General features: G+C 38.3%; 5 protein-coding genes and 1 long non-coding RNA gene across 9 annotated transcripts; 3 read left to right on the top strand and 3 right to left on the bottom strand.

Moving 5' to 3' along the window:
* Positions 1–25425: 25425 nt before the first annotated feature.
* Positions 25426–31927, top strand: LOC121630112 (arabinogalactan protein 1). Its single transcript, XM_041970192.1, has 3 exons — positions 25426–25530; positions 29269–29672; positions 30647–31927. The coding sequence occupies exons 2-3, from the start codon at positions 29503–29505 to the stop codon at positions 31089–31091; spliced, it is 615 nt and encodes a 204-aa protein (XP_041826126.1). The 5' UTR covers positions 25426–25530; positions 29269–29502; the 3' UTR covers positions 31092–31927.
* Positions 31928–57171: 25244 nt separating this feature from the next.
* Positions 57172–58924, bottom strand: htr1ab (5-hydroxytryptamine (serotonin) receptor 1A b). Its single transcript, XM_041970272.1, has one exon. The coding sequence runs from the start codon at positions 58736–58738 to the stop codon at positions 57488–57490; it is 1251 nt and encodes a 416-aa protein (XP_041826206.1). The 5' UTR covers positions 58739–58924; the 3' UTR covers positions 57172–57487.
* A 1656-nt stretch (positions 58925–60580) lies between these two features.
* rnf180b (ring finger protein 180b) lies at positions 60581–70773 on the top strand. 3 transcript variants are annotated; one of them, XM_041970400.1, is made up of 8 exons: positions 60581–60729; positions 61545–61656; positions 62325–62414; positions 64752–65444; positions 66562–66690; positions 66911–67130; positions 67248–67373; positions 69502–70773. In XM_041970400.1, exons 2-8 carry the CDS (start codon positions 61600–61602, stop codon positions 69693–69695), a joined length of 1509 nt encoding a protein of 502 aa, XP_041826334.1. In that variant the 5' UTR covers positions 60581–60729; positions 61545–61599; the 3' UTR covers positions 69696–70773. The 3 variants fall into 3 exon arrangements, with proteins under 3 accessions (XP_041826334.1, XP_041826335.1, XP_041826336.1); XM_041970401.1 differs by having other exon boundaries at positions 60597–60729; positions 61501–61656; XM_041970402.1 differs by lacking the exon at positions 60581–60729 and adding an exon at positions 60781–61026.
* A 13612-nt stretch (positions 70774–84385) lies between these two features.
* c6 (complement component 6) lies at positions 84386–128805 on the top strand. Of its 2 annotated transcripts, XM_041970274.1 has the most exons (21): positions 84386–84606; positions 84772–84944; positions 85294–85424; positions 89696–89831; positions 99151–99276; positions 100124–100280; positions 105486–105630; positions 105779–105920; positions 107223–107361; positions 108633–108827; positions 113222–113465; positions 113802–113924; positions 114029–114195; positions 118165–118390; positions 120609–120777; positions 120880–120991; positions 121520–121652; positions 121783–121977; positions 125004–125091; positions 125230–125474; positions 126853–128805. In XM_041970274.1, the coding sequence occupies exons 1-21, from the start codon at positions 84475–84477 to the stop codon at positions 127029–127031; spliced, it is 3357 nt and encodes a 1118-aa protein (XP_041826208.1). In that variant the 5' UTR covers positions 84386–84474; the 3' UTR covers positions 127032–128805. The 2 variants fall into 2 exon arrangements, with proteins under 2 accessions (XP_041826208.1, XP_041826207.1); XM_041970273.1 differs by lacking the exons at positions 84386–84606; positions 84772–84944; positions 85294–85424; positions 89696–89831 and adding an exon at positions 96703–98685 and having other exon boundaries at positions 99105–99276.
* Positions 115831–117667, bottom strand: LOC121630164. The gene is made up of 3 exons (XR_006008481.1): positions 117527–117667; positions 116711–116714; positions 115831–115841 (listed from the first exon to the last, which is right to left on the bottom strand). It is a non-coding gene; the product is annotated as an uncharacterized LOC121630164 (long non-coding RNA).
* Positions 128806–130838: 2033 nt separating the features above from the next.
* Positions 130839–142459, bottom strand: c7b (complement component 7b). Its single transcript, XM_041970276.1, has 18 exons — positions 142325–142459; positions 142150–142202; positions 141883–141958; positions 140092–140233; positions 139834–139978; positions 139551–139689; positions 137127–137255; positions 136713–136956; positions 136471–136584; positions 136186–136352; positions 135246–135474; positions 134880–135051; positions 134493–134580; positions 134249–134381; positions 133939–134130; positions 131684–131780; positions 131387–131565; positions 130839–131174 (listed from the first exon to the last, which is right to left on the bottom strand). The coding sequence occupies exons 1-18, from the start codon at positions 142328–142330 to the stop codon at positions 131002–131004; spliced, it is 2478 nt and encodes an 825-aa protein (XP_041826210.1). The 5' UTR covers positions 142331–142459; the 3' UTR covers positions 130839–131001.
* Between the last annotated feature and the right edge of the window lie 1720 nt (positions 142460–144179).

Genomic DNA, 144179 nt, shown 5'->3' with positions numbered 1-144179 from the left:
TTATATAAATAAATAAATATCACCCCACAGTGGGGATAGATTAGGACATTTTTAACATTCATCATCATGGGTCACAGCTAATTTCCATGTCATTCTCCAAGTAAGATAGCAGACAAGTAAATCACTCTTTAATTTATTATTACATTCACATTTTATCTGACGGGACATTAATTTTCTTGGTGAAAGATTTATCAGGTTATGTCTCATTGACGTTTTCAAGCTCGTCTTCTTGACTTACGAAAACACACCCACATCTTCACCCTCTTTCATGTTCTCATGATCACACACACATGAATACAAAATGGCAAAGATCTTCAGACAACATACCCACACAGGCGCTCACTGAGATGACTACAATTACAGTGCATCTTCTAAGTATTCCAACTCAATCAGGGCTGATACAAAAGGCCTCGTCAGAGCTGACGAGCTGCCCTCTTGAGTCTCCTTCCACTGATTGCTGCTATCAGTGGCTGTGTGGGTGAAATGTTGTCTGATAACTCTCCTCCCTCAAAAGAGTCCATCTTACATGTTCATGATCGGAGAAGTGATGTTCATGGTGCGTGTCAGAGCAAATGGCCACATGATGTCATGTTAAATGCACTGCACTCTTTCACATGTAACATTTGTTTTGAAAAGTGCTCTATAAGTGCTTTTGTTCAGCATTTAAATTAGCTGTAGTTATGATTTCTATGTCTGGCCTGGGCCACAGTTATGTGATTTAACCATTTACTGATTTATTTGATCAACTCACCTGTATCTACGCTATACTCTCGATGAAGACGTAATTTAAGCCTTAAATTAAGGTTGTTTTCTTTTGCAAAATGGTTGAAACCTTCTTAACACTTAGGATCTAACACATTTAAAAATATATTATGTTATTAATGCACATCTTTTCCCCCTATCCCTCCTTTTTGTGCCTGCTCATTAAGGGTAAAATAGCAAAAGACTCTTTTCAGACACTTTTAAAGTGTCAAGGATAAGGTGTCATGTTCTCAAAAGACATTGCATTTAATGCTATGCAAAAATACATGCTAATAATACATAGCATGACTTGGTGTGCAATAATTAAATGGTTTATGTGAACATGCTGTGTCATGATCTGTGGGTATTTTCAGTTTTATTTTGTAGAGTTTTCCCCTTGTGTATTTTGTTTGCACCACCTCCTGTTCATCAGCACACCTGATTTAACCTGCTCCCCGTTACATCACCTCTATATACAGTATATACTCCTTGCCAGGTTATTGTCAAGTTTCCCCCAGCGTTAATGTTGTAAGTCAATCCGTTCTTTTTATTAAAACTTTTATTCCTGCACCCATCTGTGTCTTGCCTCGCCTTGCACTTGGGTTGTGACAGGCTGGTTTTGTTTGTTTCTGGGACTGATGGGTAGGGTCATCTAAATAAAGGGATTCCAAATGTAGATCTTATACAGAATAAAAGAAGAAAATCTTTATGAGCTGACATGTTGTAGGTGGAGATCTCACTTCAGTCTTTGATAGTTTTATCCTGATTCAATTAATTTTTTAATTAATTTAATTCCATTTTAATTCAGCTTTATTTGTATAGCATCAATTTCAGTTGTCTCAATTATAATCCTTTAAAAAATCCACTTGTTTTTAATACATCAATGGTGCAATTTATACTCTCTTCATTTAACATAATTAATGAAAATAATTACTAGCAGATTGCATCAAATGCTCCTAGTGCAACTAAGACAGGTTAACAGCAGAGAAAGAATTCCTTAATTGGGACTAAAGTATAAATTAATAGTTATTGTTGAATGGAGAACAAAAAGCAAAGAGAGAAAAGTGCAAGTAAGTGCCCTGGCTGCTCTCTAGCAGGCTAAACCTATGGTAACATAACAAAAGGGATGGCTAAAGGTCAACCAAGAAAGCTCTAAATAAAGGAAAGTTTTCAGCCTGATCTTAATCTGCATGAGGGCAAATCTCCAGGACAATCCAAACAGGATCGCTAACATCAACAGATGGAAAGTATCCAGGGGAAGGATGCCTTCAAGCCACGTAATAATTAACTGTTTTTTCTTAAAATGCATGTGTCATGGACAGAGAGCCTGGATGGCTAGATTAAATACCTAGGAACCTGAATTGTAATAGCCTGTACAGTTGTGAAATGAAGGGAAACTGCCCAATTAGGGTCCAGACAAAATGTCCATTTTGAGGTTATACTTTCTCAGTATTTATGTGTTGTAGTGTAGCCAGTAGGACCAATATGAAACCAGTGAAAAATCCAATGCATCTCATTTTAAAGCCCATTTATAATTTATATACTATAAATAAAGAATTGGAGTGTCCAAAATGTGTCTTATAAAATAAACAGAACAAATAAGAGTTTGATGTAAAAAAGAGAATCCACTGCTCAGAATGTAAAAGGGAGAACATTAATGCTTCAACTTTCAAAAACACTCTCCTCACTCCAGGCTACAGCAATCACACAAGCAATTCTCACTCACTGTATATAGTATATTAAGCACACACACACACACACACACACACACACACACACACACCAACAGACAGGCAGTGGTGGGTTTTGCCGGGAGCCCCAAATGTCCGACAAACCTCTTCTGGATCCGGTTGTTGGTGGAGCCGGTGAGGGTGTTCTCATTTATCACTATGTGGTTCATCTCAGTCACCACAGAAAAAAAAAAAAAAAAAAAAAAAGGAAAAACACTGTACACCCCTCACCTCATTTGAACACTTATTTTAAGTCCTCTCTTCTAACGGGGTTGGCTGCCTGAAGATAAGCATGTCCACAGCATGCGACATGTACCCACAGTAAATAATGTATTCATGCTTGTTACTATAAAAATGAAGAAACAAGAGAAGAAAGTATGACTGGTGTCTGGTGTAAGGTTAATGCTAAACTTTTAATATGATTCAGCAAATATGAACCTGCACATTAGTCATGATAAATTCATTATTCGCTTTGTCGGTACTATGTTGATCACATTGCAGATAATTTCTTTTTGAGTTCATTTTGCCAACATAAAGTAGTCATATTTTTCTAATAATTAGAAGTTTGAATTACTTAACATTTTCTTCAGATTGCAAACAAAATGATTTTAGGAAAAAACTAATTGTAACATTATAGTAATTCCACAATAAAATGGTTTATACCTTTTACTTTTACACAGGACCTGTTGTTATACAGTATGAACAGCATTACCCTTGAATTTAGCAGCTTAGTAGTGTTGTTAAAACATTACGTTTTAGTAAAATTGTTCCCTTTCAGAAAATGCAAATTTTATGTATTTTCACAGTTACAGGTTTCTTATATTATTTTGCATTAGACATGTAAAGTTGTATTTTTGTGAAATCTTATTTTATTGGCAAAGTAACAATTTCATTGTGCAGGAAATCTTGTTTTGTCAAATGTGCATTTGACAATCAAACACTTTCAAACCTTGAGAGGTTCTTCACATACAAGACACTCAACCACACCCTATCAGGAGCAATTAGGGGTTCGGTGTCTTGCTCAGGGGCACCTCGACATGACATTTCCGGGCTGGGATAGAACCGGCAACCCTTGGGCTACAGGATGACCACTCTACCCACTGAGCCATGCTCTATAAAACTCAGGGCTATGTTTAATTACGAAAGTGAGAACATTTCTACACGAACAACGCAAAGGAAAGATGCATAAGAAAACCACTAATCAGTGACGCTAACCGGAGAAAAAGGCTTCAAATTGCTAGGGAGCATAAACCATCTGTTCCTTGAAAAGTTTAATGTGTCTTACATTTGTGGCACCACCCCTTCTTCAGCTTCTGGTGTGTGGACTATACTTATTTATCTGATATTACCTTTTTTGCCCAGCACCCAGCATCACGCTTCTGGGATGTGCGTGTTATCTTCACCTTTTCTAGCATAAAGATTGGACTCTGGAGCAATGGAAGAAGGTCATGTGGTCTGAAGAGTCCAGATTTATCCTGTTCCAGTGTTATGGGATCATCATAGTAAGACAAGAGAAGGATGAAGTGATGTAGCCATCATGCCTGGTGCCGACTGTACAAGTCTTTGGGGGCAGTTGATGATCTGGGGTTGCTGCAGTTGGTCAGGTCTAAGTTCAGCAACACTGTGTCCAAAGAATGAGGTCAGCTGATACGTGAATATACTGAATGACCAGTTTATTCCATTAATGGATTTTTTTTTCTCCCTGATGGCATAGCCATATTCCAATTGTGAAAGAGTAGTTCAGGGAACAGGAAACATCATTTTCCATACATGGATTGGTCACCTCAGAGTCTAGACCTGAACCCCACTGACAATCTTTGTGAAAGGCTGGAGAAGGTTTTACTGTGGTCAAAGTATTATAGTGTGCTACCTTTTTTTTTTTTCTTTTTTTTTTGGCCAGGAAATGTATAAGTGTGCTGTGATCTCTTGTCACTTTTAGTCAGTCACCAGCTAACCAGTGTCAGCTGGCCCTTTATGGCCCTATCATCCAGACTTATAGTGTGTTTGTGTTATTGGATGTATTCAAGGCAGACAGAACATTAAAGATACTGTAGCCTAACATCTATATGTATATATATTTATACAAGCATAAATCATTTGTCTGCTTTATCAATTCAAAATTAAATTCATATTGACTAAGCAGAAGAACACACATGTTTCTTTATTGCAAAAGAAAATATATTTCAGCAGAGAGCCTGTGTTCAAAGTAAAAAAAAAGGCTACTCTTAAAATATAAACTATGCATCCTATTTAAAGTGATTAGTTTAGCGTGTGTGTGTGTGTGTGTGGTACTTTTCTTATTTAGATGTTTATATTGTGTTTGTGTGCTAACACTGAATTATTTTCAAAAGTGCTATAACGTTATGCTGTTATCGTTATTGTTAGCTGACGAGGCTAGTGTCAGTTATAGGAGTGAGGAGGAGGAAGTGATAGATGAGGAAGGACAGGTGAAAGAGATGGAAGAAGATGAACAGAAGGAGGAGATGGAGGAAAGTGGAGCAGGAACCATAAGAAAAACAGTGTGCAGGGCTGGGTTGGCAATAAGCTTCTGTATAGAATTATATTAAGATGTCACATGTTGTTCCAACTCCAGTCAGAAACAATTAGCCCATCCTCTCCTGCAGTTCTGTCAGTGGGTTTCTGGTTCAGATATGTTTTCTTTCCAGTGTTAATGAGTTATTACGGATGTTTTGTTCATGTATAGCAGTACAGGATGCACAGGAAAAGTCAAGGACAAGCACAGGGGAAACTGAGCTAGCAGATACAGCCACTTGACGATACGGGTTTGGATTTTTGTGCATGTCCAGCTTCTAAAGGTTTAGATCTGTTTTTTTTTTCTTACCATCCTCAATAACCCCCCAGAAAAGGGAAGAGTATGTATCAAATAAAGACAAAATGGCTTACCTTCTGTGAGAAAGAAAGCTAACTATACTGCACAATATGTGCACAGACCAGTGTACTGCTCAAACGCTTGCTGACTGAAGTCAGTAGAGTCAGCAGAAATTGAAGTCTTGTAAATATTTGCTTTGGTTTTGATAAGCTACTTGTTTTGTGTGTGTGTGTGTGCTTATGTCATTAAACACACACTCATATGTTTAGCTATTACATGTTATGTTTTTACAACATAACATAACACAAGTATTTGTGTTAAATTTTGGTTCCACTTGCATCATTTGTGCAATAAGATGAAAGGCCTCTCTGAACCAAGCTCCCAGATGAGATACCCTGATGAATGCAGACACCAGTGAGCGAAGCACAGCCTCTCGCACGAGACGGATGTGAGAAGGCACAGACAGATACTACGCTGCTGAAGAACCACTGCAAAGGATCAATTTGGCACAATGCCAAGTTACTGCTGCTGGGATCAGGTGAGTCAGCTCACTTAGGTGAAGCCATCTGAAGCAGGCCACCCGGCCACAGCCAGCAGACCGCCATTATTCAGAGAAATGGAGCAGCTGTAACACCCTGAGAACAAAACCCCCAGCTGTCCACAAGCAAGAGATGGCACTTAATCAGATGATCGGAGTCACTGGGCAGAACCAGTCGCACTGACTGCTGACGTGCAGCAGAATGGATGAAGGACGCATGCTGAGAAGCAGACACCTGGCCAACTATAAAGCTGCTCCGCCCCGCAATTACCACCAATGAGTCACACCCGAGGGCTCCAAACTGAGGAGGAAGAGGAAAAAGGTAAAAGCCTTTCCCATCACATGTGTAATTTTAATGAGTTCATATTCAATTGGACGGCATTCACCTGCTTTCTGTTTTAAAGTTTGGACTGACAATATGGAAGAAAGTTCAAGGGATTCTTATAATGATGATAATGCATCTGCTCCAACATGTGAGCCTTTGTGTTAATTTTTATATCTTGTGAACAATAACAGTTAATGTTTGGGTTAAATTTAGAAGTTTACATTGTCCAACAATGGACATCATGGTGGATGTTAATTATTCTTTAATCATGTCTTATGTAAGAGTTAAATTGGTATAAATAATTTCCAGGAAGAGCTTCAAGGACTCAAAAGGACCCTCATTCATCATAGCATCAACTGGACACAGCACACTGTTCAGGAGGTAAGCATAGAACAAAACAATGGAAAAGAATGGAGTGCTTTGTCTTTGTATGTTACAATGCAGCAAGACTGCTCATCCCGTGCAAGCACAACAGACAAAAATCAATTAAGTAAACATTCATTAACGAAAACAAACAACTTGAGTCCTGAGTCCAAATGCAATAAAGTTCCCATTTAATATGATAAAAAGGTAACGCTTTAAGCACCTTTAGAGTTAATTAAAAATGTGTCTTATTAAGTACCATCATGAACTTTATACTTACACTTTAGTAATTTGGTGACCTTCGATTCATGTCTTGGTGCATCCACACCAGAGGGGTATTGCACGAAACCAGAATAAAGAAATCCAGGATAATTAAGCAAGCCCAGCTTGACCTAGCTTGCGCGGCCTATCCTGGCTTAATTGGTTGCACGTTTGCTGAGCCAGGATGAGAAGGTGCGGCTAGGTTAAGCCAGGTGAAGATAGTTGGGATAAGTGCGTGTGCACGGCATACTGAAGCAGACCTCGCGATCGCTCACAGAATCACCGATGGGGAAATGGATAAAAGTCACGCGTCCTACTTCACGGCCGCTGAACAACAGCTCCTGACGGAGTTCTCTGACGAAGTTAAGGATATTATAAGGAAAAAAGGCAATACCAATGCCATAAGTAAAGAACGCGAGAGAGCCTGGCAGACAATAGCCGACCGGCTCAATGCTTAAGTAGTCAAAAACTGTACAATTAATAAACAGTGCTCCACTGGAACTGTCATAATTAGGCTACAATTAAAGGAGTTACTTTTCAAATCCACTAACTGTTGTATACTTTAAGAGTGACAAGCAGGTGCATGTTACTCAGGAAATGTAGAGTATGATTAGGTGCAAACAATTATCCACAATGTGTCATTTAATCTATTTTCCTCATGTAACGTTTTTATCTATTTTATCTTTCTGTCCTTCATAAAGGACAAACCTGTCTGGCCATAAAAGGACCTGGCAGCAAGAAAAAATTAAATATAAGAACATTTTGCAGGCTGGTAAGTGACTCCAAAGTAGATAACCGTGAACAAATGAGGTGAATAGATGAGGTGTCTGCTGACATGTTCAATGTCTTTATGATTGTAGCAGTTAAAAAAAGGCCTATAGAACTGGCACAGGGGGCGGCCCACCAAGCCAGGATGTGACTCCAGCAGAGGAACTGGCCTCCATTTAAATAAAGGGAGGCCAGTGATGGAGGGGATCCAGGGAGGGACAATAACTGACTCTGTCCCAGCCACAGAAACTGTCCGCTTCATACAAGGTACACAAAGTACTGCAATTCTACTGCACATGGAACACAATCAAATATAATATAGTGTCTGACTTTGGATAACCTTGCAGTGTCTGGGAACACAATTACACTTTTGGAGCCACCAGAAGATGATCCGGTTAGTACAGTGTCTCGAAATCACAGGCTTGGTATGTTCTGTGAAATCTTAATCAGAGTCCTCTCGCTGCATGTATACGGCAGGGGGAAGGCACATCTGCAGCTGAAGGATATGAAGTCAGTGATGTTGTGCTAATAGAAAATGTGTAGCAGGACCCGGATGCTGCACAGTCTCCTAAGCGGCCTGGTAACATTGTGAGTATTGGCTAAAGTACATCTACGTTATGCACAAATCCTGCTGTGCTAATTGACATTTCCTTTACAGACCTCACAAACTGTCAGAACGCTTTATTCAGGGCACCTGGAGAGAGAGAGAGAGCTGGCAGATGTTAAAAGCTGACTCAAAAAGAGCAAGCTCCAAGAAATGGAGCTGGATCTTGAGATTAAACGCCGGGCACTCAGAAAACTGGACCTGGAAATCCAGTAACCGAAAATCTGTATCTCTCAATGACATAGTCATCTCCAAAGGCCAGGGGATGTGAGCTTTCCCTGAAGACTCGTTCAAGTCTGAATGCTCTTCTGAGGATGCGGGCTTCCTCGTCCAGCACATCCTCCGAAAAAGGGCAAGCCATTATGAAGAGGGAACAGGTGAAGAGGTTGGACCTGAATATTCTACATTGCCCTCGTCACAGATTTCTTTGAATACACCTTTGTATCCTCATCTGCTGTGTTTTGTAATCTCAATTAATGCAATAAAACACATATTTATAAAACCTCTGACAGCAATTTGACGAGCAGTCTTCATTAGCATAGCAATATAACACTTGGCCTGAGTAATAATACTGCAACTCGAATCCATATAAAAAGGCTGTTGCGATTACGAACAGATTTCGATTAAATGTACAGTGACTGTATATGTAATATTTTAATACTGGATGATTAAAATGACGCGCCATACTTAGGAAGACCATGGACATGCTGTAAAACACATTAATTCCTCACAGAATTGACGTTGGACATGCAGGTGACGCGCTAGGATTAATCTTCCGGCAGTTAGCCTGGTCTGGAGCAGGCTAGCTGCAGCGGATAAATCACCACAGTAACTTGGCCGGGTTTAGTTTGAGCTGCTTTCATGCAACCGACTTAGGGCTAAATTCAGCCAGGATAACCAACATATCCCGGCTTAATCCCTTATCTTGGTTTCATGCAATACCCCTCAGGACAGTCTGGAGACTCTGTTTGACTGGGTATGCACAGCTAAAAAATGCCATGCCTTCCTTTGTGTTGGTTTGCTTTCACACTTTACTAAAGCGGAACAAACCGCCTCGACAACATCATGCAGTTACAACAACTGCTCACTAGGGGCGATAGCTCCAAAATGATCACTTACCAGGAATAAATAAACTTGACTCACTAATTAGCCAGGACTAAAAACAGCTCATTCACCGCAAGTAAACAAAGTGTCAACAACAAGTTTTTGCTGTCTTGTTTATATTTTTACTTTGATGTTTAAACCTTTAGTGGTTCACAATGAGGGGCGGGCTCCACAAGGGAGGCCCAGCTAGACTACGTAAATATGTGTTTTGTACTGTTAGCAAAACATGGACAAATTTTTGAACGTACCAGTGAGCAAACAATGATGAATCAACAAGTAACATTTCAACAACAACAACAGAAAAAAAGCTTAAACAGTTTTAATATTACATTAAAAAATTAAACATCCATACTTTATATGTATAAATACATCCAAATAAAAACAAATAAAAACCAAACAAAGAGATTTTAGTGGCTGGAATTGAGGGTAAAATGAATGGTGTTAAATACAGAAGATTCTTGAAAATGCTCCCAGAGACACACTGAGAAGCTTGAAGCTATGAGTCATGTAAAATGTGGCACTACAAAAAGCTTGTGCTTTAAATACATCTGCACTCTCTTTCTTTCTTTTTTTAAAATTTAATTTAAATCTTGGCAGCTTTTTGTCAATTATATTTATGAGAACATACAATCCCAAGAACAATTCACATTTTTTGGAGGAGTAGGTTGATTCGTTGATTGATCGTATTAAATTGAACAACAGAAAAGGTTGGATTGAACTTTGTTTTAATGTAATCTGTATAATAAGCAACAGCTTAGAACTTCTTGGACTTTGTTCCTTTGATTTGTTTTTTCATGTCTTCAATATCTTTCTGTTGGTGCAATGTGAAATTAGTGGTCAGACTGTTTGACTTTTAGTCAAAATGTCAACAGAGGCTGCTGCTAACAGCATAATCCTCAAATCATCAACAGGAAGTCCAATTTAAGGTTGCACGATTTACTGATGTCTTCACCTTTTAAACCATTATCAGTGGAGGTGGTAAAGGAGGCATATGTCTAATTTTAACACCTCCAAGACTTTTAATGACTGAGTTACTTTGCTTCAAGACATAAACATTCTTCTTTTGGACTTGGCGTCCTCATGGTGCTCTTGCAGCAAACAGCAGAGATGTTATCAAAAGGATTAGACCAGAAATTCTGTCCAGTATATGGTGAGGCAGTATGTTCACTACCTTTAGCAGATGGATTAGTGGTAATTAAAGCTACATTCAGACTGGTGTTCCAGTCTGTCATCCACAGATGGGCACTTACTTTTCTCCAGTTGATCTGATTTCAAGTCATCAGAAAATCTGAATTTCTCAATTACTTTTGCATTTGTTTACAAAAAATGCTGCTGGCGCAAAATGTCAAATTCGAAAAGCAAAGCTTACTGATCCAAAAACTATTGCATGGCTTCTGCCTTTTTTTTTTCTTGTCAACTAATTTAAAGTTTGAACTAAAAGTTCAACGCTCTCTTTGACAATGTCCCCTTCCATCAGTGTGAGCGCCATGTGAGTGTAAGTTCTCATTTTTTAAGACTCCTTTTAATAATGAACACTGTTTTGGTTCTTCTCCTGACTGCTTTCCATGCAGAGTAGCACACCGGTGTCATCAGTGGACTCCTGCTGGGAGAACATCTGTGGAGGATCCTCATCAGAAGGTTAATTAACTTAAAAGTTTGCTGGAAGAACGTTGCCATATTAAGGTAAGTTACATGCATCATATACTAGAAACTGTACATCTAGATTTTCAGTCTTGTTTATTTTAAACAGTTAAAAATATATATTACACAATTTACAAATATGTAAAATAATTTGTAAGTTACTTTTGGTATGAATATGTTCTAGGGTTACTGACAGAAGGTTTAGTTAACCTGTCAAGTGTAACGAAGAAGTCACAAGATTTATTGCTGTTCTCAACAATGATGACAGCAAAGAAAGCTCATCTTGCATTTCTCAGATCTGGATTATAAATATTTTAAGCTTTTCGACATACTTGTTTTTCAAGATTTTCCATGGAGCTCTTTTTGGCAGTGACCACTCTCACTCTCGAAGAAAAGACTTGAATGATCAGACAGAGCAACATCCATCACCACAACCTTGGAGATATTCAGACCTTTAGAGGTAACTAGGTCCAGCCAGTGTCCTCTTTTGTGTGTTTTTTCTTTCAAATGCTGAGTAAGACCAAGGTTATCGAGAACACAACACAATTCTTTGGTCCCTCTGTCCTCTGGGTCATCAGCATGAATGTTGTTCACCAACAATGACTACACAGTTAAAGTCAACACAGATTATGATGAGGCTGCAGCTGTTCTGTGGATCATGCACATCTTTGTCAACATGGCAGTGGGATGTAAGCAATTAACATGGCATCATTACGACCTTGATATTTTCAGTGCCACTCATGTTTGAGCCTTGTGAATTTTGCTAAGAAAAAACTGAAAACATGCTCTATGACCACATGTGGTAATTTCAGTTGTCTATTATAGGGCTTATGCCTGGATGTTAGACGGCCATTATCCCAGTAAAATCCATGCCATCCGAGACCAGTTCCTGGGGCTCTTATTTGAGCAGTATCCAACATCCGTGTGAGGAAAACCCTTTGAGACATGCCAGATTTGAGTTGCCCCTAACGTACATACAGTGACTTTCATCTAACGTAAACACTTTTAAATCCTGGTTAATTTCTTCTTATATCTAATCTTGCTGTATCTAACATGAAGTGGAACACTGCAAAATACAGAAGCTGGACTTTCAAATCATTTTATCTGACACTTCAATTAAGAAAAAAAATCTCCACTGATTGGCTAAGCTTGTATTTTTTGCTTAGAAAATCTACCAATTAAGTGAGAATGAAGCCAAAGCAAATATAAGAAGTTCACTTGATTTAAATTAATTTTGTGTTTAAGTGAAAGGCTTAACAGCTAAAGGAACTAATCATTTTTAGATAGATAGATAGATAGATAGATAGATAGATAGATAGATAGATAGATAGATAGATAGATAATTATGGATTGTTGGGTATGTATGGGTAAATGTAGAGATGATGATCACCTCTAACACATGGAGGAGTTATTGTACAGGATTATTGTGAAAGGAAGGAATGATTTCCTGAACATCTTTATGACATTGGAGCTGCAGCCGTCTGTCAGAGAAAGCACTCTGCTGTCCTTCAGTTTACTGTCTAGGAAGTGAGGAATTGTCCATGATGGAAACCAGTTTGTTCAGAGACCTCCTGTCTGACTGTCTCCATTGTCTCCAGGTCGTGTCCAATGATTGTACCAGACTTTTGGATCAATTTATTGATCCTGCTGACATCCCTGGAACTGATGCTGCTTCCCAGCACATCACAGTATGCACAATGGCACTGGCCACCACAGACTGGAAGAACATCTCCAGCAGTTTGCTGCAGAAATGAACGGATCTGAGCTTCCTTTGGAAGTAGAGTATGCTCATCCCCTTCCTGTACACAGCTTCTGTGTTGATCTTCCCGTCCAGTCTGCAGTCCAAGTGCACACCCAAGTATTTATAGTTCCTGAAATGGATAGGGGAGGGCTAGCAGGGGGCGGCTGAGTCTCCCGAACTTTTACGTCGGGGTCCTCCGCCAGCCCCTATGCTTCTCCCTTCAGCTTTCCATCCTCTGACAGAGATGTAGTGAGAAAACTGTCAGACAAATCAAAATTTTCCTCATTATCATCAGATTTGTTCCTTGTGCTGGCTTGAGCATGGGTTACCACACACGTCGGCTTACTGATCTCTGGCTTATCTAGCACCTCCAGAGTGGGGGTTACCCTGCCTCCGGTGATGTCATTACCTAGGAGAATTGAGACATTAGTGATGGGCAACTCAGTACAAACGGCCAATGGAAACACTCCAATCACCAAATCTGACGACAGATGCACAAAATGTACAGGTTGGGGCGCATAACTCCGTTCCAATCCTCGCAAGATTACGCTATATCCAGCATACGATGTTCTGGAGAAGGGCAGCGCATCTAAAACTAGGGGACACGGGGTCGATAACAAAAACACGCCGGACCAAACTTAAAGATATAACAATATTTATTTACCATTCCCAGGTTCAAACAAAAGAAATAACACTATGAATAACAAAAGGTGCCCTAGGTTTAGTTATATCAGTCCAGTAAATAAAAAGGAAACAATTAACAAAAGGTGTCCTTAATTTAAGGTTAACAATTAACGATTATCTAATAAACAAAACAATAGCTTTAACTTTTCCACAAACAAACTAAAATGATTATCAATAACTTTACAAACCAAAATGTCTTATACCTAAACAAACCAAAAGTCTCCTAATGAGATTAACCAAAAGCTTTATACAATTCTATACAAATACAAACTCAAATGGCTACTCAAAAAAGATGAGAGCGTCTCTTCTCAAGTCTCAACTCAAAAAGCACAACTTTGCACACAAGCTACTCAAAGGGAAATCTAAGGCTCAAACCACAAGGTTTTCACACACAGACCAGCATCTCCAAACAATCCCAGTTGGCAAACTGTGGGCCTAATGGATCACAGCTGCCCAGAATGATGGCTCTTCCTCCTGGGGTTCTTCCAGTTGGTCCCAGGGCAGGAAGTGCGGGAATGACAGCGTCCAATCGCTGTTGTAGAGGTTGGCCTGAAGTCTGACGAAGTGGCAGCCAATCACAGTGGTAGACGAGGGAGGATGGTGTCAGCCAGATCAGCAGCCAATTGCCAATTTACAACCACACAGCAGTCTTTGCATAAACCACAACCTCAGGCCATTGGCCTGGGGATGTGACAATCCTGATGGCTGGTATGCAGGTTTCCTTCTCCCACAGTCAATAACCATCTCCTTCTTCTTGTTCTTATTCAGAAGGAGACAGATCCTGCTGCTCCAGTCAACAAAGTTGTTCACCAGCTCCCTGTATTCCTCCTCCAGGCCATATCTGATGTGGTGTCTCACTGAACACCACATCAGACATGATGTTCCACAGCCTAACAAACAATTATCACACTGCCTGCACTACCATCCTGACGTAGCCATCTAAAGCTACGTCTGGATGTCAGCTCCTTCGCAGGTAGGTGACAGCATCCTCCACACCAATATGGGGTTGATATTTAAACTGAAGAGGGTCCTGCATGGATTCCAGCTGTGGTCTCAGGTGGGCCAGGACCAGTTTCTCCAGCACCTTCATGATGTGTGACATCAGAGCAACCAATCTGAAGGATTTTTAGGAACTGGTACTCTCTCCTGCATCAGACTCAAGTTGAAGATGTGATGAAGGATGGCTGACAGCTGGATTCTGGGGTTAAGCCCATTAAGTCCAGGGGCCTTGTGCAAGTCAAGTCTCTCCAGCTGTTTTCTCACCTGGCCATGCAGCACAGTCATGGGTTTAGGTGTGTTTATTAGCACTTGTGTGTGTGTGTGTGTGTGTGTGTGCACATACATTTCTGTAGACAAGGTGCTGACAGGTGTTTAGTTACCTACCTGACATAAAGTGCACTTAACAGCTATTGTAACACTTGGAAACTTCCACTTGCTACTCCTGAAAGTCACAAGTGAGACAAGCTGAGTGACATTTGAGTCAGAGCTTTTTTGTTGGTGTAGTGAAATGGACATGCTTGGATTAAATTGAGAAAATGTTAATTGGTTTTAAAGATTTTAGAGCTGAGGCTACAGACTGTAAAAATGTTGGCAAGTACTAATTAATGCCATCTAAAGACAGATGACAGCTGGAAAGGTTTGGACATGGCACACACTTTAGTAGCTTAGAACAAAGGGAGAGGAAGATATAAAATATTCACTTTCCCTCACACACCTGCAGTTGTATGTAGTAATGCAACTATAGGCTACACAACATACAGTAGATATAAAAACAACTGTTGAAGATAATCCTGTGTGGCTTCAGCTTTTTGTCAAAACACCAGGTGTCCCAGCAGCCACCAGGCCAGAGGCCGGGTACACCAGGTCGCCAGTTCATCACAGTTTATGAAATCTGTGGTATGAAATTTACTTTAAAAATATGAAAATGTAAAATGTAGGAACAAAAGAAATATGTATGTATTGACCATTAACAGGTCCATCATATTTTAATTGAATTGAATGTTTAGATCCGAACTTTGTTTGGCTTAGAGCCTCATAAGTTATACATTTAAGATTTAAGTTTCAGATCACTTCAGATCCTCAGTATCTTTGACTCTCTAGTGCTTCAAGCACGTTTCTACATAACCAAGTAGATAAAATCATGGAAAAGCTTGGAAGTATATAATTTTTTAATGTGTAGATGGGTGAAAGCAGTTAGAATTAAGACCCTTCTTGAAAAATCCTGCATCAGTTTCTATGCCTGTAAGTAAACATTTATGTTTTTATAGGGTCATTACTAAGTGTTTGGGTGACCGACTGTTTCACTCAATCATGGCATGAAATTCTTTGTAGGAGTCTATGTTATCTGAATCGTAAAGATTGATTGGACATCCTGGTGAATGAAGCAAAAGCATTAACTCAAGCAAACACAACCTTGATAAATAAATGATATGATAAATCCATAAGCTTTGATTTAACAACAAAAAAGCAGAAGCTGACAGGGAAGGACCCTATAAAGGGACAACAATAAAGGGATTTACACATGATCATGTCAGGCATGCTTTTATTTAAACTTTATTTATAAAGCACTTTCATGCCACAGGCAGCACAAAGTGCTTTACATGATTAAAAACATTTGATCCCAATAAGAAGTTTGCAATTTTGTCTTCTTGCAAACCTCAATTGGTTTCCTGGTTTGAAGCACTGGAACACCCAAAAACAACATAAACCATTTCCACCAATCAAGATCCTGAATTTCTGCTGGCTACCTACATACTCCCTCCAACATTTTGCTTCCTAAAGCTCAAGTAGGACAGACTAACTTATCAAGGCTCTCCTAACCATGGTGAGGCCCTACTGGAACTAATACAAACTCTGAAGCTCTAGATTCCTCTACCCTCTGTTTAACTTGCACCCACCTTTAGTTTTCCCAAAGGTCTGAGTCAACTCTTTGGATCTTGCCACATCATTAAAAAAGGTGAACTTATAACCTCTCATAGAGCTTTTGTCCATACTGCATTGCTCTTATCAATGCAAGATGAAGACACCAAAGAAGCTTCTGTAGGGAAGAACCAAAAAATATGAGCAGATTTCCATTGAAAATCTAGTTGCAGTTTCCATCACCATTTTATTTTATATAGTTTTGCTGCTTCCAGGGTCATAAATGAACATTTAATATGCATATTTACATTCTGAGCTCCACATTGCTGTATATAGCTTTAATATGGAAATACGCATGGAAATTGGTCTGATGGACCACTGCTTGATGAGTGTGAATTAATTGTTCAAGCGGTTTGGTTAGAGAGGAATGAAAGCCTTTTAACCTGCTCTTTATCTTAACATCTGAGACAAACTGAGTCTGATACGAACATCTACTTCAAAAAAAAAAAAAAAAAGAACTGAAAGAGCTTAACTACACATTTATTACTCTTAACTCCAGAGACAATAACAAGAGAATGCTGTAGGTATGTGGGATTGTGACTTAAAGTCTAGCGTGACCATTTAGTGTAACAACACGAGGCATGTGTTTATTTTTTTTCTTTTCATTTTAAAAGTGGTATTTTGCCTTTTCTTTCTTTTTCTCCTGAGACCCAGGGAAAAAAAGTTTTTCTTTTTCAATCTTTTTTTGGCAATTCAAGTATTGTGGTCACAAGAAACATGTTGCAACATTTTTTTTCTTTTCAAAAACAATGTTTATTAATTTTTATGGACAGTCCCTTGTAGGGGTCATTGGGTCTTACTTAATACACATTGTAATGGTGCAATTATAATAGTGAATTAATTTTTGTATGGATTTATTTTTAAAACATCCTTTCATTTAATGACCATTTAACAAGATTAAGACAGTAAATGAAGAAACTACAATGAATTCTCTGGTTCTGGGTACCAGGGACATTTCTCTCTGAACTTTACAACTGTAATTTGGCGACCTCATATGTTTTTCTGACAACCATTTTAGTAGGGCTGGGCAATTAATCGATACAATCGATAAATCGAATTTTCATTTCTGGCAATTTATTTTTATGAAAATCTGGATTTTTTTCCATAGTTGGTTAGCAGCAGACTTAGCCCTCCCTCTATACCAGAACGGTGTTTGTCTGACAGATTTTCAGTGAAGTGACCCGTCACTCACGCCTGGGATTTAGCTGTGTGTATAACTGCAATGAGAAATGCTGCTCTCTATGAAATGCAGAAGTCAACTTTAGCCCATAAACTCTCATTAAGAGACAACCTTCATCAGGGTAATTATTTCTACAGTGGATCCTGTATGATAAGGATCCAGATTGTTGCATGTTTCTATGTAAGATATGAAATCGTTTATATGGTTGAAAAGTTAGGACATTATATGCTTTATTTTTGCTGGCATTCATTTATATAAATAAATAAATGTTTTTAATAAGTTTAATAAGTATTTATATTTTGTAAAAGAAAAGAAAAAAAAAAGTCAATTAAAATCGGAAATCGGATTTCGTTATAAAAAATCTGAGATTTTATTTTTAGGCCATATCGCCCAGCCCTACAGCCCTCTTCTTTGTTTTTGCACCTTGGTGTCATCTGACATCTTCGATTTGCACAGTAGAGGGATTCGATTTTTCATAATGGTCCCTGTTCCCATTTTTACACACCGTAATACTCGTGAACTTCCCAACCCTAGCTTATACATTGTTCCTGATCATAACATACAATTGTTATTATCCCCTTTATCCTGGCTCAGAATTAGGTTCAGGGTCAGACTCATCCTTCGAGTGTTGATCTTCCCCCACTATCTCCACTTCATCTAGCTCATCTTCAGACAGCTCTAGGTCTGAATCTCCCCCCACAATTCTTTGTAAAATCCTCTCCGCCTCACTTAGCCCTCTGCTCCCTGATGTAACAGAAATAGTTAGCAAGTCCTGATGTCCACCACAAAGGACATCACATAAAAGTTGTGTTTTAAAGGATTAAAATTGCTGTGCCTTTCAAAAAATCTTAGTAATTTGAAGTAAAGATTTTCATACTAAATAAAAAACTTGATTTTTATTAACAGGAACACGATATATTTTTCAAAAATTGATGACTTGTCTCTGTGGTTGTTGTAAAACATGAAAACTGAAATTCCCTCCATTTTGAAAAGACACTGCATGTGCTGTGTTGGCCACACCCCACATACATGCTATAAACAATGCTTGACTTAGAGGTCTGAGACTCATGTCCTGCACAGAGGACAAAAGTGAATTGTCGGGTCTTAAGGTCTGTGGCATGTTTTGGTCAAAAAGAAGTGGTTATAGGTTCAATTACACAGCTGGCTGCTATCCTGTCAGTGGACATAGTATGAAATATACAAAAAGTAGAAAGAGATGCACAGTAATAACAAACAGACCAGTTCTGCTGCCCACAATTAAAACAGTTTATGTTTAAAAAAAACACAAACAAAATAAAATAAATAATAAACTGCATTGTGTTGTTATTACTTAATGGTATCATATATGCACATGGCTATGTTTAAGCTCTAAAAGTCAAAACAGCTGAATATTTGAATAACAGTTTAAAAAGGAAAGAAAAACCAAAAAACTTCTCAAACAAAACCACTGTACTTTTAGAGAAAACCAGATTAATTCATCTAGGAATGAGTAAAGTAATATCTGTTGAGGAACTATGCAAAAATAGAAGATAGGAAAGTGAACCTGACCAGTTTTCTAGATGTTTTAATAGAGGTGTTACACAGGTAAATATGTCATAAATCCATCAGTTGACTTTAGATAATCAATACCTCTATCAGTGGTCAGTCAGGAGAATTGAGAGATAGCCCCAAATTCACCTTATAAACACCATGAGGATCCAGAAAGAAGTGAACCCCAAGCTAGTACATCACAGGAAGAGTAAATACTTCACTATTGATCTAAATATTGATAATATTGGTACAAAGGTTAGTATATTGTTTGATACCGACGTGATGAGATAGATATTTTTCTTGCAGAGTCTTTTGCAGGCATAAAGCCAAAGAATGTGAATGAGATCCAACCAACAGAAGGTTTTGCTTTTGTTTGGCTCATCTGCTTTGTTGACAATTTTCTCAAACAATAGTGTGCGATAAAAGGGAATAACATTTTTATTTTACTATTTTGCTGCATTGTTGATGTTCTTTTATATTTACAAACAAAAGAGCTTAAATGTAAATTTCTCAGTTCTGCTATTTAGTTAATAAAAAATGTTTGATTTGACAAATTTGATTTGTGCCATGTTTTAATTATGACCATAATAATGATCAATAATGAAAGGGAAAATCATTAAATGATTATAAAATATCAAGCAAAAATTGTTTGAGGAAGATAGGAAAAGAAAGACAGAAAGTGACTGAGAAGAAATGAAACAAGAGTCAACATAAAGGCCCATTTCTGCTCTACGCTAGAGATGGATACGGAGCATTTCGTCCATGCTCTGCATCATTTAGGTGCGTCATTTGGTTTGTTTTTTGGGGCCTTTGCAGATGCGCAGCCTGACGAGACTGTACCATCAAAAACTGTGGGGGCAGTGTTGACCAGTATGGCTGGCGTGCGACCTACGAAAAGAACAAAGAAGAAGAAGACAAAGCTGCACAGACCATCTCTTTCTGAGAATGAACATTATCATTATCTCCTCCATCATGGCTGTTTGTCCTGAAACTGACGTCAGAAGTCGGAGGTGAACTCTGACTCTCTTTTGCATGATATAAACATTTTAAAGACCCACTCTGTAACTTTTCAACCTTAAAACTCTGCATTTCAGACACGTTTAATAGCAAGGTGACATCTAATATGTGCATTTCTGAAGCCGTCTCTGCCCCGCAGCATCTCATCTGATAAACTTCACTATTCAACTTTTCCATCCGGGTCACCGCAGAACGTTGCACCTGAGTTTTGCTTTGCATACATGTCACACACTAGCAAACAGATGTAAAGAAACTGGCCATTGTGAATACTAACATGCCTGACTCAGCAAAGAAACGTTATAAGACATTATGAGCTCAGAAATAAAATCATAACTTTAGATTTCAGTTGCTTGTGTAATTGGTTGTGATTTGATACGAATTAAATGAATTGTGTTAAATTAGGATGTGATATTGTCTCATATTGATCACTGGCTCCTGAATCAAAATTGGTTTGTGGCAGAATTTGTGATATCAGCAGTCATCAAATCCGCCTAATCAATATAATATCATGATCGAGCTTCTGATTTACACCCCTGCTCGCAATCTCAGATGTCTCTGATCTTATCCCTCTTTTGTGGAAAACTTTATCATCTACTCTGACTGTACACAGGCACATTATACATATTCCAAGAGAAGTCAACATCGTTTTCAATTATTTTTACATAACTAGTTGCTGATTGTTGTCATATTAATCTTCAAAATCTAAGATACTATACAAAACATTTCAGTAATTTTCATTAATAATGAAAAATGTGGCAGTAAACCTGCTATTATAGGGGAAAATACAATGTCTGACATCACTTGGGTCTTAAGGAGAATGTGGGAGTTTTCTGACAGAAACTAAAGAATTAACTAAAGAAACAATCAGCTTAATGTGTAATAAAATAATTAAAACCAGGCTTTGTGACACAACAAATGCTTATCCTGTCACTCAACCCCAGAAAGAATTCTGAAACATGAAATGAATGTTAACATCTTAGCCAAGTACTGGATTTCCAAAAATGTCAGGAGTCATGCTTTTATATAAAGATACTGAGCCGTGAGTATTTTATGTATATGTTTGTGTGGGTGGTTCTGCCTGGCTGCAGGGTGGAGCCACCTTGATGGCTGATGAGCGTAGGACAACGGCTGACTGAAAATGAATGTGGACAGCTGAGCGACTGCAGGGCAGCCCTGGCTGAGGGTCAGCATCAGATGACCTTGTGCTATCTCCCGTGGAAAGCTGATCTGACAGCGCGAGGCCCAGGGCCACAGACACACATGAGGGAGCACAGATGGCCACCAGGACTCAGACTGGCTGACTGATAGATGGGGTGTCAGGAGGGGAGTGAGGACTGGGAGGTGTTTAGCCGTTAACATTGGCACTTTACACATCAATTAAACAATTAGCACTCTCTTTGTTCCTTTTGAACTGGCATGTGCAGAGAAACTCCACTTAGCAGTTCAGAGCCATTTGAGGAAACATACTTAAAAACTACAACCTGAGCTTCGGTTATCTTAGGTTAACATAAAACCAGAACCTAAAGGAAACAGAAAACCTGGTTCCAACCAAATAAGTTGGAGGCACTGAAGGGCAGACTTTGATTCACTATTTAAGATCCTTGCCTTCAAACTCAGTGAAAGTCCACATCATGGGGATCAATCAGGCTTCGAAGCTAACATACTGGTTTCAGTCACAACAGGACACCTGCAGAAGTCCCATACTAATGATACCTGCATGGGCCAAGTGGTATTATTTTTAGGGCTGGTCAGTGTAGTGTATATCATAGTTCTGGCCATTCACTGCTGACAACATGAGCTCTAAATAAGGCATGTAAATCTGGATTGGCAACGGGTTCAGTGTGTGTCTGCACCTCTTATCTCATGTTAGCTGAGAAAGACTCCTGTCTCCTGCAACTTTGAATGGAATAAAACAAAAAAATTTCAAAAAGTTGAATAAAGGATGGATAAATTGATGGAAAAATAATATGTGTCTATGGAGTGTACAATGATTCCTGTAAGCAACAACATGAAATTTATTCTGGTCCTTATGAAGTCTTAAAATTAGGTAAAAACAACCTCAGATGAACAAGATTGCATGACATATTATGTCATTATTCATTTCACAAAAACTGAGCTCAAGTGTTGAAGTGCACAAGGTACAGGAGCCTATCCCAGCAGCGATCCCTGCAATGGAATAAGCAGGTATAGGAAGTTGATGGATGGATGGATGGGTTGTCCTTCTCACTCTCCTTCAGAACATTGCTTCAGTTCAGGGCCGCTGCCAGCCATTTGGGTGGCCTGACCACAACTGCTTTGTGGTGCAGGCATGCTCAGGGCACCTGAATGGCTAGCAGCGGCCCTGAAGAAATAAGACAGGAGTCAACATCATACTGACTTTTACTGGCTGGAGAGAGCTCAGAGAAGAGACAGGATGCTAGAAAGATGCTGGATTATGCGTTATTAGGGGTGAGAAAAGTAAAAAAAAGTTCAGTAGTGTTGCTTTAATAAGGCAAAACACTGGCTCTCTTTCTCTGATCAGTTATTAGGTTTTCCATCACGTTTGTTGCAAAATTATTACATGAGTTTATTTTTGGTTCTGTTAACTTGAAGCTAACTCAAAGGTTGTCACTGGGTTTTTTCAATATTTTTTCAAGTTTTGGTATCTGTTATGACTGGAATTCAGAACATTGTTTTCAGGCCCTCCACTGATCAAGTTTTTCTGTGTGATATCAAGCACCCCCTCACAATATTATATAGTTTTGATGGGGCCTCTAGTGTGCAGGATTTGATGGACGTTGTTGGATTTAACAGCGTGGGTTAATAATGGCCAGTCAAAGAACACTTAACAGCTTCTTGGTAGTCTTTAGTCATACACTGAGAAAGAAGAAAAAAAGTCCAATCACTTAACTCCTACTTCAGCCGCCTGTCACACGGAGGGAAAAACAGCCACATTAGCCCTTCACAGTGAGAGCACATGCATAGATTTACATCTCTGGGATCATTAACTGGAGAATTCTCTCCACTGGATTTAAACCACAGGTGCCATCACCAGCTTTAATGCATTATCAGCACATATACCCTCTTCATCCTCATCATCACCCATATCCTAATTATCATCATCATCCTTATTACCACCATCACCAACTTCAGTCTCAACAGCTTCAGTGAATTGTCATCCTTGTCACGTTGCAACTGCAATCCCATCTCCACTCTGATTATCAATATCTGTAATTTTCTTCATCATTGTGCTCATCATCAGCATAATAAACATCTGTAGTGCATCCACATGACTCGCACATCCTCATCACCATTAGCGTCATCGTTGTTGTGGCTGTTGTCACTATTATGGTTGCCATAATCTCATCCACATGTCTTTCATGGCATAACTGCCTCCATCATTCTCACTCTGATCTTCATCTTTTCTGTCATGATATTCGTTGGTCTTTGTCAGATAATAAGAATACATTTTTAATAACATTGATATCATGTAAGATAAGTGAATTTTTGAAGGATCTTTTATACGAGAGAGAGAAAAAAAACTACTTGCATTCAAATGATTTTTGGCCTTTGTCAGATAATAAAAATGCATTAATGATGACAATATAATCAAAATATTATCATGTATAATGATAATTAAAAACCACTTTATTTATTTTTGATGGTTTGTGTTTTGCTTTTTTGCCTTCAATAGAAACAAAGGCAAAAAGAAAAAACTGAAATTATTAGATCATAAAAAATTTTGTTTATTTCCCACACAGTATAATAATTTGTTTGTTTTACAACTGTCACCATAGCAACACTACTCCTGCCATCTTTTTCATAAGCTCTTCCTTCATTGTCACCAATTACACTATCTTCATCTTCTAGCCTTTTTAAATTTTATTTCTTTTTATCTAACTAATTTAATATATTTATTTGCTTTTATTCTTGAATATGTAAATATTCATTTTCATATTAATTATCATTTATCTTTATTTATTAATTGTCATTAAATTATTAAACATTAAATTGTACTTTTATTCCAGTTTTCTGTTTTTCTATAATTTTAAATTAATCGGGCATTAAGAGGTTTTTAATCTCTTGTATTTACAACCATAACCATCATCACCTTTATTATCCTTCGTCGCCAACATCTTTGTCGTACTTTCATAAACAATCTGCTCATCATCACTGTCATCTTTGCTAGTCATTATAATCAAATTCTCATTACCCTCTTGGCAGAATCATCACCATCATCCTCACACAGCTGCGCCACTATAATCATGTTACTACACCCATCATTGCGTGTACCTTTGTATTTTCTTTCCCATATTTACAAAAGCCTCAATAAATGTGAAAGTTCAGCTCAACTTTTATTAAAAATGTACATTTTAATAAAGAAGAATTTAGGCATTTAGCATTTCCACATTAATCTTTTTTTATTTATTGACTTAAATGTTAGCACATGGCTGCATTTCACTACTTTTACAAAGTCAAGTCTATGAACTTTTTTTCTCTTCATTATATATAATTTGTTTGACGAGTCATTCACAGCACAGTCTGATTGATCGACAGTAAGTACAGGAAATAGTTGACTCAACCAGTGTAAGAGAAGTGTACAGAAATACAGCAGCAGGTACTAATTAACTAACGGAAGATCTCAGAATGAAGGCACATATTTAAGAGATAAAGCTTGTGGATTCTTTTCTGGATCCAAACCACAATTGGGCTTCTGATAACAGATCTTTTAATATTACTCCCCTCTTTGATATCAGGGGGTTGTGAGGGTGCCTGGAAGGGATATTGAGTAACAGCTGAGAGTTTCTCTCTTTTCACTTGGCCTGGCATCACAACTTATTAGCCTGATAAATGAGAGCTGGACTCAATATGGAGTGGGCCTTTTTCTGTGACACTCATTTATCTGCCCCCAGAACAACAGCTCAATCAGATAGGGGCCCGCATTTCACTGTGGTGATCCATGCTGGAACAAACGGACTAGTGTGGGACGTTTTACATGTGCTCAGTAACAGCAGTTTGCTTGTATAGATTATGTTGTTTTTACCTTGAATTTATATTAAAAACAAAAGGGTAGTAAACATGCGATGCCACCTCTGATTTATCAAATAAAGAGGCCTTGCAAACCCCTGTACAGCAGAAGTTTCTATTATGTCCACCAGTAAGACGCGATAAGAGGCTTAATTTGCTTCCTTTCCTACACTGGTGGAGGGTATGTAAAAGTTTTGGGATTGGAGAGAAATTTCATCAACCCGCCCATTGTCATCTGTTCTGCTGGGTTTACATCTGTGTGATTACAAATGAGTGTGTGCTTTGTTCAGACTGTTATTGAGTTCATAAGAAAAGATATCCTTGACCGGTTTCCTGTAACCATGGCAATAGGAAGTGCTCTCCAATCACATTGTCGTACTGTGTGTTCGGGAAGTGCTCTGTTTCCTGCTGTTTTACTAGCTTCCTCTCCATTGGTGTGTACTCAAGATCTGGCATTTGGTCCTGGAAAGCCAGACAGATCTTCACATGAGCGTCTTCTTGTCTTGTCTTTATGAATTTACCTGCAATGCTGCCACACATGAATGACGTAAGTTGGAGACTTCTTGTAAAATTTAAACATTAAGGGAGTGGCAGTTTTGAGGTTTTGTTTATAATAAAGCAGTGCTTTTCTACTTTTTACATTTCATATTCTTGAAGATATTTTAAATGTCTTCTTGGTTTGTTTACTTAAAGAAAATACAGATCAATTTACTAACACACAGATAATGTTAGCTGCTAATTACGTGGTAATTAACAGAGGTCCTAGACATAATACATTTCAGCATTACTTAAGTTGTAAAATTTTAAAACTACCCCGTGAGAAATATTTGTCTTGAATTTGTTTAATATGTAGTTTAAAAGACATTTTGTACTATGTAAAGGACCAGTCTACTGTGTCTCACTATGTCCAATGGGAAACTGTAAATAGAAAAATAACACTCATTTCAAAGTAAAAAATGCCACAGCAAATTCTAGAAGCAGTACTTGGTTGTGACTAATGTTAAAACATGGTTGCCTGATTCTGTCAGACACCCCAATTCCTACGTACTGTGTTACACTCCCCATACTTTAAATTATATATTTAATAATTTGGAAACTAAGGATGATAATTGTTGTATTTTTGAAGAATAATTTGTTTCTTTTATCTTGATTTCAGCTCAACAGTTTCTGGTTGTTGTTGCCTGATCGTCCTCTTTAATATGAAAGAAATTTAATAAGAACATTCTACATCTTTAGACATATGCAAGTTACCCATGCATTAGTTGAAATTTTTTATATGAAATGTACCACAGATGCTGGCTCTAACATCATTTGTTTGTATCACCTTGAATATATATATATTTTTTACATCTTTGGCATGTAGAGTCCAACTCTTTTTTCCTAGAAAAGCAACTCCACATGAAAGCCAGTCTGCATTGTAGCTGCTTTAATATGAATTAATCTCCCTATGAACATCTGTGTTATGTCTTACAAGGCACGTGGACTGTGTGCCAGCCACAGTGAAACTGATAAATCACGCCGTGTTGTGGAAAAACTGATGAAAAGATGTGTGTCCAAGAGATGTTGTAGCCACAGTGTGGAATAAAAATATGACCATTGTTTAATGTTATGCAGTAAGATTGGGAGTTGACTGGACTTTTGGGATTGAGCTGTGTTGAAATGATAAGAAAATAATAATTGGACATGGGTAGACTGGCTCCTGGTGTGGTTGGATCCCCATGATATTGTTTCCTCACAGCAGCATTAAGCCAGATGTTATAACTCTTAGTATTTTATACCTACATTCAATTTAGAGACAGAAATTAGGGAGTCATGTTTGTGCAGAATGAGGGGGGCTGCTTTGTGGGTGTTTATACATGTATATGTGTGCAACTGTGTGAAAGACTAAGTGATATTTTATTAATTGTTTTGTAATCTATTTTGATGTGTGTAAAGGCTCGTTTTATTTTGAACATGCATAAATTCCTTTTTTTTTGTGTAAAGCACTTTGTGTTGCCTTCAGCATGAAAAGTGCTTTATAAATAAAGTTTGATTTGATTTGAATTTTGAATGTCTGTATGCCAAATGAGTGCATACAAAACGAGGATTAGTACCTCAATAGATTAACATTTATTATGTCTTTTATTTAGGATCTAGTTGTTGGTGATATGAATGCAGATGTAACTGATGCCAACTCTTTTTGTTCAGACAGTGGATTGATTTTATCTAGTAAGGTGCTATTGCCAAATGGGCTCTAACAGCGAGGCCTGGCACTGCACTTCCTGGCTAGACCACTGCCTCTGTACAGTGGATGCCCATGACTCCATCGATATGGTGAAAATAGTTATTATGTGTCGGCGTGGCTCAGTGGGTAGAGTGATCATCTTGTAGCCTGAGGGTTGCCGGTTCGTGGTGGTGTTGAACACAGGCAATTTACCAGTATTGTTGCCTCCGGATAATGACATTGATGTAGGGAAAACAGATTGGTCACAATTGTCTAAGAAAGATCATAATAAATATGCTAGTCATTCTGATGCACTGCTGCATAATGTTCAGGTCCCAAAAGATGCCTTATTGTGTGGGGATCTGAACTGTAGGAATGTACAACATTGTAAGAAATTGCATGCCCTTTATGAAGCTATCATGGAGTCCCTTGTTATCTCGAGCAGGCCTCTATATAAACATCAGACAAAAGTGTGCTATGCTAAGCCAGGTTGGAAGGAACATTTGGAAGAGTGTGTGTGTGTGTGTGTGTGTGTGTGTGTGTGTGTGTGTGTGTGTGTGTGTGTGTGTGTTCCTGTGCCCCCAAGTTTGAGAACCACTTGTGTAGGGCTTGTGAGTCAGAAAACAACCTAACCACTGTTTCGGCTAACCCTGTATGCCGTTCTGTTAGATTTTCTTCCAGACTGTGGAACCATTGTCGAACTTGTCTGTATATTAGACCTTAAACATTGTGAAAGGCTTTGTATGTTTTTTCTTTTTTTTCTTTTTTAGTTGTTGTTTTTGACTGATTGTTTTTCTTTGTTTAATGTGTTGTAGTTTTCCCCCTGTGATATGACTTAAGCTGAAATGTGGACTCGTCTGACCACAGAAAACATTCACTGTCCAGTTGAGATGATCTCATGTCCTGAGACCTCAGCTGAATTTCTTAATACAGTTGAATAATGACTACTTTCTTTCTTAATATAGTTTTAGGCTTATTTCTGGATGCTGTGAACGACTGTTGTTGGTAAAAATAGTTTTCTGTAATTATCCCATACACATGCAGCACTATTGATTTCTGTGGCATCAGAGTTTTTTATGTAAAGCTGCTTCAGGGCTCAAAGTATTGCAGCATTCCAACAGTGGTTTGTATCCTTGACCTCTACAGGGTGAGATTTCCCTAGACTACCTTAATCTTTTCACAATATTAATGGTTAATGGTACTTATATTACACTTTTTTTTTATCTTTTTGGCTTCTCAAAGCCACATTCATCTATTCATGCAGCAGTTCTTGGTAATTATCTAGTTATTTTTATCTATCTGTCATACACTGATGATACATCAGAGGTAACGTGGGGTTCACTATCCTGCCAAAGTATGGGGAAATCAGTTGAACTACCAACCTTTCACCTGGAAGATGTCCACTCTTCCTCTTGAGCCACAGTCATATAATATTGTTGTTTAAAGGCCAAAGTTGTTTGTAATCTTGGACTAATTTAAAAAAGAAAAAAATAAAGAAAATATCATTATTGATATTAATGATTTTCTAGCAATTTGGCTTAAAGTGGTAAACAGCAACCCATAGTTACTTCAAGTCTTTTGTGGATGTTTCTTTCATACCCAATCCTGGCACCCTCACCTGTTGAATATTTAACCTGTTACTGAAGAATCTTCCAGAACAGTTTTACATGTACTCTGTAAACATTTATATAAATATGTCTTTTGTTTCCCAACTTTTTGAGGGTCCCTTAAACTATTAATATTGTTTAAATACCATGAAGATGATCAGTGACCAAACCAAAATAATTTCTTTGGACATGTATCAGTTAAATAAATTTCTATATTTATTTAGTCAGATTTATAACCACAATTTGTTTTTCAGCTCCCACTGAAAAAATGTAAATGTTATTGTAGATGTTTAATATTTGGTGTTGGTTTTTAAAAATTAGATGAGATAAAAAAAAAAGTATTTGAACTGGTATGAAGTGGCTCTATATAAGTAGGTATTGTGCATTGAATTATGTTGTGTGTAGAAACGATGATAAATGTGCTTTTATGGAATAAAACTGTCATATCAGGTGACAAAGAAATCTTATTTTACAGGGCTGCTAAAAACAACCTCCTGCAGACTCCTGGTCACACTTCTGAGAAATGATGGAGAACTGATTCATACCAGACAACATTCGTACGAATTCAGCCTGGCAGCGATGCAGCTTGGTCATCAGCACATCCCTCTAGATCCCTCCCCAGGCTGAGACTGCTTTTCTCAGGAAACAACACCCAATCCTTCTGGACACCATCCAGCCCGTGTTGGCCAACTTCAATCCTAAGCGAGGAATGGAGCAGGCCTTTCAGCCACAGACACCACCCAGTGGGAGTTGCAGTTCACCTGGACTTGCTGGTAAATCCTGCTGGAACTTGGATTTGAGGGTGGTAATACTTCTGGTGACTTTGGCAGGAGCCATAATCCTGCTGCTGCTGTACAAACTCTTACAGATGAGACACAGGTGTGTACATGGGTGGTGCATGGGATCTAGCAGCTTACCCCCTTACTGTTTTACTTAACTATCCTGAACAGGGATGACTGAATAGCTTAAATGGTTCATTTTAAAATCATAAAATATCCACCTTCAATAAATAAATATAAGCAGTCAAGAGAAAAAGAAAGTATCCTCTATGTATAAGAACAAAAAGCAACTGTGTATACACCCAGAAATGCAGAAGCATACACATACATTAGTTCCAAAAGAAATAAAATTAGCAAATTGACATAAGAAACACAAAAATTTTCTGGATCAGAAAATTCTTTTTGGCCACAATGAAAAGCAAAACATTTGAAGAAGCTAAAATTTGAGAAAATTTATCTTTGCTTCTAGTTCTCTTTTATTTATTTGATTTTTATTTAATGTAAAAACACTGTAAATAAAAATTAGAAAAAGAAGAAATAAAATTAAGTAAAATTATTTTATGATAAGTAATAATAATAATAATAATAATAATAATAACAACAATAATAATCATCATCATCAGTGAGGTAAATCATACATTTATACATGCATGTCCGCTTATGTTAAGCTATAGGAGGCATAGTTTCCTTTTTCAGTGGGATCATTATTCTAATATTTAATCAAACTTTAATTCAAAACACTCTGTGCTTTCTATGATGTAGGAAATGCTACATGCTATCATGTAAACGTAGCTTGACTAAATAACAAGTTTCAAAGTTGTTGTTTTTTTACTCTATGATTTGTATTTGTTTACAGTTTTAGAAATAAATGCTAGACTATATTATTTCTTACATGCTATATGTTGTCTCTTGTAAAACCTACATTCAACAGATTATTCTCCAGCTTTAGAAAGAGCTGCTTTATTCTTGTGCTAAGCTAACTGCATTTTAGCTCCTATTCTGCTTGTTACACATTTAATTTGACTATTATTGCAATTTTTTATTATTTTATTTGATTTGATATTTTTCCTGCAGGCTGAACCTCGCCAGGGCGAGACATGCTTTGGAGTACAACAGCTTCTACCATAGAGCCACCTATAAACTAATGCAGCCCACACCTTGTCAGGACCCACCGTCCAAAAATGGAACCATCCCTGAGGAAAATCCTCCGATTCAAACCGTAACTGCAGTGACGCCTGTGGTCATCACTTCAGTGCTACCCCCACCTGTTCCCCCTCCACTTACTCTCCCTCCACCTCCTGCCCTACCATCCCCACCTTCTCCCCCTCCAGCAACTCGTGTCCTATCGTTTCCTCTCCCACTGCCTGTAATCCACACCACCCCGCCCAGCCCACACTTGTCATGGGGTGCCTGCTCAGATGCAGATGTTTACTCTCGGATTGGAGCTTTCAGGCCATCCAGGTTGTCGAGCCTCTCTAGTCAATCAACGGTCATCCTCTTTGAACACTCGGCTCTCTGAGTTCTGGCACAGAAGATGGATGGTGGACTCTGTGATAGAAAGTTAGATGCTCTGCTTAAATACTCTATACAGTACTTGGAAATGAACCAGGTGAGACCGAAAAGACCACAGTCAAACTTTGTCTCAAAACCTCAAACCTATTCTGAAATCTGTTTATTTAAATCTTCATTGGCGAATAAGATGGCTGCACCCTTTTTGTGTTTAATCTCAAGAATGTATTCTTGGACATCCATCATCTCCAATTCTTGGACATGCCCAGCGCATAAGCCTCTGACTCCTGTTCCCGAAGGGGTCCCAGGTTGGGACAGTCCTCCTCCGCTGATACATTATTTAGGGCTTAGATCGTCAACTGTGAGTACCCATTTGTCTAGAAACCCTGCTGGTTTTTGATCTCCCTTTGCTCTCGGTTCTTGCTGGAAGTCTTACTTCGACATGTTGACTCATGTTGACACGACTGCATGGCATCACCTCTGCAACTCTATCAGCTGCACATTCATGGACCATGGATCTCCTGTTCTGAAACCAAACCAAAAAATCCTCTTCAGCATTCAGATCTGGTGCCTTGGGAGACCACTGAAGTTCATAAGACTTAATGTCAAAGTCATGGAACTAGCTTTAGATCTGTGCTTTCACTGATGTGTTGAGTCCATGTTTGCTTACCTAAACCAGCCATCTGGAGCATTTGTAAAAGAAAATACATAAAAGAATAAATAATTAATGCAAACTTAAAGACCCATTTCTTCTGTGCTAGCCCACTTTCTGACCAGTCTACTGTAATATATTTGTGTCCTCTGATCCCTTTAACTATACCAGTAAGATGTTTATGTTCTCAGAAATATGATTGACTTAATGATTATATATTTTTTACTACTAAGTCAAATTAATGACCCAGAACTGGATGGATGGATGGATGGATGGATGGACGGATGGATGGACGGATAGTTTGAAGTAAGTTCTGAACACTTCTATGATGCAAGAAGATCATCCTTTCAGTACTCTTTGGGATCAAAGTCCCTGAGACCATTTTTTTTCTTAATTCAGCTGTTTAATGTGAAACTTAGCTAAAGCCCCTCATCTGCATCTTGACTGGATGACATCATAAACAACTGGTCATTATTGCTTGTTTTGACTTTATTCAAGTCAAAAAAGAGTGAAATTATAAGTCCAAAATGTGATAAGTATTCACATAATAGTCTGTGTAAATTTTGCTTTTCCATTGATGCCATTATAATTCTTATTTTGCAAACTAGAACAGCAGTTTTTCCACCAGTACAAAACTCTGAGCTACCATAGCTAAGCGTATGAAAATAAGTTAAAACTTAAAAATCTCATTTCCTTCGTTAGCTTGGCAGCAGTTTAAAATATTATACGTCAATTAAATTACTTTGTTGTGTTCCTATAGGCTCAGCAGGCACTTTATTAGGTACACCTTTCTGGTATTGGGTTGGCAAGGTACCAGGAAGGTGTTGAAAACCTTCCCCAGAGGTTTTGCTCCATATTGACATGACAGCATCACACAGTTACTGCAGGTTTGTCGGCTGCATCCATGATGAGAATCTTCAGTTCCACCACATCCCAAAGCTGCTCTACTGGACTGAGATCTGGTGACTGTGGAGGCCGTTGGAGTCCAGTGAACTCATTGTCATGTTTAAGAAAACAGGTGGAGATGATCTGAGCTTTGTGACATGGTGCATTATCCTGCTGGAAGTAGCATCAGAAGATGCTCCACTGTGGTCATAAAGGGATGGACATGGTCAGCAGCAATACTCAGGTATGCTGTGGTGGTTAAACCAGGCCACGTTGGTACTAAGGGACCCAAAGTGGGAAAATATCCCCCACATAAGTTGAGGGTAACCTAGTTTAAAAATTCAATATCTGGCCCATATCAAAGTAGATTAAGTATAAAATGCCAATACTAATACTGAATGATGGTGATTACTGATCACATAAACGTTTGGTAAAGAAAAACACCAGTAAAACTCCGGACTATGTTTAATAGTGATAGTAAGAATATTTCCACATGCACAATGTAAAGTGACTCAAGGTATTGTGACTGAACAGCTGTGTAGCCATAAGACAATCACTAATCAGTGAGGTTAATGAGAGACAAAGGCTTCAATTTGCCAGGGAGCATAAAGATTGGACTCGGGAGCAATGAAAGAAGCTCATGTGGTTTGATGAGTCCAGATTTACCCTGTTTCAGAGTGACAGGAGCATCAGGGTAAGAAGAGCGGCAGATGAAGGGATGCAGCCATCATGCCTAGTATCTACTGTATAAGCCTGTGGAGGCAGTCTATGATCTGGGGTTGCTGCAAGTCTGGGTTCAGCAACATTATGTGTCCAAAGAATGAGGTCAGCTGGTCACCCTGATGTCACGGCCATATTCCAAGATAGCAATGCCAGAATTTACTGGGGCTTAGATTGTGAAAGAGTGGTTCAGGGAACAGGAAACATCATTTTCACACATGGATTGACCACCACAGAGTCCAGACCTGAACTTTACTGAGAATCTTTGGGATGTGCTTGAGAAGACTTTACACAATGCTTGGACTCTCGGCCAGGTAGTGTAAATAAATTGAAATAAAAGGCTAGTTCCTGGATGGGAGGGCCTGATTTCTGAATGGGTGGGCCCTGTCCACTGGAGCCCAACTGCAGGGAACCCTGTAGGCAGGAGGCAAAGACAAAAGTACTTAAGAGGAACTCTAGAAAATTTGGATGTGAAAGCTCTCCCAAGGCTGGAGATTAATAAAGGTGAAATCATGTCTTGAGAAAAGGGATAAAGAGTCATCAGCAAATACTGACTTGATGGCTAGAAATGTACAGGTGGGTAGAAAGAAAAGGTGGTTGTACAGTCTAGAGAGAAGTCTTCAAACAAAATAACAACCTGAAACCATACTGAAATGCTCTCATTCACTATACTGAAATGCTCTCACACTATATTGAAATGTTCTCTCATATACTATACTGAAATACTCTAATTACATAATACTGAAATCACAGTTCGCTAGTGTGTATGAAAGACTACTTGAAAAGGAAGTCATCTAAGTTGAAACAGAAGTAACACTGTAGATAAAAAGAGGAAAATGAAATGAAGAGGAGAAGTTGGAAAACACAAAGGCAAAGGCTTTCTAAAGACTTTTGCTGTACTAATATCAGTTCAGCCGCCTGGAAGTAATATCAGCTTCCAAAAGCTGGCTTCTTCAATACTATACTGGCCTCAGCAGAGACTATTAAGGGTTAGGTCTAACACGACAGCAACCGGATAACTAACAGTAGCAAGTCTGAATGAAGACATGCTAACTAGCCTTCTAGCATAACTCGGCCATTAAGATATGCAGTGCTGTCAAATGAAGACCTGGACAGCACTGATTCATATCCTGGAGAACACTCCAAACGCAGGTGATACTTATGTTGTCCAGTGCTGTCCAGGTCCAGGAGATTTCAGTATAGTGTATGAGAAGTTTCATTACAATGTGCGAATGATTTCAGTATGATATACGAGAGGTTTTAGTATGATTTGTGAATGACTTAAATTTCACGTGTCTGTGAAAGGGCAACTCTTCTAAAGGCTGACATTTTTTCAGGAATCCCATGGTTCACGGGTTTCCCGCAGGATTCCCACGGGATGGGAGTCAGTTTTGCTATTAATCATGTGATTGGGACGGTACAGAATAAAAAGTTAATGGGAGCAGATAGAAAAAAAGAAAAAAAAAAGACAGGCGCCGCCATTTTGTAGTTTTTACTCCATAAACCTACACTGTAACCAAGTATAAAAAAGAACTGCACTACCCAGAAGCCAACACTGCTTTCCGGCCGCTGCGTCCGCCAGAATTTAAATAAGAAAAGGAATAGAGTTAGCTAATACCCGCGGAGAAACAGATATGGCAAAAAATAATTTACAACGCAACATTAGAAGTAATGATGTGTCTATTAGGTTGGCAGAACTGGTTAGAAAAGGCGGACATATTAATGAACTTCACGTGAGTCAAGTGCGACGGTGCGACGGTGTCAAAATGGTGTATGCCGTTTGTAAAACAAGTTTAGTTAATGACATCTTAAAATGAGTGAAAAACAACTTTATTTATTCTGTTTGGGTTTATTCGACTTTGGTAAACATGGTGTGAACCATGTACTGTTTTATTGTTGTTCCCTTTGTAATTGACCTCTAAAAAAAGCTAGAAACACGTAGCAGCTGGTCTAAAGAGAAGGGTGAGAACATTTCAACAAATTCAATGTATCGCCTAAAGACTAAATACATTTGTAAAAAATGGGAGCGGGAGTTATTCTATTTCTAAGTATTTTATCGGTATTTTTTTCTTTTGTTGTAGCAGTAGCATAATGTAGCCTGAACAAATCCGAAACTTATTTAACCCCAAACAAAATGAATCCCATCTTACAATAGTAACACGCTGTCAGTAATGTTTTATCCTCAGTAATGATAACAGTGTTGTAATGATGGAAAGAATAATTAGATTACCCAGTACTGAGAAAAGTAATGCAGTTTATTTTAACAGTTACTCCCATCACTGCTTACTAAACCAAATAATTTGTTTTTAATAGTACTGATGGATGATTAGCATGTTATGTTTGTGTTGGAGGGGTGTGGTTATTTTAAAAAAAACTTCCTGTGTTATGCTTACATTTAGACAAAGTTGGAACATTTTGTTCTGTTTAAATTTTAAGGGTGGTACAAAAAGTGAGAAGGACAGTACAGGTGAAGAAACTCACCACCACCACAGCCTCTAACATACAGTATATAAAGCATCAGTGGTAGAAAGATGATGATTATTACTGACATATTTTAATGCCACTGTCTCTGTTCTGCAGATTGCAGATCGATACCTCTATCCTGCTGGTCCCCAACCTGTTATCCTTGAGGACTCCCTTCATGCTAAACCATGGACCCCCTGCCCCACCACATGCTGAAACCATGCTTGGATTTATGCTTTCATTAGTGAGATTCTCACCATAAATACTGAATTCTGGCTGAGTCCTGTCCTTCAATGAAGCTGAAGTTAAATTAACAAGATATAGTCTTACTTTTTTGTAGGGAAAAATCATCTGCACTGTGGTGCTTCTCAGACATGTTTAATTAATTAAATGTTGCAGAAAAAATAAAGGTTACCAGGATAGATAGGAAGTGCTCCACTACTGTAACTCTACCTGCTCACTGACCTCTATAAGCACCTGTATATGAACAAAAAATGATTGGATGCACAAGCTGTAGCCTTATATGTGGCTTTATTTATGTATTTATTTTTAATTATTTATTTATTTTACTATGGATACGTAATAAAATATTGTATAGCAGATTTTGGTGACCCTATTTATTCACTTTGGGATCTGGTTTAAAAAAATTGTGTTTTCAGGCTCCCAAAGTGCCAGTTCCATGTGAACGAAATGCACAGACACACTTCAACCCATTTCTCTGTGGACATGGTCTTAATTTTTAAGCACAATGGCTCTGAATGGTCAAAGCTTTGGGGACCCCCTTGGGAGCTCCCACCCAGGTTTGGAACCACTGCCAAAAATATGCAAGAGACACCTTTGAATTAATATCATTAAAAGGTGTATTTAAAAATTCAGTGCAAATCTTGAATTATTTTTAGATTAGTTCCATACTTAAGCTGGAAGAAATTGTGTCTTTTGAGGTGATCTCCCATGATACAGTCAGTGTGATTCAGTCTTTATGTGAAGGATCTAGTGTTTGCGTAAGAGAGTTACTTCAAAAAACCAGCTGGTATCAATAAATTAGTTAAGTGAACTAATGATTTTTAGTAAAGACTAATGGTTTCCTGTCTTGATACAACTTAACCTCTTTAGTTTCAGCATTTGTAAAAACTGAAGTGGAACAGGATTCCACACAAATACTTTTATTTTTTCCTAACTTGTCCTGTAGCAGCAGAATTATAGTCTGGCTGCTGTGTTGTGCCAAACAAATTTGCATTGCCAGGGGGAGCTTTATGGATATAAGGCTCCTCTTGGTAATCTGATTTTTTATTTAAATTCTTATTTATTTATTTAGAATTACAGAATTTCCATAATATCACTAGACTTGACCAGAGGGGACAGAAAAAAAGAAGTATAAACAGAAATAAAAAGGAGAGAAAAGAAAGAGAAGACAGATATACAACAGATAGAAGACAATGACCCTTCAATCCAAGCATCTGTACAGAAAACACAGCAGAGAATTTCCTATGGCTTTTACAGGAAAATAAATTATGAAATCATCATGAGTGCCTATAAGAGATGAGCAAACTGAGAAACAAAAACAAACATGTATCACAGCAAAAACCAGAGTACCAGAAACACACACACAAAAAGCCTAAACAAAAGTAGCTCTTAGTGTATAAACCCACAAGACAAGCAGCAACTATGTCAGCATGCAGAGTAAGAGAACTCACAGATGAGTGTGATTGTCCAAATGTGACCACGTCTTTACGAAGGCTAGAGGCAGACCAGCCCAGAAAGCGGCAAACCCACCAGCAGTACCGGAGCACAAATCCCAGCCACCCTACCACTACGATGACCCCAGACCCACCCAGAAGGTGGCAGAGGAATTCCCCAGCGAGAGCCCCTTGCTGTCACTGAGCACAGACCAAGATCGGAAGCCAGCAATCCTGCAGGGCATCGGCCATCAAGGGGCAGAGCGCAGGGCCCAGGGCCCCAAGAGCAGCACTACATGGCACGCCCCCCAGAAGATGTTTTTTATGAGTGTTTATCTTGTTTTGATAACTGAATGTAATTAAAACTTAAAGGCGTGCTGTCCCCGTGACCTGGACTCACAGCAACAGCAGTCAATGATCCGCCGCCAACCCCAGAAGGCACCCACCCACCACATGCCAAGGGGGGAAGATGAGGTGATGGTGGTGCCCCTTTGTGTGTTTTCTGAATTAAAGTTTGTTTGATTTGTTTAACTTCACATCTGTCAGGCTGGCTAAATTCTCCCTGCTGTGCTCTAAAATGTACCTTAAAATACACTATTTTCCTTCTTTATTTTTAGATTAGGCAGGTGAAAGTGATACAATTGAATGAAAGAATGTTTAAGCACGCCTGGTTTGAAACAGCAGCAACATCACTTACCTGATGCAGAAAGTTCCACACAAATTTCTAGTAAACTCAACTAATCCAGGATTACAGTATATATTAAAATGTCATTTTGTGAAAATAATGTAGAAAATACATTCACAGAAGGTGTTCAGGTCCAAATACATGAATATTAACCCTTTCAGCCTTATTTTCCCTTATAAGGCTGAAAAAATGTAGATATAACTTAAAAATAATAAAAATGATGCTCTATATTTTCAACTAGATCAATCAGTCCTCGTGGCCAGATGTCCTGCAGGTTTTGGACTTTTGCTGCAGAAAACCTGAATCAGGTTAATAGGTTAACATGCTTGGAAAGACAAGCTGTTGAGGAGAGCCATTTAATTTGAATCAGGTCCAAAAAAAACAGGGCTGAAAGTGTATTTTAGTGTAAAAATAGTTTAGAAACAATTTTCTGTGATGATGACCTCTGGTATCTGTGTGCATGAAATCATTGTTAGCATCATTGTGATGTTATCTTCTGTCAAATATATTACAATTTACTCAGGCAGAGTAACAGACACACATTTTTCATACCGGGAATACATTCTCCGCGGTCTGTAGTTGTCCTTAGACACCAAGAACATAATTATGAACCTTATAATTGTGGAGCATTTCTTCATTTACTTTGTCTTTTTAGAATTTCTTCTGGAAATTTGGTCAGGGATAAAGGGGTCAGTAACACAAAATTTGTAACTTCTCATGCATTTAGCAGAAAAATATTAATTTGATGCATTACAACAATGAGACAGTAACAGAACTACACAAACCAGAACACTGTAGTTTAGTATTTAGGGTCATGTCGGTCTTGTGTTGCTTTCTGTGTCCTGCTCATTAGATCACCTGGTCTGATTGTTCATTCATCTTACCTGTGCCTAGTTAGTCCCCTTTCCCTTGGTTTCAGTTTTCCTGATTTATATTACAAGACAAGCCTGTCTAATAAAAACCAACAGATAGCTAAAACAAAACATTGCCTAAATAAACCAATTTCCTTCACATTAGAAAAAATGTGGAAACAATTAAAAAATTCCTGGTCTATAAAAGTGGTTCCACTCAAGCTCTGACACCTTGCTAATGTAATATAACTTCAATACTAAGGACATTTAAAAAAAACGTTAAAAGATTTTTTTTCCTAAGAAAGTCGACTCAGCCTCTCCCACAGCCACTTAAAAAAGGACTGAAATGAAAACCTGCTTATGATATAAAATACATGTATCAAATATAAAAATATATTTGAAATTCACTCATTTTGTCAAATTGAGTTTAAAGAGTACTGTTACAAATGGTTTTTCTTCTCAGCTTACAGCCAATAGGACACATGCAGTAATGCATGCACAGATTGAATTAGGGGGCTTTTAGTGTGGAGAGAGCGGCTGTACAGACTTCAATACAAGAAGACTAAAGAAGCATGCCATGCAAAGGTCTGGGTTTTCACATGAGCAACAAATAGCTACAAATGAAAATGGCATCCCCCATGAATTTACAAGCTGGTACTGATTTAGAAATAATGTAGTTAAAAGAAAAACATGGGAAAACATGGTCCAATGTTTGAAGAAAATTGTAAATTTTGCCTTAAAACATTGACATATGAAAGAAACAATGAGCTTTACATTCTTTTATTTTACATTTATTGACCTGAGCCATATATTACACTGGAACACATACCAACTTATATTGGAGTACTTCTGTGGTTAGTCATTGACTGTGATTCAAACTGATCAAGTTCATGCAGCTTATGTGTTTTAATCATGCAAGATATGAAAAGCAACTTTAAATCTCAACTTAAAGTACCATTGTGATGGATATAGGGACATCTAGCAAAAACAAAAAAAAACAAAAACAAAAAAAACAGCAACAAATTTCTGCTTTTCCTTTTATGACAACCACAGAAAAAACTTGAAATTACTTCTCAAGAGTATTATGTTTTTTCTCTCTGGGCAATTTTAAATTAAAGGTCATACAACAAAAAAGAAAAGAAAAAAGAAATAATAATAAAAAAACACAACTGTCACTTTTAAGTAATGCAATGCTAATAGTTTTACACTAGAAAATGACTAAACTTTGCTCATATCTCATCTCACAGCAACAATTGGCTATAGATTCATATCAAACAGTTATTTAATTATATAACTAAATGTTTATATTTTAAGTTTTTTGCATCAATTTTGAACTCATTATTTTTCATGTTCTCCATTGTTATGTTTTTGTTGCTTCTGCACATGTGTTATCTGTCAGGAGGTTGGTGGGGTCAATGGTGGCTCTGCATTACTTATATGAGAATCTGGCTTCACCTCATCACCTGAATGTTTAAACATTGATTTTTTTTGGTTCATTGCTGAATAACAAACCATCTCTTTTACACTAGTGATCTACCTCAATGAAATGCTGACCGAGTGTCCAAACACACGTGAAAGAAATGATAGTTTCATTCACGGGGCACTATAAGTAGAGACTAAACTAAACTAAAAACCTTAAAGTTATTTGTTCATTATTTTATTTACTGTGAAAATAGGCAGGTGTTTAGTAGATAACAGGGTTAATAACATTCAGTCTATTGACTAAGATAAATGCTATGACTTTTGGGAAAACACTGGTTTCCTCCTTGTTGCAATCTAGATAAGATTGATGATGTTGTCATATTCGAAAATTAAAAATAACTATTTAAAATGTTCTCCATTTCTGAATAATTTACAAATGAATGATGGATTATTTCAAAGACTTGCAACAGCCTCTTTTGGAGAATCAACATGTCTGTGATGGTTTTGGCTTCAGGCAGCACTACATTAAAAACAGGCATGATTCTGTCATGGAAATCATGGCTTTGAGTTCAGGAACGCTTGCAGAAATCATTGTCTTTTAACACAGTTTGGTGTACCATCCACAATTTAAAGCTCTATCATATAAAGAAGAAGCCATACATGGACATGACCCAAACAAAGAAAAAAACTTTCAGGTCAGACTAATTGTAATTTGAAATTCTGTTTGAAAATAATAGATAGTGTGTCCTTTGAACTAAAGAAGTGAGGTACAACACAGCTTGTAATCAGTGTTCAGTTCAAAAGCCTACATCCTTGATGGTATATGGGTGCATTAGTGCCCAAAAACATAGCAACTCGTGCATTTGGAATGGTATCATCACTGCTGAGAGGTTTTAGAGCAACACATGCTCCCATCCAGGTAATATCTTCGTCAGAGAAGTCATTAATGTTACATCTTGTCTAAAAGGGGCTTAATGCATTGCCCATTTATTTATGTTGGAAAGTATTGGACTATAATAATATTGGCATTACAGGCAGTGACGGAGTTTTGATTTCAGAGGTGGGGGGGACAGAAGTATTTTTTATAAAACTAATCTTTCAGCTCACTGTGTTTTCTACTAGTTCTTCTAGTTTTTTGTTGCTACTTTTAAGCTTAATGTTCCTTTTTTTTGTTTGACTGGTTGTAAAACATGTAGCAAAACATTATCACCCAATTCTGTGTTTCACCTTGTTAGTCAACTTCACACTAACTCAGTACCACCAATTTTACTTATTTATGGAATATCATCATTTACATAGCACCACCCAATGGTGGGCAGGTCAACCTGGCATCACAGGTGAGAAGAAACTGAATAAAATGTCCTTTATTCAATGTAAGTAGTCAAGTATTAAATTTTATTTTAAATAAGTGTTACACAGAACCATTGAAATTGTTTTTGTAAATTAAAAGTAAACAACAAGACCACAGAAGTGTCAACCTAATGAACTCAGCCAAAGTTTCCAAACACATGTTGTCTGCGATCATTGGCAGAGATAAATTCCTGGCAGAGCTTCTTCTTGTCCAAGGGATCAACTCTTTCTTGATGTATGTGACAAACTGCCACATTGTTAAGGCGTTTCTGCCTCATGCAGTTGTGAAGCCAGGTCTCTAACCTCCTCAGTGTGCTGAAACTCCTCTCAGCTTCAGCAGACGATGGAATGTCTACTGTTGGAACAGTAGACATGTTGGAACAATCAACAACTGTCTCACAAGGACCTCCACCTGATCAACAAAATGTCCGACTTCAGGCAGCATGCCTCTCAGGATGTCAGGTGTTTGAACTTTGAAAGCTCTGATTCAGATTGTCATCACTAACATTTGTCACAATGCTTCATGTCATGATTAACATATGTTCATCCTTTCAACCTCACCCTCCTCCAGTTTCTTCTCCTCCATCTCCTCCAGCTTCTCCTACAATCCCTTCTCCAGCATCCTGACAAAAATATATTGGTGCATGACATTCACCAATTCACCTACAATCACCAATTTTGATGATACGGTTATAGAGGAAAAACTTAGTTTTACAATTATCATTAGTTTGGATATATTGTATTTTCCCCTTTTTAATTAATAACAATAATAATAATACATTTTATTTATGAGCACTTCCAATAAAAGAATACAATTTACAAGATTATTATGAGCTTTTTAAATGATGAGGAGGATCTTAAAGTGGATATGCTGCTTTATGGAGCCAGTGAAGGTGTTGCAGGATGGGTGTAACGCATTTCTTTGAGTAACTTACACTTTGACTTTTAAAAAAGCCTCTTATGTCCACTTTTCTTTTTTTAGACATTCTGGCTGTGCCTAAATACCAAACACACATACGCACACAAGCACATGTGCACATGGACACAGAATCAAACATTAATGTAAATTAAACTTCTGATATTACAATCCTTCCAGCTGACGTGACTCACAACTTACAGCAACATATTAAGGACTCCTGACCCCAGACTAGCATACCGGCGTGCAAGCCAGGGACAGCAGGGACAGCCAATCACACAACAAATGACAGAGCCAATGGAGGAGCTTGTGGGTGGTCTAAACTAACACATATCCATTGGTCTCTGTCAGGTGACATAACTCGGGATAAAAGTAGTGCATTGTGGATAAATCTCCATGTTGGTTGCATCCTTGTTGTAAACAACTGTGTATCGTCTTTGCCTGCATTATAATTTTTGATAAAATGGGAGTCTCATGTTGTGTGAAAGACTGCCATACCAAGTCACACGACTAAAAAAGACAGAAGAGTAGGCCACGACGTTAGATTTGTTAGGTTTCCCACTTGTAAAAGAGGTTTTGGACAGCAGGTTGAGGATGTAACTGAGACATTGGATGGCCCGGTTTCACTTTCAACACCATCTCCCTTCATACACGTTTGCTCTCTGCATTTTCATAAAGGGAAGTAGGAGAGTTTTTTGTTGTTGCTGTTGTTTTTGATTTTTTTAAGTAATGTTAACAAATCTGCTTTATTTGACTTCTAAAGTCGCTATATTCACATTGGCTAACTTCACTTGTAAACTACAGGGAAAGAGGGAGGGAAATAGAAATGGGTTCATCTGTTTGTGTTTGATCAGTGTTTATTTTATTTAATCATCTTTATATAAAACATCACAGAGTGAATGATTTTAGAGATACAGGTAAATACCAAGAGTGTTCTGAGAGATCTGATGGGTGGTTAACTGGTTGGATTAAGTGGTTAAGATTGTGAAATGTAATGGAAGTATCCAATGTTAACTAGTTTTTAATAACAAATATGTGATTGCAGGTCAACCAGCTTAAGAAATGATGGCTGGCTCAGATTGGGCACCATCCCTGCTTCTAGGACACACATCAGTTACACCCACAAACGCTGCGCGCTCTGCAAGACGAAGAAGACGGATCAGCTGAGGAAAGAGACGCTGCAAGCAGCAGAGATGGAGTCCACCAGGATGCAGACCCTGGAGAGCTACAGACCATGAAGAGGACACCTGATGCTGGAGAAGATGGTGATCAGCTGATCAGAGGATAAGACACATGATGACGATGATGTGTGTGTACAGTCAGACAGTTGGAAGTTGTTTTTTATATTATTTGTGCAGCAAAAATGTGCAAGTTTTTTTTTTGCTGTTGTTCTTAAACATGAATAATAAAGTGTGTCAATGGTATTTTTTAACTATTTTGACTTTTCATTGCCTCTTAAGCACATAAATAACCAGTGTCAGTTTTGATAATGAAAATTATATTACATTCAATTTTATTTACATTAAAAAATCTTGTGGAGATTAACACTGAATAGATGAAACATGATTGTTTACCGGATGAGAAGCTTGACTGTATTTACTTTTTCATATAAGTAGTTTTTATTGAAATTCTCAGTCAGAATAAACAGTAGCAGCACAGTAAACAAATAAAATTTCAATAAAAGGAAATACAGAATATGTGCATGTGATATAATAAAAACACTGAAGTTGTTTTTCATAATATCTTCAAGTAATGTAGTGAGAGAATTTTACATCTTTGCATGGAAATTTCAACGCTGAAACAATATAACGTGCAATTGTGCTAAAAACAGTGCAAACTGTGTGCAAATTTGTCAACAAGAGGAACAATGAGTAGATCAAAAAGTCTTTATCTGTTGCATGCTGTAGAGCTCAGTGATGACCCAGAGCTTCAGTGGAGAGTCAGTCAGGTGCTGGGAGACCTGTAGACACACACTGGCAGACAGACAACAACCGTTTACAACCGTGTTCAACCGTTTGCTATATTTTGCTTCATTTACAAGGATTTCTATATTATTACAGTTTCTGGTTTACAGGCTGATGCCAGACTGCCATGTTAGCTTGAGTAATTATGTTGTATGAAAATGTGGTAGAATTATTAGATCATTTAAATCTTTTTCTAAGTTATGCAATATAAATATGGAGCTGTTTCTTTTGCAACATTGTAATGCACATGAATCATTTATGCTCAGAGTTTAAATAAGTAAAGACAATCAGACAAAACAAGTAAAGTAACCATAACTTCACTTAACAGCCAGGTGAGTTTACCTTTGCAGTTGTGCAGTCCTGTGGTGGAAATGTGAACAGTCCTGTGGTGGAAATGTGAACAGATCCTGCACCCTGCCATTCCTGAAATGTCCGTGAGCTTCCAGAGATTTATAGTTTCTGAACTGTTCCTACGTGTAAACACTGATACCATAAACGAGGTAGCTTGTTATGTCCAGCGATGAAGTTGGAGGTAGTAATGTAGCATCAAAGCTCCATTCCCTAAAACCCTTTGAACAGGACTGTTTTGTTGAGCTTCTGGTGCATGTTGTTTCTCTATAAGCTAAGTGGAGTCATCTTGGCAATGTTGCGCAGCATTAGCTTAAAAAACACAACTAATGCCAGCTGCATATGGTGGCGACTGCCTATGCCAAGGATCTCCAACTCCAGTCCTCGTGAGCTACTGTCCTGCAGGTTTTGGATTCTACCCTGATGCAACACACCTGACTCAAATCACTGGGTCATTAACAGGCTTGTGCAGAGGTGTGTTGTAGTAGGAGACATTTATTTATTTATTTACTTATATCACGGAATCTATGTAATCTTGCTGGACCTGACCGGAGGTGACAGAAAAAGATGGAAAATAGCAAAAAGAGCAAAAGGGAAAGAAGAAAGGAGACAAAAAGATCACAGACAGAAGGAAACGACCCTTCAATCCACACCATCACCAGACAACAAACTGTTACACCTGTACATGAAAACACCAGAAAATTTCCTACAACTTTTACAAAAGCAGAAACACACACAAAAAAAAAAAACTTAACTAAAAAACATTACATTAAGTACTGCATGGACACTGTCACTGTGGATAAATGCATTCGGGTCTATCCCAAACAGAAGCCGTGGATGACAGGTGTCTGGTGATGCTACACAATACAGTGCAGCCAGAGCCAACCTGAGGAGAGGCATCACAAAGGCTAAGACAGCATTAAGGGAAAGATGACGGCCCCCCTCAGCAGTAACAACAAGGGATCCAACATATCACCAATTACAAGCCCGGCAACCTGTCAGTGGCTGAAGGCTACGCCTCGCTGGGTGAGGAGCTTAATGTCTACTTCACTTGCTTCAAGGTCGCCATAGCCCATGGCGACCACATCCTCAGGCTGGAGGAGCATGAGGTGCAGTGCACACTGAGAGGGATGAACCCAAGGAAAGCTGCTGGACTGGATGGTGTTCTGAAAACCTGTGCATACCAGCTGACTGGTGTTTTTACCAGGATTTTTAACCAGTCCTTGCCCCAGTCTACTGTCCCGCCCTGCCTGAATTCCTCATGATTGTCCCCCTACCAAAAAAGACAACCATCAGCAGTGTGGGTGACTACCATCCAGTGGCATCCCATGGCTTGGCGGAGGTCTGCGTTTTCCCTGTGCTTTTAGTTTTTTCTTTTCCTGGATTTGTTTTTAACAAAAGAACTATTCAGATATAATTACAAAATGGTCATGGTTTAAGCTAATATGCATTATTTGGTGTCATGGACACCATTTATCGAATGTTTCGTAACATGAACACAACATGGTACTGTTTATTGTTATTTCTGGCTGGATTTAGGCAACCCAACAACCTTTGGTTGGGATTGAAAATAAATACTATTTGTTTAGGATTAGAAATCAATCATGATTCGGTCGAAAATAAATAAATTTTATAATGCAGGTTCATCACCTGGAAACCATTTTTACCCTTCATGTGCAGTTACTCTCTCTGCACATGCCACATAGTCACATTTTAGTGTGGACAGTCTAAATTAATTACAAAAGAGACATGTACTGAAAAGAAATTATCTTAAAAGGACGAAATTACATAAAAATATGCAACATGGTTAAAGCATGCCAAACAGCCCAAATAATCTTAAATAACCTGCAGAGTGAAGTACACCTGCAGAAGGTATCAAACAGCAAGACAACAAACAACAAGCCCGTTTTTGATGTCCCACTTAGAATGACTGACTATGAAACCAAACAAAGTGCCGGCACTGACACCTGCTGCAGGTTCAGGGGGGTCAGGCTGTAAGATTTATGAAAGGACCAGGGAGAGAAGACTAGACTGTGAACAACAACAAAGAATAGAGGTGAATTATCCCATAAATTCCCCTTTTTTAATATATTTATTTTTGTTTATTTAGTTTTTCCATTTGCATCAGTTTTATTCAGATAAAAGATGAGGAGACCAAACTAGTTCAGGGAAATCTTTATTAAACTAATTTAATAAACATGTACACAAGCTCAGTTATGACTTCATTAGTGGTTGGAGGGGCCTTGGGCCGCACGCTCAAACATCACGACCGTACACCAGAGGCTTCATCTGTTTGCTTGTTGCTTCAGGAGAGACACTCGTGCATGACCATGAAACCATGTTTCTCATGATGATCCATCAACAAAAGTTTAACTCCCAGAAACTCAAGTTCTGACCATAAAATGAAAATTTTAATGAAATTAAATAAAACAATACTAATATTAATTCCCCCAACAGGAAATTAGAGACTACTGAAAAAAGATTAATATAATAAAAACAGAAATAAAGAAAAAAAAGAGAAGAAAATTAAAACTTCTGCAAGCTGTTAAATGACAGCATTTTTATTTATTTATTTATTTTTTATGCTTTATGTGATTAAGTTTTAGTGGTATGACTTAACTTTAATATTGTCAACACTGCAACAGGGCATAGATATGAGCGGCCATTTGAGACATTATTCAGAATTACCATTTCGCAGACACATGAAATTTAAGTCATTCACATATTATACTAAACCCTTTCATACTCTATACTGAAACTGCCTCTCATATATTGTACTAAAATCTCCTCTAATACACTATACTGAAATCATTCACACACTATAGGGAAATTTCTGAAATCACATTTCAGTAGTATGTATGAAAGGAATTCTACTAGAGTTTGTGAGAGACTAATTTCACTTGAAAAGGAAGTCATGTAGTAGATAAAACATGAGCGTATTTAATCCTAATCTTAAAGGTCCCATATTATACACTTTATTCCCAATCTGAGACCATTCATTAATATCTAAATGAAATATTTCCGCCATGGTATGGACAAATCGACCCTCAGTTTGAGTGCAGCGGCTTCTCTTCACCTCCCTCTTTTTAGCAGCTTCAGAAATGTGCCGTTTATGGTGGGCGGAACCCTGGTGGAGCAGCTCAGCTGTTGGCTCCGCCCATCGCATCGCCCGTCATGAGGTGATTGACAGGTTAATATATTTTCAAGCTATCAGACTAATAAGGCCGAAACGATAAAATAACTGCCAGCTCTTACCTCTCCAGCTGTGTCACGGACAGTTGGTATTGAACCTGGCTTCAGCTTCAAACGGTTGGCGAAGCCTGCTTTCCATGCCCCCATGTTGTGGAAACAGTCCTCTTTGAAATGCTGGCCACAGACATGCAAAACCTTTGGAAGTTTTCCGGGTACATTTCCTCCAAAAATAAAATTAATCCACTCAGTCCTCGTGGGTTCAGTGGATGGAAGTAAAAAAAACGTTTTCGTGTTCATTTATGCAGCCACAAACAGAACAGTGCTTCTGTCGCTTAGCCATGTCCGCTAACGAGGGTTGCCGAAGAGGGAAAAACACTGGGCGCTAGGTGATTTTTAGAGGGCGGGCTTTGAGAGCCGGTAGACGGGTCCATCGCTCTGTGGGGAGTGGTTATTGTCCCTTATGACGTCATAACGTACACGCTTTCAAACAAGCTCATTTCAGCGCTTACTTCCCTAGAGGTGGAGCAGGGGGGAGAGAGAGCGCCTGAAAGAGTTTCACACTTACGGGTCTCCTACACATGCGGGGGGACCAGTATGACTGTTCCAAAACCATTAAAAAGTGAATTTTGCATAATATGGGACCTTTAAAGATTAGGCATGTCTGCTTCTTGAACACAAGCTTGGAGCTGGTTCAACAAAAGAGAGTCTGATAACTTGCACTTGGTCTGCATGAGCCAGTGTTGTTAACTGAAGCAAACTGACAGAATATCATCTCCAGTTTCTATAAAGCTAACAACATATAGGTTCTTTTTCTGGGATATGAATATCAGAGGAACAATTCAGATAGATTAGTACTTGTAGTAGTAGTATATGTAATAATATTGTATGAGCCCACACCTGGTTTGGAAACCTTTTTATTTTAGCTAAATGGGCTGTACTTATATAGTGCTTTTCCAGTCATGTTGACCAATCAAAGCGCTTCAACATTACATGTCACATTCACATGCACACACTCATGCAGCACATCTATTGTTACATACTAAGTGCTTTGCTCTACCATACACATTCATACCCTGATAGACACATCGCAAGGCAACATGGGGTTCAGCGTCTTGCCCAAAGACACTTTGGCGTGTAGTCAGGGGAAGCCTGGAATCAATCCACCAACATTCTGGTTGGCAGATGACTGCTCTTCCTCCTGAGCATCAGCCGCCTAACCAACCAAATAAAACAAATAGAGAAAAGATATTCTTAAAAAAAATTAGATTTCAATGTCCACAGTCCCTTCGCAATGACTCTATAGCCTCGTTTCACTAACAGGTGCAGGTTGGGACCGGACAGTGAGGGTGCAGATATGATTTATAAACTATAATGTCGTTGCTTCCCACAGGCAACCTTAACCTTACCTGAGAGGTGGCGTTTCAACCTGATAGCGATAGATGCCTCAGCTACGTAGTAGCATGACGCCATCGTAGTGCAGCACTTTCCTTAAGTTAGAACTAAAACACAACACAGAAGCAAAGGAGGAGAATGGCGTCATCCAACAGTTTGTGTTCTTAGAATAGAAATACTTTATTAATCCCTTTGGAGAGTCCTCAGGGAAATTTGGTAAATTTTGATACTTCGTATCGCCATTTTAAACTGTAAAAATTAAAAGATTTAATCAACAAAAAGCAAATCTGTTGCTCTAAACAATGAGCCATTCTTGCTTTGTTTTCATGACAGGTCACACGGGAAGAGACCTTTTTGGTCAACCAACCATCTGATTGCAGTGTGGCAAGCTCCACCCTTTTTATATGGTGAACTTTTATTTTTCCACCTCCACTCAGTTAGATTGGGACCCAAAGGAAGGGTCAGCAGGTCAGGTTGGATATTAGGGTACCCTTCCCAGTTTTCGCAAAAGCAAAAAAATGTGTCTCATCCTGCAACAACACCAGTATCACAGAAACAAAAAGAAGAAAATGTTGCATAATTATAAAAATAAGTTATGGCTTTGAAAGTTGAATACATGTAAAAAAAAATTTTCACTTTTTAGAAATTCTATCATTGCAAGAGAAAAACACAGATTTCAACTCTAAGTTCACGCCCATTTGCCTTAGTAAATATTTCATTTCTATCATGATAAAATTGGCTTAAGTTCAGTTTGGAATTAGATGTTTCTTTTTGCAGCTCCTGACCTGCTATTTTCCTCTAACTGTGTTGACAACAGTTTACAAGAAGAAATCCATAAAAGAAAGAGAAGCTTTGCTCCATCTTTGGGGTCCTGCAAGGTTGTGTAAAAGCCAGAATGTAATTCCTCTGACAGCACAAGGCCACCAGCAACCCTGAAGGGGAAACATGGCTCAACAGTTCAAGAGCGTACGGATGAAATTTAATCCAACTCTCTTCCTCTTCGAGTGTGCTGGCGGATTTACAGCCAAGTGCACTCAGCGGCGGTCTCTGTGGAATCGTAGAGAACCAACCTGGAGAATACAAGTGTTCAGAAAGACACCATCAAAAGTGCTTAAGTGGTTTAAGTCCTGCACATTTTTTTAAATGACCCCATGAAGTTTGTTTTCTTTGAGAGAAAGGTTTTTCTAGGGTGCTATCTAATCTCAATCTAAGGTGACAAAAATTTAACCTGCCCCGATAAATTCTGCTGCAGGGATAGAGTAAAACTGTTCTTTTCTTCTACAATAAATACTCTTTGCAAGATTAGAAATTTCATGTTTAGTTAACTGATGGTTTGTTTTTGCAGGATAACACTGATTTAGTCCTGAGTGTTGGTCAAATACAAACATTTCCATACACTTATAAGCATCTTTATGTCCCTTATTTCCAGCAAAAATTCACGTTTTCCAAATGTTAAAATCACTACATTTTTATACTCTTTAAATTTAGTTTGTTTTAACAATGTTTTACTATGAAACTGTTGATTTTGCTCTTGTTTTAGAAAAGCTAGGGGCAGTCAAGCTTCATAAACCTTTACTTTATTTTTTCAAGATAAAGGATTTTCTCAAGAAAGTGTTTTAATTATTTTCAAAAGCTATGATGGAACAGTGAAGCCTTTCTTTGTTAGAGTTTAGGAAAACCATTGCCAGGAAGCAAACAGAAGAGCTTCAAATTAAATCTTCACTCTAATAGATTCTGACCGTGTGACAAATGAGGTGCTAACCATTTATGTTTTTATCTCACTGTGATCCTCTCATGATTGTGAGAACACACAAGTCATTATCGTGTGATAACAAGTTATAGTGGGTGGTCATCAGGAGCCAAAAAGCTAATTTCTAAAGATAATGAGAAAATTCAACTTTTTATCTCATGAAACATGAACACGACAGAATTATTAACTATTAATCTGATCTGTTTTTTGTTTTCTTTTTTTTTACTTTGTGTTCTTTGCATCTATTCCTCTTGAATCTTACTGAGCCTCAGGTTTGATTGGCAGATTTTATCTTTGTGTACATTTTACCAATTACGAAAATATCCATGTTCATACACAAATCAGTCTTTCATCCAGGTGCGTTGTTTGAACTTGCAGTCTTATTTGAATTTACTTGGGATTAAACTCTTTACACTTGCCACACATACCACAAAGTCTTTATGAGGAGGATTATTGGGGAGGAGTCAAGACCAACATGTAACAAGGTTTTTGTTTGTTTGTTTGTTTGTTTGTTGTTGTTTATTTTGTTTTTTGTTTTGTTTTTTTACATTTTTTTCAGTAACACAACACAACTTTACTAAAAGTCTTTGTCACACCCTGGTTGGATTTAGACAATTTTACTTGGTAATGCTTTAAAAACGATCAGGGATCCTTTTTACAACACAGTTGTCCTCTTGATGAACACCATGTTGCTGGTTGCCTTGGTTACATCTAATCAAATCTCTGTAAGGAGAGATCAAATAAAAGCTTGACTTAATTTGTGGGTGTACAAGAGTTTAGAATAAAGTTTGATGGTTAGACATCAAGACAAAGATGGTGGATGATGGAAAAATCCTTAAGTCTACTGGTAGTGGATGTTGAGCAAGAGGGCTTCTGATAAGGCTCCAAGAGAAACTGGAGAAGGAGTTGCGATGCACAGTCAGGAAGGAGAAAAACAACTGGAGTGAAATTTTATGAGAAAGGAAAAGAGACTGACTGGCCTGGTGAGAAAGGAAACAGAGCAGTGATGTAATAATTGATGTGGAAAGTTTGAAGATGGCAGTAAAGCAAAAGAAAACCTTAAATAACAAGAATAAGAACAAGATGGCTCAGACTTCCTCTGTTAAACTTTCTCCACAATTTCCTCCCACTACGATGAAACTTTGTTCATTCCTGATTAGTTTATGACAATACCAAGTTCAGAAATTCTTCAAACATAAGTATATCTTGAATCAGCCTGGATATGTAGGACCCACAGACGCATTGTAGCAGAGGTGGTAATCAAGGGTCTCTAGAGAATGTCCAATCAACTTACTGAGCAAATGTTTTACTAGATAATTATGTGTTTCTCAAAAACATTGAACTAAAAGGAATAAAATGTTTATATGATGAACAAAAAGAAGACCTGTTAAAGGCTATGACAACTTGGAAACAGAAAAGATAATGAAGAGGGATACAGTTTTAAAAGCAGTAACTATAATGTCCAAAAGAAATTAGCAGGTCCAATAAAGAAGAAAAAAAACTTCAAAATGTGCTTTTGTTACTGCCTTGAAAACTAAGAAAAGAAGATTTAATTAAGTGGAAATGAGTTGCATAAATGAAAAAACCTTTTAATGTGCTGTAGACAGCATACAAGGTTTGCTGAACACGTCGCTAACACGAATACCTGACACAACCTGGCACAGAAACTACCAACATCCACAGCTGTGGTTCAAATGGACCAAGGAATCTTTATTTTTCAGGCAAATGGCCGGAAAGAAATTTTTAGGAAGATTAATTACAAAAGGAAACCGTCCATCAAATCATAATCATACATTTTTAGAATAACAGTAATGAAATTATTTTATTATTGTACATTTACTATATTGATTTATCTACTATATATTGATTTATTTCCTTTCTTTTTTCCCTTATATTTTACATATTTCTTAATGTTTATTGGCATTATTATTTTTCCAGTGACAACTAACATTATGACTCCAGTTTGGTTATAGAAATGATTATTGGTGTTATTCTTATTTTCATTATTTCATCTTGCATCTCATTCTGGTATATTAGCATCTGTGATCATAGCTACATTTGCATTGTCACAAAATACACTCCACTGTCCATGTTTCATTTAAATTTTCTTTCTTTTCTTAATTTTTTGTACAATGTCTTACATTTGGCCGCAAAACAGGTTGTTTGGCTCAGTCAAAACCACTGCAAGGGACAAGCATAATGAACATTTATTATAGAAATAAGGATTTAAAGCAGATGAAAACTAAGGGAAGTAGTGGGATCCATGGCTGTGTTTGCCCTGGACACCAAAATTTCTAAATACATCCCTTCACTTGACTCCTTAAAAGTAATCTATAAATGAAAAAGTGATCCTAAGAAGGCACAATGTAACTTGAGTTAGTCCTGACAACACATCCAACACAGCAGAAGACCACACAGGACGTCAGGGTGGTCCTCATGCCATGCACACAAATAATCTTGATCAACTCATTCCAGTTAAAATTCTGAAAAGAAATCAGATATGTCAGAATAGATTGGGTAAGGAGATATAAATAGATTTTTTTTCTATTTCAACAATTTATTGAATACTAAGTATGACTTATGATTAATAATGAAGTGACTGTTTTTATGATGAAGATCCAGATAAAGTAAAGATTAAGTAAGAATTGTTCACTTTATTGTTCACTTAACAATACATATTGATATTTACTAGTGTATAATTAAGCTTTTTTACACATGCAGCATATGAGGAACAGAGAGTATACATGATGCCCTCCCTGGTCACTTTATTAGGTACTGTTTGATTGTTTCTTTATAAAAGTTGTTAATCAGTCAATCACATGGCAGCAGCTCCAAGGGGATTTAAGAGACTTTAAACACGGCATAGTTGCTGGTCTGAGTATTTCAGAAACCGCTGATCTACTGGGATTTTCACACAGAACCATCTCTAGGGTTTCCAGAGAATGGTCTGAAGAAGAGAAAATATCCAGTGAGCAGCAGTTGTCTGGACCAGAATGTTGATGGATTTGGTGATGGATTTTAAAAGATATGCAAATAAATTATAATATATCTGTGAAAAGAAAATCATTTAAAGGTGGCAGTGCATCGCAGTGAGGAAGAAAGGGGTTTTAAGAGACTTTGAACGTGACATGGTTTATGGTTTGAATATTTTAGAAACTGCTGATCTATTGAGATTTAACCATCTCTAGGGTTTACAGAGAATGGACTAAAGAAGAGAAAATATCCAGCAAGCAGCAGTTGTTTGGACCAGGATGTCTTGTTGATGTCAGAAGTCAGAGGAGAATGGACAGACTGGTTGGAGATGATGGAAAGACAACAGGAAGTCAAACAACCACTGGTTCCAACCAAGGTCTGCAGAACAGCATCTCTGAACACACAACACGTCCAACCTTGAAGCAGATGGTCTACAGCAGCAGAAGACCACACCGGGTGCCTCCTGTCAGCTAAGAACAGGAAACTGAGGCTACAATTCACACACACTCACCAACACTGGACAATAGAAGATGGAGAAAAGTTGCTGGTCTGATGAGTCTCCATTTCAGCTCCACATTCAGACGGTAGGCTAAGAATTTGGTGAAAACATGAAAACATGGATCTCTCTTGCCTTGTATAAAGATTTCAGGCTGCTGCTGATGTAATGGTGTGGAGGATATTTTATTGGCCCACTTTGACCCCCTTAGTACCAACGTGGCCTGGTTTAACCAGCACAGCGTACTTGAGTATTGCTGACCATGTCCATCCCTTTATGACCACAGTGTAGCATCTTCTGATGCTACTTCCAGCAGGATAATGCACCATGTCACAAAGCTCAGATCATTTCCACCTGCTTTCTAGAACAAGACGATGAGTTCACTGGACTCCAACGTCCTCCACAGTCACCAGATCTCAGTCCAGTAGAGCAGCTTTGGAATGTGGTTGAATGAGAGATTCTCATCATGGATGTGCAGCAACTTTGTGATGCTGTCATGTCAATATGAAGCAAAACATCTGAGAAATGTTTCCAACACTTTAATTAAGGCAGCTCTGAATGTAAAAGGAGGTCCAACCTGGTACTGATAAAGTGGCTCGTGAGGGTTTTTTTTTTTTTTTTTTGTCTGCTCCATGTTTACAAATAAAAACGATTTTTTTAACCCCTTTCTTCTTCAGTGTTGCCTCTGTATTTTCTTGTTCATTAGATTTTCTTGATTTTCTCGTGCTGATCATATTTTTTGGTGAAATGACTACAGCAGCTTGTAATTTCACTTTTTTTCCATTTTATACAAAAAAAATTCAAATTGAAAATTAGACATTGGTTCATGGGACTCGAAACATTAAAATACACTGATGTTACTGTTCAGCAGCAGAAAATAAATAAATAAGTGAGTAAACAATGAAAAATACACCTGTTTATTGTCTGCAGTAGTAGCCAGCTGTGCACTGCTCATGCACACCTCTGTATTCCTGTGTCCCAGCAGCCTTTGATCAGGTAATTGCTCCTCGGCCCCTAGAGTTTGCATCCCCCATATGTCGCTATGGTGACCACCTCTCCAGCCTCCATCTGTGCGCTGCCCTCACACCCTTTTCAGACAGACTTATATGTTATGAGGATGTGAAAGATGGAGTAAAAGGGCAGGAAGGCGCTCTGAGTGGAAGCTTTTCCACTTTCACCTCATGACTGCTCATATATGACGACCAGTGTGTATGTTTGTGTTTCCTTTTTGCAACTTCTTCCAAGTCTGTCCATCTGTCTACATATTTCTCCACCTATGACTATGAACGGTTTTCACTCTAACTATATTGATTCTCTTTTATTAGCTATCAGTACTGAGACACAGCAGATCCAGATGCAGGGTCCAGTCCTTCAGTGGCACTTTGATGCTGAAACAAAAATCTCAAACATCTCTTCTTCCATACAGCTGAATACTGTCAATATTGCTGAGCTTAGATTTAATTTAATACACAATATTTCCTGTGTTTTGGCAACATCTACCAGAATGTACAAGCGAGTTTTTACAGTTTAGAATTCTGGCTTAGAATAAGCTGGAAATGACTGAACTGATCAATGAGGCTGAAAAGCTTGTTTTTGTTGTTGTTTTTTTGTTTTCAATTAATAAACAAAGTCTCTTATGACACCATAACAGATTACACAGAATTAAGTATTATGGTGCAGACAACCGATGTCCTCATATGCGAACACTAGGTCTCAGGAGGTTAAACTTCATGTTCATGGAGAGAAAGAAAAAAAAAGATGAGGAAAGAGAAAACACCAGGATGCTGCAGCGTGAGCTGCTCATGGTAAGCCTGCATGACTTTGAGATACTTGAGTAACAGAGGCCACATGTTTAATGCCATCATTTGCATTTAATTCATATATAATGATTGACTATGATAACCATTTCTAAATATAACTGTTTTAAATTCTAATGAACTAATTGTCACATGCAGTGTTAATAATTAAGAGGAAACTAACCATCTGCTGTTTTCTGCCATAATCTGTAAAATTTGTAATAGTTTTTAAATAAGTTGATTTTTTTTAATCTCTGAATTGTTTTTAATGATAAAGATGATAGATTATTTAAAATTGGTTATTCCTCTGAAAAGTCCCAACTCTCCAAATTTTAAAATGACAATAAAAACGGGAAATATTGCAACTTCAAAAATCTGAAAGATTTATTATTATTATTATTATTATTATTTTGTTTCTTTCTTTTTTTTTTGTTTGTTTTTTTTAGTATTTGCAATTTTATACAATAACCACGTCTATGTGAACTCACAATTTGCCGTTATTGATTTAACTGCACTGACTCAATTTTAAATGAAAGACAAAAAAAGTTTTGAGAAACTTCTTTATTAGACTTTGCAGAACAATATGAGGGAACATGGAGCTTCAATCCAACAATCACAGCTTTATCTATGCATAGGCTACTGACACCTCTGGAGATATTTACTGATGGTGATTATCAACAATAATCGATTATGAGCCCTCTCTTCAAATTCAGCATCATTCTTAAATTCAGAACATGTTTCTAAAAGCTGTTGGCTTCCAGAGTGCGCTTCCTTGGACCTGGGTGCATTCAGATCAAACCTCAGTGATCTGGTGAGTTCATGATGTGCAAAGAAAAAGTAAATAAGTGAAATCGAGACAAAAAAAAGTGGAACCATTATGGTTTACAGAAGTGACACTTAATTATTTTCTTAAAAGCGCTCTGAAAGTCTTTGTTGAAGTATGCGTAAATGATGGGGTTGAGTAAGGAGTTAGAGTAACCCAGCCAGTTTATGACATCTACCAGCCAGCCGGGCATGTAGCACGATTCTTGGCAAAAAGGCATGACGAGGGCGACAATGAAGAAGGGCAGCCAGCAGAAGATGAAGGTGCCCATGATGATACCCAGAGTCTTCACCGCTTTGCGCTCCCGTGCCAGCGCGATCTTCTTCTTCGCCTCTGTCGCCTTCTCGTGCCTGCTCTCGAACGGCGGCGCAGAGCTCGGGGTGTTGGGCAGCGGCAGGTTGCCTTTGGAGTTGCTGTGAACTTCGATGATCTCCAGAGACTCGCCGTCCTCCGCGTGTTTGACCGCGCCGTTGATGTTCGGCAGCGGCTGGGGCTCCACGCTTCTCTTCCAGCTCTTTCCCTGCACCTCTCCGTGAGGCCTTTTGTGGAACAGCGCCGGGGACAACGCCAAGCAAGAGTCTGATACTTTCTTTTTCTCCGTTTTACGCACGGTCCTCCTGATCCGAAACCGAGCGGCTTTGAATATCCGTCCATATAAAACCAGCATTAAAATCAAAGGGATGTAAAAAGCCCCAAATGTGGAATATATCGTGTACCAGGGGTCTTGTCTGATCTTACATTGCTTGGGATTTGCCCTGTCCTCTGCCATGCTGCTCGGCTGCGAGCGCATAACCAACATGGGCGGAACCGAGATGGAGAACCCGACCAGCCAAGTTACACTGATGAGAACCGCGGCTCTTCTCGGCGTCCTCTTTTTCATATAGTCTATGGGCTCCGTGATCGCCCAGTATCTGTCCAGAGCGATGGCGCACAGGTGCAGGATGGACGACGTGCAGCACAGCACATCCAGTGAGATGAAGATGTCGCATGGAACCTCTCCAAGCGTCCATCGGTTCAAGACCTGATAAAGCGCTGCCATAGGAAGCACCAGCACCGACACCATCAGGTCTGTGACGGCCAGAGAACCGATTAGGAAGTTGGCCACGTTCTGTAGAGACCGCTCCAGCGCGATGGCTGCAACCACGCACGCGTTGCCAAAGATTGCGCACAGGATGAGCGCGCCGAGCAGGAAAGATGTGACCACTTGATAACTCAGCTTCACCTCCTCGTCCTCGGATTTGGGAGGTTTGATTGTTGCGTTGTCAAGCTCGGGCCAGGCTGTTGTGTTGTTCACGGCCTCCATTGTTGGTAAACTTTCTGTTTTGGAGAGATTTGGTTACTCCGTGGAGAACCCGGTGCGCATCACGCGATGCCGCCTTGTAAGGTGCATAGCGGGCTGCTGGACGGCTGGGTGTTGCAGAGAAGCTCTGAACTGTAAGTCTCGGCTGCTGACGGAGAATGATGCTGTGTATTTATACCTGTGATGGAAAATGCGTCATTTGTCTGTGAGGTTGGTAAAGAGTGTTGGCTGGTTTGGTCTTGTCTGTTTAATCGGCAGCTCAAGCAATAAAGATGTGACACCGATAAAAATTTGAAAGATAAATCTTTATTTTCCTGTATATTCTTCAATTTACAAGTCAAGTTTTGAGTTTGGGCATTTGTTGATTTAAATTATTTTGTTTAGTAGTTTAAAGGGAATGATGTTGGATTTTTGACGGTGACACTTTAGTTCTAATCTTTTCCTTTTTACATATCAAAGGGACTGCTTTAGCTGAGAGCTAAAACAAACAAGAGTTTCTGTTATTTCATTTAGTTTGTCGGTGTAACTGTTTAAGCACCCTGGTCAGGGCAGTAAATGATCCCACAGTTTTAAAGTAGTAACACTGCCACCTGGCGTTGGCCTGCTGCCACGACAGAATGACCAAAATGGAGAGCTTTTTGCCTTTTATATAAAAATTGATCTGACAGTTTAAATATTTCAAATACGAATCATTAACCTCTTTGATTTTTGTGTGCAATATATGTGCATTTATACACAAATTGAAAATAAATTAGATGAATTGCAGCTCTGCATGCACAAGTATTGACTTACCTCTTAAATTGCCAGAATAAACAGGGCCAATCCGAGCCTCTATATGACCCTAAGCATAATCTGATTTGCAAGTATGCATGATGTATGAAACCTTTTATTTAAAAAATCTAGATTTTACTTGTATAATCTTAAATTAAATTTAATGTCATGGGCTCAAATTAAACATTATTTTTTCCTAACCACGAAGCTTATTATTTATTTATTTATTCATTCATTCATTCATTTTCGTTCTTCTGAAAGTGCACTTTTTGCCCCTTGCAACTGAGGGGAACATGCTCTCTAAGCACATTTTGTGCTGTGTTCATTTGTACTTGGGAATTTGGGGTTTACCCCAAATAAAGGTTAATTTACATTATAGATAAATATCATAATTAAATGAAGTATACTTTGGGGGGGCCCTGGGGGGTGTGGGCAGTCAGACTTTAGTGGCTCACCTATGGGGAGCAGACTTCTTGTCACTGATTTTTAATCCAGTTCTTGTGCCAGTTCTTGTTTCGAACAAAGGATGTTTTTGCAACTCACTCTAATAAAATTAAAATCTGTTCTTGGCTAAGTTGTATGTTATATAGATACAAAACTGGTTCATTCTTTAAGGAAAATTTTAATGCTTAAATGAGTCACACATTAGCATTAACTCGCTGAACAAATTAAAAATATATTCCTCTGAAAATGGTTGGGCACAAGAAATGAACTGAAAATGAGTGTAGTCAGTGTAAAAAGTCAGGAGAACTATTTCTTAAAACTACTTTTAAAGTCTTTTTCTTGGAAGAAAAATATTTAAGGGGGAGGTGTCGCCCAAGGCTTACACAGCACTGAAATTGATAAGAAATTCTGCAAATCAGCTTCTTTTTTAACTGTACTTGGATGATTTTATAAAGCCATAATCTGGAACACTGAAGAGTTTGGTGGTCCATTTTTTTCTGCTAGACCACATTTATCATCCCCCAAAATCTAACAACTTGTTCATTATTTCATTTATGAGATTTCGACTTTTTGAGTTGTGTTTCAGACAAACTAACGCCTCCAAAACAAATGATAGTGATAGATACTTTTTGACCTATTCGGCTTTCCGTAAAATCCCATGTTCGTGACGTCACGCTCTGGTTAAAAAGGCGATAAAAGAGACTCCTAAAGTTTTGTTTGTTCAGTTTTTGGTTTCTGCTCTTGGTCATTTCAACCGTAAAAGTCTTCCAAATTGTCTGGTAGGCAGAGTTATATGTTGAATGTCGTTATTCATTTATTTTTTTAGGATGTCTGATTCTGAGGGGATTAAACACCGCCATGAGAGAGCTTGTTGTTGTTGTTTACAGTAGTGAGCGGCTAACTAGCTAAATTAATACGGACTATGTCGCCATGGCTGCTAGCTTTGTACTATGAGTGTCGACGCGGCATATTCATTAAAACATTGCGAGGGAACGAGAAGGACGAAAGTGCTAAATAAGTCACATTGGACTTGTGGTTGTGGAGAGTAAATATTAGAAATTCCAGGTTGACAGTATGTAAGCAGCCAGGTTCACATACTTCCTGTCTCGAGCTCATTTGTATGCGAGAAAACACTTCACTGCCAGTGAAGAGAAATCTTTATAATGCTGCATCCGATCATCATTTGGACAAAAAATATGCTGCTAGCGTGTTTGACTGACCTTTGGCTGGTCCAAATAGATGCAGGACAAATATTTAAGTCAATATAAACATCGTCCCAAACGGTACAGTATCAGGATATTTGGTTATCAGGTTATATTGGTTGTCTAAAATAACAGCAGTAGCTGCTTATATCTGCTATATAACACATTTTAAATACTGTTAACCCAGATATTTTAAACACAAGGCTGATAAATGTCGGTTTCTTTCACTCTGTATGTGTAAAACCACAAATATATTTAACAAATTAGCAGATCTGAAACATTTCTTTTGTCTTGTTTCAATGCTGAGCATATTTTATCTACAATGTTATTAATGTAGTACAGTTGCAGTTGTGTTAGCTGTTGTTTTTCATGACCACTATCCTCCCTATCAGCCAATGGACTGAAAACCTGAAGCAGCTGCAGCACAAGTGAAGAGGGCAGGAAACCATGCTCCGCTGTAGACGGTGTCGGAAAAGCGTCCTGGACCTGACATGCTTGTCAACAGTAGGTTGAAAATGTTTATCTCTCACTATGTGAAGATTTTATTTCCTGTTTTCTGTAATGTTAATCTGCCATTGTCAATTTATTGTATTAGAGGTTTGAATTGCTGTTCAGTGAAACTGATGGTTTGTAATCAGATCAAAAGTACCATTCTTATAGTAATCAATGCTCAAAGCTATATTCAGTTAATTTTCTTTCAGTAAACCCATGAAATAAGAAATCTTATTCTAAGATTACAGTAGTAAGGTGACTGTGGTACAAGCTGCAACAACACTTGCAAGATATAAAAACTATCAAGCATCTGGACACAGTACATGTTCAGGAATAACTTACAAATTTTATGAAGATGAGCCCTAAATTATAAAGTGACAGTTTTACAAGTTGTTGCTAACTATAATGTTATTTTAGGTGCTATAATGTTATTTTTGGGAGATTTAGGTGGGTGCCCCCACCTCAAATTTAAGATTAAGTTATTAGTTGCAGCTATAATAGCCATGTAGTCTGTTGAGTTGGTAGTGAAATTAGTGTTGTTTTAAAGGTGAACAGTCTCATTAAAACGCCTAAAGATACGGGCTTGTTTTTGAGTAATAAAAGAGTCCTCAACGTCTGACATCAGAGAGACTGTTGGTGATTGTGACAACCGCACCTGCTTATTGTGTCTTTCACCTCAGGCTGCAGATGAAGGTTCATCTGCAGGGTGCACTATTTTTCATGTGAATGTTGACAAGTTGCCAGAGTGGATGCTGACCTCAGTTCACCAGGTAAGTGTGTCAGCTCAGGAACTATGCTCTATACTGGAAACAAAAGTTTAATCTATCAGTACATAATAAATCTCCTGCTTCTTAGTAATTCTTAAGTCCACCGGTTTACACTGAGAAAGATTATTGATTACTTTAACACATTCAGGATGCTTGCTAATCTCCGCGGGTGTGAATATCCCAGAAAGTTCCCTCAAGGGTCATACCATGACCCTTGAGACCATGACCCAGAGTAACTATTAGAAACATAAGATCTACATCTCAGACGCCACAGGCCTCAGTTAGCATGTTGAATGTTAAAGTATAATTAGAAAAAGACTCAACAAGCAGGGATTGTTGCAGAAGAAGAACATTAGTTTCAGTTTTAGTTTAGTTTATTTGCGTAGAATGAAAATACATCAAGTAGACATAAATAAATCATTAAAAATACAGTGCAAGAAGAGGCAAAAAGCCAGTCTGGCTTATCTGAAGCCTCGACAAAAAAAAACAAAACAATTTAATACAAAAATACATAGATAAAACACATAAACATTTGATAACATTTTCCACTGATGGACAGTAGCTCATTTAGCTCGTATAGATCATCCCATGAGGTGTAGGCAAGCTTGTCCTTGAACTTACTAACATTTTGTTAACAGAAGAAGGTGGCCAATAGAAAACTCCAACAATAACACTTGTTCCATGAAAAGCATTTGGTAGCTCCAGAAAAAGAGATTCCACATCAGCCACATCCATTTTCAAAGAAAAGTCATCTTTTACTTTGACCATGTGTTATTTTGTGTTCTGTTTTATTGTTAAGCACTTTGTGATTTTTATCTTGCTATATAAATAAACATTTACTTACTTACTAAACATTTACTCAGTGTACCAAGATGTACCCACAGTGTGGTCAGCCCAACCAGCTGAGTGTGCCAGCATTAGGACACAGCTTAGGTTTGCAAAGTTACACCTGAACCAACCACAAGACGTCTGGAACAATGTGCGTTGGCCAGATAAGAAAACAAAGATGTTTGGTCATCAAGTATCAGTACAAACACTTCATACCAACTGTCTAGCACGGTGGTGGAGGGCTGATGATTTGTGCTTGTTATGCAGCCACAGGAGCTGAAGTTTGCAGTCATTGAGTTGACCATGAACTCTGGATACCAAAGTATTCAAGAGTCAAGTATGAGTCCATGTGTCTGACAGCCAAATACTGCCTGTAAGTGGGTCATGAAATGGAGCAAATATCCCAAACAAAGCAGCAAAGCTACAACAGAATGGCTGACTGAAAGAGAAAAGAATCAAGGTGATGAAATGATCCAGACCTAAACCCGGTTGTAATGTGAGAATAACAGAGCTGTAAATGTACAAATGCCTGCAAACTTTACAGAACTTAAGTAATCTGGGCCAAAAACAACAATGACCATGTTTACATGGGCACAAGTATTCAGATTAAAAGCCAGATCGTAATTAAAATAAACCACGCAAACACAAACATGGGAAGATTCTGATCTGAACACAGTCACTCGGATCAAATTTCCCATCTGATGGTGTAGATTGGTTATCCCAATTGTTCTAATCAGCGTGCATGAAAACACTTTTTCCAAAATTAGGGTCACAATGATCCTTACTGCACATGCCTGTTACATCATCCGCACATCAACATAATGTAGTCCCACACTTGACGTTACATCTAGTGGAAGACATCACAGGACCAGAACAGAGCTGGTCAGTGTGTGATGCAAATGCACATTAAGGGGGGGGGGGGGGGGGGGGGGGACTGAAATTAGTCAGATGGCAATAAATACGCACACGCAGCAGTGTTTCTTTCCATTGGAAATCATAGTTTCTTCTTCTAAAATGTCAAAATGTTGGATTCTATTCAAACATGATGCAAGGAAACAAACAACTTTTTCAGGCTCCATGTGAAGCGTACAGATCTGAATGAAAATGTAACCCATAAGAAGATGTTTTGCACATGTAAACATGGTTACTGTGAGAGACTGCTGGAGGTGATGCTGAATCATGGGGTGGACATCAGGTTTGTCACACACTACTTGGTGTTGCATTTACTTAATGTTAAGATTTGGTAAGGACTTTTTTTTTCTTTTCTGATATGTAAAACCATGGCATTGAAGATATTTATTAATTTATTTCTGTTAAATAAGCCCCATCATACTAGGAAATGTAGATTTTAGTTAACGAGAAAATATATTCACAGCTTTGCTGTCTTTGAGTTATCTATAGTTTTTTTTCTCATGAAAGATTTTAGGTTTGTTCCTTTTTGTTTATGCTTTAAAATAAATCCTAATTTTTAGTATTTCTTTGTTGTGATTGATGTGTGTGGTTTCTGTGCAGGCCCATTGGACTGTAGGAAAACTGAACTGCTATAACTGCGGAGCTCGTCTGGGCGGCTTCAACTTCCTTAATCGCACCGAGTGTCCATGTGGCCAAGACGCCACCGTCCACCTCAACAAAAGCCGCGTGGATCAAGACCACAGACACTATGTCCTCTCTGTCCAGCCCAGGAGGACGGAGCCTGGGAGGAGACACGCTGGTCTGCTGACAGACGGCTCTCGGAGTAGAGGAGAGAGGCCTCAAATGAACCGGACTGCTCTGGACAGTTTACAGCTCAACTGCACTGCCGTCATGTCTCACATCAGTCCTGATACGAGACACCAGGCTGAAAACACTCAGCCTTTTTCTTTCAGTCCTTTTTACTGCATCTCTCACAGGAGAAGGTGCAGTTTGGAGGCGGAAGGAGACTTCAGGTCATGTTTTTGCCCTGTAGGCCCTGTGGACATGTCCACTGTTGATTTAATGAGGACGGGCTCATCCGTTTCATATCCCGACGATGAAGCCTTGATTAACGTCGCTCCTCGCCGTTCAGCTATTTCTGGAGGTGTGCGGTCACAGATGCATCAACAGCTACAGCCAGCTGAGGAGGACGAGGACTCAAATGCAGTCCTCGAGGAGGTTTCTGACTCGGTTCTGTCTTTCAGAAGGAGATCCGTCTCTGATGGAGCAGCTGAGCTGGAAGAGGAAGTTTTGGTAAATAAACATTTAATCAACAGGGGCCGGTTGTTCAAACGTAATCCGATCAGATTTCAGTTATCAGGTTGGATCAAATCTTAAAAAGGGTTTCTTCAAAAAGGAAAGAAGGATTCCGAAATCCGACTGGATCACGTAACCCAATCCTGGTTGTTATCTGCATAAAACCCTCAGTATGTGTTGTTCAAAACTTCTGGATAACTTTGATCCAAGAAAACGGGATTACCCTGATCCCAACAGAGGGTAGGATTACAAGGCGGATTTCAGGGAGAAGCTGCTGTAAAACATCCGATTTAAACAAATAATAGAATCTTTTTAGTCAGTGCATATGCTAATATTTATATGTTGGACCTCACTTGTTTAACTGTTACAGGGATAAAGTGGTTAAAATAGGTTCAGGCTACTTGTTAAGCCTGTCAGCAATAAAACATACCATTAACTCGTCCCCATGAAATAAACCCTAAAGCAAATGTCAACAACAAAAACAAATATAATAATCCATGTTCCTGTCATTCAGTGCTGCATATTTAGGAAGAACCCGTCACAAATAATGTCTAACAGTTGTACCCCTGACAGAAAGCCAGAGGTGGGTCCGCTTCCTCACCATGGGGCTCCGGTGCATAATTAACATTGTCACAGAGAGGAACGTTATGCTTTTGTGAAGACGTTTACAGAATATCCACAATGTAGTTGTTAACAGATTAGTTTTATATTTGTTGTGGCTCAGATGAGAAGTCATACAGTTATAGATAGAAGTGGATGTTTATGGTTGTTGTGTGTTGTCACAAAGTGAAACTTACTTAAAGTGACATAACATAACATAACAGCTCTTCTACCTGTTCTTCACATAGCCAGAATCCCACATTGTTTTAAAAGCTGGAAATCCGGATTTGGTGATCCTGAAAACCAGGATTCTGGATCAGGGTGATCAGGGTGTTGCTTTGAACAACCGGAATAAAAGTAAGCTGGATTACGTGATCCTCAATTCTGAAAAATGGGATTCCCAAATCCTGATAGCTTTTATCCAGATTAAATTTTTTTACCATCCGTCCCCAGATTTTGATGGATATTGTTGTTTAAAGTTATTTATTTATTTTTTTCTGTGTTGTTTGTTCAGCTTCAAGCCTCGGTGGTCTTCCCGGCCTCGATAAGACTGAGCAAAAGAGAGAAGAATCGTCTGAAGAGTCAGCGGAGGAAACAGAGGAGGAGAGAGAAATGGCTGCACAGTCAGCTGGAGAAGGAGCAGGTGAAGGACCCGAGTTAAATCTGACATCATGTTTCTTCACGGCTCTTTTTACAGCATTGATTATCAGATATTTGAGGAATTAGAAACTGTAATGATTGAAGAATTTGCAGAGATCAGTAAGGGGAGGAGAGACTGCAGCCAGTTTCAGAACAAAAACCACAAACATGGATGATGTTTTTCACTCTGCTGCTGGGAAACAAATCCTGATGTTTGTCTCCAGACGGAACGTGTGACCGGATCACCGTCGGACGGCGAGGAGGAGGGCGGGGAGGGGCTCACCTGCGCCGTGTGTCTGGACATCTACTTCAGTCCATACAGCTGTCAGCCCTGCGGTCACGTCTTCTGTGAGCCGTGTCTCCGCACGCTCGCCAAAAACCGGCCCACGAACACACCCTGCCCTCTGTGCCGCACCCTCATCTCACACACCAGCTTCCACGAAGGTATCGTCATTTTTTTACTCACGAGACTAACAGAAGTTGCAAGACTTTTCTCTTTCCAGCTTCAAATGTGTGTAGTGGTGTGTATTCCTTTGATGTTTTGTTTTCATTCTCCATCAGAGCTCAACCAGACAACAAAGACTTTCTTTCCAAAAGTCCACGTCACCCGGAAGCAGAACTTCCAGAACGCCTCGTGTGCAAAATGGCCTCTGCCCAGCTTCCGCAAAAACTTCCGGTCCTTCTGGGGTGAGAAAGCATTAGTTGTAAGAATCAGTTTGTTTGTGTTGCAGCTCTTCTGCCCCGTGAAGGAAATGTTGGGCTGTGTTTGGTACGTAGCCAGGAAATTTGGGAAGGAAATGTGTTCTTTAATGAATTTAGAAATGCGTTCCATTCATATCTGCTGTATTTTGACTGTGCCGGATGTTCATGCTGTGACGTTACTACTGGATTTGTACCATAGATTTCCATTATAACCACATTTTATTTTACCCCCAGCTTTAAGTTAAAGGGAAATATAATTTTGCCTGTAATCTCCCATTTCACTGCAGGAAGCTTATTGAAGTTTTGGAAAAATAAAATTTACCCCTTGTAGCCCCTCCCCCGCTGGCCTTTATGGTGGCCTTTTCTTGGCATCCTTAAATAGTTCCTGGCTGCAAACCAGTTAAAATTCTTCTTTTCAGCTAAAATGGTTTTGATATGTTTTCCGTGAGGGTCTCTTTCAGTCAGAATAGTTGAAGTGAAAAAACATTTTGCAGGAGTGTTTGTGTGTGTCATCAAATCACAGACACTGAGGTCTTTGGTAAACTCAGAAAACCAGTGTTTTTCATAAATTGGCCATGGCAGGAAAAATCAGTGTTTTCATCTGGTTTTTGGAGGGAAGGCATCAAAGGTAATGCATTTTATGTAAGACAGGAGAGAAATGGATGGGGTGCAGACTAATTATCTAATTATCTGATGATACATGCAAATATGCAGACACACACACATGCAAACACACTCATATCTTGTCATGGACATGCAGACAGCAGTCACCATCATCCATATCAGAACAAATTAGTTTTTTTCTCACATTGGGCTGTAATCCCATTTTCCTGCAGCGAAATGAGAAATTACAGGCAAATTTTTCACTTTAATCTAAAGCAGGGGTAGAAATTTTGTTTTTAAAATATTGAATTAAAGTGTGAATAGGTGTTTTACAAAGAAGCCATTAATGGTATATGATCAACATTGGCATCTAAAGGGTTTATTTATTATTGTGATTAATGAAATAATTATATCAGTGAAGAAAATTGATCTTTTTCTTTTTTGCACTTTAAACTTCAAAATACAAATCTTGTAGTCAATAGCGCCATCATAACTTTTCAAACAGGATATAGGGGTTTGGAAGTCCAAATGATATCTAATATGTAATTTCTCAGTTCCGAACCATGGTTATTATGAGGAAATAAATAAACAGAAATCATTTGTGACTGCGACTTGACTGCAGGTGAGTGACCCCCCTCCCACCTGCAACTCTGCAGGATAAAGGTGGATTGGATGGTTGTGTGTAACCTCATTTTCCTTCTTTGCTTATGTCAAAATGTAAAAGTTTTATTGCTGCTTTTCCACACCTTAGTGCCAGTGATAAGTTATCTATACAGGAGTTTGAAGCAGCTTCACAACTAGAAGTACTGGAGGGACATGTGGTGTGTCCAGGATCAGGCTGCTAGTATAGAAATAAAATAACGAAACAGAAACTTTTACATCCTTTTACAGATAACTAGTAATGTGGATATACACTCACTGACCCCTTTATTAGGTCACCAGTGTTTGTTTGACTTCCTGTTACCTTTCCACCAGCTCCAACCAGTCTGTCCATTCTATATTATTATATAAAATTAGTGTTAATAAGCAGCTGAACAAGTAGTAGTGAGTGTGTTTCTGGTTATGGTTAGCGGCTACTGCAGCATAAGTAATGAGGCGTGAAGAGGTTTTATATTCCATGAAAAATGACTGGAAAACCTCCACTTTGTGTTTTAGTTATAGCTGTTTTTAGACAATGAACACAAAGCTAATTGTAGTCCACGCAAGACGTTTAACTGGTTATTAGTGACTATGCTGAGTCTTGTCATCCAGCAGCTGTTGGATGGTTTGGTTTCTTTTTCATTTCCCTCCTTTTGGTTTAACTTTTGCACATATTCTTCCTAACAGCAGTAATTGATGCCATTGCATGCATGCTTTTTTTTATCCTTTTATTTAACATCTGTTACTGTAGCACTAAGTCTAGTTGACCGTAATCTGCAGAAAACCTAGACAGGAATATTTGTGTCATTCAATAATTTTCTAGACCATCCATCATTCTTCATATGTTCTTCGTCTGTTTCCTGTACATCAGAATATCAGAGAAACGCAGCGACTGCAGGGAGAGGCGGGCACGCGGCCCACCGAGGCTTCACACTAGAAGCTCTGCAGTTCAACGACATGTGCAGCTGGCTCTTCGACATCGGCCTGGTCATCATCTGCGTTCACTCATTCAACTGGATCCTCGCCTTCCTGCTCTTCTCTGTCCTGTTGTACTACTTTTTCTGAAAAATCAAGTAGTGCTGCAGGGTTTGCAGCACAGGTTTATATTCCTTTAAAAAGGGAGGGTAGAAAAAGTTTTTGTGGTTTCTCTCATTCAGTCGCATGTTGGGCCTTTTTCTATTTTATTACAGACATGATGAAGCTAAAAGTCGACAACGTGGGTTAACTGGCTACATGTCGACTTGAAAAGAGACTTTATTTTCCCTGGATGATGAGACATCAGAATTAATACTGTGGTTTCTGAGAGTTGGATGACAAAGTCTGTAAATTATTTCCCAAAGTCATGAGCATCTAAAGCATTTTTACTTGTGCAGGTCAAACACACAGCAAATAAGATGTCACCAGGTCTTCATACAATAAAGGGATAACTGACTCAAAAATGGACCAAATGTTAAATATCTGCATTTGTAAGCTACACATCCATTTAACATCTTTTTTTTTTTATCACATTCAGTGATGTAGTAAAAACATTTATCAGACCCTCTCTGTGTTTTCAGTATTTAAATACATCTGAATTTCCATAAAACTGTTTGCATAAATATGTTTTTGAGTTTATGTCATCAGGAAATAACAAATCTGTAACAGCAACCTAAACGCAGCCCATTTAGTCCACATTCATAGATTTTTAAGTCCTTTAACGAAGTCGCCGAGCTTTAAAATGGCAGCTGCTGTGTTTCAGTTTTGGTTTTGTTGATATTATTGAGTGCAGTCAGCTTGATGTGTTGCTTCTGCTTACTGTGAAGAGTAAAGGTAAAAAAAATCTTCGCCCTCAGAGGAGCTTTAAAGTCACTGATTAGTCAGTTATGAGGAGTATAACCAGGATGGTTAAAGATACAGAGGGAGGGTTATAAACCTTGGAACAGCTTTACATTAAAAAGGTTATTTACCAAAACAAACAAACAAACAAACAAAAAAAATCATGTTCCATCAATATAAATTATTTTCCATTTTATATCTTGTATATAAAATGTTAATCACAGAGCCGTAGTACCAATCCAGACATACAGTTGCTGAAACTTGCTTTACTCTCTTTCTAAAATGGTGAAGTCTAAACAAAGTTGATGCTGCAGCAAATTCAGGAAAAGGTGTGAATCAGCGATAGATATGCACGTTTTTAAATCTACACCTGCAGTGTGACCCCACGGCCGACGGGCTCCGAGTTTGTTCAAGCAAACCTTGCAAATATGTTTGAAGTTGAAGTGGGAGATGCTGCTGACAACGTTGGATCATTTATTGTCATGTATTGATGGAATCTCATCTGAAGGACCCAGATTTCGTGATAGTGCCTTTGGTAGTTTACCACTGACTGAAACTGGAAACAACTCAAAGTTTTAGATGTTTAGAAGAAAATATGCTGAGTTCTTAAATGTTATTAATCTTTTAGGAACTGAGCTAGCAGAGAAATTCTGAAGGATTATTTGGTATTGACTTTGAGGAAAACTGTCTGTAAAATCTGTATTTGCTCAGGTTATTTGGTGGAGAAATACTTTTTTTCCCTTTGGTTTAAATCAACCCAGTGAAGGGTTGTTTGCTCGATAGCTCAGAATGAGAAGTATTCACTGGGTCACAGTTAATGGAAATAGTTTATAAATAAAGTTTATGTGACAATGTCCTGTTTTTGCTTTCATTTATTTCCTCTCTTAATTAATCTTACTGGCAAAACTGACCACATTGAGAATCAGTCACGGCGTAATAATTTGATTTTTGATGGAGTACCAGAGTCTACACAAGAGAAATGGTCCGAATCTGAGGACAAGGTCCGAAAAATCATCTCAGACCAACTCAAACTGGATCCTAAGCACATTGAACTGGAGCGGGCTCACCGCTCAGGAAAGCCACCAGGGCATGGAGGACACCCCAGACCAATAGTGGTAAAGTTTTTCAGATACAAGGATCGTCAGGCTGTGATGGAAAATGCTAAGAAACTTAAAGGTTCAAATATCTTTATAAATGAAGATTTCTCGGAAATTGTTCGTCAGAAACGCAAAGATCTGATTCCAGCAATGAAGGAAGCAAGACAAAGAGGGGACATTGCCTATCTAAGATATGACAAACTTATCACTCATCCCCCAACAAAACCCCCACAGGTCTGAAAATCATGTTTTATGAATAAGTAAAAAGCTATTGCAGTTACACTGTTTACAGATTTTGTTTTATAACATGACTAATCATAAAAACTGTTCAAAATGTCAGAAGCTAACTGTTAATTGCTCTATATGTAAAGGTGATTTTCATCCCAAATGTGTAAAAGATTGGGACAAAACATCAGATGCTTCCACATCATGGTTTTGTGAAAAGTGTGGGTCAATGTTACCATTTTTTGCACTAGATAATGATGAATTTCAAGTTTTTCTATCTAATAATCATGAGAATTTCACAGTAAATGATACTCTGTTATTCAACCCATTTGAGCTCAACAGAGATGAAGTTACTCATGGATTAGAAATTGACCCTGATATAAATTTTTTTTCAAACTCAAATAATGGTAATTCTTGCAAATATTATAATGAAGCTCAATTTAATCAGCTTATTCAATCTTTTTCAAATATTGATCAAACATTTTCAGTTTTACATTTAAATATTCGTAGTCTTGTTAAAAATTATGATCAATTGTTATATTTCTTATCATCCTTAAATCATGAGTTTTCTATAATTGCCCTTAGTGAAACCTGGCTGACTGAACAATCTAAAGATCTTGGACTATATGAATTACCATCTTATGTATCTATTCATTTTGTCAGACAGTCAAGGTCTGGAGGAGGAGTATCAATTTTTGTTCATAAAAACTTGGATTACAGTGTTCGCCATGATCTTGTTATGGAATCAAATGAATCAGAAATCGAACATGTTTTTATAGAAATATTGTCTAATAAAAAGACTAAAAATATCATTATAGGTTGTATTTATAGACCTCCAAATACTAATATTGCAAGCTTTAACAATTTGCTTTCAGATACATTGGAACATATAAATAAAGAAGGTAAAACTTGCCATATTCTTGGAGACTTTAATATAAATCTATTTAATAAGGAAAGCCATTCTGCTACGGATGATTTTTTAAGTCATTTGCATGAAAATTACTTTTTCCCAGTAATTAGCAAACCTACAAGAGTCACAGAAAGTACTGTAACATTGATCGATAATATCTTATACAATAGTTTAAATAGTGAAACACAGTCAGGGGTTTTATTTAATGACATATCTGACCACTTCCCAATATTTCAAAGAGTTCCATTAGAGAATATTAATCAACCCAATAAAAAGTCTGTCACCAAGTACAGAAATTTTAATTCTTCAAATAAACTAAAATTCAAACAAATGTTGGAGCAGATTTCTTTTGAAAGGGTTTTTGGAGAAAGTGATGCTAATACAGCTTATCAGATACTCATGGAACTCCTTAATCAGGTTTTTACTAAGAGTTTTCCAATAATTATTAGTCCTAGTGGTTCATCCAGAAAACATAATAATCCTTGGTTTTCCAGTGGACTGAAAATGTCATCTAAAATAAAAAATAAGCTCTACAGGAAGTATTTATCCTCACCTTCCCCTTTAAATTTAGCTAAATATAAATCTTATAGAAATAAATACACTCATCTTCTTAGGGTGGCAAAGAAAAAATACTTTACTGAGTATTTTTCAAATTCTGTTAAAAATATTAAAGCCACATGGAAAAAAATAAATCAGCTTCTTCAGAGAAAAAAAGCATCACCAAGTTATCCATCAACTCTTTCAGATGGAAACAATACTTTCTGTGACCCTTATGATATTGCATGTAAGTTTAATGACTTCTTCTCAAATGTTGGTCCCTCTCTTGCCAAAAAAATTGACAGTTCGAACCTCAATCCATTAGATTATTTAAAAGGTTCATTTACATCATTTAGTCATTTTGTTCCGCCTGATTTGAATGAAGTAAAGGAAATTCTATTAACTTTAAAAATGTCTGCTCCTGGACACGATGAGATCAGCGCTTCTCTTATTATAGAAGTTGCTTCAACAGTCATTGAACCATTAACTTTTATTTTTTCATTGTCCATGAAATCCGGAATAGTGCCATCAGATCTAAAGACAGCTAAAGTCTTACCATTATATAAAAGCGGGGATCAAACCAACTTTTCAAATTATCGTCCAATTTCAATATTACCATGTTTCTCAAAAATCTTAGAAAAACTAGTATACAAAAGAATGAATCAACACCTAATAAAAAATCAAATTTTATACAATTATCAATATGGTTTTCGCAAAAATCATTCGGCTTATATGGCACTTATTGAATTAACTGATAGAATACATACTGCCTTAAATAAGAATGAATTTGCCATAGGGGTATTTTTAGATCTTTCTAAAGCATTTGATACAGTAAATCATGATATTCTACTTTTAAAACTTCATAAATATGGTTTTAAAGATACTGTATACAAATGGCTTAGAAACTATTTATCAAATAGAAATCAGTATGTTTTTATCGATGATTATAAATCAAGAATGAATTTGATCAAATATGGGGTTCCACAAGGTTCAATATTGGGACCGTTGTTATTTATTATTTATATAAATGATTTTGCTGCCGTATCTAGTTCTGCATTTTCATTGCTTTTGATACTAATCTTTTAATCTCAAACAGAAATATGGCTACTCTAATTAATCAATTAAATCACAATCTACGTAATTATTCAAACTGGTTTAAAGCAAATAAATTATCATTAAATATAAAAAAATCGAGTTTTATTTTATTTGCTGGAAATAAAACATATAGTGATCGAATTAAAATTAAAATGGATAATGAGGAAATAGTGCAAGTTCCATCAGCATGTTTTTTGGGTGTCTGGATTGATGAGAAACTTAGTTGGAAAGATCAAATTGGACATGTCTGCAAAAAGATAACTAAATCAGTTGGAATTTTAAGCATAATAAGACATTATGTTCATACTTCATGTCTTGTAACATTATACTATAGTTTAATTTATCCCTATCTTACTTATTGTAATATTGTTTGGGGAGCAACATTTACAACTCACTTAAACAGAATATTTTTCTTACAGAAAAAGTTTTTACGGATAGCTACTTTTTCCAAATCTGATACACCAAGTGCACCTTTGTTCAATAAATTACGAATCTTGAATATTTTTGATATAAACACACTTCTTACTTGTACATTTGTGTTCAGAACTCAATATGATTCCAATTGGCCTTCTTATATTAAAAGTTATTTTCAAAACAACACTCAAATTCATAATTATCCTACTAGACAAGCTACAAATTTACACCTTCCTTTATATAAAACCTTGCGTGATCAATTCTCAATTAGATTCCATGGTGCTAAACTTTGGAATACTAATATTGATCTTGTGGAACCCTTTGTATCACTGACTATGTATAAAAGCAGACTAAAAAATAAGCTGATGGCGAGATATTAATGCTTTAAAATGTGAACTGTGAAGATTATTATGTTCTACATTGATGCTGTTTTATATTTATACACATGATTGTACTAATAATATGAATTGACTGGGCGTGGTTTTTTTATAAGCCCATTTGGGCTTCCACCACTTCCATGCACATGAATTTGTACGTTTGACTTGTATTTTTGTATTCTTTTATTATACAGTCTTTTATTATGTGCTAAATAAAAAAAAAAAAAAAAAAAAAAAAAAAATTGACAAAAAGAGAGAGAGAGAGAGATGGATGGATGGATGGATGGATAGATAGATGGGGAAATTCTGTTGTTCTGTAGCTCATCCTTACACAAACCCACCCATAAAAACATTGAAAATGCAACGAAAACCAAGCCCCCATGTGCATGTCTATGTGAACGAGCACAACATTTCACATGCATAAATGTCGCCTGTCGCTTGGCTGGAGGAGGGCAGCGATTTTCACCTCATCATGCAAGTTCCATAGGAAATGAATGGAGAAGGAGTGACGTTGCCTCCTGTATGTCGAGCCTATTGGACTTACTCTGATTAAACTTAATCAAAATTTGTTCAAAAAGATGATAAAGCCCAGCCTGAAAAACAATTCCAAACCATATTCCCCCCTCCCCCAACTTTACACTTGGCACAATGCAGTCGGACAATTACCGCTCTCTTGGCAACCACCATAACCAGACTCATCCATCAGACTGTCAGATGATGAAGCTTGATTCGTCACTCCAGAGAACGTGTATCTACTGATCCAGAGTCTAGTGGTATTGTTCTCTACACCAGGGGCTGGCACCTACATTTAACCTGGGGCCAAATTTTTTCTAACCAAATGAATGGTGGGCCAAAATTATATATGTGTATGTATGTATGTGTATATATATATATATATATGACACACAAGAGGTGGATTTCCTTTTATTTATTCTTACACAATGCTTTTTTAATTGTCCTAATTTCTGTCTAGAGGTCTTTATTTCCCGCAACTCCTTTGCCACATCATTAATAGCAGTGATCGTGTCCCTCTGCACCGCCCACCCAGCTGGAGCACCCAGCAACAAGAAAGAAATATTATTGAACACTAAATAAACTGGTACCAGTCTCAGATGTATCTGTATACATTTATTATATAAATTAAAACAAATTACCGACATCAGTACTGTCGTTTAGCAGACGCTTTCTCCAAAGCGATTCACCCCTGTGGGATTTGAACGTTGGTCTCCTGCATGGGAGACATATGCCCTGCCGGCTGAGATATCCAGTCACACCAACCGACGCCTCTGGTGTATCTTGCCTTTTGACACTGCATTGACAGCATCTGCCGCCTGCTGCCCTCCTCTGTCTTTCTGACACTGGTAATGCCCACACTGTGCCCACTAGAGATGTGATATTCATGAACGTATCGATTCTCTCAAACGGCTCTTTTAAATGAACAATGAACCAAGTCATAGCTATGAGCTGTTCATTTGTGAGTCATTCTTTTTATATACAAATTTTCCACACTGCCGTCATCACATTTGTGACATCATAGAAGTCTGATGTCCAACACGGTCCATTCATGTGAAGCATCTATGGGCAGAGGGCATTGTTCGGAAACAAATACTGTTGAGTTCTATCCAAAACATTTACTAGAATTTGCACTGACTGCTCAGCTTTATCATTTTTTATATATATATTTTTCCTATATTTTTTTTTGTATAGTAGATTTTATATAGGTAGATATTTTGATTGTTTGTCATTCTTATATATCGTGAAATTTTGTAAGATATTGTTAGAATGAGCCAGTCTTTTGAATGGCTCTTTGAAAGGAACGGCTCTTCAAGATCCGGCTCCCTTCAAAGAGCCAAAAATTCCATCTATTAGGATCTCAGTCTCACTCACTGAAAAATTACACATTTTTGTTCTTTTCCCCTCCTGAGCCACAATTGAAATGATATGAACATTTATTATAAGGATTCACCTGACCGTTTATGGCCACCGCAAGGCCATTATTCTATTCATGAAAAGGTATACAAGGTCCATTTATTTTACTAAATAGATTCAGTCTACTGCACTGATTACTTGCACAGACCCTTATACTACCTCAGACTGTTGTAATAATACCAACTAGGTGTAATAACACCTACTCACAAACGTACAATCCATTCATTTTCAGTCTTGGGTGCTTTGTATAGCTGCTATTTATATTGTGTTCTCATATTGTGTTCTTTATTTACACTTCTAAAAAAAGGTTACTACTATGTATGCACATTTATGGAGCTGCTTTTAAATCTCATTGTACTTTGTATAATGACAATAAAGTTTTTCTATTCTATTCTATTCTATTTATGTAATGTTTGTGTGACAATATTCTTGTAAAAAAAAGAAAAAATCTTGCATGAAATCTGTACACTAATTGTGGGGATTGAAGATGTGACCTCTAACAAAGCTGTATCTATAAAGACAGAACCCTCCAGCATATATATCTCACAAATGCCACTAAATAAAATCAAGCAATGGTAAACAGTTCATGTTTGCTCCATACTATATGTCTGCATACATGAAGTATGAAGACATTATTCATGCATCCATGTCTGTGACCTCTGTGATGTATTTTAAACAGATATCGCACAGTCGACAGTCTGTAAATTCATCATGAAGAAACCGTAATAATTTTGTAAACTATTGTAATTTTTGAAATTGTATTCTCAGATACAAAATACACAATGAACTTTTTAGTCAAGATAGTTTTTATTGAGCATAACATAACGTATACATTTTACACGCATAAATGGTGCTCTTTTAGAAATATAAAACACAAAACAACAACAACGACAAAAAAAAACAAAAAAAAAAAAAAAAAAAAAAAAAAAAAAAAAAAAAAAAAAAAAAAAAAAAAAAAAAACTTAAACAAATCTTGAACGTGTAACAAATAGCAGAGAGATACACAAGTACAGAAAGTACATTTAAATTTAACATTCGGAGGAGATACCATCATGGGATTTTAAATACAGATTTATTTTTGTAGAAATGAAATGAAGGGTTGCCATATTTTCTGAAATAATGATAACTTATCCTTCAATATGTACCTTATTTTTTCCAAATGCAAAGTGTTGGTCAGGTCTCGCAGCCATGCACAAGAGTTAGGTACTGCTGGTCCTTTCCATGTCAGTAAAATGAGTTTTTTTGCAGTAATAATGCAGTAAGAAAGGAACTGTTGTTGAGTTGTTGTTAATTCCTTAAATAACTCAGACGTACCAAGGATAATCAGCAGAGGATCTGGCAGTAATGTAATATCTAGGATCTTTGACATTGTATTGAATACATCATACCAGTAAGTAGCAACTTTAGGACATGAGACAAAACCGTGGAGGAGTGTTGCATCAGAGGACTGACATTTATCGCAAGTCGGGGAGACATTCGGAAAAATAGTATGCATTTTTGCTTTTGAGTAATGAAGTCGGTGTATGATTTTAAACTGTATCAGACAGTGTCTAGCATTGTTTGAACAGGTGTGGATATATTCTAGTGAGTCCTCCCATATGTTAACAGGAATAAGAATGCCCATGTCTTTCTCCCAACCTTCCTTGTATTTGTTAGTGGGAGGAGAGGCAGCTAATAACAGTGCGTTATATATGCGAGAGATAAATTTGTTTTCGTGTGGGGATACATTCAGACATTCTTCAATTGTACACTGAGGTTCTGTTTCAAAATTCATCAGGTGTTTACGTACATAATCCCTGACCTGTAAGTATCTAAAAAAATTATTGCCAGGGAGATTAAACTTCCTTTGTAGTTGTATGAAAGAGGCGAATGTGCCCTGTATGTATAGGTCCCGGATACAATGAATCCCTTTTCTATCCCAGTCAGAAAACATAAAATCCAAAGTAGATGGAGTAAAGGAGGGGTTCTTTATAATAGGTAAAGAGATAGATATTGACTTAAATGCAAAATGGGATTTCACTTGTTTCCAAATGCGAATCAAGTTGTATATGATGGGATTGTATCCATATAAGGATTTATTAAGCGGGATTGGCGACAATACAATGGCAGCAGGGGAGTATGGGTGACAGTCTTCTTGTTCTATGAGTAACCATGTGGGAGTGGAATCGAGAATCTTATTATAAAAGTTGAGGGATTTAAAGGCGCATGCCCAGTAATACATAATGAAGTTGGGTAAGGATAGGCCACCGCTAGTTTTGGGTTTATGCAAGTGTTTTTTTGCCTATTCTAGGAGTTTTGTAATTCCATAGGAAAGGTAACATAATGGAGTCTATCTTTTTAAAAAATGATTTTGTTAAGAAAACAGGTATATTTTGAAATAAATACAGTATCTGAGGTAGAAAAATCATTTTAACTGCATTTACTCTCCCAAGTAACGAGATTGGTAAAGTATTCCAGAATTGAACTTTCGTTTTAAATTGGTCTAGTAAGGGTTGAAAGTTAGCTTGTACGAGGGAGGAGAATTGTTTTGTAATTTCTATTCCTAAGTATGTAAATTTGTCCGATGAGATCTTAAAGGGGAAGTGCATAAAAGTTGTCTGTGGAGCCGAATGAACAGGCATTAATACACTTTTGGTCCAGTTAATACGATAGCCTGAAAATGTACCAAATACGTTTATTTTATTTAGGATAATTGGGATGGAGTGCTTTGGTTTTGTTATGTATAAGAGTATATCATCTGCATATAAAGAAATTTTACTCAAAGTAGATTTGGTCTGATAACCATGTATCTGGGAGTCTGAACGGATATTCTGAGCGAGCGGCTCGATGGCAAGAGCAAATATCAGCGCGGACAGAGGGCATCCTTGGCGTGTTCCTCTAAAAAGTCTAAAGGAGGTAGAGAGACTTTGGTTTGTTCGTACCTGTGCTGTAGGATTTGTGTAAAGGAGTCTTATCCAGTTAACAAATCTAATTCCAAGATTGAATCGCATAAGCACCTCAAACAGGTATTCCCACTCTATCTGATCGAATGCTTTTTCTGCATCGAGCGTCAAGATTGCCAGATCATCATGAGTTGTCCTCTTTGTGTATAATATGTTAAAGAGACGACGCAGATTAGAGGCTGAACTTCTGCCTGGTATAAAACCAGTTTGGTCGCTATGTATCATTGAGCTCATTAAAGGGTTCAATCTATTAGCAAGGATTTTTGCATATATTTTACCGTCAATATTTAAAAGAGAAATCGGCCGGTATGATCCCACATGTAGTACATCTTTTCCTTTTTTGTGGATCACTGTAATCGTTGCTTCAGTCAGCGTTGGTGGTAATATATTATCTAGTTGGGCCTGCGTGTACATTCTATGAAGAAACGGCGTGAGCATGTCATTGAATTTTTTATATAATTCACTTGGGAGGCCATCGGGGCCTGGTGCTTTCCCGCTTTTGAGAGACGTAATAGCTTTCTGGATTTCAGAGGAGTGAATATCAGAGTTAAGAGTATTAAGGTCATCTTCTGATAGTTTGGGTAATCTGCATTCATCTAAGAAATTATCCATAACTGAGGAATCAATATTGCATTTAGAAGTATATAATTCAGTATAAAACTGTAAAAACCTATCGTTAATTTCCTTTGGTTTAATCAGCACATGTCCCTTGTCGTCCCTAATCTTATGTATTGTCTGGTCTGCCTCCATTTTCCTAAGTTGATGTGCCAGTAATTTGTGTGGTTTTTCTCCAAATTCAAAGTACTTTTGTTTGGTGAATAAGAAAGCTGTGGTAATGTTCTTTGAGAGTATTTGGTTAAGTTGATATTTTAAGTTTGTAATCTTCCTATATAAATCAGGAGATGGAGTAAGTGAGTTTTCACGATCTAACTGTTGAATATGTTTTTCTAACTCTTTGATTTGAGCTGTATTCTTTTTCTTTCTTGCAGACTCAAATGAAATTATACATCCCCTCAGATAAGCTTTAAAAGCTTCCCATAGGATACCCGGAGTAGTGTCTGAGGTGTCGTTTATGTCAAAGTATAGCTTTATTTGGGATTTCAAATAGTCACAGAATTCTTTTTCGGTCAGTAATTGAGGGTTTAATCTCCATGATTTACAGGTAGGTTCCATAACCTCCAGAAACAATGTAAACGTCAGAGGGCTATGGTCCGATATCGCTGTAGTATGGTATTTTGCGTCAGTGGTAAAGGGTATCAAACGTGCGTCAATAAGAAAATAGTCAATCCTACTATAAGAATTATGTACTGATGAATAAAATGAATAGTCTCTACCTGATGGGTTAGCAGAACGCCACAAATCTATGATATTCATGTTCTTAAGAAATGTATTTAGGAATAAACTTGAATTGTTTCTTGGAATTTTTTTATTTGATGATCTATCTAAGTAAGGGTCTAATAGTGTATTAAAATCTCCACCTATTATTAATTTTGTCTGAGACAAGTCTGGGATTAAGGCAAAAACCTTCTTAAAGAATGTAGGATTGTCCGTGTTAGGTGCGTATAAATTAACTAAGGTTAGGGATGTGTTGTATATCTCTCCTGTGACAATGACGTATCGTCCATCTTTATCGGCTAATGTAGTATTATGAATAAAGGGTACACCTTTTCTTATTAGAATAGCTGTCCCTCTTGCTTTTGCTGAGAAAGTTGAGTGGTATACATCTTTCACCCATTTAGCTTTCAATCTACCGTGACAGTTGTTTTTGAGATGGGTTTCTTGTAAAAAAATTATGTCTGAGTGTGAGGATTTTAAATAATTCAGTACATTACCTCGTTTAACAGGATTGTTACTGCCTCGTATGTTCCAGCTGGTAAATGTCAGTCCTCCTTTAACATTTTGATTGTCTGTCATGTTAAACACTTTGGATGAATTGTATTAGTTCCCATAAAATTATGTTTTCAATGTATAGTTCCTCCTGATCATACAAATAATCCTCTCTGTTTTTGCATACATTTATACAGTAAAATGGTCTCTGCAGAAAAAAAAACAAAACCAAAAATAGCGACCGAACAAATAAAACAGAGTACATTAACCCAAAATACCTCTGGCTAAACGTACTGTAGCCGCGGTGTAGTTTAGTGGGAAGAAAAATAAAAATGAAAATAAAGTCACTTCCCTATCTGAGTAACCTAACTTCTCTAAGACTGTTACTCACTTTGGGGATAGCTCAGTAAGCCATTTATATCAAGCAATAATCATTCAAATCAAATAGTACTTGTGCCTCGTATGGTATTAAAGAGAACAAAGTATAAGGTTCACTTTCACGGAGAGCCTTAATGCAAAGGTATGTAGAAATAATATTATTGTTGAGTAAAACAAGAGTGTACATTTGCTGTATCAAACGTGATATGCAATTACCATGTGAGCAAAAAACTCAACGCATTATATCCAGAAATAAAACTAGATTGATTACTATTCAAGCTAATAGCCTGCTGTTACTACAATGTGTGAGGATTTTCCGTTTTAGCACCTGGAGTAAAGTCATTGGATGTGTCGTTTGAGTGCGGGCTCACCGTACAGTGTGATGCGATTGCGTCCCTTTGTAGTTATGGCTTCTCGGTGCAGTATGTTAAAAGCAGTCATAGTTCAACTAGTGTGCACCATCTGCCTCTTGTATCATTGTAGAAATACGTTTCGCATGTTCTTCGGCTTTTTTGGGATCTGTGAATGATGCCTGGGTACCGTTGTGTGTCACCAGAAGCCGCGCTGGATAAAGTAAGCCGTACTTGACACCGGGTTGGTTACGTAGCATCTCTCTAGCTTTGTTGAATAGCGCTCTTCGCTTTGCTATTGTTGGTGGGTAATCTGGGAAGATCCGTATAGTTTTGCCTTGGTATTGGAGATCTTTCATTGAAGCCGCTTTACGTAAGATGTCTTCAAGGGTGTGATAATAGTGTAGCCTCAAAATGAGCGGTCGTGGGGGCTCAGAAGGGGACGATCGTTGTCGCAGGGTCCTGTGTGCCCTGTCGATTAGCGGTGCCTCGTTTAGGGAGAGGACGTCTTTTAGCATAGTAGCAATAAAATCCCTCGGATGTGGTCCTTCTACTCCCTCTGGGACGCCGATGATCCTGATGTTATGTCTGCGTGACCTCCCTTCTAAATCTTCACATTTTTGATTAAGTTTAACAACCTCAGAGTTAAGGTTTGCCACTTGTTGCTGTAACGTACAAATACTGTCCGAGTGAGAGGAGGTCGCCTTCTCAATTTCTTTGACAGTGTTATCCAGCGATGACGTTGTTGTTTCGAGGTTAGCAATAGCCGTTTGCAAGCCCTGTCTGGTCGTGGCTATTTCTCCCTTCAAGTCATCGTATACCTGCTTGATACTGTTGTCCACAGTGGCACAAATGTCATTTCTGACTTGAGCTATTTCCAGGGTTAATTCACTTTTGAGGCTTGATATAGCTGCTAGGAGGGTACGATTAGGTGGGTCTTCATCCTCACCGCATTGTTCACTGGGTGTTTCATTCTCGGGTGAGCGCGGGGCTTGGTTAGGGCCTAGTTCTCCCGTCTCTGTTTTCTTAGATTTGGTCCTCTTCATAGTGAAATAGCGAGCTGATTCTTGATGTTCAGGCTGTAAAGAGTCAAAACTCTTCCACTTCACATAAACTGCGCGAATATTGGCACTAAAATATACTTATTACAGGATTAGGCTGACGGAGCTATCCTAGGACGCGTCTTACTCCTTCATCGCTCAGCAGCGCCACAATGAACTTTTTATGTATGATTTTACAGTGACAAGAATTTACATTTTAGCCATAATTTTAGAAGAATATACTTAGATGTGTACTTGTGCTTGTGTCCTAACAGCCCTGTTCCACCATTATTGTTATTGATTGGCCACCCCACACTGAATTCTGTGTTATCGTGACCCCATTAAAATGTGGTGGATACGCCACTGGAAACGCGTGTTTTAAGAATACAGTGTGTCTTGGTGAAGTTTTGCTTCGGTTTGCTGAGAGTATGCAAATATTTAATCTGTCAACCCGAAGAAGGGCAGTCAAGAAGGTGGATGATTTGATATAAAAATGTGCGTCGGGACCAGTGAAGCTCATAAACAGTTAATTGATAATCGGAGGTTGACGACTTGTTTTGCTGTTGGTTGTTTCACACGTGAGCGAGAGGCGGAAGACAGAGGAAGATAGAGGAGCCTCCCTCTCGGCCTTCAGGAGGGGCTGAAGGTGACTCTCCTCTCGGCTGGGATGCAGAGGGAGCTGCTGGGGGGTTCGGTCGGTCTGTCACACTTGTCCCGTTCTGGAGAATAACCCCCTCTCTCTCGCGGGGTCTGTGAGCATTAACCAAACCCAAACATCCGCGCCGGATCGAGTCAATTTGTGATTTTTTTTTCGCTCAGAGAGGACGGCGCTGCCAGCAGAAAAGACGAGCCCATCTCTCGCTGCGTCCGTCTGCGTCGGAGTGGGCTCCGCTGGAGGGTGTGCATGCATGTGTTCCGCACCGTACGGGTGGAAAAAGCGCCCAAGATCCGCAGCGAGCATTTTTCCCATCAGCAAAGGGACGCTGACGGAGCCGGAGCGCCGGGAGAGCACGGAGGGGGCCTTGGACGACAGCAGGATGGTGGGTACTGGAGAAGGAGGCGAGTCATGACTGGCAAGAGACTCTCTGAGCTGTAGGACGGGTTATAACAATATAATGCAATATAACACTGCAGGAGAAATCAAAATGGCACTATCGTCTGTTGATTTGATTTCTGTTGATATATGTATTTTTTTTTAAACCCAGACTGTCCAGGAATTTAACACCCTAGTGGCGCTGTACCGGGAGCAGGTTATATCCGTCGGAGAGATCTCAGCCGACTGTCCATCACTGCGGGCTCAGATGCACCACACGCGGTCCAAAGGATGCTCCATAGCCCGGGCTGCGCACCATGACCTGGCCGTCATCTCCGTCTCAGGGTAAGAGGGGACTGGGCTGTCTCTGCCATCAGTAATGACCTACTATTGGCATGTCTAGATGAAGATTTGAGCTATTTTAGAGATTGTTTATTTTATATATTTATATATATATATTTAAAAAAAAACTTGTGTAATTGTTCACAGTCACATTAATTAAAACCACTGAAAATTTTATGTTAGGAAAGTTTTTTTCCAGTTTACAGTCAGCTGTGCCGGCAGGTAACATGTTAAGTGATGACCCTGAAAATCATGTTCAAGAGTCACATTCTCTTCTCTTGTTTGTCTGATTAAATCTCCTCCTCTGCGCCTCATCGTCTTCATTTCCCCTCTCATCTTCTTCACGCTGTAGGCCAGAAGATGGAGAGATCCATCCCGAAATCTGTCGGCTCTTCATCCAGCTGCAGTGCTGCCTGGAGATGTTCATAACTGAGATGCTCAAGTCGATGTGCCTGCTGGGGGTGCTGCAGCTACACAGAAAAAGTAACATCACACAGAGAAAATCAGAAAAAATGAGGATAGGAAAATAACTGCTTAAAAACATTTGTAATAGCTCAATTGGATTATAATATTTTATGAAAAGCAGTGCTGGTAGTCAGGATGTAAGGCAGCATGGCGTCACTTCACCTGATAACTCCAGAAAAATATTCAGATTGACATGTTTGCTCCAGTTTTAATCCCTCCCTAAAGAAAATTTCTAAGCAGAAAAAAGCATTTAAGTAAAAAGATGTTTTAAAAAGTCTATTTGTAAACATAGACCACATAACATACACTCTCTGGCTACTTTTTCAGGTACACCTTACTTGTACCAGGGTGGACCTCCTTTTCCTTCAGAACTGCCTTAATTCTTGGTGTCAGATTGAATAAGGTGTTGGAAACCTTCCTCTGAGGTTTTGCTCCATATTGACATGACAGCATCACACAGTTGCTGCAGGTTTGTCGGCTGCATCCATGATAAAAAATCTCCCGTTCCACCACATCCCAAAGCTGCTCTATGGACTGAGATCTGGTGGCTGTGGAGGCCGTTGGAGTCCAGTGAACTCATACTCAGTAACAATACTCAGGTACGCTGTGGTGGTTAAACCAGGCCACATTGGTACTAAGGGGCCCAAAGTGGGCCAAGGAAATATCCTCCACACCATTACACCACCAGCAGCAGTCTGAAATCTTTATACAAGAAGAGACAGATCCATGTTTTCATGTTTTCACCAAATTCTCAGCCTAGCATCTGAATGTGGAGCTGAAATGGAGACTCATCAGACCAGCAACGCTTCTCCATCTTCTATTGTCCAGTGTTGGTGAGTCTGTGTGAATTGTAGCCTCAGTTTCCTGTTCTTAGCTGACAGGAGGCACCCAGTGTGGTCTTCTGCTGCTGTAGCCCATCTGCTTCAAGGTTGGACGTGTTGTGTGTTCAGAGATGCTGTTCTGCAGACCCTGGTAGGAACCAGTGATTATTTGACTTCTTGTTGTCTTTCTCTCATTTCCAACCAGTCTGCCCATTCTCCTCTGACATCAACAACATTCTGGTACAGACAACTGCTGCTTGCTGGATATTTTCTCTTCTTTAGTCCATTCTCTGTAAACCCTAGAGATGGTTAAATCTCAGTAGATCAGCAGTTTCTAAAATATTCAAACCATAAACCATGTCACGTTCAAAGTCTCTTAAAACCCCTTTCTTCCTCACTGCACTGCCACCTTTAAATGATTTTCTTTTCACAGATATGTTATAATTTATTTGCATATCTTTTAAAATCCATCACCAGACTTACCAGAGTTACTACCTTCTTCCTGATGGCCTCAGAGTGTCCTTTAGGTCATTAGATGGACGATGGCACCACATGGTTCAGTCACAGAAGTCTTACCAGAAGAAAAAGTTCTGGGAACTTCCTGGATAAAAAGTTGTCTTTTGATTCCAGAAACTTTTTCATGATTTTTCTAATTTTTAAATACTCATTTAATTGTAAGAAATCTAATAGTTTTTATGTGACTATATGTATTATGAACATATGTGATTGTATTGTTTTGGCCTGCACCTGGTGGTAATGCGTCTTTTCCACCACAAGGTGGCGCCTATTTACCAAGCTTTTTGCCAACAGCCAGGAAAAAAACAATAAAACACTTTTTCTGCCAGAGAGACATACATCTGAAAAATAATGTGCTTTCCATGGCAACTAAACACTAAATTAAATAAACAGCATGGGTACATGACAGCATTAGCAACATGGTGTTAGTCAACGCTGAACACCATGTGGGGTTTTGGTTTATTTGAAAAATTATCAAATAGTTCTCCAACCAACCAAATGGTTGCCAGTTCAAGTAGAGAGACAGCTCCCCAGTCCCCATAACCATAAGAGAACCCTTAAACTAGATGGTCTGAATGCACCTTATCTACACACTGGTATCGTTTCTGTGACAGATGAGGTTCTGAACCCTAACACACAGCAAACAGCAAGCATGTAGTCTGTTGTCGACCTTCCAGACTTTCCTCTAATCAAGAATCCCTGTTCCTTGGCTGAATGAGCCTTCCACAGGGCCGGGAATAAGATCAGGGTCAACATTCATCTGGCGTTTCTGAGATTGAGTGTCTGAGCAGCTGCCACAGAGAAGAGAGAAGCCAGTCCTACTGTCCTCAAAAAGTTTGTTCTTGCGCTGAAATATTTTGTTCTTCCTTTCAAATCTCTGCTCCTTTTTTCAGGTTTAGGGTTGCAGGTTCAGATCTCCTGCGCTCCAGCTTGATCTCTTTCCTTCACACTCAGACACACTCTGCTCTCAAAGCTTCTGCTCCTGGATATTTTTCCTCTCTCTTGGGTCGCTGAATGAGCTGTCCGTTAAACATCCTCCAGCCAATAGAATACTAGATAAATGCTGACCCAGCAAATAGTCACAGCCTTCTTCAGGGTGCGCTTGTTTTACTTGACACAGAGACTCCTAACTTGTTGACTGTTTGTTTGTTTGTTTTTGTTATTGCCACCAAAGCTTGCTTATTATAACCACTTTAGAATTTTCCTCTTTACTTTAAAAGTAGACACTTATTTGTCAGTAATGTTATAACTCTTGGGCCTCTAGTAAATCCATGTTATCAGCTATTGCCTCAACTAAAATGACTTCATGAGAGCCAATAAACTTGTTAAAGGACGTGTTCTCATACAAATGTTACAAGCTGGATGCAAACCAATCAAATAGAAAGTAAAACATAGCACGTTAGGAAATTTAACATTTCAACTGTTTCCACTAAATTTACCCTGTGAGATAAGAGTCATTATGGGGAAAAAAATATATTTCACATCAACAAGCTTCATCCTAGATTTAATGCAGGTCTGGAGGGTCCTTGCCATCCTAACAGCACCACTTTTCACGGAGGCATCAACGTATTTCAGATGAGAAAATGAAATTAGAACATCTCAAAATGCTTTTAAAGCAATTTTCTGATATTTCTGCTGTGTTAGTGATATTCCTGTATATATATTTGTCTGCAAATATTAACACTGGTGACCCTGAAACACCACAATAAACAGAAGAAGATAAAAGAAAACAAAGCATAGAAAAGTTTACTGCACTCGTTCATCACCCACTTTATAAGGTTCACCTGTTCCTTTCTTAACACAAATATCTAATCAGCCAATCGCATGACAGCAACTCAGTTTGCTCATTTAGACGTGGTGAAGACAACTTGCAGAAGTTCAAACTGAGCATCAGAATGAGGAAGAAAGGAGATTTAAGTGACTGAATGTGGCATGGTTGTTGGTGCTTCCTGTCAGCTAAGAACAGGAAACTGAGGCTACAATTCACACAGACTCACCAACACTGGACAACAGAAGATGGAGAAACGTTGCTGGTCTGATGAGTCTCCATTTCAGCTCCACATTCATAAAGAAAACATGGATCCATCCTGCTTTAGATCAGCACTTCAGGTTGCTGCTGGTGTAATGGTGTGGGGGATATTTTCTTGGCCCACTTTGGGCCCCTTAGTACCAGCGTGGCCTGATTTAACCACTACAACCTCCCTGAGTATTGTTACTGACCATGTCCATCCCTTTATGACCACAGTGTAGCATCTTCTGATGCTACTTCCAGCAGGATAATGCACCATGTCACAAAGCTCAGATCATCTCCACCTGCTTTCTAGAACATGACGATGAGTTCACTGAACTCCAATGGTCTCCACAGTCACCAGATCTCAGTCCATAGAGCAGCTTTGGGATGTGGTGGAACAGGAGATTCTCATCATGGATGCAGCCGACAAACCTGCAGCAACTGTGTGATGCTGTCATGTCAATATGGAGCAAAACCTCAGAGGAAGGTTCCCAACACCTTCTTCAATCTATCACACCAAGAATTAAGGCAGTTCTGAAGGAAAAGGAGGTCCAATCTGGTACTAGCAAGGTGGACCTGATAAAGGGGAAATATCTATATCTTTTTTTTTTTTTTTCCTTACAAACCCAACTTTCTTTTTGTGATCATAGTACTGGCTGCGCCAGGTTGAAACAGCAGGGGGCAGCAGAGAGCTATGTAATTTCACAAAGGATTCTGTTTCATTGACTTATGCAAAATAAATAAAAGACACCTTGTATTTCTGTTACCATTCGTGACACTAATGTTGTAAAATATTCTTATAATCAGAAACTAGTAGAGCAACTTTATTTCTATATATAGGAGCATATAACTGACACATTATGAAAACAGCATGTAGAAAACATCAGTTACTCACTGCTTCATACAATAGACAGAGTTGTTGCCTCTGTTTGTTCCTGTAGGTACAGACTCTGAGCCCAGGGTGGACTTCAGGATGGACGAGAGCTCAGACGTTCCCATCCTGGAGGACCGATCTTCCTCTCCCATTGACCCTACAGAGCAATGGCTGGTGGGAACTGACATTGAAAACATCGAGAGGTACAGCTTCTTTTTTACTGATGCAGCTCAAACTGTTTTCTGACTAAATCCCAAAGGCTGATTCTGTGTTTCTTTGTGTTAACAGAGATATGAGAGAGATGCGAAACTTACTCAGCAAACTCAGGGAGACAATGCCGTTGCCACTGAAAAATCAAGGTATGTTAATGCACTTAGCAGGAAAATGTATTCAACTATAGCTGGAGCTGCGAAATATATATTTAGATTAGATTCTTAGATTATTTAGGTTCATGACAGCAGAGCAGCAGAGTGATGAGAGAAAAATAAAGTTAATGATAAAAGCAGGAAGATGTTCAGCTAAGATGTGTTTGAACAGTGTGGGGCTACGGTAGTGCTTTTAATCAAGAACATAGTTTTTCTATTTGTTTTCTATCTGTTTGTCTCACCCAAGGCAACTTAATATTATACCTTTAATGCTTTCGCTCTTTTACCTTAAGGTCTAAAATGTTACTGTTATGTTATAGGACCTTATTTTCAGCGCCACTTTCAGCACTTTTAAAGTTGAAAATGTGTATTTGTCATGTATATATTGCAGGAACGTCACATAGTACGCATGATTTATTGTCTTATTTACCGCCACCGGCCCCTCGGTGCAGGACTATTATTGATCAGTTCGGATGTACCCTCCTGCTACCTGTATGAAGTAAATGCAAGATGCTCAGTAGTCTTACCTTTAACTTTTTACTGCCCAACAGTGTGTAGCGTATACTAAATGTGTAGTTTAACATATGTGTACAGACACTCTCTGGCCATGTTATCAGGTCCACCTTGCTAGTACTACGCTGGACCTTCTTTTCCTTTCAGAATGTCTTAATTCTTGGTGTCATAGGGTCATCAAGTTGTTGGAAACCTTTCTCAGAGGTTTTCTCCATATTGACATGACAGCATCACACAGTTGCTGCAGGTTTGTCGGCTGCATCCATGATGAGAATCTCCCGTTCCACCACATCCCAAAGCTGCTCTACTGGACTGAGATCTGGCGGCTGTGGAGGCCGTTGGAGTCCAGTGAACTCATTGTCATGTTCAAGAATGCAGTTGGAGATGATCTGAGCTTTGTGACATGTGTGTCCCAATTCAGGGTCTGCACACTTCGAAGTGCGCAGTGGCTACAGAGTGTCCTCCGTAGTCTACACACTTCAAAGTCTGCTTAATGTTTGTGAAATGGGACAGCCTACCTAGTCAACAAGAATTTCCCATAGCAACAACACAGGACGTTGAATCACTCAAACCTCTGAAATTACTCATAAAATACTTCAGTGGATGCTGAACACGGACCGGCAACACCGACAGTAAAAAAAAAAAAAAAAAAAAACACGGTTTGAGGCTCTGTTGTTTTCCAGCTGGTACACACTTCATTAACCCCTTAAAAGTCTTTGAAAATCAAATGTTACTGAATTTTAATGTCACCATTTAACAAACATGCTTTAAATGTACTTCGTTTTGTAACGTTTATAAAGTGTAGTTAAAAAAAAGCTTACTTTTTTAAAATAAAACTTTATTTAAACTTAATACGACTCTTCTGAGGTTGCTGATTCGCCACCATCTTGTGCGTAATGAATTCTGGGAGAAAAGAGACCACGAAGGATGCATCACCAGCAGCCTTCGTTTGAGGCCAAACGAAGTGCGGATTTGAAGGGTAGATTCGGAGGGTCCTTCAAATTCTGTGAATTGGGACAGTACTTCGCGCACCGCGATGACGTATGTGGCCGACGAATCCACACTTTGAAGTGTGCAGACCCTATGGTGCATTATCCTGCTGGAAGTAGCATCAGAAGATGCTACACTGTGGTCATAAAGGGCTGGACATGGTCAGTAACAATACTCAGGTAGGCTGTGGTGGTTAAACCAGGCCACGTTGGTACTAAGGGGCCCAAAGTGGGCCAAGAAAATATCCCCCCACACCATTACACCAGCAGCAGCCTGAACTGATGATACAAGTCAGGATGGATCCATGTTTTCATGATGTTCTGAGTCTAGCATCTAAATGTGGAGCTGAAATGGAGACTCATCAGACCAGCAACGTTTTTCCATCTTCTGTTGTCCAGTGTTGGCGAGTGTGTGTGAATTGTAGCCTCAGTTTCCTGTTCTTAGCTGACAGGAGTGACACCAGCAACCATGCCACGTTCAGTCACTTAAATCCTCGTTCTTCCTCATTCTGATGCTCAGTTTGATCTTCAACTAGTTGTCTACATAGCTAAATGTATTGAGTGGCTACCATGTGATTGGCTGAATAATTATCAGTGTTAAGAAGAAACCCAACAGGTGGTCCTGATAAAGGTGCGATAATCAGGAGGCAAAGCTATAATGAATAAAATTTGTATTAAAACAAGAGGCATGATCATTTCTTTTGTTTGCAGATGACAGCAGCTTGTTAAATCTGACTCCTCACCCACTGGTCAGACAGAGGAAGAGACGTTTCCCCGGACTCTGCTGCATGGTGTCCGGCTGAGTTCTACCAGCAGTCATCACACAGGAAAGGACACTCACTCCAGTTTGCTTCATCATGTGATGGAAGTTTATTTAGAGAGATTATTTAAATGCATTCCTTGTACTTTTTTGATATCTAAAATTGTAATCCTGGGATATCTGTTGTTTGATTTCTGTTGTGTTTGTCTCCTTTATGTGTTTATTTTACCATCCAGCCCATTCAAGTTCACTTTCAGTATATCTGGATTAGATTAGTTTCAGATGTATTCTATCAGGAAATTTGTCTTGAAGCCAGCAGATGAACTATGTCGGATGGGATTATTGTCACCACTAAATGGTTCAGATAATATCTCTGCTGTTTTAAAAACCAGCAGCATTCAGGTTGAACTGGATTTAACTGGAAAGACACGGACAGAACTCTGTTTTCAAGGTGAGACATCTTTGAATTTCACATAAAAGTGGAATTTATTCCTAATTATTCTGTTTTTATAAAAAAAAAATTAAATAAATGTATACACTGAGGCTATGCACAGGCATTTTCAGCTGACTCACTGTGCACGTCATGCCTCTGTAGTAAAATGTCATTTGAACATCACTCAGAGGAGGGTGGGGGGTCTCTGCTAACTTGTGTTATGCGACACTGTGTAGATAAAGCAAGTCATTTACAGTGTTATGGTGCATTCACATTAATAGCTGATATATTTATCACATTTCTCCTCATGTAGAAAAAAATTAGAATTCAGTAAGCATATAAAAAAAACATTTAAACCAGAAAAGAAAAAAACTTTTATGCATTACTTGAACTTTACTTCTCAGTATTCAACAGATTTTCTTTTTATTTTTGCCCTAATTATGTTGCTATTATACAATAATGTTTGTTAGTTGACCTGCAGAATACAAAAAAACCTTAAATGTTGGATAGATTATGAACAATTTACATAATTTCATTACTTTTTATAGCAGCAGTTAGTATTTCCAGTTAAAAACCCTTTTTTCTTAAAGAACCATCAAATACATGCGTTTTCAAAGTCCCCAATGGATAGATGTTAATTTTTAAACTGATTTAAGTGGCATCATTGGACATACATTATATATCACACATAACAATAAAAAGAAAGGAAGATGTAACATTAAATTTGAAATCTTCAGGACAATGTTAGTAGTCTTCATTCCAGGATCATTGTAAGAGTTACAGCACAGTACAATACTCCTGATTGAAGATGGTTCAAGTTGATAAACAGTAGGGTACTGGGTCTGTTTGAAAGGGTGCGCTAGTCAGTCAGCTAGTTATTTGAAGAGAATAAGACAGTCTGCACAGTTGCTATGAAACGTCAACAATCGTTTTGTCTTTTTTTTTTTTTTTGCCAAAAAATCACTAGAAAAAGTCAAGAGTGGATAGCGGGACAAACAGCCATGGTAACATTACATGGCCATGCATAAGCCTGTTGTTATTTTCGCAAATAAAGCATTTAAAAAGATACCTCAAACCCTCAGTGCCAGATATCTCTAACCAGCTTAAAAATCACTTACTGGGAATGGGAAAACACAGCAGAGTTTGTTTGAATCTAAACAAACTGCTTAAGACGTCTCAAATATAAACTGCGATTATCATCACCTTCCAGCAGTGGATTGATTCACCAATATTGTTGAATTGTGTAACTTACATTGTTGTGGTGACCATGTCTTGGCACAAAGTATGAATATTAAACAGGGAGAGAGTCCTTCCAACAATGCTAAACATTTTAAATGAATGTATCTGTTAATCCTAACTGCCCAGAGAAGGTGTTAAAACTACCACACGAAAAATTAGGCAGATGTTGGTGGTGATCGTCAACTCTATACAAAATGAATCCACTGAATGGCCAAAAACTTGAGCTACTTATGTAACTGCAGCAGATGCATAGCCCTCTAACCTCTACGGTGCAGCATTGGCTTCTCTAGAAATTCATGCACAGTGTGTTTTACTTAACTAACTGGTGCAAGATAGTTCAGTTGTGACAAGTTTCAACATCACCCTCTTTAATAGGCCATATATTTACTTGTTATAGCATTTTGCTGCCACTTGGGGGCAGGAACAGGAATATGTGGAATAACATGCTGGTTGTGGCTCTTGGTTGTGTTGGTGCTGCTTTTGGTCCTTTACCGTTGCTCTGCTGTGGATAAGATAAAATTAATTGGCCGTCTGTTTTGGGGTGGAATGAGGCCAAGTGTTAAATAATAAATATTGTCCAATGCAGCTGTTTGTGCTTATTACCTTTGTTTCATTGTTATTAACATAATCTCCAAAGTCTGTCTTAATAAAACTTTGGAGTACTGCAGGAGGCCTAAAATAACACAAGACAGACTTTCATCCAAATATTGATAAACCTTAGGGCTGGGATATACATGCTGTTGACAACGCATCACGTACATATCATGGCTGCCTTGCGTTCCTAGAGTTCGTTTGGCACGCAGGCCACTTGTGTTGACACGAGGTAACGTGACGCGTGCGCGAGTTGCAATATTGACTTGATTGCTAGAGATGCACATGCAAAAGAGCATAAAAACAAGGCCAGAGGTAAACACAATGGCGGATAGTGGCACCTCTCGGACCTTGTTGAAAACTGCCGGCATCTTTATGATTTTTTCTCCCAGTGACGAACACTTGTGCCTTAACAGTTGGCAACTGATTGGTAAATTGTTGTTTAGGAAATACAACGTGACCAGTAGAGCAGATCGGCCTTTTCACATGTACACTGCCCCCTAGTGGTGACTTCCAGTAGTAGCCTGTTGGCTACATGTGCTTCAGCAAGTAAATACACAGCTGGTGCAAATCATTGCCGTGCACATGTGTGTACGCAGAAACTATATCCCATCCCTTAATCCAATTTTTTTATCGTTTCAGTAATTACCTGCAATTTAATTAAGTACTCCAAGATGCTTATTCTGGCATCTAGAGATGAAAGAACTGTTAGCCAGTTAGCTGTGAGATGAAGATCTAGATGGCATGGTTGCCAAGTTTGTGATTAAGCTTGCATTGTAGTAGACCTGTTTTTAATGTTAAGGCAAGGCAGATTTATTTGTGTAACACATTTAATGTACAAGGGGTTGACATAAAAGATGACAAGCATTACAACAGGGTGCAACAGAAGCATTAAAAGAATTACAATAAACTAAAAAGACTAAAAGAAATAGAAACAGAACAAGCTAGAGTAGAGAGAAAAAGACAACAGAATAAATACTTTGATGCACATATAATGTAGACAGACAACAGGAAATGCATCATCATGGTCATAATCGTTATCGTAATTGTCATCATCACCATCACTGTCAATGTACACGTACGAGAAAATGTATTAATAACAAAACTATCCTAATTAATAGGAGTGTCAAAACAAATTTAAGACTCAATTAAAAGAAGTAAGGTTTGCAGACGGGCAGGTAGAACTGACTTTTGCTTCTTTTTAACTGAGGGTGTAAAAACAAGTTTGATGATACAAGTTATATCTGTTCAATGGGTATCTATTCAGTGTTTATTGGTGCCACAAATTCTATCTGTAAAGATCGTCTCGGGAAGACCCGGAATTTCAGCCCACACACAGTGATGAGTTTGAACAGTTTATTTGGCGCTGGAAGGGTAGAGGCAGGAAGGAAGCAGGTTGACGGCAGGCACAGCAACCAGGTTCAGGAAGTGGGGCTAGGCAGAAAGTGGTGGTCGGTCCAGAAAGAGGTCAAATCCAGGTAGGCAGAGATCAGGAAAGTCCGGCAGGGGATCAGGCAACGGGGAGTCCAGGCGTGGTAGCAAGGTTGGCAACAGAGATTTAGAACAAGACAAGGATTTACTGCAGGATATCTCACAGGGAAGGTAAATGACCATCTGGCAGGGAAGCATGAACGAGAGAGGGTTTAAGTAGGGCAGCGCAAAGGTGCAGGTAGTGTGATAATCAGGGGTGCCACAGGTGGAGCAGATGAGCTTGATGAGGGACTGGAGGCCCAGCAGAGCAGCAAACATGACACTATCACAATTTCTATTTGATTCAATTTAAGAATGATTGATAGGAGACAATACCACCTGAGGATTTAAGCCAATCACTTCATTTAATAACACATCTAAAAGCAGCTAAAAGAAAATCTCCATAAAAATTTTATTCTCAAGCTCAATCACACATCTAAATGAAAAACATTTATTTTTACCAAAATCAGACTGAACCACATTCTGTATGCCAAACTTTAAAATGTTCACATCGCGAAAAAGAAAACTGGAAAAACACATTTCTATTTCTAGAAAATAAAGCAGGATATACTGTAAATCATACTTGTATTTAAAGTCTAATACCAACTGTTTTTAGGTTGTACAGTCTGACACCACAGCGTTGATAATCCACATTTTCCTCATCAAATTAAAAAAGGCAAATTTGGTTGTTTGAACAAAGTAAATGGAAACAAATTCAGTTTGGACCAATGCTGCTGGCACGTTGATCAATAAATGTATCAGTGTAGACGGATGTATTGGTAAGGCCTGTACATTCTCCACGGGAAAAGAAAAACTCTCTTCCATGGCTGCAAGAAAAGGAGTTTTTTCTCACAGATTTAGTTTTGGAATTCTCATAGCTTGCTCTTGACACATGGATTAGGCATAATGTCTGACAACTACCATGTGATTGGTCAGAAAATTGAGGTGGATGTGGTTAATGTGGAAAAGCAGGAAGTTGTCATGTCTGCTTTTTCTGCTAATGTAAAACATTATTAAAATTATTTAAGTTGTGGGAACTAATCCAGCTATGATGCCACAATATGATATTAGATGATTAGTTTTACTGCCATCATAAACTCTGGTTCATATTCAACGTTTTTTCTTATTTATAGGAAGCTTTTAAAACTTTAAAAAGTCTGGCGCCTAAAGGGTTAACTGTCTAATTTCAGAAATTAAATCAACAAAGCTTTTAATATTTTAACATGTTTTAAGTTATTTTCTATCTTTTTAAATGTGTTTTCAAGTAAAACTATAAATTAGCTTGAATGATGCTGTAACAATCAGTTAGGTTTAGGTGGTAAACTACTTAGTTAGGGTGAGGAAAAACAACATTTAAACATTACAGCTGACACACATGGAGTACATCACATAAAAACAAAATATATCAATCTAAAAACACCGTTGAAAACTTTACCCATTAGCATTAAAAAAAAAGAAAACAAAATTCACTTTGAGAAGTATTTTATATTTTTTATTTTCTTGAGTATGTGTTGCACTACAAGCCAAGATACAATAAAGACAAATTTGAGAATAAAGACTTTTTTTTCTTTACGTGCTTCATTGTTGTAAAACAATAAATGCAATTAATTTCATTTTCTTAAAACTTAGTTCTCTAAATATCTTGGCTTTCCTTGTAAAATTCAGTTCATATTTACTTTTCCTGACATTTGCTCCAGTAATGTAAGTGTAATTATCATTCATCAGATTTAAAAAGAAAAAAAAAAAGAGTGAAATTCTTTTCTTTCAGCTTGAGTTTTCCCAGATGTTCCACAGTTCCATGGAAAGTACATAAACCGAGCATCAAAATCTACTTGTGGGTTTCATAATCCTCAGCATTCTACTGGAGGCATTTCACACTGAATGTAGGTGTAATGTAATATGTAAATAAATGTGCATTTTTTTTTATTTATTTGTTTATTTTTTCTTAAATGTCATGTGATTGTTTAAATCACTAAAAAAGATTTGTTACGCATGTATATGACTCAGACTAGTCCATGTGTAGTTGTCCTGCAATATGGAGAAACACAGCAAAACTAATGTACAGCCCAAGGGCATTTTATTACACGAATAAAGTTTTATATAAAAGTTCTTCAGTGTGTGTTTCTTTGTGTTTGCTATGAGTTTTGAAATGCAACAAATTAGGCTGAAGTCGCTTTTTTTTTATTTAACCTGTACCAAACAATAGGTTGACTGTAAGAAATGCCAGATTGTGAAATTATTTGGAGAAGTAAAACGTGAGGAAAGAGAGTAAAAGTCGTCCCAGCCCCCATCAGTTACTTTAACTGTCAAGTTACAAACACAGAACATCTGGTTTACATCTCAGCAGCCTGGAAACTCCAGAGCTTTTCCCGTAACAAAGAGCGTAAGGGTTATATAAGAAATTTATGTGTTTCGTGCTCTAATGTCTTGTGCTTTTTTCAAGCTAGTCTTGTTTTAATGTGCTTTTGGACACTGGTTGGTCAACATGAGCTCATAAACGAAGACTCCCATGAGAATCACTGAGGAGTTAAAACCCAGCAGCCAGCTCTGCCTCCAACCTCAGATTCAGCTCTGCCTGCAGTGCAGAGGCCACAGACGCCACTTTTACCCTTTTCTGCCTGAATACACAACCAACCACAGCCGATAAATACAATCTGTATTTGTTTAAGTAACAAGAGGAAGACATCAGTGCATGTGGTGAGTTAAGTTTGACTTTTTCAATCATCTCTGACATAAATTTATTTAATGATAAAAAAATAAGACAAGTTCTTGTTTTATTTGTTTTGTTTTGTTTCTTTTTTAATTATTGGAAAATATTTTATCAATCCCAGAAGAAAATTGCAATGTTGTAATTTTTTTTTAAATAAAAACAATAACTTATTAGAAGACAATGCCTTTTATTACTTATATAAACTAGTTTGTGTGGATAATGTGCTTTATATGTGTTCTAATTACATAGCATTAAGTGTTATTTGGCCAGACAATGAAAAATGTGGATACCAGCTTGTGGAAGATTAAATTATTTTGCTTTGCTTGAAGAAGGTTTTCAGATGCAAAGTTTAAAATAACAGAATAATTTGAGCTGAGAAAAGTTTCTGATGTAAAATCATTTCCAGAGGAGGCAAAAACATTTTGAGTTGTCGTGATGACTCCGTCCAGCAGCTTAGTGCTGCTGCAGCTCCTCAGCTGCATATCATCCAGTCTGGCCTGTTTCTGTGACAAATATGCCTGGACCCCCTGGTCCGCCTGCACCATGACCTGCAACCATGGAACTCAGTCCAGACAAAGGTGAGACAGCACCGACATAGAAGACCCATACACAGTACAAACACTCGCATGTGGGCCTATACAGATATGTACGGAGCCCCCCAGGGGACACGGATCTTTTTTTTTTTCTTTTGCGTGCCCTCGCAATACTTTTGCGTTAGCACGCTAACTTGATGCAGGAACACAAAAGTATTGCGTGCTAACGCAAAAGAAAAAAATGATCCGTGTCCCCTGGGGGGCTCCGTAGATTTGTAGGGATGCACTGATACCACTTTTTGCCACAAAATCAGCTTCTCTTGCAGAGATAATACCAAATTTGGATTTTTAAAATGGCACCTGTAATATTTTTGTTAATGATAAACAAATGATTAATATGTATTAATATGTAAATTCATTGATAGACAAATTTAAAAATAAAGAATAATTCCTATTAATTAAGAGGGGCTTTATATCCATAAAGTTCATCTTGGCAAAGCAAATTTGCTCAACACAGCAGCCAGACCACCGATCTGCTTGCTATGAAGCTGGACAAGACAAGTTTAAAAAAAAAAACAAACAAAAAAAAAACTCTTTGCTTTAAGGTATTGATTTTTACAGCCCTAGTTTTTCACATTGGTATCAGTGTAGTATCAGAACACTTCAGAATACTGAATACTAGTACACGCCCCTAGCAGACCATTACCCACTGTGGCATCGGTTCATCCCTCCATAATTGTGAATGATATGTGATCTGAAAATACTGCAAAGAAATTGTGCAACACCAGAATGAATAATTATTGTTTCTTGTCTGATTAAATTTTTTGTTGCACAAATTCAAAGCCTAACACAGCAGGTCATGTAAACAAGAGATTTCCATATCTTTCAACAGGCAGGTTCGTTATGATGAATATTACTGGAAGAACAGCTGCTACCAAATGTGTGAAATGCAGGACACCAGATCTTGTAATGTGCACGCATGTCCAATAAACTGCCAGCTAACAGAGTTTGGCCCGTGGTCCGACTGCTCACCCTGCGCCAAGAAACAGGCAAGAAAGACACAGTCACTACAAAAAAACACTCCCTTTTAGCTTCATATTTTGTTCAGCTGGCTAGCTGATTCCAAGCACCTTTGTATGATTTATCCAAGTTTGAAGGGTGAAAATCAAGCACAATTAAATGCAGCCAATTTGTTGTTAAAAGTTCAGTCTGAGTGAATCACAGCCATAGAATCTAAGAAAATTACAAAAACACTACAGAAAATTAAAAGACAGAGTAAGCCTAAAGATTCACACAGTTTTCACACTGAATAGATAAAAAAAATGTACATGAACAAGCCTGTGACAGATCACAGATTTATAAAAATAGCAAGAAAAAAACCTGGACAGAACAAGGAGAAGATATATTATCCACCATAAACAAATTAATTTGTATTGTGAGGAGAACCAGTAAAGAACTGAGCCTGCGTGCTGCAGAGTTAGCAATATTAGCTAATGACAGCTAATAAAGATGCTAAGAGGCTTGATAATATATTAAATTCGCATTATTTTAAGGCTTGCCATCACATTGTGCAGTATAACAAAAGAGGTTAACGTTTACTACTGGAGCATTAAACAGGACAAATAGACAGTCTAATGGTAAAGTATAATTTAGTTGGTTACTAGCAGTATTATGCCATGCCTACTAAAACAGAGTTTTACAGCGTCTGCCACAGATGTCAGACTAGTAACAAAAGGGTAAATAGGAATAAAAATGAAAGATTAACTATCTTAGAAAATTTTTTTTAATTGCCTGTCAGGTTGTATTTTAGCTTTTAAAAAATTATGTTTTATAACAGTAGCACACGGTCATGCTTGCTGTTACAGTTACATCAGTGTCTGGTAAACCCGAACAAACTGCATCCTGGCTGGAATACAAACTCTGTTTTTTTAATGTAGAAAATAAACTGTTTTTTTTTGTTTTTTTTCTGTTAAATTCCTGTTTGTACAACCTCATTTAGGAAATGTTGGGAAAAAAAGAGAGAAAAAGACAAGCAAATGTTATAAGAACTACAAAGGCCTAAAAGCCCAACAGTCACCTATATGCTGTATAATACTGTGTATTAAAATAACATATTAATGAACTGCACAAACTGATGTAGCTAAAGTTTGTGTACTTAGATTAATTTTGATGACAATGAAAAAAAAATTATGATTCTCAAGACAGAAATAAGAACAGCACCAGTCAAACGTTTGGACAAACTTTCGCATTAAATCTAATGGGAATGTATGTCGAAAACTTTGGCTAGTAGTGTATGAAATAAATTAACAATAACATGATGGGATGAAGCACCTAAGACACTGCATGTGAAAATGCTTTTCTTTTATCCTTTTTGGGGGTGTAGATTTTATTTAATTCAAGTTCTGGTCAGTTTTAGCTGCCAGGTTTAGGTCACAGGGGTAAAACCACGAGTTGACCAGGGGTGGCCATGACCACCACCCACATAATAATGACCACCTCTTGGCTCCACTTCTGTAACCTAAACCATCTGAACCATCTACTTCTAAGATAATCCAGGCTAAGTATCGGAGATACGATACCTTTTGCTTGACATCTTACAATCATGTAATGATTTTACCTTTAATCATTTATCATGATTATGATCATAATAAAAACACAGTACAAAGATATTTTGTCAAATAAAACATGTTTATTAACAAACTGAATGGCAGAACTGAACATTTTTAATTTAAGCTTTTTTTTTGTTTTTGGCCTCAAAAGAAGAAGAAGAAGAAAAAAAAAACAATTTTCCCCCGTAAAAAAAAACAGCAACCGTCCACCAAAATGAGAGACGGCACGAGGGTCATCCTGGAAGTGATAAAACAGCTCAAAGTATCTAGTCTCGGCATCCAAGTACAACAGACCTCAGTTATGCTCGCTAGCATGGCTAAAGTGGTTGAGTTTAATGTGGCAGAGATCAAAGACTGCAAAACTCAACTACAATCGACCGAACAAGAGTATCGGCAAGAAAAAAAGACAGCACTGAGTTATTGGAAAGAGTCCTGAAGACTAAACGGTACAAGTGTCGTTAGAACCTCAGAATCTGAGGATAAAGGAGACAATACGTGAGAAGTGTTGGCTAACCTGCAGATAAAAATCTCCCCCACATGGGCCCTCAATCAACCATTTTGTGGACCAGGCTCATCGACTCGGCAAAGTAGACGAAAATAAAACCAGGAAGTTCATCGTCCAATTTACACAGAGAATGCACAGGGATTGGCTGTGGAAGATGACCAAGGATTCCCCCATCTGCAAAGAACTTGGGATTGACTTGATTAAATACCTCTGTAAGGCTGACAGGGAGACTTGAGTAACACTAGCTGCATTTCCATTACAGTTTTTTTCACAAACTAAAAGCAATATTTCTAAAATTTCAAGAAAGTGCAATTGCGATTTGCAAGTGTTTCCATTGAATAGTGTTTAGCATATTAGCTGTTATTCTCATAAAATCTTGTCCCGTGAGATTCCACTTTGAGGTGGAAGATTTCTAATTCTTTGTACAACTCTGCATTTCACCATTGTTTGGATGACAATTATATATTTTCTTTAATTACTTGTAGAAAGATTTCCGTCTCCTCCTGTGTCTACTCATACCGCGGCATCTTTATTTGAAATGAACTGGTAACGTGCCCCCTACCTCACGTCCGGTGAAGTATAAATGCGTAAAGTTGTTTTCATTACACTTTTGCGATATAAATGTAGGTGTTTCCATTACTGTTTTTTTTTTTTTATTGCAACATTTAGGTTTTGCGCAGCTCTAGGGTTAATGCAATGCAAACACACCCACTTTGAGGAGGAAGGAGATTTCTAATTCTTTGTATTGTAATATTATATGATGCCATTTATTTCCACAAGTTAGAGCTGTTTTAAAGCAGGAGGAGTCATAATAATCGTGCTGGCCATTCTGTTTTGTAACTCTTCTAGTTAATTGGTGACCTTCAAATCCAGTAACAATGGTCACTGGCTAGTCTGTGTTCTCAATTTTGATGATCAGTATAGTATTTTTGTTCATTTCTATGGCTCTGACAACCCAGCTCAAAAACAAACTATTATTTACAAAGCTTTCTGATAATATTAAAATGCTTCAACATAACTATCCTCTTGCAGATGTAATTGTGGGATATTTTGTTTGATGAATATCTGGAAAGAAACCCTTCTAAAAGTCAACGCAGCTCTCATGACTTAGTAGATTTCTGGTGTTTTAAACACCCTGACATTAAACACTACTCCTGGTTTAAACCAAACAATGCACTAAAATCCAGAATCGACTTCTGGTGGATTTCTGCTTTAATGATGCATTCTGTTTCAGACTGCTCTGTGTCACCAGCTCCTCTATCAGAGGCCCTTTTCAGTTGATCTACGAAAAAAGCCCTAACAAACCTTTTTTTTTTTTTTTTTTTATGAAAATTGTATTTTCCAATTTTCCCAGGTTGACATTCTCTTCTGTATTCTACCTATGCACCTGCTCCTCTACAATGTAAAAAGAAACTGTGTATGCCATGTTGTTTGTACATGATTTTGTTAAATAAAAAAGTTGTTGACATGTGGAGAAGAGTCAACGTGCTTCTCAACAAGTAATCCGTCTCCATCCTGTTGTTTATTCCTCTAAGAGTGAACTACCCACCACATATTGAACCCTCATCTTACACTAATATATTCATTGTTCATTACTGATTATCAGTGTTGGGAAAGTTACTTCCCAAGTGTAAAATATTTCACATTACCAGTTACTTTCAATTTTAAGTAATACATTTCTTTACAATATTACTCTCTGTATAAAGTAATAAGTAACATATTACTTTTCAGTTACTTTTCACCAAAATAAGCATTTAGGACAAGGCATTACGCAATGAAGGTGCGCAATATTTTGTCATGGTGAATAGTTCTCATTTAAATGTAGTTCCTCATTATTATAGTATGTGTGTGGCAACAAAGTCTAATGAGGTTGCATCAGAAAGTAGTTGTTAATATGAACTGCTGAATTACAATAATGTAATGATATGGAAGAATTAAACGACATGATGTGATACAAACTCTTGTTCTACACCTCATTGTTCTTTTCGATTTCTCTGATGTATTCAAAATAGTGAGAGTAAACCCACTTAGAAAATGTCGAGTCGGTTGCCATCATTCCTCGTCCTTTTCTTCTTCTTCTTCTGTTAATTTAAAGCCGCCGCCCTCGTCTTCTTCTTCTTCCTCTTCTTCTTCTTCTTCTACTTCATATTTATTTTCGGCTGTTGCGCGATGGTTGTTTTATTATTTATTTGTCTGATGTTTATACTGACAGTTGGGACTGTAACGCATTACCGGACTCATTTACTGTAATAATATTACCAAAATATAGTTAGTAACGCGTTGTATTACTTCGTTACTGTCAAACGTAGTATATTACAGTAACGAGTTACCTTTGTAACGCGTTACCCCCAACACTGCTGATTATGAATAACAAAGACTATTACACCCCGTCCCACCCACCAATCTTCTGGTGGTTTGTTGTGTTCGATTTGGCTTCAAACTCAAACTTGACAGATAAAGCTGCTCAGACCTTGCATAGATCTATCTTTTTAAATTTTTAAATGGTCATGGTTGTGGAAATTTTGTGTTTATTTTATATTTCTAACGTTTGGTGACATTGTTAATGCAAATGTAGCTTTGTTAACTTATTTAGATTTTCTCTCCTCATATTACAGTATTATAATATGATTTTGTGCTACTGGTGCTGCTGGTCTTGGGCTCCATCTAGAACTAAATTATGAGAGCACTAAGAGAACATTAAACTATGCATCATTGGAGACAGTTGTGTCCATTTGGGCAATTTCCTCTAAATCTGGCTTTTATTTTGGCTGTGTTAGTGCATATTGCACATTTCTTTTTGTAAGAAATGATCTCTCTTCACAAATTTGCAATCAAATTTTCATTTGATCTTATAGAATTTTATGCATGGGGCTGATTTTCGTGGTGAGTGACCCCAAACATCACAGAATGCATAATTATATTTTGCAATAGTTATTAGATTTAAAAAAATAAAAAAGAAGTTGTGCTTAGGGCGCCCCGTGTCTTGCAGCAGCCCTGTTAATATCTACATGCTGGAAAAATAACTAGACTGAAATTTCTGTGCCACACCATAATTTAAACTAGCTATGGCATTGTTCACAACTAATAAGTTATTCATTAAACGTGAACAAAGACTCATTTTCTTTGTTTTTTTGTCATAGTTTCGGACCCAATCTGTTGTGACACCGTCCCAGTTTGGTGGATCAAAATGTAGCGGGGTGCTGAAAGAAGAGAGAAACTGTTATCCATCCAAAGAGTGCAAGTTACCAAAGATCGACTGCAAAGACAAATTCAAATGTAGTAATGGTGAGTTTTCTATATATATATTTCTTTTTACTTTATTTTTTTCTTCAATAAAATGAGAGATATCTACTATTTTTTCTAACTCTAATTTTGCTTTATGTTGTTTTAATGCTCAAACTCAAGACATCTAAAATGATTTCTTCTTCTGCAGACCGCTGCATCAACTCCACGCTAACATGCAACAGGCAGAATGACTGTGGAGATAACTCTGATGAGAGAAACTGTGCCGGCTTCACAGATGTATGTTTGGGTGATATGTCAGTTTCCCCTGGAGCTGAGCTGTTGGGAAATGGGTAAGTAATGGTTAGTCATTCTCTACCAAACTGAATTTATCAGGGTGCATTCACACCAGGATAGTCGGAGGGACTCGGTTTGACTGTGCAGGAAATTCTGGAAAGAGTTATACTTTTGTTTAGTTTGTAGGAGGGGAAGAGTTCACACTTCCCCAAACGAACAGTGTTGTCTATGGAAGGACAAGGTTAATTTAAAATGGACCAAACAGCTCCAGTGTGAACGAACCCTGAGATTTTAAGCACATCTGTAGGTTGTGCATTAGAAAACTGCAAAATTTTACACACACGATTACTAGAATGGTCATCAGTTTCTGTATTTCTGCATTAGATTATAAGTAGGTAATGGCAGAAATTAATAACTGCAAACTATCCAACTGAAACAAGCTCACATGTGACTTCTGCTTTACAGTTTTGTTTCCAGTTTGTAATCATCTAATTTTGCAATTCTATTCACATTTAATGCTTTGTTTTTTTTTTTTTTGTTGTTGCTTTTTTTTTATAAACAACAAAAAACAAACTTGAGTATTTCTAAAAACTCAATTATCCAATACAACCAGTTTGAATTACAGTGGAGCTAAGAGGAGCCGAGCTCCCCTACAAACATTCACCTGAGATTCTATCAGGGATCTCAGGGATATTTAATTTTAAATTAAAAGAATAGTTTTAATTTGTTAGTGTTGTGTGTTTATTCTTTTGATATTTTTTTTGACAAAGATTCATCTCATCTACTATTTCATCATTGTCAAAAGCATTTTTTGTTTTGTGTTGAGTCGTTCAAATAGCGACCACCTAACTTACTGCTTTTGTAGTTTTAAAAAAACTTTTCATCCCTATGTGAGATGATTCTGAATAAATAAGCTGCATACATTTGTAGCAGAATGTCTTTGTGAGTAACCCTGTTTTTGATCACGTTTATGTGCACTCATAAATATGCATGTGCATGTTTGCATGTATTTGTGAAGTGACAATGCATGTACAGGTTATATCTCAACCTGTACATGAACTAGAAACAATATTTTAAATATATTTCTGAATATGTCCTGGTTTATATCACTATTTGATAAAAACAAAAATAAAAACTGGTCATTCAGCTCATTAGGCTTCTAGGACAAAAACTTTATCAACCTAAACAACCCCCACGCAAACACCAACATATGTTATTCTGAGAGTCGTGACTCGAAAAGTTTGTAAACCTCCCTGACATTAAAAAGAAAGTTTTGACTTGTGTACTCTGGAAGTGTTTTATTGACAGTGTAACTCAGCTTGAATAAGATTTGACCCTACCTTGGTTTGTGTTTGAAGGTTTGATGCTCTCGCAGAGGAGCCGAGGGGAGCAGTACTGGACAACAGGTTCATGGGAGAAATCTGCAATATTAGGAGGCCAGGAAGCTTAAACCTCTACTATCGAGTTCCTCACAACTTTGAGAAACTTGATATTCAGGTATATTTGTTTCTAATAGGGCTGTCAAATGATTAAAACTTTTAATCAGATTCATCACAGCTTTCAAATTGCTCATGATTAATTACAGCTTACAAATTAATCACGATTAATCACCATTTGCAAGTTTTTATATGCCTGAAATTTGCCCATTTTTACTGTATTGTATCAACAGAAAGAGCCAATGCTACAAATATTTACTGTTAACTGAACTTCCCTTAGGGAAACATCAGATGTCCAAGGGTCAGTAAATGCAGCATGTAATGTACTTCTATATGTTGTTCTAAATCATCTCTACCATGTTAGATCATAATTCAGAATTCATATATCATCATCTCACCAAACGTCTCCATGGTGAAAATTTCTGTCATAAAACCAGCTGATGTGACGACTGAAGTTAAACAGCCAACAATGAAGAAACTGATAAAACTGAAGATTTGGCTAAACACATGTTTTTCCTTTTATCATTGAAGTGTGTTTGTGCAGCATTGATAAAAGTCCTACAGCAGCATCACCCAAAGTAAACACCTGCTGATAAACCATCAACAGTTGTTTTCTTTGGGTGATGTAATTCCAAGGAACAAGAAGGAGAATTACAGATCATATTTCAAACCCAGAATCTTACAGAGGCAATAAGTGGATATTGATCATTTCTAGAATGAGGGAATTAAAAAATCACTATGTGAAGAACTAGAGGTGTAATTTCATCTAGAGTATAGCATGACATCACACACACACCGTCTCTCTGTGTTGGTCTCTAGACCCATGTTTACCCGTTCAGGCTGCACGTTCGTGCTTATTCATGTGAATCGTGGCCTCCTCACTCCTCTCCAAGCCCTCATCCCTCCCTCCCTATAAAAGGCTTCAATAAGCGAGCAATGGTCGCTCATATTTTCGGAGCGAAATGGCAGAGAGCGGAACTAAACCTCTCCTGCAGATGACCAGGATCCGACATACCTCTAAAAAACTAGTCGTTGGCTAAAGAAAGGGACATAACCCAGATTGACATTGGCCTGGTATTTCCAAAGAGGGGTGCACTGCAAAAGCTAAAGAGGCTAAATTATTAACCATGAAGTGTCCTGAACCCTGCATTATCTCCGTTATGCCCATCAGGATATGTGTGCGATAGATGGAAAGCATTTAGATTAAAGTCTACATCTCATGCACATGGATTGCACCTTTCGCTTTTTGCTTTTTTGATATGGCAAGAATTGAGGAAAAGTCCTTTTTGTTTTTGCTGTGATAATATTACTAATTTATTTTTAATTGTTTAGGTTGGTGTGCTTGAGGACTTCAGTAATCACCCCCAGGAGGTGCATAGTGAGACCATCAGTACAAAGTCCAGTTCATCATCTCAAAACTATGGACCAAGAAGAAACGACTTTCTCTTCGTCATCTTATATCTCCATCGATCCCAAGGTTCTCAGATGACCAAAAACAGGGATGCTTATGAAGCTTCCAAGAAAAAGGTGAGGGATGCAGATATCATTGATATTTCTCTAGTGTAGTGATTCCCAACCCTGGTCCTCAAGGCACACTATCCTGCAGGTCTTAGATGTCTCTCTGTTGCAACACACCTGATTCAGATTAACAGGATCTCTGACAAGCTCTGCACCAGTCTGCTAATGAGCAGGGAGACATCTATGACCTGCAGGATAGTGTGCCTTGAGGACCAGGGTTGGGAATCACTGTGGAATACATGCGAGTAAATGTTAGCACATGGAAGAGAAACATGATCTTAAGAGAGGAGGGGAAGACATTGGGCCTCATTCACCAACCATTCACAAGAACAAATTTGTACTCAAATCCTACGTGTGGTATTCCTGAAAACTTTTGTATCTTTATTTGTTCATAGGAAAGATTAAATCCAACAAACACTCTCATGAACATATGAGTGCTGACATGCTTGAACAAAGTCACTGTTTGTGTTGTCTTCCGCTGTTCAGCTCATTACAATACAGTAATACATTTATAGTGCTCTTTCTTGTCAAATTTCTAAAATAACTTGTTAGTTTGTAAAATGCTCTTATTTTAAAATAAAAAGCAATATATTGCCAATTGTGTCCTTTTCCCTCAGAGGAAAATTAAACTATTATTGAAGTAGCATTTAAGACTTCCTGAAACCGTCAGTGCAGTTGACTGCACACGAGGGATGTTAATCTTCACCACTGATGCCGATGCTGCCCATGGTAGTGAGCAAAACACTGTCTAACAAAACCAAATTTATAAAGTTAGCCTTAGGCTAACTTAGGCAGTACCATTAACTTGTCGAGGAGACAGCGGGCTACTTCAGCTTAATTTTTAAAATCTTTCTCCTCCTTGAACTCCTTCTACCTGGGATAAGGCTAGTCCAATGTTTTTCCTTTTTGTATGTGACTTTTTGTATCATTTGGTCACGCTGCCTTTTAAGTCCCCTTTTTTTGCTGTTTTTGGTGAAAACAGCTCCCATGCTGATCCTGCATTTTTGTGAATAAAAAAATTGAACAGATTTTCCAACTTGCCTTGGTAACAAGCCTCTCTTGTTAATTTCTCCCTCCATGTCTCACTGTGTGCTGTCTTGCACACAGTGAGACATGGATAGTTGGTGCTATTTGTCCCTGCTATTGGTTGGTGCTATTTGTCCCTACCGGCAGCTGTAGTTTCAAGATGGCAGACCGTCATGACGCTGCTCTACCAGCTTACCTGTCATATTTATAAACAAATCTAAAAGTCTTCGCTGACAAGAATGTGTCAGTTCATTAGTGGAGGTTATAATACATCAATGATAACACATGTATACATGCAGACATTGATTTTGGCCAGCAAACAGAAAATGTTACACAATGTCCCTTTAAGCACAAAAGCTTAGGTCATGCCACAAGGGCCTATAGTTTCTAAAGTCACAAGGCAACAGAGCCTTTTCTGTAGCAGGTCCAAGGCTCTGGAAAGCTCTGCCCCATTGCATTACATGTGCACAGTCAACTGAGTATTTTAAATTTATTAAGACACTGGCTTTTAACACAAATGTGTGACTTTTATTGTGTGTGACTTTTGTTTTTATCTTCTGCCTGTGTTTTTAGGTGCTATTTGATCTTATTACCGTATATCGTTTGTATTTTTTTTATCTTACATTTAGTTTTTATACAATTAGACAGGACTTTGGGCACTTTGTGTTGTTTAAATGGTCTGTATAAATGAACTTGACCTTGACCTAGAGTGCACTGCCCTCCCAGCTGTTCCACCTCCATGTGCTTTGATTTAAGTTGATGATTAAGTAAAGTAATTACTTTCATTTTGACCAATCAGCATTATTTGTAATAACTGACAAAAACAATGGGCTGTGAAACAGTACCAGACCAGTGCCAGACAGGCCCGCCTGTGTTTGATAAGAAGGCCAGGCAGGCCCAGACCACCAAGAATTGTCCCGCTCCTCCATAAGCCAGTCCGGGCTTGGGCTGCTTACAAACCAAATGGATGTCAGAATGGTATATGTTCATACTTTTCATCCAACCACAATCAAATTAACTCTATCCAGATATCGGGATTTATCTGGATAGGTTTGTGTGTGTGTGTGTGTGTGTGTGTGTGTGTGTGTGTGTGTGTGTGTGTGTGTGTGTGTGTGTGTGTGTGTGTGAAATAGGAAAAACAAGGCTATTTTTATTCTGTATCGAGTACAAAGTACAGATAATTGCATTAAAATGTATAAGTAAAAAATTGACTGAAAAATAGATAGTCCAGTAATTTGTAGATACCCAAAATTTCTACTTAAATGATGTAACAAAGTAGTTGTGCTTTATTATTTGACACATCTGTACTGAAGACAGTAAGGTGTTTGCATAAAATGCTGGCTTTGCCATGATCCAACCTGGAAAACGTTAAACTGAAGCCAACTAGCCATCAGACCCATTGTAACCAACATGGTTTTACTGGGTCTATTTATGAGAGAAACAGCTCACAGCAGTCATATTTTTCATCTCACATTGAGTCATTTCAAGCTATGAGTTATATAAATTTAATCACAATAACATTAACATTAATTAAAATATACATAACTTTTTGGCTATTCTCTCTATATTCAGAAAAAATGGTTCTATAAAGTTTAAAAACATTCTTAAAACTCTGTGGGCCCAGATGGATTTAGGTACACATTCAAAAATCTTAGTGATTTTATATGGTATATGTTATATTTACTAATACAATTAAATATACATGTTTATCTTCAGGTTTTCTGAATTCAGTAAAGCAAAAGAAATGGTCAAGAGGAGAGGGGCAGAACATTCGTCAGTTTAAGCTTATGATCAGTGCTGTGACAACATGCTTTTAGATGAAGGAGAAGTATGGATTTTTAAATTATTTGCAGCTATTATAAGGCTGTATCATCGTATGCTCCGCATAGGTCCACGGAGGCTCAACGAGCACCTCTTCTAGACCTGAAGTGCACCCCTGCTTGCAGCGCAAATACTCGGAAGATCATTTTGGGATTACATGTTTGAGGATGTCTGGAGCATCTTGCTGAATTTGTATAGTAAATGTGGAAGAGAAACTACAACACAACAGCGTAACTCTACGCCGGCTGTGCCGACGCCACACACATATAAATTCAACTTCAGCAGACCAGACATCAAGTTACTCATAACAACTAAAAATGACTCGTGAACGTCTGATTTGTATTCACCAAACTGAAAGCAAACATGAACAATTTTGGAGTCTACAAACACCTTTTGTGAATGAATTTTCTCAAAACAACTTAAATTCATCTTAAGAACAAATTTTAGAAGATTCATAAGAAAATATATCTTCTAATATAACTTTGTATCTTTATGCTTGGGTTGGTGATTACCAGTCTCTCGTAAATCAAGAAGACGGACCAGCCGGCCTAACTTTGCAAAGGTACATGCACAAAAAATGTTCATAAAAGGTCATAACTTGTGGGCCGTGTGCAAACAGACACAGGTGAGACAGATGAGGAAGGAAAAAGCACTAAATGAAAACAAAAAATTATAAGAAAGATGTGCTATGAAGCCTGGATTTTCCTTATTTGTAGTATTTATTTGATCATAAATAATCACAGTGAGCTTTAAATCATATAAAAATGACTTTATATACAAGCGGATCATTAATTCCTACTGAACTTGGACAGCAGCCTGCTGTCTGGTTCCATGAGTACGTCAAAATGCATATCCTCGCCGTGTCGTGGCTAAAGAGGGGAGTAGCACAGTATACTATCGAATACTGTGGCATCATTTTAAGACTCACTTACAGAGTGAGTGGTGCATCTGATGAATCCTCCAGATCTGATAGGTGTTATTAACCAGGAAATAACCATGATTTTTTAATAAAAGTAATAATTAGTAGAAAAAGACACTGTCGTCGTAAATTTTAATTATTGAAGACCACATTAAGCAGGTGAATCTAAAAGCCACAGGTGCCTTGGACATTTATGGAGTGATATTCTTGTGGTTGAGGGTCTTTTTTGTACCGATGGTGTTAGGAAGACCAGAATTATATTCGTTTTGATTGTGACATGACTTTGAATAAACATTTTATTAAACATTTTATTGATTTGTTTTAGTGAACAACACAGCAGAAAACAATACAAATTTTGATTGAAAGTGTTCAGATGTACTCCTGAGTAAGAAGCATTACTAAGAGATGAAGATTTTGGTGAATGCCACAATTTTTGTAAAATGTTGGTAAATAGGATTTAAGAACAAATTTGTTCATAAGAACGGTTGGTGAATGAGGCCCAATGTCCCCATTTCACAAAATGTCCTCACATTTAAGGTCTACACAGCGGTCCCACAAAGATATATACTTTACTTTTCTATATACATTATTGGTTGCATTTTCCTCATAGTTTTATTTTCTATCCTTCTCATTTTAGGACTCCAAGTTCTTCCGAGTGCATCAGATTATGCCCGTGTCCACATTTAAAATTAAGGACAAGGAGAACATTGTCCTTACGCTGCCTTTTCTTGAGTACCTTCACGCTCTTCCTCTTGACTACAACTACGGGCTCTATAGGGAGATTTTCCAGCTCTATGGAACACACTACTACAGCTCAGGGAAACTGGGAGGACACTATGACCTGATGTATCAGTTCAGTCGAGAGGAGCTCAGAACTTCAGGTACAACAGCACACCCTGGTGTGCAAATTCTGTAATTACAGCTTCACTTGCAACAATAACCAAAAAGTTAAACTGGTAAGGGGTCAGTACAGTGGATACAGACCACTCAAGGAAACTTTGTAGGTGATATGTATCTGCAGCTTTGATAAATCTTTTATGATAAATCAGTTACACTGAAGTTGCAATCATTATTTTCTCTAACGTTTCAACAAAGTCATTCTTTAGAAATGTTGTTTGTGAATTATGTGAGTGCAGGAAACTTTTAATTGTTTAGTTGTATAAATCTTGCTGTCATTTTCTTTGTTATTGAATCAGTACCTTCCCTTCATCTGACAGGTGAATCAGAAGAGCACTTCGAGGGCTGCCTCGGCTCAGAGACGGCCTTTACCGTCATCCTCTACACGCAATATAGCAGTGTAACCCGATGCAAGAACAACAGGATGACTGAGAAATATGAAGGTTACGTTAGAATTCCACAAGAAAGATGGCTTTTCAAATTTCCATTTTAGTGTCTCTTAGTTATTTTTTTTTTTTTTTTTATTTAATAATTATTTGTTTTTCAGGGTCATACATTAAGTCATCAGAGAAATCTTTCTCCATGGTGAAAGGTGGTCGATCAAGAGAGGCAGCGGCTCTGGCCTGGGAGAGAGAACGTCCAACTCCAGATCAAACATCCTACAAGAACTGGGCCAAGTCTGTGATCGACAACCCCGCTGTGGTTGAATACGAGGTTATCTCAAGAGTTCTTTGTTACAGCTAGGGATTGGAATTGAGAAAATGTTATTGATATTAATGTCATTATAAATTATGCCTATCGATCCGGTTCTTTATCAATTCCCTTATCAATTCCTGACTAGGGATGTCACAATTACTTATTTCTACAATTAATCACAGTAGTAAATGCTACAATTAATTAAGCCAAGCCAAGCCAACTTTATTTATAAAGCACTTTAAAACAGTACTGACCAACGTGCTGAACAGTAAAAATATTAGAGTTATTGCAATTCATTATAAAGATCCCTCAATATTGTCAGTTTCTATAAAGGATTACAGTATGTTTGAACCATAAAGCAGCAGATCAGCGCAGCTTCTGCTCGGAACGAACACAGTTATATCCTTGGTTTGCCGCTTGTTGCTTAGTTTTGGTTCTATCTGTAGGATAAGTAATTTGGTTAAATTATGCTAATGTTTATCTTAGTTAACATTTAAATTAAATGTTAAATTTTGTCATTTGTTGTTAATCAGTTACTGGGGTTGGTCTTGCACTGCAATGTGACGCATTCACTGAGTTAATCTTTTGTGACGGATAGTTTCTCTGTTCAAACATAATTGGCTTGGCATGGTTCATGGCATATTTAATCCTCCAAGAAGAATATTCTATTCCAGTATTTCCATTGTTCCAGTATTGTTTATGTGTCAAACAGCAGCTATTCTGCTAAAGGACAGCTGGAATCCAAAGCTAGCTGGATTTCTTTCCCTTTGTTTCTAAATTTTTTACTCAGTTTTTTTTTTTTTTTTTTTTTTTTTTTTTTTTTTTTTAAAAGCATTTTCATAATGCAATTTTCCAGGTAGAGGTCCTGCAACCTTTTCCCTCTTATTTCTCTGAGACAAGTCCACAGTTATTACGTAGGATTCATTTATTCTTTATACAGCAGAGGACATTTAATTGGTTATGAGATGTCTTGATTACTTTACTTTGTTATTATATTATTTTGTTGGTATCAAAAGGTAGAAAAGAAAATTTAACTTAAAGACCTATAAGGAATGTTCATGTGACACATTAAACTGTTGGGAATCTAATTAACACAGAATAATGGTGATAATCATAAAATCGGGATTATTAATTATTAATATTATTAATATTAATATTAATTAATTGATTTATTATTAATAATCGTACAAAAAAAAAACATATAATCATGACGTCCCTTTTTCTGACCCAATATTCTAGGAGGAAACAAGTATACAACATGGATTCATAGAATCAAAAAAACTGACTATTTAATTTCTAAAAAAGTAAATACTTGGATCTTTGTCAATTCCCCACAATGTAAAGAAAATTATTCAGATCAATAATATCTTCAAACTGATATGAAAGCCAAATTACAGATCAACACACAACGCTGGCAATACTCAGAAACTGCTCCACAGCCGACCTGTCCGTCACCCCACTGCACCACTCAGACCACTTCCTGGTTAAATTCTCTGTCTTCCTTCCTCATGTCACTCAAGCGGCTCCAAAAATGGTTTCCTACCGCAGAAACTTGAGATCCCTCAGACCTACACAGCTCTATGATGAGGTTTACTCTACCCTCCCTTCCCACTCCGACTTCTCCTTACCGTCTATTAATGAGGCTACAGAAACACTCTGCTCCTCTCTCGCCTCCTCTCTGGACAAACTCTGTCCGCTGGTGTCAAAACCAGCTAGACAAATTCCTCCCAGTCCATGGCTCACAGAGGTTCTGAAGGAGCACAGAGCCGGACTCAGGGCTGCAGAAAGAAAGTGGCGCAAATCAAAAGAAAACACTGACTTGTTGAGTCCCGGCAAAAACTTGAAATTTTCACATCTATCCTAAAGGCGGCCAAGATAAAATTTTATCAGAACAAGATAAAATGCTCCCAACACACGACAGCTGTCCATGGTGTTTAACACTCCTCTATCTCCACCACCTGCTCAACTACCCAGTGTGTTGACTGCAGAAATGTTTGCTTCCTACTTCACTGAAGAGGTTGCTACCATCAGTAGCTCTAAACTTCTAGTCAACTCATAAGCCATGACCTGTCCTCTTGATCCTGTTCCTTCTGACATCCTGCAGAGCATTTACCGGCCAGTCTCACTGCGTCCATTCATGTCTAAACTACTACAGCAGGGGTGTCAAACTCCGGTCTTTGAGGGCCGGTATCCTGCAGGTTGTCATTGTTCACCTGACTGAAGTTAATGGGTTATAGTGAAGAAGTTGACAAGAAGCTGTTGGATCCATTTGATTTTATTCAGGTGTGTTAGATCAGGGAAACAATGAAAACCCGCAGGATACCGGCCCTCGACAACCGGAGTTTGACACCCCTGTACTAGAGCGTGCGTCTTCAGTCAGGTTTCACAGTTCCTCCAAAACAACAACCTGGTCGATCCATATCAGTCTGGCTATAGGCAAGGCCGCTCTACTGAAACTGCTGTCCTGTCAGTTACTGATTCCCTACAGCTTGCCAGATCCACTGGTCAATCCTCAATCCTTATATTGCTGGACCTGTCTGCTGCCTATGACACTGTCAACCATCATATACTGTTTTCCACACTCTTGGAGCTTGGCATCTCAGGATCTGTCCTCTCGTGGTTTATGTCCTAACTCACAGGATGACCCTTCAAAGTGTCTTGGCAAGGGGGAGTGTCCAGATCACATGGGCTGACAACAGGAGTGCCTCAGGGCTCGGTGCTTGGCCCTCTTCTCTTTTCCCTATACACCGCCTCACCCGGTGCAGTCATTAGCTCTCATGGTTTCTTCTACCACTACTATGCAGATGACACTCAGCTTTTCCTTTCTTTCCCACCTGACGACACAACCGTCTCAATGCAAATATCAGCATGCCTTGCTGATATCTCTGCATGGATGAAGGATTGCCACCTTCAGCTGAATTTGTCCAAGACCGGGCTTATTGTCTTTCCAGCCAATCCTTCCTTACTGCTACAGATAAGTGTGCAGCTTGACTCTGTCATGCTTGTGCTTATGTCTTCTACCAGGAATCTTGGTGTCATGGTAGACAACCAGCTGACCTTTAAGGACCATGTTGCCTCAGTTGCTCGATCTTGCCGATTTGCTCTCTACAACATCAGGAGAATCAGACCCTACCCGACTGAACACACGGCACAGCTCCTGGTCCAGGCTCTGGTCATTTTACGCACTGACTCCTGAAGGAGCTCATGTCACTCCGCTGCTAATTGCTCTTCACTGGCGTCCAGATGCAGCGCATCAACTTCAAAGATGTGCTTCTGGCTTACAAAACAATAACCCAGACAGCTCCTGTCTACCTTCACTCCTTAATCCAGAGCTACACTCCCTCTTGACTGTCCCCAGTGGTGAAACAATCTAACTAACTCCGTCCTATCCACAGAGTCCTTATCCACTTTAAGACAAGCTAAAGACTAAGTTGTTTAAGCTTAACTCTTCTACTCAGAATGAGTTAGAAAGATTTGTCCAGCTCTTTGGCTCAACTAAGTACTGAATAAGCTGCACGCACTTATGCCCAAGATGATATTGTTCGATGAAATTGTGATCTTGTATGATCTGTATGACTTACAGAAAACTAAAAAAAAATATTATATGCACTGCCTCTAGCACTACATGACAGCACCTGGGTCCAAATGGACTCACAGCAGTCGGACTACCACTTAATTGCTTATGTTGTTCTTACTCTCAAATGTAAGTCACTTTGGATAACTGCCAAATGACTGTGGAATAGAATAGAATAGAATAGAATAGAATAGAATAGAATAGAATAATGAGCTAACCAGCACCTGTCAGCATCGATACAGGCATTAATAAGCCCAGTATAGCATGAGTCCAATGCTTTGGAAAATTTGGAACCAGATCCTGAGTGGAAACTGGTTTTTGATTTCCATCACTAGTTACCACATCATAAAAACATCTTCTGTGTAACTGATCTAAAAAGTTAGTATAACATTAAGGCATGTGTGTTTGTTCAGCTGCTTCCCATCATAGATCTGGTGCGAGGAATTCCCTGTGCTGTCACAAAGAGAAGGCACCTGAGGAGAGCCCTGCTGCAGTACTTGGAGGAATTTGATTCCTGCAAATGTGCTCCTTGTCCCAACAACGCTAAGCCAGTTCTCTCTGGCACAGAGTGCAAGTGTGTTTGCCAGACGGGCACATTTGGTGACAACTGTGAGAAACGGGCTCCTGACTACACCTCAGGTAGGCAATGTGCTCTACTGTTTCAAGTCAAAAGGACATTGCTTAAAAGGCATAAAAGATTTATGCAGATGTCAAGGTTGTACTTTTGTTTTTTTTTGTTTTTTTTTATGGTAATTCTCTGATTACCAATTTCAAGCCCATGCTAGCTTTAAAAACACTTAAATGTATGCTACTTTTATACCCTATCATGACACCCTCACTTGTCAATAATTAATCTGCTGATTGTAAATTCTTTCAGAGTGGTTACTTATATAGCCTATAAACATCTTTCTTTTTTTCTTTCTTTGAGTTTGTGAGGACAAAAGCTTTGACGAAATGTATAGTACTTTTATCAATAACTAAAAATTAGATGGATATTTTCGGCAGAGACGAGATCCAGTCATACTGAATTAAGGTGTGTGGAAAGGTGAGAGGAGCTGGGAAGAAAGCCAATCAAACTTAATTTCCACATGTGGTGAAGAAGGGACACAACATTTGATCTACACTGGGGAAGCAATTAGCTCCAATATGCTCTCATGAAACTAACACAACAAAATGTCAACACCGGGGAGAAACAGAAGAGTTGGCATATTGACACATTTCAAATTTCATGAAATGCAAAATGTTATGCTATCCAAAGTGCGTGGAACGATTATCATGGGTGAAATATGATCTCTGCTGTTAGTTCTCTGTTACGACCCCTTTGCAACCCAGGGGATCTGGGGTCGTTAACAAAACAGGCCGGACCGACAAAATGGTACAATACAGAAATTCTTTAACAAAAATCGGGTTCAACAAAATTAAACACTAGAGAATAACATAAAGTGTCCTGTACAAGGCAAAATACCATGTCCGGTAAAAGGTAAAAGAAGAAAACTAACATAAGATGTCCTTAATAAAAGGTAAAATTACTTATTACAGTTACGTTAAATAAATCAAATCCCCTTTATTGCGGCGCACCAACTTCAAATCTAACCAAACACCGAGGCAAGCTAAGACTTGAGGATTTATATCCAAAACGCGTCACGCTAAACCAGTTCACTTGTCACAATGCTTTATTGTTTCACATCCATGTCACAATCTCAAGAAGCAGGCACTTACTTTGTTTGATGATGTTCCAGATGTCCAAGGATATATAAAACAGTGGATGATAATGATAATAACGATGACGGTTAATAGAAAATTTCTTCCCCAAGCTCACCCTGCCTCCATGCTTCAGGCCCCAAAGCAGACACAGGTGAGCATACCCATTAATAAAGATAACACACCCACAGTGCCACCCACAATCATTGGTGATGTCACCACGCTGTGCACACATACATTATATGGGAAAATAAATAACCTGACATATGGCTCCTACACCCTTACTTCACAAGTCAACTTAACAATCACCACAGGAAGCTTTTACATAACCATACTTAAAAGTCAATTGTCTCCTGCTGAGAACACAACTCCAAAAGGTTATACACAACCAAAATATCAAAATGATTAACACAACTCTCTATGCAAACAAACTCAAATCACTACTCAATTCTTAACTCAAAATCATGCACACAACCAAAAGGAAAGTTCTATAGCTTACCAAAACCACAAAGGTTATTCACAAACACAAACCAGCGTTTCTCTCTTTTAACAATCCCAAATGGCAGACTAAGACCACAAAGGCACACAGCTGCCTCGAATGAAGGCCCTTCCTCCTTTTTATCAGCCGGACGTACTTCTGATTGGTCCCCTTCAGAGGAGGCACGGTCAGACAGCAACCAATCACAAAGTTGTCAGCAGGTGTTGACTTGAGGTGATTGAGCGGAAGGAGGGACGTCTTCACCGGACCAGCAGCCAGTCTCCATTTTGCACCCGGGCAGCAGGAATAACATGATACAAGACCCAGGCCAAAGGCTTGGGGATGTAACATTCTCAGAAGAACCCTTTCTGCAGTATTTTGGATCAGCTGCAGGCTTTTCAGAATATTTTTGGGATAGTCCGATAATAAAGGATTGCACTCATCCAATCTTGAATTAAAAAATGCAGGAACTAGTTTTTCTGAATCACTGAGACAGCATGTTGCTCATTTTGGAAATATTGTGTAGTTAAAAGAAGGCGATCCTAGAAGCCTTTTTTATATGCAAGTAAAAGGACAGATCCTGGTCTGAAATCACTCCAAAGGTTCGGACCAAGCATTAGTAGTTCATAGATAACATAGAGAGTGTTTCCCTGAGGTACTCTTGTGTATTTTCCACAGAGGCAGTGGATGGTTACTGGAGCTGCTGGGGGCCATGGACTAGCTGCGGAGTCACCATGAGGAGACAACGAACGAGGCAGTGCAACAACCCCACCCCCCTCAAAGGTGGTCAAGCCTGCAAAGGTCCAGACACACAGGAAGAAACGTGTCATGTCTCTCTTTTTGAAAAGTAGGCTGTTCGGCAGTTACCAGTGGCTGTTCCTTTATATCTATAAATATGAATATCTGTTTAACATTGCATTAACCGCTCTGGTTTGTGTGTCTCACGCAGACAAGATTCCTGCGACAATGATGATGACTTCTATGTGGGCTGGAGGGACGAGCTTCCTCCTGGTGTGGAGGGCTGTCTGAGACCAAAGAGGCCTCCCAACAGCTTTCTCAGGGTAAAATTATATGAAGCCAATGAAAAATACACAAGCTGATGTTTATAGCTCGCACTATGTGAAAGCTCATTACAGCCAATATAAAAGTACATGCAGAACTGTGCTACCACCCAACCAAACTAACAAGAAAATGTGGCTCTTTACCAAGTTTTCTCTCAGTTGTCGAAACAACACTAATCCATTTCTTAAGTTGGATACCTACTGCAATTTTGTGCCTAGATGATTCATAGATCAATGTTAAATGGTCTAAAAAACACCAGAGTGTGAAAATGGATTGGTACAAAGCCTGACTAACTGGGTGAAAGAGCCGCTAATGTTGAAAGAAAAACTCTGAAGGATCTTCAGAAAGCCTGGAGAACTATAACTACAGACAAAGGATTATCAGAATGTTTTTTACAAGCAAAATATAGAGAAATGAGGGGCAGTTGACACTTGCTAAATACTATAGTTGTAAATTAATTTTAATTTCCAGGATGATTTAAGGTCCTATACAATTTTCTGATTCTTGTGTTTAAACATATCTACCAGAAAGCTAAACAATACTACAGTTTTGGAGAAGATGAGGAGTTCCAGTGCTTTACTGGATTTGAGAATGATGATTTTCAGTATATCAACTGTCTGCCTGATGGAACTTGGACAGAACCACAAGGAAAATGTGTCAGTAAGTGTATTTTCCCACTGCACCAGTGTTCAGTGTTTAATCAGCAACATGAGTTTTGAGTTTCTCATTGTTTTAATTCACAATAGCACAAGAAACTTAAAAGATTTGCATATATTTCTCTCACCTTTAGGAAAGTACTGCGCTCCTCCAGAAATCCCTAAAGAAATGACATTGTTCCCAAACCAAAACCTTTACAAAGTGGGTGTGTCTGTGGGTTTGAACTGTAAGGAGCTAGGCCTGTTGCCGCTGCCACTAGGCTTCTACCGGTGCACCAACAGTCTCACCTGGGATCCTCCGATACCTGCTGACCTACGCTGCACTGATGGTATGATATAATAGGGGAGAAAATGGCAACTCTACAGAAATGACTCTTATGAATCCAGGCTGGTACTGAGGTGGGGCATCAAGAGCACCTTTCACATGCTTCTTACCAAACATTCTTCCAGTGTAGGTGTCTTTAAAAAGGAATTATAGGGATGTTTTTCAGTAGGTTCTATGACTGGCATAAAAGAAAAACATCTGTACCAATACATTATAAAATTTAGTATCTGCACTAATATTTCTAATTTGGGCTTTGTAGGAGTAACACATGTCAGAACTATGGTCTATAGATTTTCACCTTTGATGTGTTCAAAAAACATATAATGATGTATGATAAAGTAAAACAAGGAATAGAATAAGCAGTCCTTTGAAATACTATAGGAACAGCTAAAATTTTATTTTGATTAATGACAGAATTGCTGTGAATTAATTGGTCATCTGCAAGCTAGGTGTTAAGCCTGACCTCGCAGCCTAAACAAATGTGTTTCCATTAACTGTTTAATCTTTGTTGTTTTGATTGTCAACTGTTTTTGGGTTCTTTCAAACTTTCACAATCAGCAAAGGTGCAACATCTTCTTCTTCTTCTTCTTCTTCTTCCACGTCTTCATGAGTATGAACCTGCTCATAACAGCTGCACAGAGGTAATCCAGAGGGCCAAAAGTGAAGTCTGGCGATCGCCAACTTCCAATAAGAGCCTACATGGATGACCTGACCAAGACAACATCAACCCATGTCGAAGCCTTTTTACAACTCTTTAATGCTACGGTCGTTGTATGACACCCTCCCAACACCAACTAACCTGCATTAGTGGGGGCCGAGGGTGGACCCAGTTTATGGAGTGAAAGAGGAACAATGGTGCACATCCTGGCAGGGTGTAAAACAGACCTTTGCCAGGGGAAACACTGTTGGTACCACAACAAGTTGCTTAATGCATTGGCAGACATTTTGAAGCAGGAGAGACATAACAACCAACAACCCCATGTAAGACCAACATTACCAAGTTCTTTAGAGAGGGGAAAAAACCAGCATCCTCCAAGTAGACCAGGACAGGCATTCTGCAAACAGCACTATTGTGGGAGATGATGACGAACCTGAGGAAGAGTCTCAGCTTCCCTCAGGTTGTCCAAACATCTCTAAGGCCCGACCTGGTCTTGTGGTCTGGGGAGGCCAAGAAGATTGTCCTGATTGACTTGATGGCCCCATGGAAAGACGGATGCGAGGAGGCTTCAGAGAAGAAAACCACAAAGTATCAGGGTTTGGTCCAATAATGCAGACACAAAGGGAGGTCGGGGGCAGGGGCTTTCCGGCACAATCCGTGTGGAAAACACAGCACTGGGAGTAACAGGGAGAGAGACAAAGTCAGTAGCTGTACCAGGTCGGGGGAGGCAGCAGAGAGCTCCTGCTTGGCTTTGGAGTAGGAGGGAGGAGGCAAGCTGGGGACCATGAGAGGATTGGCAGTGACTGGCCATCAATGCTTACTGGAGGGCATTCAGGGTCAATAAGTTTGATGAAGGTTGGTCACCATCTGATGACATCTTCTCCTAGCTCGCAGCTATAGTCACCTAGGTGCTCTCTACTTCAGTCAAAAGGGACTGAAGTAGGTATATCAGCAGCATGTTTAAATGTAAAACAAAAGAATAAGGAACATCCAGGAAAAAAATCAGGAGCTCAAGCAAATCTGACTTTGAGAAACCAAATGTCTGCAGCTCACTGTAATTTATTTTTACTCTACATATTGATCATTATCCAACTGTAATATCATTGCTGATAATTGTTTGTGTAATCAATTTAAACAAAAAACAAAAAATCTAAATAAACTTTATTAAAGTACCAAACGGATTTTGTTTTGTTGCTTTCGTCAAGGCGGCAGTCATGTGTCGGCATTGTGTCGTCTGTCTGTTAGCAACATAATGCAAAAGTTATGTAGAAATTTTGATTAAATTTGAAGGAAATCTCAGAAATGAAATAAGGAACAAGTGGTTATATTTTGGAGGTGACCCAAATCACCACCTGGATTTGTAAAGGATTCTTGTTACATCCTCGAGCTCTAGGGGTAAGGAGGACGGAACACAAAGAGAGCCGAATACCAGAGTTAAACGAAAAGACAATTTATTTCAACAAAATGGGTCCAGACACCGCTCTGGTATCGGCCACACAAAACAAAACGAAATGGTTAATCAACGTAAAGTGTCCCGTTACAGGGTAACACAAGCACTATAATAATCAAAAGAGAATGTCCACAAAGAAACAGGGTAATCAACTTAAAGTGTCCCGTTAAAGGGTATCACAAAAGACTAGGATAATAACCAAAAGAAAATGTCCACAAAACGGGAAACACGCACAAAGGCGGAATTGGATATACCAAACAAAACCAAAATGAACTTCACCTCACTCAGGGTAGGGAACACCACACACATCAACTTAAAGTCCTTAATGTTATTCTTTAACTCGCCAAATTCACACACAATAGTCCACAATTCTCTCAGCCTGGCAGGCATGTGTCCCACTGTCCACAGCTGCCCCGAATGATGCTGCTGATGAGGTTATGTAGGGCTCCAAGGACGAACAGCCCGCCTTCCGATAACGAGCCGGCCAATCCAGGTGCCAGGTGAGGGGGTGGGGCGGTGCCACATGATGCACCCTGTCAGTCAGCTCAGCTGTCACCAGGCTGCAGTCCTGCTGGTCGCCGAGCCGGCAAGCAGGCGGCCGTAACAATTCTTTATAATGGGAAAGCAGGGATAATTTTTCCGTTGGAACTTCTAACTTAAAAATAATGCCCACAGTCATTGGAGGGAAAAAATTACAATTGCTTGGCAGAGAAATAAAATGTTAAGTTATTGATTATTTTTCTACTTGCAGCATTTTTCTTTCCAATAAAATAAAAGTTTGGTTATTTCTGTTCATGACCATCCATCATTTATGCTGTTTAGATGGTAAATATCGTTACTTGTATATTTGATCTGGAGTATCAGGGCTGCAAACTGAAACTAATGTTTGGTTGTTGTGTTTTTGTGTGTTTGCTGTCTGTAGAGCTACCTGTTGATCCTGATAGTGGGTGTGGTCCAGGTCAGACGCTAGAAGGGTCTCGCTGTGTTTGCATTGAACGGGAGAGCTGCCTGTAAGAATTTACTTACCTTTCCTTTGTCTTTTATGTGTGAACTGTGACACAGATAAATAATGTTATTATGACAAATATTTGATGTTTGTTAAATATTTTCCCAGAAGCTAACTAGTGTGAGTGTACATGTGTGCACAGGTCAAACCCCAACACAATCTGCGTCCTGAACACAAACCTCGGTGTCGCCCTGTCGATGTCCCTATGCGCCTTCAATGCCGGCCGTTGTCACGGTGATCCGCTCTTCTTCATCAGCGAAAGTTTGTGTGACCCAGCAGACTCAAGCAAACTGGAGTGGGCCAAGTTCAGAGCACAGATGTCCTCCAAGAGTTCCCTTCATGTGCCCTGTGGTCTTGACACTTGTTATGAATGGGAGACCTGCACAGGTGAGGTTTTTTTATTTGTTTGTTTGTTTGTTTGTTTGTTTTGTTTTTTTTCTTTAAAAGAGCTTTTACTTTTGGATAGCTGTCATATTGAGGAGGCAGGTTTATTGGGGAATCTGCACAAATTTGCTCAAATTCTTTACTGTACTGTAAAATCATATTAGGGCTTACATTCACCGACCACTTTATCAGGTCCACCTTCTAGGACCAGGTTGGGCCCCTTTTTCCTTCAGAACTGCCTTAATTCTTGGTGTCAATGATTCAACAAGGTGTTGGAAACCTTCCTCAGATGTTTTGCTCCATATTAACGTTACAGCATCACACAGTTGCTGCAGATTTGTCGGCTGCACATCCATGGTGAGAAGCTCCCATTTTACCACATTCCAAAGCTTGAACTGGATCGGATTGGACTGAGATCTGGTGAATGTGGAAGCCGTTGGAGTCCAGTGAACTCATTGTCATGTTCTAGAGAGCAGCTGAAGATGATCTGAGCTTTGTGACATGGTGCATTATCCTGCTGGAAGTAGCATCAGAAGATGCTACACTGTGGTCATAAAGTGATGGACATGGTCAGCAACAATACTCAGGTAGGCTGTGGTGGTTAAACCAGGCCACGTTGGTACTAAGGGGCCCAAAGTGAACCAAGAAAATATCCCCCACACCATTACACCAGCAGCAGCTGGAACCATCAATCCAAAGCAGGAAGGATCCATGCTTTCATGTTTCCACCAAATATTGAGCCTAGCATCTAAATGTGGAGCTGAAATGGAGACTCATCAGACCAGCAACGTTTCTCCATCTTCTATTGTCCAGTGTTGGTGAGTCTGTGTGAACTGTAGCCTCAGTTTCCTGTTCTTAGCTGACAGGAGGCATCCAGTGTGGTCTTCTGCTGCTGTAGCCCATCTGCTTCAAGGCTGGATGTGTTTTGTGTTCAGAGACATGAGATATAAGCTATCCTGCATACCTTGGTTGGAGCCAGCCAGTCTGCCCATTCTCCTTCGACCTCTGACATCAAGTCATGTTGGTCCACACAACTGCTGCTCACTTAAACCTGCCTGTCTGGTACCAACAACCATGCCACATTCAAAGTCACTTAAATCCTCCTTTTTCCCTCATTCTAATGCTCAGTTTGAACTTCATAAAGTTGTCTTGATCATGTCTTCATGACTAAACACATGACTGTCTGATTAGCTATTTGTGTTAACAAGCAATCAAACAGGTGGACTTAATAAAGTGTCCGGTGAGTGTAGACACCAACAGCTAATGTTGGCTTTCTGTGCAGTTTAACCTCCTAAAAATGAACTTAATGAACCGAAATTTGGTTTGCATAATTGGATGTGATACAAAATAAATAACTAGAATTTCATTTTTGTGTCCTCAGCATCTAAGTGCCAGTGCAAAGTTTTGTCTGAGTGCAACAGAGGCGACGAGACCCAAATGTTCTGCGTAAGGCTGGGCACCCAGAAACTCCGTAGCCTCAACCTCTGCTTTCTAGCTGCCTACAAGTGTGGCAACAATAAGTTTGAACTCATCAACGAGGGACGCTGTGTGACCCCATAAACAATGGCAATGATTGTATTGTTGATCGCACGATTTCACATCTACATTGTTCACTGAAACCACAAGTTTAAAGATATTATAGAAATTGGCACATGTTGCACACCTTCTTTTATCAAAACCTACCTATCACCTTGAATGAGCCAAATCATTGTTTATGTGAAATAGATAGAAGCAGAAATTTTGGATGCACATAGCTTTCTATCCAACCTCACTATCAATCCTTTGTGGAGCCCACCTTTACAGCTGCTGTAGTACATCCTCTAAGCCTGACGCATGTAGCCACTAGGATGTTTGTGTATTCCTTAAGGCAGAACTGCTCCAGCTTCTTTAAACTGAATGGGTTCTGATGATGTACAACATGGTTTACATTCCCAGTCAGATTGATGTTTAGTTTTTAGCCTGGTCATTCCAGGACTTGTTAATGCCTCCCATAAGCCAATTTAGTTATTGCTTCAACACTGTTTACGGTTGTTTTCATGAAGATAATTTAACCTAAATCCCAGTCTCACTTATCTGTAAACTGAAGTTTTCTTCAAGAATGTTTATGTATTAACCCTAAAATGCTGTATATATTATATTTGATATATACAGTTTCTAAAACAATTAGCATCATTTTACAGAAAAAAAACTTGGCTCAAAACCCGGTTGTACACAATCTGAGACTTGTCCCACGTATATAATAATATAATAATGATACGATAATGCTCTACAATAATTCTGACATATTACACAGTAATAAACAATAAATAAACAAAACTAACTTTTGTAAAATTTTTTAAATTTACATTTTAATAAAGGGTCAAATAAAGACTTCAGATAAAAAAAAAAAAAAACAATAGATAATTTTAGTTGCCCCACTCAGTGTTTTCTTTGTTGGCTAAAAGTTTCAATTAGCCATGTGTCATACTAGAGTACCTAGATGCCTTATTTTGGCAATCGTAAACTAGGCCCTGCGGGTTTTAGATGTTTCACTGATCTGGTCTGAAAAGGGTAAATAATGCAACAGTTAATATAAAAACTTTATAGATGTTTACATGAAGTCAACCAAGAATGCAATGAAATGAACACTGACCACTGTATTGTGGCAAGAATTTCAAGGTTTGAGTGAACTGGAAATATATTGGGAATATTATGCAGCACTTCTTTTTCAAGAACTCTGAAAATGCAGTGACTAGCGGTGAAGTCAATAACTGTGTTGCAAACGTGACAAAATGCCAAGAAAATATTGTGGTTTGACTTGTTTTTGATGAGAAAAAAATCCCTGCTTTTGGCTTTTAGCTCAGTTCAACCATCTGAAATTCACACCAGCTCACTTTTAAAAGAGAACACCGTCTTTCTAATATCTAAAATGTATAAATTACTTTTTAACTATGAACCAATGTCGTCTCCATTATCACTGGCACCTCACTGAATTTGGCATTTAGACTCATTCATTATGTTAAAACTATGGATTAACCACAACATTTAAAAATTTGGGAGAAATCAAATGAATCTTTTTTAATGGGTAGAGCCACATTTTAATGTCTGTTAACTTTGAACATACTGTTTAAAGCTAGCAGCTTCTATGACATCAATCTCAATAATTTCTAAAACTTACACAAATTGCACCAAATTATGTTGGTTAACTGTACACACCAGGTCTGTGGTAGTTTTTGGAGGGCAGAGCTTTGGGTTAAATGTCATTAACGTCCTAGAATAATCTTTTGTTACTTTAAATCTTGTGATTAGCTTTTTAGATATTTGTTGCACAAATAAAGATCAGCAATAAATATCACAGAATTTTGATTTTATTGTTTGCAACCATGTTTTTCACCAAATTATTTTGCATAATAGACGCGCACGTTCCTAATCGGTAGTTGTATGAACATACATAAGTCTAAATTCAGGAGAGAGTGAGTTAGTTACACTTGCTGAATGTACTTCACATATGAGAATAAAGATATAAAAATGTTATTGTGTCTACTTTTCTGTTTATCACAGCCTAGCAGTGCTGAGTCTAAGCAGGGAGAAGTGGCACAGATCACTATCAGTGTAGAAGGAAGGAAGGAAAGACCATAGGAAACCAATAACAATGCTTTAAGTTGTCATATAACTTGGAAGCCATGCCTATACCCTTTATGGTGGCCTTTTTAAAGGATATAGCTTTTATTTCTGTACAGCACTTTATTGCTGTTGTTTTAAAGTACTGTCTAAATAAAGCTGGATTGGACTGGAAACAACTTTGCTATTTTGCTTCAAAATAATATTCTAAAAACACAATTTCTTTCCTTTTTCTGTCTGGAAAAACATATTTATACCACAAGTTATATAAACATTTATTTAGGCTAGTTTAATGAAATTTATTAAAACATGTTAAATATGACTGATGCCCAGACAACAACATACCATTATGGAAGATTGCATACGTTGCTACATTGAACCATATTGAAAAATAGATGCATGAAAAGTTGGTATTGTAGGTGTAGATATAATTTTTCTGATAAAAAGCAGATTATTCATCGTAATTTTGTTCTGATCTTTATAATTTAACTAATATAAATTTGATGTTGGTGCAGTACTGTTGTGTTTTGTAGCCTATATACAACTATAACACTGAGCTTATTTGCCCATAATGTCCACATTTTTCCCCCATTTACAGAATGAATTCAGCCACATTCCCGGCCTAGAAAGAAGGGGTTACAATAGAGCAGAAAACTTCTTTGAGTTTTGAGCAGACTCATGTCAGGAAAGACCCAGAAAACTCAAATATTCACAAAAATAAAAAATAATCAATCACCAAAATTTGACCTCATTTTCTTACAGTAAAGGGTTATGATCTTTGTTTTGATACAAATGGTGGAAAGTATGCTTAGACTTAATGGGTTGCTCCAAAATGGTCCAATGTTGCATCAAGGCAATAATAAGGCATAAAACCCTTTAAAATGACTTCTTTTATAATACTTTCACATTTAAACTTGTATGTAACTTGTTGAAGCCACAGAATATTTTACATGTTTTCTAAAATAAATGTTGATCAAATAATGACAATTAAGAAAAAACAATCACTTATGCACCATTATGGTACAATGGGCCTCATTCACCAACATTTTCTCACGAATCTTCTTAAATTTGTTTTTAAATTGTACTTCAGAAGTGCTTACAAAAATCCTCATTCAGACTCGTAAACATGTAGATTGGTGCATACCAGTCTCTCTTAAATTGAAAGGACAGACTGGCAGACCCTACTTTGTAAACACTCAAAAAATGCCCAGAAAAGGTCAAAATTTCTGTGCAGACACAGAGGTCAGACAGATGAAGAAAAAAACGATTGAAAACAAAAAATAATAATGAAGATATGCAATGAAGCCTGATTTTCCTAACTTTTAAGGTGTTATAGGGGGAAGTGGTACACTGTAGAATAAATTTTGGTGAATGCTGCAATTTTCCTTAAATGTTTGTAAATAGGATTTAGAACAAATTTGTTTGTAAGAATGGTTGGTGAATGCGGCCCAATGTTCCCTACAGGTAACGAACCCCCAAAACTTGCAAACCAGAAAGTAAAAAAAAAAAAAAAATTGTAAAGTATTTTAAGATTTTAAGAACATTCTTTCCTAACTAGCATCAAAATGTGTGCAATACAGGATTAATATATGGACAAAGAAACTAATTTTTGCCTCTTCTGATTGGTGGAGAGCATTTTAAAGTCAGATTTTATACAGTTTACTTTAGTATTGTGGCACACGATAATTTATAAATGTGGAAAAATGACCACTTAGAAAAGTAACATCTTATAATACAAGTGAAAACCAGGACAAAAATATTTAGAGAAACATTTAAATTATTTTTTTAATGACAAAACAGTTAATAACAAAGCAGCTTATTCTAGGTGTCCAGTATCACAGTGATAAATATGAAGTGTTAGAAAAGAAAAACGTAACCGCAAACCTATTTATTGTGAAACCGACATTAAACAGACATTAAATATTCTTCGTTATTCAGAACAAGCCTCTATGCTGATGACATTGAGGTGTTCACCAGCACACCGCCTGGCCCCCACCTCACATTCTGTCATGGTAGCAGTGGTACCACCATCAATGGAACTGACGCAAAGGGGGGTGGAGTCTTTAGGACATTCTGATGTGTTCTGGCAGATGCATTTTCCTCCTGATAATGAAAATATATATATTTATATAAATATATTGCCACAGTCTCGTAACAACAAGTTAAAGAACTTTTCAGTTTTTATAATATAAAAACTTATTTTGTAACTTATTTTATAATTATGAAGAAATATTTTATCATTTCTGTTATAATTACAGTGTATTTGGACCAAGCTCCTAAATGAGAACACATTATAATGAGTAAAGCACACTAACCTTGGCAGACTGTCCCTGGCTTGCAGTTCTCACAGGATTTAAATGTGTCCTCTGGCCAGTTACAGTCACTGTCATTAGCCACTGCAACGCTCCGTCCTCTACACTGCAGAGCTCCAATCTTACAAACATCCAATAAAAGGGGTCTTTGGCCAATCCTGGCACACAACGGCAGAGAAGTCCTAAAAGAAGACAATTTATAAAAAAATATATATATATAATTTTCATGTCTTTACTTAAAGTATTAAATTCCTGTAAACGCAGAAAAAAATCTCAGAATCATAAAAAAATTATACTCACCCACACTCATTTGCATTTTTGCAAGTACACCCTCGTTTTCCCATACTCTCCCACAGTTTACACCTTAGGCCACCAAGAAGAGAGGGAACTGTGGGAGCTTCAAAGAAAATACAGAGAGCAGCTGAGTGTTTGTTCAAAACACAGAAACTATAGTCAATCACATGAGAGAATAAATGCACAAAAGCCTTACAAACTCAGCTAGATGGTAAAATTAGCCTTATACTCGTAGGAAGTATGTAAAAGAAAGCCTTAAAACTAACTGCCCTTAACTGACCATCATCATAACATAGATAAAATATAATGGAGGAAGGCCAAATGTCCAACACAAGTATTTCCCTAAAAGATACATGCTTAATCTCCAAGTGCATCGGGTAAATGTTCAACAAACGTAACTGTTTGCCAACAGTATGTACATTACACTCTGATGTCGCCTGTATGGCCAAAAAATTAATTTGGAAAGACTGTTTTAAGTTTGGATCCATGTTTCAAGGCTACCGCCTGTATTAGTGGCCTCAAGAAGTAACCAAAGCAAAAAGCCATCCATCCATTGTCTGCCACTTATCCGGAATCGGATCACGGGGGCAGCCGCTTAAGCAGGGAAACCCAGACTTCCCTCTCCCTGACCACATTCACCAGCCCATCCGGGGGGAACCTGAGGCATGCCCAGGCCAGCCGAGAGATGTAGTCTGTCCAACGTGTTCTGGATCTTCCCCGGGGCCTCTTTCTGGCCAGAACACCTCACCAGGCGTCCAGACCAGATGGCAAAAAGCCATGTTTCTTATTTATCTGCACTTGTGTAATTTCATCTCAAACTCTCAAATACAATTGTACTACAAGACCTTTTATGAATATGTTGTGAAATTTGGTTTACAAATTATTACCTTATTAGCATCTATTATTTTTGCTTTTTGTTTTATTTACAAATGTCTCCACCAGTCCTTCCTTCTTTTTTAGGGTCAACAAAGTGAAGTCAGGTAAAATGAAGATACAGCTGGGCTAAACGATTTCACACATTTCTGTAAGTGCGATAAAAACTTCCAATGAAGTTATTAGAAAAAAATAAAATAAAACATCTTTTAGTAACTGGAAAAAAACTGCTCTGGGATAGAAATATACTTCATACAATTAATATTGCATGACTAGCTCAATATAATCTACAGTGAATAATTTACAGTGAATGTTCTCTAATTCCATTAAGATCGATATGTTTAAAGAACAAAGAGTAACAGCGAGGCTGTGCAGCGTAATGGAAAATTCTTACATTTTAATTGTCTTTCTGCTCCATTCCTCTCTGTGTACAATTAGCTGGAATGTAGTCTCCTGTTTTCTTTTTGAAGGGATGTCAAGATTTTGCTGTTTCATCACCTTAGGCAACCCCTTCAGATGACCTTCTAGTTCAGGTCATAGATGACCTTGTTGTTATAGAGTTGAAAATGTCCCAGATGATGATTATCTTAAGACCAATGCATTTTCTCATTTAATCTTCAGCCCACTATCTATGGACTCTTTTCTTTTCATTTTCTCATCCATATGTAAACATAGATCCCTGCAGCTGCTGCATTCGTCCCAGAATTACCAGACTGCTTTCTGTGAAACTAACCCTTTGGTTCCCACCAGGCCTGCTACGCTGAAGCATCCACAAAAATACGTAGCTGCTCTATTTTTGATGCTCGTTGCTTGAAAACCTTGTCAATATAAAGCAGAGATCGTTCAGGGAAGAAGTCGGTCAATGAAAAACAAGTGGATTTAAACGATTTTAAAAATAAAACACTATGTGCAGATTTTTGAACGTGTTTGACTCTTAAACATCAAAATTATGATATAACCAGCGACATGAGCACCAAGTCATTACGTGAAAGAGGGTCTCCCTTGATCCTTAGTAACATAGACAGATATACATATACGTGTCCATGCTTAACACTATAGACGACGAGACATTTATCTTGAAGGTGGAAAGTCACACCATTTTGTACGACACCACATTCCCAATATAAAGACATGTCTATAAAGCATGCGAGACATGGGTTAGAGTGGCCAAATCCTTTTGCTAGCTTATTCTCTTTAAATAATTAAAGTGCACCAACTATCTGTTGATGCTGCAAGCCTCACATGATCCAGTGGACTGAAGCATTTGCTCTGAATCGCTCCTGGTGGGTGCGTTTAGAACGCCTCTGTCTTCCGAGGAACTAAGGGGTAACAGGCCTTTTTCCATATATAACTGGCAACATAGTTGTTAGTGTTAGCTGTACTGGTACCTGGTTCACACTGGATGTAATCAGGAAAAGGAGACCATTGCAGACTGGGAGTGCACATAATCTCGGACACATCACTATCCAGCACGAACCCAGCAGGACAGGACAGGGACACACTTTCACCAATTCCGTATTCTTCCTTGAAGGGCATGGCCTTAACTAAACTGCTGACTTGAGGAATCCCACAAGTGGAACCTGGAACCAGAAAAATTTAGTTTTTATCAAATTATATAAGAGGGCATGCAACTGTTAAATGGTAATTAGATAAGTGGACAACAAAGAAAAAAATCTTGTTTTTGAGCAGAAGACCTACTTCTACAAACCATGGATCCCATGCTCCACCTCTGGTTGTCATTGCATGTGGCTAAAGAGTTTCCATGGAGGTAATACCCCCCTATGCAGGAGTACTCCACATTGTGTCCAACCAGGTAAAAATCTCTGGGATTCTAAACAAACAAATAGACAAAAAAAAAAAAAAAAAAATTAAAAACCTTTTCAAACGTGTTCCCAGTCATTAGAAAGATTACAATCCTTATTTGACCACAAACAGTGTATACCTGAATATAACCATTCTTTAGGTTGGGAGGAAGTCCACAGGTTTTCGGTGGAGTTACAGAAATACTGAAACACTGAGGCTCCATCATCCTGCGTGGAAAATGTCAGAAATAGGATTAAAAAAATACTACAGGTATCTCCTGGCTTTTAATATTTTATATTCATGAAACTAAAGTCTTTAGATTGGAGTTTACAATATATTTGCAGAACAATTTTAAGTTTAAGTGAGCAGAATTAAACTCACTGAGGAAATAACAGTGGACCTTCATTTCCTGATGCAGATAAATTAAAATGTGAGCAGTTATATTTATAGTTTGGATGAAATCTGATAAGCGTGTGGCACAAGCCAGGGTCAAGCAAGAGAAAGCATTTTGCTTTGTTATCCTTACTTTAAGTACTCAAGCTCTGGCTCCTCACAAGGTTTCTGCTCCTCCTGCAGCCCAATGCAGTAGTTGCCGCCTCTTCTTGGTGCAGGGTTGTTGCAGCTTCGGGTCCTTTTTCTTTTTCCTTCAGAGCAAGATCCCCATGAAGACCAACAGCTCCAGCTGCCGTGGATTACCCCTGCAAGAAAAAGAGATTCTCATTTTTCTCCTGTCTTCTCTAGGAGAGGTTTTGTTACAACACAGTAGATACTTTTCCAACTATTGTTATGCCCTGTCCAAACCTAGTTACTAGTTTTTAGCTAAACATGTGTTCAAAGTCTGATCACCTCCAACCACCCCCCACCGGTCCTCAGTTTTGTACATCCTTTTTACCTTGTTGTTCTCCAATCACAGCTCCGGTCTCGCAGGCCGGTCCTGAGGTTCCAGGGCGGCAAACGCAACGACACTCAGTGCCCGTGAGCAGTGGCTGGCCGTTGTTCTGGCAGGGCTGGCAGTGACAGGGATGCTCCTCCGCCAGGTACTCCTCTGTGGCCCTTTTCAGGTGCAGCTTCTTCAAACCTGCACACTGCACCTCCTTCACAAGCTCATACAAAGGTTCCAGCTGGAGAACATGTTCACACATCATTAATGTGCTTATAGAAAAGGAAAAACAATAAAGGAAAATAATGTGTTGAAACATGCTCATCATATACTTATGATTGATTTATGACTGGATGAGGCACATTTAAAAAAAAAAACCCCATTACTTCCACTGTAAGGGATTAAAACAATACTTTTGACTTGTGAAATCTGACCTAGTCAATCAAAGTTTAACCTATTATTAGTACATTCAGTGCATTTTATGAGTGCTGGTTGGGACACGAAGCTTCAGCTTTTTCAGTCTATAGTGGTCAAGTTTTTGAGACTTCTCTTGTTTTTTGATTTTTTTTATACATTAGTGGAAGTTGTTTTTCTCTCCTTTGGTGATTACTATTCCCATTCCTATTTTTTCTTCATCTTCTAGGTGTAAATCAAATTTTACAGAGGAAACCTTTGCTGCCTACAAACAAAGGCATGAGGGGCTAAAGAAAGGATTGCTCGCTGATTTGTAAGGAGATTATGCAGAAATAAAGTCCAAGTCCTCACTAATTCTACCTCCAGACAGTTTCTCATAATACTACAGCTTTAATCTTGACCTACCCAAACCCGATTGTTTGATGTCCAGAGAAAAATACGATATAAAAATCCTTTTTTTTTGTGATTAGGAAATTTATAAAAGTGATTGAAAATTGCAAAAATTGTTCAGAAATCAGGTGCATGTTCTGATTGTTACCTTCTGGTCGATGATATCAGGGAAGTCTCTGACAGATGAAGCCCACTCACTATAGATCTGTCCATTAGCTTCTGGGTTTTCCAGATCCAGAACAGACAGAGCAGCAATGAAACTTGGATCTCCTCCAAACACATGGACCTTAATGGGCATTTTGTCTGTGCTTTTGCCTGAGGACAAACAATAATCAAGTCTGCTTTTGGCCAAGTTTGTTTTCATTTATTAAGGAATTCTATTTGACTGCAGGCTTTCAAAGTGGAGTTTGACATTATCAGTACTTTTACTTACTGTAGCTGGATTCCAAAGCTTTTTTAATGTTTTCGCAGGTGATCTTGACTTTTTTATAGAAGAGAATGCGCTTCACCTTTTTCCAGCACCTCTGGTACTCTATGTCTGTTGTACCTTTCAACAAACAAGACAGAAACACGATAAGTAAAACAAAATTGTTCTCCTTTCGGTTGAATGGGCTAAATCAGGTATTCTAGGTATGTAAATTTCTTATTTTAATAACTGTCACATAAAGTTCTTACTAGATGATGTGAGTGCTTGACGATCCAACTCCAACAAGCCTTGGTATTCGCCTCCAAGCGAACCCTCTGAGAGGTAGTGTGTTCCATAAGTCTGCAAGAGCTGGCGGTAGGCTGAGTAATCGTATGTGAGGGGCAGAGAGGTCAAGGCCTTCCAGAAGTTTTCAGACAAAGTCAGATACTGGGGGGCAGAGTTTTGAAACTGGGCCAGCTTCACTTTATTCTTGAGGATTATTAGTCTATGGGCCTGGATGACAGGGGGAAAGACTGAAATGTGATTTTCTGACAAGCATGAACTAGAGTAATGATGGAGACCAGCAACAAGTGGGTCAGGATATCTGTCAGTTTGTGTATCATGTGGGTTTTAAAGGAGTTAAATAACTCTTAACAAATAAGGAGATTAGGTAAAACAATCACCTTATTATTTTGAATTTCTTCATGAAACGTACGACGGTCGTGTCCCACCAAGGCATTGGACTGGATGTGCTGCATGTACGACCAGGAGCTGTCATAGGACTCATCACTCTCTTCATTGTCTACTTGCACCTGTAGTACAAAAACAAAAAAGGCAACATATCAATGCTTTCATTAGTGGTAGCTTCAGATACTCTGTTGTTAAATTTAGTCGTTGGGTGCATTCACACCAGGAGAGTCCACTAGACTCGGTCAGATTGTGGACTTGGTTCAGTTGGGGGGGTGCAATATTCTTCCAGACTGAGGTTGCATTGATGCTGCACTACTCAAATGAATTGCACCTATTAAATAACACATTCCACTCTCCACCAGAGGATGCGCTGCACCAAAAATCACTGAAGGAGAAGACGAGACACACAAAGAAGAAGAGAGGACGTTCACCTATTGGCTAATGCAGGAAAAATTGGTTTCTAGTACATGACAGCAAAATAATGAGCTGTATCAGATCCTGGTGGTCTTGGGTAAATCAGATTTCTATCAGAACTTTTACCGAATTCTTTCACATCTGACCGCAAGTCATTTCTCCCGTCCAGATCTGCCCCACACGTGCTTTTGTTTTGGTTGTGTTTGCCCATAATGTATATCGGATTAGATCGAATTGGATATGCCTTGGACAAGTTATCAAAGAACTGATAACATCATTATGAGGTCACAATGTTATCAGTTTGTCAAAAACTTAACATTTATACCACAAAACTGCAGCTGTACCACAAGTTTAATGTTAAACAGCACATAATATCATGCTAAAATGCTAAGCTGGTGTTGTTTCCAGGACAAGTACAATAACAAGTAAATATGCTAAAAGTTAGCTTAACAAAACAAAATCCCTAAAACTAAGTTTAAGTTAGCTTAAAAACTAACATAACAAACATTAGATTTAGCTTAAAAACTAAGTTAAAACTTAGCCCTTTGAACATGATGAAATCATCCTGAAACACTTATAATAAACAGTGTCGTAAACTCAAACACTGTATTTATTCAAAGCGTGTGTCAAAATAGATGTTAACATAATTTTTAGCATATATGTCTGTTATTATGCTTCTGAGTTCATCTTAAAATCAACATTTTATAAGGTTGAAGCAGAAATATTTGTGGTACATGTGCAATAATACTGAAGCTGAGAGCGTCTACACTCGACTATTATACGTGGGGTTTTTTTTATTATCTTGAAATGAGGACCATTTTCAAATGAAAATGAAAAAAATTTATCTCATTATCTTGAGAAAATAAACTTTTTTCCCCCGATTCCATTTATCAAAACAGACCTTATGACAGCTGGGGATAAAGTCATGGTTTGTAAGTGTACTTCTGTGAGTGAGTGATGGTAAAACTTAACAGTCAGACACGTCGCAGCTTCAGCCTTTATCAGAAAAATAAAATCGCTTGCATTGATTTTCCTCGATCTGACGTGAGGTTGCATCCATTCCTGGCTTATAGACAATGGCTGAGCTCGGATACATAATGAATGACAGTCCCTCTCCCCATCCACACCCCTCCCAAACACCGACAGCCTCCTTTAGAGACTGACTGCTGCACCCAAAAGAATGGAAAAGCTATTGCAGGTCCTTGATTCCTTTTATTTATTTTTTATCCTTCTATCTTTTGTGTTTTTATTATTCATCTTACTTTTACATATGTACTTGTTTTCTGGTCTGTTTTTAAGTTGTTGTTTTAATCTTTTGTAAAGCACTTTGGTTCACCAGTGGGTTGTTGTTAAGTATATAAAAATAAATAAAATATATTTGCATTTACTTGATTCCTGCAGCAGTTAGCCTGGAAACCAGCACTACTCCCAGTAGACCACAAACACTAAATACAGCAATATAATTTATTAATACACACACTTTGTTTTTAACATTCTTGACAACAAGTAGGTTTCTGAAGGGAACCTGTGTGGAGTTTGCATGTTCTCCACCTATGCATGGATTCTCTCCCGGCTTCCTCCTACCATCCAAAGACATGCATGTTACACTGATTGGAGTCTAAATTTTTACTAGGAGTGAGTTTGAGTCTGATCGAATGTTTGTGTCTGTTGGTCCTGTGATGGACTAGGAACATCTCTAGCCCCTTTGCAACTCTGCATTCGAAAAATCCCTTATTTTCTCAAGATAAAAAGTTAAATTATCCCATCATCATGTGAAAACAGTGTTAAAAACATGTAAGCACGACCGATCTCGGCTCCTGTAGAATAATCTATTTCTTAAACTGAACAAAGGCCTTCATGAAATCGAATTAATCTATCACCCAGTTTTTTTTTTTCATAAGATACTTCTAGTCTTGTCTTAACTAGAAAAAGAAATTAACATCACATTCTTCATCAATGGTTTTGAAAATGATGACCCAGCAAGAATTAGTTGTTCAACCCACCTCAAAGCTGTATCTGAGGATGTTTTGTGGCAGTCGATACGTCATTCTATGGTCCCCGCTATAGGCCTTTCTACATTGTCCTCCAAAACTCAGGGTGTTGATTACACCTGCTTTCAGTTTCCCTGTTAGCACGTCGTACCTGAGAGACATAGTACAAAAAAAAGCCTATTATGCCTCGTTTCCACCAACAGGTGTGGGTTGGACATGACATATTCTGCACTTCAAACCTCCTGTCCTTAATCACAGTGATGTTCATTCCCTGCTGGCAGGAGTAGCAGCTTACCCTCTGCCTGTGAAATCAGAGTTAGGAGGTGTTTTCTGGAGATCACACGAGTACTGGCTGTCATCTCGGTTGCAGCTTCGCTCATCCAGTCCATCCTCACAGTCATGGTCACCGTTACATACCAGAGACTGGCTGATACACCGACCTGAAGCAGGGTTCAGTGAACAGTTTTTATTACATTTTGTCATAGGGAGCAGTCAAAAATTTTGCCATAGGAATAATGTTGGATGTTAATAATTTACTTTAACTGCGACATACCAGAAGTACAGCGAAATCTGCCTCCACAGCCTGTTTCCAGAGGACATGTCTTCTGTGGGACACATGATTGTGTTTGAGTGGCTTCTCCTGAGCATGGCAACCCACCGAACTGAGCAAAGACCTCCACGTGACGAGTTCGCACCTGAAAAATCCAGCAGCAAAATTATAGAATTTGATTGTTATTAAAGGTTCAGTGTGTAAAATGTAATAACTTCTAGTGGTTAGGTTGTAAATATCACCTAATGCCACCCTTCCCAACCATCACCTGATAAATGAAAAACGATGGTGGCTGAGAAAAAAGACCTTGTTTTTTGTCTTCTAATCAAACATGTTTCACCTAGAACAACCATGGTATTACACATATGGATCCACAGTGTCTTGCCTAGATATTTATATGTATTTCTGCTAATGCATTCCCCTATTCAAAACTTTTCAACTTGAAAACACAACAAATAAACCTCTGTTTCCTTTGAACACCACATATGATCACTCCTCTGCTGTTTCACTACTTTACTGTTTCCTGGCCCCTCCCATGCTCCTTGAAAGACCATCAGGTATCTGTTTCTGTATTAACCAAGGCAAATATAGTGGGAATGCAGGCAGTTCTAATGACAGTGTCCAGGCCCCCTCAAACTCTGTCACAACTGTCCAATAAAATAAATAAATAAGAATATATATAAAATAAAAAAAATTAAAAAAAAAACAGAGAAACATGGCCTGTACAGTTTCACAGTTCCACGGTTCCCTAAAATCACAACTTTCCTTGATTTGACCCACACTGGTAAGATCTAAAATACATTACATATAGATGGAAATTAGCAATCTGCTAATTAATTCAATTAAAATAGCTACACATAAATCGGTTTGCAAAGGTTTGTAGCTCGTAAACAAAAGTATAGAATTTAAAATATTTTCATTTTTTTTATGTATTTTTTGAAACTTCAGCCAAATTCATCACATTCCGGACAAAACGGAGGATGTTCAGCATATTTTCACTGCTATAAAATGTCAAAATGAGTCAAATTTGACCCGGACAGTATGTAAGAATTAAAAATACTAAAACATGTGTATGCTTCTTTTTCTTAGCCATGCATAAAAACAACACTGCAACAAGCCAAACAACATGCTAAGCTATGCTGCACAAAATATTTAATTATAGGTTATCAGTCCGTCTGAATAAAATTAACAAGCGCTGTAGAGTATCTTTGGGGAGTCATCACCCACTGGGGTTTTAATGTTGGTATATGAACATAAAGTCAGCAAAACCAAAATGAGCAAAACTAGTCTCTCCATTAAACATTATGTTTCTTAGTTCTATGAAGTGTTCCTATGAGCTTTATTTCCCTCCTGTTGCCTGTAGGGGACAGTAGTTTAATGGATGTCACTGTGAGCCATGTTTGGTTTATGAACAAATTACTTATCTGATGGTTTTGATGTAAGATCTGTTAACTTATAACCATCACTGTTGCAGTAACATTCTGCTATCGTAATACAACTAGCAGATGGTTGGATTGGAAGACTTTGAACTGCAGTTTTCATGTTGATTCATCAACATCTTATTATTAGAAGAAAAATAGAAAAGTTTCTGTTTCCTAACCTAAACCAAAGAAAGTTGTTATTACGCCAAAATATAATTGAGCAGACTTTACACCCTTCTGAGTGAATGGGGTTGTATGTTTGCATGCATGTAAAGTCAAATTGGGCCTGGTCTTCACAGATGTTGCAGAAGATTCATTCCGATTCTGATTTCAAGTCCTTTCTAAATATGGTGTGAGCAGTGCTCTAAAGTACCTTTGTTCTGGTGCAGCCATCACACTCGGACCAGTCCCCATAAGGTCCCCATCTGCAGTTTACCACCAGCTGACAGCTTAAAGGAGGAGAAGTGACTTACTAACACACACAACCATGAAATAATTCTCAAGATGAAATACTGTTCTCTGAATGAAAGCTCTATTAGAATCACACAGAGTAACGGATATAAAAAGAAGCCAAAACAACAGCCTTGACTAAATCCCATGTAATGCATATTAAGCCGATTCACTGCAGTAAGATGCCTACCGGATTGGTGACACAAAGGCAAGTGACAATACCAAAGCTGCAGCCAAAGTGAGCTGTAAATGAAGAGAAATAACAAGGTTAACTCAGCTGCTATTAATGCCGCATATTATTAACATCCAAAAATAACAGAGTTGTTAAGACAGTTTGATTTCTGAATCAATTTCGGGGGTTTTACCTTCATGATGCTGCTCAGAGTTCAGTCTTCTCAGCTTGTCCTGCACTGCTCCACGCCAGGCAATATAATCAGCTGAAGGGGAGGGGAGGGAGCAGGATTACTGAGTCCAGGACTTCCCTCAGTGAAGAAATGTTTCAACCTACATAGCACTGCCAAGCTTGTTCGTAGGCTGAGTCATAAATAAAGACCCAGTGTTCTGTTCCACAGCTTCAGTCCTGTAAGACCTTTTTTCTTGTTCTTGTATTTGTGCGTTCAGTGTGACAAATGAGTTTTTTCCAGGAAACTGTGTGAGCTTTGTGTGCTTTCCTGTAATTTATACAATGATATAAGCAGAAAAAGAACCTATTTGGAAAAGGATGGGAATTCTTGCATCACAAGTGTTTATCTTGGATAATACCATCCCAAGCTGACAATTCATGATTGGGCCAAAGGTTAAAAAAAAACAAACAAACGTTTGGTTCATATTTGGACACGTTTGACCTGGTTGCTTGCATTGGTGCGGAAACAATATGCTTGTTTCAATTGGTTTATGACAAGTACTGGCCTGAAAATGAGTGAAAACACAGCCAATTCCCAACAAAGACTTGTAAAGACTGTAAATTCTACAGGGTTTTTACTTAAGGCCACTTTAGAAGGTTGGAAGAAGGTCTAGCTGCTTGGAAGCAAAATATAAAGAAATGAGGACTTTGCACAGCACTGTATCTTAATTTAAAATTTCATACAGTAATAGAAACCCTTTCAGAAATAGATGGTTTTCTGCTTTAAGTATGAGCTCACTTTTTTTTCTTTTTATTAGCTACGATGTTCAGTCAGGAGGTCGTCTTTCTGTTCTGCTTTTGAAAACATATGAAAAATCTATTCTCACCTCATCTGAGGAAACAGTGAGTCAGCAAAAAGCAACCACCTGATGCCTGGTGGTTGTTTAGTGTTACAACGTGCAGAGTCATCACAGCTATGCTCTGTACCTGTAGTTAGACATAGCTGCCATCTAGTGTCTAGTTCGAAGATATAACGTTAAAGGACTCAGCTCCTCCCAGTTATTTGTCCTTATTTGCCCTCACATTCGACCCACCGGGTCATGTACAGCGTTGAACAACTTTCTTTGTGTGCACACCGACACACTTCAAATGATCTGGGAAAATAATAATTATGTTAAACAGCCTAAGCCCACACATGACAATTATAATAGCTCAAATTTAATAGCCCTATAAATCATGAACACTACAATGGGAAATATTAATAAATACTAATAGAAATCTGTGTTTGCAAACAAACTCATACCTATATTCACTCTCGGAGCATCTCATCAACTCTGTGGCAAACCCTGCCACAGAGCAGTGTGAACACACACACACGTGCACAGTGGAGCGCTGCTTCAGGTTGCTGAAGGGCAGGTGGATGTGTCTCAGACCAGCTCGGGTGGTGCTGCTGTATTCTCCAGAGAAAGTCTGCAACATAATTGTGTCCTGTGCAGTCCTGCACACCATGCTCTGGCTGATGGAGCCTTTTGATGCCCCGGCTCAGCCAGAGGAGCAGATGCTCGGGAACCGAGTCCAGCACGGCCTCCACTGGAGCCTCTACAGTTGATCCGTCTTTTCTAAAGACAGAGTCTATACCTTAAAGTTGTATAACTACTTTATTTAATCAGTAGGCTAATGTTTCCCATGCTGTGCACTAAAATGTGCAGTTCTTTACTGGACAGGTGAAAATGCTGGAGGTTACCAGTTTCCTCTTTAGGATGCTATAAAAAGTGGCTTCATATTACAGAACCTTGAACACAATAATGCTTAGCTAATGCAGGTAAACACAGATATTTAGCAGTTCGAAGAAGCGTTATTCACTGTTTTTTAATGTT

Source organism: Melanotaenia boesemani, chromosome 19 (assembly GCF_017639745.1).
Source record: "Melanotaenia boesemani isolate fMelBoe1 chromosome 19, fMelBoe1.pri, whole genome shotgun sequence".
NCBI classification, from domain to species: domain Eukaryota; kingdom Metazoa; phylum Chordata; class Actinopteri; order Atheriniformes; family Melanotaeniidae; genus Melanotaenia; species Melanotaenia boesemani.
Note: the sequence above shows the minus strand (reverse complement) of the source record. Positions and strands in the feature narration are given on the sequence as shown.

Coding starts and splice junctions, on each gene's coding strand:
- LOC121630112 (XM_041970192.1), top strand. CDS start 29,503: ATGGAGCAGGCCTTTCAGCCACAGACACCACCCAGTGGGAGTTGCAGT. Junction 29,673..30,646: donor CTCTTACAGATGAGACACAG/GTGTGTACATGG, acceptor TTTTTCCTGCAG/GCTGAACCTCGCCAGGGCGA.
- htr1ab (XM_041970272.1), bottom strand. CDS start 58,738: ATGGAGGCCGTGAACAACACAACAGCCTGGCCCGAGCTTGACAACGCA.
- rnf180b (XM_041970400.1), top strand. CDS start 61,600: ATGCTCCGCTGTAGACGGTGTCGGAAAAGCGTCCTGGACCTGACATGC. Junction 65,445..66,561: donor AGCTGGAAGAGGAAGTTTTG/GTAAATAAACAT, acceptor TTGTTTGTTCAG/CTTCAAGCCTCGGTGGTCTT. Junction 67,374..69,501: donor AAACTTCCGGTCCTTCTGGG/GTGAGAAAGCAT, acceptor CCTGTACATCAG/AATATCAGAGAAACGCAGCG.
- c6 (XM_041970274.1), top strand. CDS start 84,475: ATGTGTTCCGCACCGTACGGGTGGAAAAAGCGCCCAAGATCCGCAGCG. Junction 89,832..99,150: donor GACATTGAAAACATCGAGAG/GTACAGCTTCTT, acceptor TCCGTCCAGCAG/CTTAGTGCTGCTGCAGCTCC. Junction 108,828..113,221: donor ATGAAGCTTCCAAGAAAAAG/GTGAGGGATGCA, acceptor TTCTCATTTTAG/GACTCCAAGTTCTTCCGAGT.
- c7b (XM_041970276.1), bottom strand. Junction 141,959..142,149: donor GCCTTTGTGTCACCAATCCG/GTAGGCATCTTA, acceptor TCCTCCTTTAAG/CTGTCAGCTGGTGGTAAACT. Junction 134,581..134,879: donor CCAGAGCTTGAGTACTTAAA/GTAAGGATAACA, acceptor TTTTCCACGCAG/GATGATGGAGCCTCAGTGTT.